Below are 135,519 nucleotides of genomic sequence, written 5' to 3'. Positions count from 1 at the left end.
GATTTCGTTAAGTATTGAAGAAGTATGAACATTTAAAGTTTACCTAGTTTCCGGCGAGTTTTCAAGTTTTCACTTAGACCAGTCAACTTTGAAGCTATTTTCCGGCCATCTACGGCAACCGTTGGGCTTTGAAATAGGTATAATCTTATTCTACACTTTCCTATCTTCATTTTGATATATTATGGGTCGAATTTGGTTAAGAAACGATTGAGTTACGAAGCTTTGAAAATTGCCCAAACTTCCGGCCAAGAGCTCCTGGACACTTAACGGAGTTTTTAACGGAATGATCAAAATGATGGATGGTGGACAATCTCAGGGACCACTTTTATCGATTTGGAATCTCAGGGACCAAAGTGATGAGTTAAGTAAATCTCAGGGACCATTTTGGCGATTTACCCTTTTCTGAAAAATATAGAAAGTATTAGCATAAAGCTTTGGAAAATTAGTGTGGAAGATGAAGAAGATAGAGGACTTATCTACGCATAACGCTATCATGGTTTACAAAAACAATAAAGTTTTATTTCACTAAGTGGTCGGCTGTATGAATCATAAAACGTTACCACAACTTACAAAAATAATAATACAATGATAATAGATCTGTGAAAGTAAAACACATTGTTCAATATTTTTTTTTGAACAAACGATATTATCTGCACTAAGCGAGTGGAGTGGGTTAAGTCTCACAATGTGCTACCAATATTGTGGTTCAAATTCGTAGTTGTTGAAAATCGAACCTTAGACCTCTCATTTATCAATAAAGAGGAATACCACTATATCGTGGTACTAAGTGGCACATTGTTCAATATTTTTAGCACTAAGCTTTATGACGGTGTCAAGAAGAATGTATGTAGCCCATATCTCGACATATGTTGAGGAGCAAGCCCTTTAAAGAAAGGGATTCTCATATTTTTTTTGAAAATAGGAATTAATTGTGGGATCCATTCTACATCGAACTTTAACGATCCGAACCGTTTATTTTGTAAGTCTTGATTCAGAGATCACCATTGCAAAAATTTAATTCAATTCAAAACCATTTGTCTATTTAATTATCACAAATATTTCTGATTTGATTAATATTTTGTGATAATGATCTAAGAGATGCAACCTGAAAAATCGACAGTTCGGATAGTTAAAGTTTGATGTGGTATGGGCTCACAACTAATCCTAATTTAAGAAAAATGAAGATCCCTTCTTTTAAAAACGATGACATATATGATAAGTATAAACAACTATCGTGACGTTACGTTCATAACGTAAGCATTTTGTTTGGCAAAATATTGTATAATTGACATCAAATGTTATATTAATGGGATACTCATATATAATGTAAATCATGTAAGTTACTCCGAAAACCAAAAAAAACATGGATGGGGGTACATCGGGAAGTGGCATGCGACGGCCCACAGATAGAAGTCCCGCGTTTCCCGGCACAGGAAAGCCAAATCAATGAATGAAACTCACGAGACATCCTCTCTCCGTCTCTCTAAAAAATAGAGGAAGATTCTCTTCCGTTCTAATATCTTTCCCCTTCTTCCTTCTTCTATTTGAACGATTACGATTTAATCACGTTAAGATTTTATATTAATTTTTTTATAAAGATAATAAAATAAAAAACAGTATGTAAGAAGAAGGAAGAGAAGAGGATGGAAATACAAGGAGAGGGGATCCTCATCCCTCAAAAACTCGTGAGCTCTGACGGAGTAGCAGTAAGAACAATATGATTAGATAAATAATCGGGATTTGTGCCACTAATCATCACTCAAGTGTATTAAATATCGGGATAGCGGTGGTCAACATTCTACTGTTCCCTCGTCAACGCTCAGCATACCCCAACCACGTGACTCTTCTTTTTCTGGTTCGGCCATTATTTGCTTCTGTTCTGTCCTGCATAACTTGCATGCCTTCCGTTATGCTTGCTGAAGAGCTCCAGACTCCCAAAAAACGCAGGGAGAGAGAGTGTCCTGTCCTTTCTCTCTGGTATTTGCCACCCCCCTACCACCCACCCCCCACCCCCCACCCCCCACCCCCCCGTGCACGTGAAATTGATTAAACCCTAACCCTACTTCCACAGTCACCCACTGTTTCATACTGTGAAAATATTATTTCAGAATAATTAAGAACATTTGAGGGTGTACGGTGTACTTATATAAGAACTGTGATGTATATTTGAGTATATATAATTATATTTTCTGAAAAATGTATAATATTTATTGATTAAGAAGGAATTCGCAGTAGATTCAATCGAAGTAAAAAGAGTGCATTAATTAATGATGATTTTGCTTATGGAAATATCATTTTTACAATTTTGCATGACTACGAGTATAAGAGGAGAATTATATTTCCAGCAACGCCAACTACAATTGTCAACCTATTTGGACCGCCATCCTTGCATCAACACCTTGTAATGCAGGCGCGATATAACTCCCGATCGTTTTTTCAGGCAAGCGGAAACACGCATGTTAGTAAAAGGTGTTGAATTCACAACATTTGTTGTTTGTACGATACTAGGATTAGTATACTTCTTAAACTAGTCACTCAATTATCCTTTGTTAGAATGGATTATGAATTCGAATCTAGACAATTATTCTCAGATACGTACATCAACCAGCTACCTAAATCCAAAAAATAGATTTCGTAAAGAAAATTTCAAGACATAATATGAGCTTACCTTATTTTTACTGTCCTGAACAACTCGCCAAACTATCAAAATCTTAAAAGTATAAATTGATTTGTGAATTTCTTTTTTGATTATAACAAATATACCCTTTATTTCCATATCTAAAAAGGAAAAAAAGATAGAATTTGGCTGCTGAAAGAATCAGCATCACCTCCTGCTAATCACCAATCACGGCTGAACACGTGTCCAATTTATGATTAAAAAATTCACAACTTGAACACGTATTCAACCGTAATTAATTATCAACAAGGAATGCTGCTGAATCTTCATCAGTTAAGTCGAGTTCAAAGAAAAATGCTCTCTTTTGAAAAGAAAATTAAAGCTATGATTATTTTCATATGTGGACAAACGGACAGAACACTACTCGGGATTTGCCAAATCATAAAGAGAGTAAATAAAAGTCGGGATTGCCGAAAATATAAAAAACTCCAACCCAAAAAGTAAATAATCCAAGTTCCGTGAACCCATAAATTATAAATTAAAAAATAAAAAACAACTTTTACCAAAAAAAAAAATTTAAAAACAACGCTTACCCTGTTGGACTAAACGGCGACAAGTGGGCATCAAACAGTAGCCCCTATTAACGTCCGTTTCAACCACTTAACGACGTCAACCCTGCCGTAACGTCGTTATTCCAGCGGCGGGTTTCACCTAACGGAAAACAACCAAAACAAATATTAAAAATACAGAAAGCAATGAATAGCAGACTGTATAAAAGATCTCCAGCCAAAGAGCTCACAAGCTCACCAAGAGAGAGAAATGGAGTTTTAGAGAGAGAAAGAGAGGAGAGAGAGAGAGAGAGAGAGAGAGAGAGAGAGAGAGAGAAAGATCTCCAGCCAAAGAGCTCACAAGCTCACCAAGAGAGAGAAACGGAGTTTTAGAGAGAGAGAGAGAGTACCGACTATCGGCGCACTGTTCGTCATCGGAAATTTGAAGAAGGAGAAGGAGCCGATAAGAATTTCCGAAAAGGTGAGAGTTTCATGCTCGAAATTTCGGAGGCGATTTTTCTCGGTTCATGCATTTCTGTTAGATCTTTTTCAAGCTCTGAATTCAAAGCACTTTTCGTCAGTGAGATTCGACTCTGGAGCTGAATCGTCACGTAAGCTGCTGTAACAATTCGAAATTTTCAAATCGCAGAGACTGCAGGTTCGAATTTTTTCTTCCCTCGGTTGATTTGAATTTTTCGAAATTTTATTCGGATGTTTATCGGTTTGTAACTCTCAAGCTCCTGATTTTTTTAATAAAATTATTTTTCGTCAGAGAAAGACGATATTCCAAACTACTCTGATCAAAGCGAACACGATTCGAACGATTTCTTCTATAAATTGTTGAAAGCTTCAAATCGTCTTGATATATACGGGAAATTTTCATTTTATGGTCATTTTTTTTCTTTCCGATTATAAATCAAGGAAGAACTGACGATTTTGTGCCGAAAATTTGAAACTATGCAGGCGAAGCAAAGCAATTGATATCGAAAAGCATTTGGAGAATTCGAATCAAAGCTTTGATTTTTCTTTCCTTCTCCTCTTCTGAAAGCGAAAGCGAATGTGCCCTTCTTACTTCGAAGGTGTTCGAAGGCTCCCCGCGAATCTGTGAAGCTGAAGCAGCCGAGAGAATTTGTTAAAAAAGAACAAAACTTTCAACCTCTCCGTGTCATTAATCCGGGAATTCACTGAACTCCGGTGAATTTTGGAGTGTTTGGATACTGAATTTTCCGTTAAAATTACAAATTTTCCGGGAAAACAATATCTCAGCCCGGCGGCCTGTACAGATATGGAGCTTCCGCAGCCTCGGCCGTTCGGAACCGAAGGTATTTCATTTTTCGGAAACAAATATTTGTTTTCGTTTTTAATTTTTTGTTTTTTGGAAAGAAATTTTAGGAAATGGGAAGGGAATTAAAAGTGTTTTAATTCTTAACCTTGAATTCAAAGTTTTTGTACAGGAAGAAAACCGACGCATGACTTTCTGTCACTCTGCGCTCATTCAGTTGCCCAACAAGATCCAAGACCACCTGCTCAAGGTACCCTTCCTTTTTCTTCATATTAATATTATAATTCTTCGTTTACATCGTAGAGAAATTTAGGTACAACAAGATGTCATTGTAACGTATCTTAAGCTAGTTACTATTGCATGTTTGATCTCTTTTACTTGACAGGTCATGATAGATTCGAAATACTGTCACATTAGCAGAGGTGTAACGTAAAATTCTTTAATTCTTTTCAAGATGAGTTTTCTATTTTGCTACGATGCATGAATTAAGTAGCGCGTAGCTAATTATTTATTGTCTTCTGCTTTAATCTTCTCACATAACGATTAACAATTTATTTAAAAAAAAATATTAGATGCTTTATTAAATACAGTATAAGATAGTATAAAGGATAACCAAAGACAGACAATTTAACACCCAACGTGAATATTGAGAACAAAATTTGCATCTTACAAAATTTCGGAAAAAAAAAAGAGCTTCACTCATGACACAAATTAAAGACTAGAAGAAACACTAACCTTTCATAACACAAATTTCTTTCTCCGCCTCAATAGAGATTTTTTAGCGCACCGAAAATACTGAATACTAGATCAAGTGTAATAGTACAATTCGTTGAAAACTTAAAAAGAACATTTTCAACTAATTATATAATGACACATGGTGTAGCGCAACGTGTTCCTGACCTATTGAAAAATATATTTCTCCCTCCCCAAGATCATTTTTCTTATTTATTTTTTTCGATTATTTGCATGTGTAAATTAATACGCGAGATAAAATATGTATTTTGTTTGTTTAATTAGACAAATATAAGAGGGTCACGATTATGCATGCACGTGACCGCAACTGAACTGTGGATCTGGTTGTTATCAATCTGGGCCATGCATGTTGTGGGCCAGCCTCGAAACAGTTAAAATTGGCTGCAAATGCGAAAAGGGAAATGGCTACGCTTTAACCATCAGCACCTTTAGATTGGCACGAGATGGAGATGTTGTCGGGTGCTTGATGGGACCCACCCATGGAAGTTAGCAATGATTTGACATTTGACATGTCGCATATCACGCCCGATGCAGGTGCATGGTATGAAACGTGGGCTGTGAAGTTGACGACTCATTTTTTTTTGTTTAATTTTTATATTAAAACTTATGTGCGTAAAGTTTTTAAACACGTTTTCTTCAAATCTTGGATCTGAGAAATGAATCTTAAAAACTGGATCATGAGAACTGAATCCAGAATGTTTCGGTTTTTCATATTTTGAGTTATATTCTGTTATAATATAAACTAAAACGGGAATGAAGATTCGAATTTGAATGTAGATGGAGTGTGTAAGCTACTCTAGGCAATTTGGCTATGTTGAATTCTGACAATATGTTAACCACCACCAGGTGATCCGGTGGTTAATTGAGATGAATTTTAAGGTCGTATTTCACATTACACATCATGGTTCGATTACTGGTGCTGGTGAATCACATAAGGGTGACCAGAAAAAGCTGAAATGGTAGACTGTCATGACGAAACGACCACCTGTCTATGTCCAAATATGATATATAATCATTCAATGACGAAGTTTCCAAAGTCAAAGATTTTCCTATTAGGAGAAAATTTGAGAAAAATATATGATAGTAGAGCAAGATTTGCAAATGCTTATCTGGATTAGTGCTACACTATTTTCAACACCTTACCTTTGGTTTTATGTAATTTCAGGACGCTACCTTGAAACACATGATTTCTTACGACCACTTGAACGAATGGGAAAGCCATGCATTGCTAAGGAAGAGACCTCAGTTGAGATATCAACCGCTGAAAAACAACCGTCTCATGCGGCGATGCAGCCGACTACTTCTTTGGAGCATATTCTCCCCGGTGGGATTGGGACTTACAGTATAAGTCACATTTCGTATTTTAATCAAAGGGTTCCGAAACCAGAGGGATCGCCGGTGTTTACGGTCGGTCAAGCAAGTAGTAGCGAGAGAAACGTTGACGAAAACTCGAACTGTAGTTCTTACACCGGAAGTGGATTCACTTTGTGGGAAGAATCTGCAAAGAATAAGGGAAAGACAGGGAAGGAGAATGTTGTGGGAGAAAGACCCCTGGGTACCGTGAGAGGTAATTAACCTTGATCTGTATTTTTTGCATGTGGTGCATAATTTGTGTTCCTTAAATTTCAATGCGATGAGAGGAAACGAAAGATGGAAATGAAACTCATGGCAGTTACTGGGGTTTTGACAGGGCAATGGACCTCTTCGGAGCGGCCTGCGCAGTCATCTTCCAACAATCATCGCAGCTGCTTCAGTTCTCAGTCAGTCCCTAGCCATCTCGAACTCTAATATTACTTTTCTTTCGACTCTCCGTGTGATTGATTTCGATATCATATATGCAGTTTTTGATATATATAATTGGAATGTCAACAGGTCATCTGGGCAGAAGAACATAAGCTTCATGGAGATGATGAAGTATGCCGCCAAGGGTAGTGCCCAGGAAGCCGAACTTGACGATGAAGAAGAGTTTGTTCTAAAAAAAGAGACCTCTACTACTACCACCAATGCCACCACCACGTATAAGAGTACGTCTCCTCGTTAGATAAAATTTCATTTGAAATTCTTTACCCTATTCTTATCCTTTATTTTTTATTTTTTCATCTTCACTGAAGAGTTTGTGTGTTTCTGAAGGCGATTTGAGGGTAAACGTTGATAATAAGAGCTCTGATCAGAAGGCTAACACGCCGCGATCCAAACATTCTGCAACCGAGCAGCGAAGAAGAAGCAAAATAAATGACAGGCAAGTTTCTCTTCAATATAATACAAAATTCATGTTTTGGAAATAAGAAATGCTACAAGAACCAAGATGAATCCCAAAATTTAGCCAGTTTCGTATGTATCCGAAGCAATAGCTTCTAACATGATAAAAATCATATGATCAGCTCCTTGGCGGGTTTTCTAACATTATTGTAGATTGACCTTTGAAAGTTATTTGCAGATTCCAAATGTTGAGAGAGCTCATTCCTCACAGTGATCAAAAGAGAGATAAGGCATCATTTTTATTAGAGGTACACCGCACGTAAATTATTAATTGTCGTAATTTATCTCCTCCTTTACCTTTCACTTCAGATTTGAATGACCGGGTTTTTATCTTTTGCTTCCCAGGTTATCGAATACATTCAGTTTTTACAGGAACGGGTAAACAAGTACGAGGGTCCATACCAAGGATGGAACCATGATCCAGCAAAATTGATGCCTTGGGTAAGAAGTCAGGCCTTTATATCCTTTGTGGCATTACCGTGAACTAGTAGTAGACTAATATCTTTGTTTTTCTTCTGGAAACAGATCAACAATCACAAGCTTAAGGAGAGTTACTGTGATCAATCTCGAGGCATGAATGGTGTGTCTGGTCCTGCATTACCGTTTGCTGCAAAGTTCGATGAGAAACCTACTTCTGTCTCACCGACAATCCCTGCAAGCTGCGCACAGAACCCTGTAGAATCCGACACAAGTACTGAAACCACCTTCAAAGCCGTGGATCACCACCCTGGAATAACAAGCAAGTCGGTGCCCTTTCCTTTGTCAATGCAACCGAACCTCTTCGCTCCTGTCAGGAGTAGTGCTGCTGCTGCTGCTGTACCTCCAATTCCACCTAGACTGCCATCTGATGCAGAGAACACATCTCAGCATCGATCTATGTTATGTCAGACGAGATCATGCGCTACTGATGGTACTGCCACTAGGGATAAGCTAAAGGAACAGGAGCTGACAATTGAAGGCGGCCGAATTAACATCTCAAGTGCCTACTCCCAAGGGTGAGTTTTCTTGTGCTCTAAGTTACATATTCAATCGGTCTTTCCATGTATGTTTCGAGTTTATTGAGCTTATTTCAAAAATGTGCAAACCGTAAACCCTGAAAGCTCTACTTAGAAGATGCATCTAGATTTATGAGTGAATAACATAAGCGGATTTCGGCATTGGACAGGTTATTGAATACGCTGACACAAGCCCTTCAAAGTTCCGGCGTGGATTTGTCACAGGCCAGTATCTCCGTGAAAATCGAGCTAGGGAAGCGAGCAAACAGAAGATCACCTATACCAAAATCCGCGATTAAGGTATATCATGTTCATCCAGCTGTCTCATAAAACGCATCGAATTCAGTTTGTATAACAACCACAGCTAAAACTTGTCTGCATTCTTCTGCAGGAAAATGAGATTCCTACAAGCACTTTAGGAAAAAAGCACTCTGTAATTGCAAGCAGTGAAGAATCTGAACAAGCCCAAAAGAAACTCAAGACATTCAGGAACTAATTAATATGACAAATTAAGCCTAATGTATTATTATTTTTAAAATATAATTAATTCATTTTTTTTTTTTTGGAACCCCTTTGATGAAGTATGGGGTTGATTGTACAATGTACATGTAGTTTCTCATTACTTACAGTTTATTTAGTTAAGTTGGGATCCAAATTCCATAGATTTCCCAACCAAAATATTATTTATTGTTTTTGGTGTTTAGAGACGAGATTTGAGTGTAAACAGAACATCGCTTATTGTTAAGGCTTCCATTCTAATACTGAGAAGCCGCTTTTGCATTTTGCAATTGAGGTTGCTTTTTCTTCTTGTAATTTTCTTTGACATTGTGTAATTTTTATTTCTTGTTAATTCTCTCGTGCGAGCTGAGTGGCAACCGGCTCTATTGGCCGGTTAAAAAGCCACTCACTCCAGCACGGGTGCTCGCCATAATGTATTTACTCTCATTATATGGCCGGTCATCTATTCCACCTCCCTCAAGCTCCGTTGCCCTATTTTGCTCTTCATGTCGACACTTACGCACAACCTAAGCGTCATTAGAATCTGTATAAGAGGTTTTTACGGCCACCACTCAGGCCGGCACCTGGTACACGCCGTTAGGAATTTGCATATGAAATTACGTCGAATACAGAAGGGTGGTGATTTTCACCAATCCTTTTCTTTTCCTTGCACACCTCTATTTATATCTGGCATTTGGATATAACAAATCAGAGAATAATCAATCAACATAAATAAGCAAGCATGTGGACAAGGAAAAGGAGAGTGTCCGAAAATCATTTCACGTCGATAAATGTGAAACTTGACTCTCTTCTCCTTCAACTTATTTGAGCCAACTCAACAAGAGGAATGCCAACGTAGCCTCTCTTTCATTCAACTGATTTTGGGCCCAATCTTTGGTATGAATAACTATATTTATTATTTAGAAAAACTAATGAAAAAAGTTTGAAAACTTTGAGTTTTAACGATAAGGACAAAATAAAGGGTAAAGTGAATAGTACTAGGATTGACTTTTTAGTGTAAAAATGTGATTTTTCGTTAAAGTGAACAGTACCATAAGCTTTTCATTAAAGTTCCCTTATTATTTTAATTAACCTCATGATCCATGAGTTTATGTAATAAATTTTCATGAGAGTATTAGCATTAAGTAATACATAAATGTTAAAGGAACTTCCTCAAAAGTTGGACTCTCCATAAATTTTCCGCCACCTCATGTTTTTTGTATAATATTTTATAATGTTAGTACATGAATTAATGTTAAAGTGTGAGTTGACCTCTGTTCATGAGAAGTCTCACTTTTAGAGTAACTCCACTCCTAAAAAATAAGCTGGCCCAAAAGTCCATTTAATCCACCCAAATGAATAGTAATTGGCCCTAATGAATAGTAATTGGTCAAATGCATCTCCACTCCTAAAAAATGAGCTGGCCCAAAGTCTAGTCAATTCGTATTAAAATATTATTAATTTTTTATTATAAAATAATAGAAAAATAATTTTATTTTTAATTTCGGATAGGATTTTTAACCAATCTTGTCACGCCATGTGTCATTATACGAAATTAGTAATTCTACTCCAAAGTTCTCGCAACTGCATCTCATTACCCGTAATCGAGTCATGAGTAATTTGAACCCAACATTCACACAATGTAACATCTTCGATGACCGTCTAAGTAGCCATTTTTTGCACACAAAAACATATGAAAACTTTGGTTCAAAGTGTTGAAAATATTGAGATGATGGTTAGGTATTTATAGAAAAAAAAATTAATTTTTTGTTTTAATTTTTCTGTATTTTTAATATATTTTTTCATAATTTTATAAAGTTAATTAATTTGGACCGTTGGATTTGAAAAATATTGAAATCTAGCAGCCCAAAATTGGACACGTGGCCAACAGTAAGAATTCTAACATTTTTTTTAAATTATTTTTTTTATGTTTTTTGGCTGAAAATCCTAGACCGTTGATCTAGGAATCGAATGGCCCAGATGTTGACATGTCACTAGCCGTTGGGTTTGAAATTCAAAATTTTTTACCATTGGAAATCCAATGGTTAAAAAAAACTAGCCGTTAGAAATCCAACGGCCGAAGAATCGCCACGTGGCCCATGTCCCACCCCCCTTTAGTGCGCCTGCAGCACAGGGCCCGCCGTCTGTTGTCTGTCGAGAACGTGCGCCCATGCACCTGATGGAAAAAAAATATATCAGGCCTTCACTGACATCATGCTGATGCCAGCATGACGTCAGATAGGCCGGTTCTTCACTCAATCCATTTTGGGCTAGCCTAGAGATTGGGGTGGACTTTGGACTGGCCTATTTTGTGTAATGGAGTGTGTTTTTTGTGTGCCAGACTATTTTTTTAGGCTTTGGGCCACCCTCCAAAGGAAAGGAGGGGTAAACTTGCTCTTAAAAGAGTCCTTTTAGCATCTCTCTATATAATAATTTGAAGATTACATCAAGTTTATCGATAAGATTCTTTAATTAAGATTTTAATTAGTAAAGAAATGGTTGGATCGGGTGTTTAAATATCGGATCGAGTGAATACCATCATAGGGATCATCTCTTACCACAATTTCTCAAGTCTTTGTCTCACTTCAATTACCTAAGAGCATCGTAATCCCACAAAATTCCAACTTATAATTTATAAAAATTATATAAAATATATGAGCTAGCAAGCAAGGGGTATATGGTGATATCTCACTCACCTTTATTACTTGACTTGAAATACAAGTAAAGTTACATCTGCATATCCTAGTTAATACTTTTGTATTATATATTATCCTACATAAAACTAACACATGTATTAATTCTTGGTGATCGCAATTTAAACTGTGATTAATTAATCCTTAATTACTACTACAAGTAGTGGATTTCTTGGATCGTACAAATCTGAGAACGATCGTCAACAATTCGACAAAGAAACTAAATAATAATAACAATAAGAGAGAAAAAACACATAAATAACTCTATGCAGGCATCTCTATCATGATTTATATATAGTATTATATAACTATATATATATAATATTATGGAATGGAAACGAGACAAAGTAACAGTGTTTAAATCAAATAATCATGAAATATTACGAGACACTGTTGTGTTAAACAAGGTATTCTCTAATTCTTTTTCCGATTAATTGAGAATGATCATGAGGCACCATTTTTTGGTGGTTGTGGTATGGAATCATGGAAAACCAAAGTGTAATCAACTGCTTTTTCTTTTGCCCTACCCTCCTAGGGGAAAAAAGCAACTTTAGCATCAATAATTATAGATTATTGATGATGATATAGCTCAATACTTTTATATCCTGCTTGCAATTTGTTACGTTAGACCCGAGCGCTTTACCTTTATTTATTGTAATTAGGCTATTTTAGTCTGACGAAAATCGGCCAATACCTCAAAACAGAAAGAAAAAGACCTTCCTAAAATCATCACAAAGCTATCCGCGTCACCTCCTTTCTCCTCCATACAGAAATAAATGAATGCCAAGGGCAGCTAAAAATCCAGAGGACCACATGCCCACCCCCCCCATTCACTTTCCCTTCGCAAGAAACCAAATCTAAATTGACATAAAAATATTCCAACTATCTCTCTCTTTTCTTTTTGCTCAAATTCCAAATCCGACTAAAAAATCCTTCCGCCAGGTCCAACCAGTATTTTTGGGACGAATTTGTTGACCAAAATGGCAGCTGACATACGATAAAGGTAATGAGAGAAACAAGTTTGACCTGTCATGGTCGTATGAGATGAGATTTTCATGCAAATGGAACCTTGAACTCCAAGTAAATCAAACACTTATGGAACATGTAAATTAATGGAGATTTGTGTAAAAGTACATGATCATCGGATCCCGGCTGGCCGTGGCCGTTCTCTCTGAATTAGACCGGGACCGGCGTTACAATACGGGGGTAAGAGGGCAATGATCTGTGCAAGCAGAAAACTTTCAGAATGTAGTATATAATATGCTATGAGAATCGCAATACCATAGGTTTCGTTGATCTAAAAGAAACAAAAAAATTGCAAAAACAAAAAAATGTAAGGAATAAGGGGTTTTGACCTTTTGATGATGATTTTTCGCAGTTCCAGTAAAACCAAACCTATATATGTTCTTCCCCACCCCACAGACAATGCAGTTTAAGTTCGTTCTCACCCTGAATGGCAGGGTAGCTTTCTATACATGATTTGGTTGGATTATTTCGGGGCTCATACAAAAGATAAAAGATGTCATACAGCTCGTACCATACGTGCATCCTCTCGGGCTCTTCTTGAAGATTACTTCACTACATCAATCTCCATCGCCTCTTCAGAACAAAATGCGCGTTATGGCTATACCTCTGTGGACAACTTTTCTTCCAGATCTGTGTGGGAAAGTAGCCAACACTGTAGAACATGGATGAGTGTCACGCATCTTGTAACGTTGTATATCACGTACTACTTAGTTCATCATCTGATGGTTGCAAACACTCTTCCGGGTTGGCATAGAAATAGTCCTCCTCTTTAGGTCGGTCTTGGATCATCAACCTATTAGTTGGTTTCCCCATGCGATTTGCATGAGCTTCCTTTACCGCAGATGAAAATTCATCCCAATTCAATGATCCACTAGTGTACCGGTCTATCAAATCAACAAGAAGCCTTCTGTCCAGTAGGATTGTCTTCTTGAACCCAAGAAACCTGAAGAATCATGAACACACGATATTTAATTTTAGACGACACTTTTCACCATTAACAAGAAATCAGAGCAGATGATCATGTAACAATAAATCTGAGGAAAATAGCATGAAGCAAATCACGTAAAAAATACATCCCTTCCCAAATATCAAGCAATACAAATATATGAACCTGTTGATAAACTAAAGCTCCAAAACTGGCAATTGTTTCAAACCAAAAACAAAGTCTGACTGGTGCATAGGTGTGTACACAAATGATCGTCTCCTCAAAAGAACAAAATTTGGGACGACAAATAACTGGGTGGAGTTTAAGTTATAAAACCAACCATTGGAGCCAAACAAATTCACTAGATGCATTGAAAATTTGCCATATAACTTTTGCTATGAACAAATGAAACTACAATGTAAGCATAAAGTACCTGCGATGGCCTTCAACCACTTTAGCCATGTTTCCATCATATGTGGGAACGAAGATATCACTCTCCAATGAGACAAGATAATCCAATGCTGCCATTTGGGATGAGTGGTTTTGAAAGAACCTAAGGTCTGATGGTTCCAGCAGTGTCTCTTTTCTGACCTGTTTCAACAAATTCAAAGGCAACTTGTGAAAACAGAAAACCAAAAAAGTAACACAAATACAAAATAGGTGGCTTCAGCTATCTTCTACTCACCAATTTTGGAAAAGCCTCTCGAAGACTTGCCATTCTCCTCTCTGCGCCATAGATTTCACCAGCTGCGATATAAATCTGAATATCGCGGTCAATGTCAAGGGCACTCAATGTAAGAGCGGTTTCTTCAGGTGTCAGAGGACACAAACCATCTTTCCTTTTCAGATCAGAATTTATTATTTTCTCTTTCCACCAGGGATAAGCATATCTGCCAAAAAAATGAAACCATCAGAGAGAGAATAATTTTTTTACCGAATTTTATCCATTGAGTGTCAAGCATAAGTTACCTCATTCTTGTCAACTCTTCCACCTCCTCGATGTTACAACCTTGGGTACAACCAGAAAATGCCAACATGTCCATTTCATATCTAAGATGAAGTACAAGGAATGGACCATTTTGCCTTAGAAGCCTGATAACCCTTCTGCCCAACTCCTCTATCTGAGAAGTGAATCTCAGAGCACTGAAATTAACTCGGCAGCGAAGTTTCTGAATCTCCAAAGGTTGTCCATTATTGGCAAGTCGAGCATCAGTTCTATTCAGATGTACAACTTTGTATTTTTGTATCAGAGGAAGAATCTGTACGAAACAAATTTGAAAGGACTTTATTTCAGTCAATTATGATGAGGTTTATGAATTTTTTAAGAGCTGCACCAGAGAGAGTTCCTGCTAAGTTATAGAGTATATGCATACAACTAACCTGATTACGATAATAAGACATATCAGACCAACTAACTGGTGGCATGGTATAAAACATTCCTAGCTCCACTCTCCTCTTTACCCTGGGAGGCAGCTCTTTCAATATGCGAACCTCATCTCTCAAGGATGTGATGAAATGATCCACATCAAATATGTCTTTGAATTCACTGCCACATCAAATATGTCTTTGAATTCCTTGTACATTTAAAAAAAAATCAGTAACTTGAAAATGTTAGGAAATTATATTGGCATACCTGGGATCAGCCCAAAAGGAGGTTTTGTCAAGTTCAGGGACTATAAGAGTGACGTTCAAATATCTTGCGATAGCAACCATGTCACATATCTGTGAAATCACCACCAAGAGAAAAAAATGAAACTGGTAAGCATGCACTAAATTAATCACCAGGGATGAATTCCTGTTAAAATGCAAAGTGAACTGCTGCTAACCACTCACCGCTGCTCTCATTTGATTGAGTCCACCATTGCATGATACCATCAGGTAACCATTGTTTTTATAAACCCCTGATTGAGAACAAAACAAATTCAGATTACACGCCGATCCAACAAGCATCCAAAACCAAAGAAAAATATAAATGACCAATAGATACAAAGTTTGGACAGATATTAAAAGGCTACAGACTACTGTAATTAACATTCCATAGGAAAGGAATCGACTTTTCAACCATATCGCAATCATCAAAGGAAAATTTACAATTGTAGTTCAAGCACTATCACCATAATACACCGGTTCGTATGATCAACGTACGAACCGCCTGTATAAATCAGTTAACTTTGAACTAGCTTGCTGCTTTCTGAATTACAGGTTTCTACCTTTTAGTATTTCATTTCTTGGAGCCAAAGCAGCTGCTGAGCTATTAACTTTGGTGGGACACTAGAATTCTCCAAGTAGTAGTTTGCATTACACACAACAAGTGAGGATTTGGGTTGGTTTCAAAAAAATAAAAACCGCAGAACAATCATAAAATTATCATCCAAAACAACCCTACTGCCATTTGGAGTAATTAGCAATTAATTACAAGAATCCACATAAAAAAAAACCCCAATTTCCTGGAAAATTAGAAAATAATAACACACTCACTCTTGGGCGGAAGAGCTCTGGCCGGAAGGGAAGGCAACCTGTCTTGCAAGACGGAGGAGGCGGCGGCGGACTCCAGAGAGAAACAAGCAGGCCACCCTTTCAAAACCCTAGGACCCCACATATCCCCCAGAGCCGTTAATTGCACGATGCACGTCCACAACAAAACCGACGAAGTCGCACGGATCATCCACAGCTTCATTTTCGACCTCGACGGCGACGACGCCGCCGTGACCAGCATCGAGTTCTTTAACTTTTCCCCTCCTCCTCCGCCGCCTCCCAACACCTTAAATCCCATCACTCCCTTTCTCTCCTTCTTCTCCACCTTGCACATCAATCTCTGTATATTCTCTCTTCCTCGTACAAACATCAACGCAGTGACCCAAAACGGTGCGTCTCGCCAATGCCGGATCCAAAAAAATGGCTTTCCTTTTTTGACCCCCCGCTATTTATGGAAACCAGCAAAGATTCGAGAACCCGATTTCCCCAAAACGGACCCGAAATCCTCACCACATTCCTCAAAGATTAGCTCCAAAACTCTCGTGCTCAAAGATTCCCTCCAAAAATGGCATCAAGAACCCTAATTCATTACAGCAAAACAAAAATCCAACCCAAAAAAAATAAAAAATCGAAAGCTTCGATCTTTGCCGCGACACTCGAATTCCAGACCCGGGACAATGGAACCCAAAATGCGAGCTGCAATCCCCTCCCAGATCCACCGTACAAATTGTCCGGCGAGATCAGTCGCCGGAGCTTTCGCCGCGTGCCGCCGGCGATTTAAGAGGCGAGAGAGATTGGGTTGGAGGAGGAGAGAGGGAAGAAGAAGAACACAGGCAGTGGTGCTGGTGTCATCCCATCATATGATGTGGTGCGAGCAATTTTAGAGAGAGAGAGAGAGAGAGAGAGAGTGGAACAAAAAACGCGTGACGGGCGTGCGTGACGTGCACCGACGGTTCGAGTGGGCTTTTCCGTGCTTAACACATTTGCTTAAAAGTGCCCAAAGCCTCCAATAAATTCCAGCGAGCCATACGGCGGTCCGGCAGGGCCCCACCCCAATTATTCCTGCACACGTGTCGCCGATCCGACCTCGGTTCTTGACACGTCGAGGGCTATATCGTGGCTCCGAATCAGATTGTGGTTACGTTGTCGCCGGTTCGATTGCGGCCCATCCAAGACGCCGACAATATATCGCGAGAAGTTGGAAACTCTCGTTTCGCCGGTCCCGCACTCGGAAATAATAATTAAGGATTAAGCTTTTAATTTTATGATTAGGGGGCTCTAATCACTATGTTGGTTTGCAGTTTGTCTGACGTGGGACGGTATTTTGGCGATAAGTATAGTGGCAGCAACTTTGCACCCTCCGAGTGTCGGTTCGGCCTTGTAAACGGCGACAAGCACGACGTCGTTTTCGGAGGAGAAGGCCGGTTGTACGTAGATACCTTGCGAGGGAGCTGTCGGGACACGTGTCGAAACAGACGCATGGGTGAGGGGGACTGTGGGTCCCGATCCTAACCGGAATGCGACGGGGGTGTAAGTGCATTGTCAAGTGTACAGCGGAGGGGGATGTAGATGTTTCACGCGCTCTTCAGCTGCGTGGCGGTGGATTTGGGAAGCGCGGCTGGATCCATTGGGGCGTGTAGTCACGCTCTCACGCGGTTGAGTTGGACTGTTGGAGAAGGAAGATCCACAGGCCGCAGCGGATCTAGTTTTCTCCATGCTTTGAGCCAGACGCTCTTTCAAGTGATTTCTATTTAGGACCAAAATTCTCTACCCTTTTAATCTCTTTATCCTTTTATCATTTTCTATTTGAACGGTCACAGTTAAGTTATGTTAATATTTTATATTGATTTTTTTATATAGATAATAAAATAAAAAATAATATGTGAAAGGAGGGGATGAAAAATGATGAGAATAGAAGGGTAGAAAATTCTTCTCCTTGTATTTATTCATTTTAGAAAGCAAATATTTATTTTATTTTTACCAAAAAAAAAAGTTAGTATTATTTTCCTAAAAATAAAAGGTTAATTAACATACGTAAAGCTAATTTCGTTACGGATGTTTTATAGCATGTTTGGTACTCTACTTGAATCTAATTTTTTAAACTCAAAAATAATTTTCAAGTTTTAGGCCTTAAAAACTTGTTTGGTAGGATTATTTTCAAAAACTGAACTCAAGACTAACTCAAAAATATAGTCTATATCTAAAAACACAAAAAGTGAGTTTTTAAACTTAAACTCACTCATTCCTTTTCTCTTCCTCCTATCCTCTCACTCCAAATCTATCTCTTTCTTCTTCTTTCTCTCTCCCCCTTCTCTTTTTTTTTTTTTTACATTTTTCGTCTCTTCTCCAATTCGCTCTCTTCATTCTCTCAATTATTTCTCTCACTCCTCTTCCTCTATATCTCCTTCGATCTTCTCACTTCTTTCTCTTTTCTCCAATCATCTCTTACGTTATTTCCTCATCTCTCCTCTTTCTCTCTCGACCCCCTTTTTATGGATCTTTTTGTCCAGTTTAAGTTGTAAGATTTAAAATTTTTAAATCGCATACCAAACAAGTTTTTAAATTTTTAAATCACATACAAACAAGTTTTTTAGTCTTAAAGAAAATTGTTTTCAAGAAAAATTCTTAAGAAATGTTTTGAGAAATTATAAAAAATTTCAAATAAGATATCAAACAAACCCTTAGCCTCTAGGGGCAATCGTCTGCGGATAATCAGTTATGTTTAAAATTTCGTCCTCCTCAATCGAAGTCAGCTTGGTTATTGTTATTAAACTTCATTCATGGGATCTAATTGCCCTGGAGGCTTTTTTCGTAATTTTATTATCGTTGAAAAAAAAGAAGTTAACTCACATTTTAATAAACTGCTAAACAAATTTAAGGTAATTAACAGTTTTTTTTTATATTTCTTTTGAAGAAAAATGAACAATTGTTTTAGTGATAGGAATTGTTTGAGCAATAATATTAAGCTTTGGGGCTGATTTCCTCTGAAAAAACACTTTGTGGTTGATTCTAATTCATTTGTGAAGGTTATATTTCTGTTTAATGAAAATATGACTTTAGCCCTTAAAACTTAATTTTCTCCATATAAAATCCGATATAAGTTTTTTACTCAAATAAAACTCATTGACTAGATTCCACATCAACAAATTCATTAATTATATTTGACTTTACACATTTAAAAAATTTGGATGTCCAAAACACCCCTATTTGAATGTTTGATTTACACAATTAATTCCATGCAAATTGTAAGGGAGAATTAATGATTTTACAAAAATAAAAAAATAATAAATTCATTGTCTAATATATAATAACAATAAAACATGTCTAATAAATGTAGTAATACATGCTCAATTAAGTCAATAAAATTATATTTTACATATAAATGTAGGTAAATTATTTCACACACACATATATATAACACACAAAAAAAAAAAAAAAACTTGATATACATAGAAATTCAAGCAAAATAATTTACCTACATAATAAAGCATACCCAATATATGCAAAATAATGTACCTACATAAAAAAGTATTATTATTTTATTCAATACTAGTTTACCTATTATTTGTACATATAATATAAAATGTGCCCAATATATATGATGATACATAAAAATAAAATACCTACATAATGAAGAAATATTTTTTGATTCAAAATTAATTTACTTACAAAATAAAGCAATTGTATTTTATTCAAGATTAATTTACCTATTGTTTGTACATATATCTTATAATAATAAAATGTGCCAAATATATGTAATAATACATAATTAATAAATTACCTACAAAATAAAAGAATGTTATTTGATTCAATATTAATTTACCTACAAACTATATGTTATTTGCTCATCATAAATTTAAATATAGGTAGATTAATTAGTTTAATATGTTTGATCATATATGTAGTATTGTGCATGTATATATATAGGTAAACTATATATTTGTGTACACACACACACACACGTATATATTGAGCTTATGGTAGTAATATATACATTTGAACGCATATATGTGTGTGTTAGGGGCAATAATATGTGCAATAATTATATTTTCATTGTAATTAAGGTGAGTAATAACATTTATTGATTTTATTTTGAATATTGTGGTACAAGTTGTAAATATTTTGTAATAATAGGTCAATTACTTCTATACTTGATAGTCATTTTTAAATTTGGGTTTTATTTGGATGTTTATAATTATGTGGGTTTTTGTCTATAAAATAAGAGTTGCAAAGATCTATATCTAACGAACCTTAATATAATATATATTTTATTGTTCTTTATATTTTTTTAATAGTTCTTTGCGAATCATTCGACATTAACAAGATGATTTGGTATTAATTAATCTAGTAGTTAATTCCCAATCGGGGTTGGTGTGTGAGGATCTTTCTAAGAGGAAAAGAATTTGTAACATATTAAATTGAATGAATTACATGGGCATAAATGGGTCAATGGAAATGAAGAAATGTTATATGCGGGGTTGGTTCGAGCGAACTTTTTTTTTGTCAAACGTAGAGAACATTAATAAAACAAAGTCATAACCGACAGATTACAAAGTAAGTAATCTTAGAAATAATATGCATATAAAAAGAAGACGTCATTTATACAAACAAAGCATGCGCAACGAAGAAAGATCCTACATAAAGACTCAAAAAGTACATAAATGAAATAACATAAAAGGGTTTCAATCTATAAAGAAAGATCCTCCACAGAGACTCAAATAGTAGACACCCAAAGGTGGCTGGTAAAGAAAGCTCATATACTTTGAATATATCATAACCTCACATAGTCGATTTCCATCAAAATATACACTCAAAACTATCATGAATCCGTGGAATAATGCTCAAAATCTTAATCCATTATTATATCACTAGCCACTAATTTTATGATACGAGTGAAATCTTTACAAAAACGATCCTATACCAATAACCTAAAACTTAAACAAAAACGATCATATACCAATAACCTAAAACTTAAACAGTGGAGATCATTGAATTATTGTGAATATCAGTATCATATTAATTTACTTATTTGTTAGCGCTCACTCACACACTATTGTATAAAGTGCTAAGATCTCAAATTTTGGTAGTTCCCCTAAAAAAATTACATATCATAGTCTTTAGATCAATGATGAAGTTGCATAAAAGAAGTAGGATGGGAATTAATGGGTGCTTAGTGTGGTGGTTAAATTTCCTTGTCTAGATAGTAATAGAAAGCTACCTTATTGAGCTTACAATTTAACATATATATGACTTGTTTGGAAGTACTTCTAAAATGAGTAAAAACAGTTTTGAAACCAATTCTTTGTAAAAAAGACAAAAAAAGCAAAAGTGAATCATGAAAAAACACTTCAAGTGTTTTTGAAACAAAAAAACGCTTCCAGTCATTTTAAAAGCACTTCAAACGAGTACATATATATTTAGCACTTAGATTTCTAAAGTGGTTGACATGTTCGAGTTCTTCCACCATTTGGGAAAGAAATAAATGTATTAATATTTTGAGTGTTGGACTCACCATTTTTTAAATGATGTATGAATTGGATAGTGGCAATGGCATGGTGCGCACGTTGCTCAAATTTTATAATGTGGCAAAGTTTTGTGCATTCCTTCACTTCAAGTTTGCAAAGTGCAATGGGACAAGTCAACTTCCAAAATTAGCAAACCAATCTAAAACCTCAATCTATATGACTTTGACATTTTCTTTCACTAATAAAATCATATAGAGATTATTAAATAGGAAATGTAATTTTCCACATTCACAACATGATATATATATATATATATATATAGAAAATTTCATTTTAATCCTTGGCAAAAATGACTTTTTGATTAAAACCATGAGTAAGATCAAAATCTAATTTTAGTCCCTTGATACATTAATAACCTCATTTATTAATTATATTTTGATTTTTTAATTATTTATCTTTTTCTTTCTAATTTTTAATGTATTAATTTTATTTCATTATAATTTTTATTTTCATTTCATTCATCGTAATATATTTTGTTGTGAACATTTAGATAAACTAATTTTTGTTATACAATATATTTTGATGTACGTTATCTTCTTCATTTAGGTATATTAAATTCATTATAATACATTTCGGTGCATACATTTAGGTACGCACATTTCGGTACATACATTTCGATACAAACATTTAGGTACATTAATTCAATATAATACATTTTCGGTACTAACATTTCAGTGCATACATTTCGGTACATACATTTAGATACATTAATTTAATATTAATACATTTCAGTGCATATATTTAGGTACATACATTTCGGTACTAACATTTGAATATATTAGTTCAATATAATATATTTCGATACTAACATTTAGGTACATTAATTGAGTCTTTCAAGTTTGAATAATGTTAAATAAAATTAATAAATTAAAAAACTCTTTTTTGGTAAAAAAATAAATTAAAATTTGTGTATTAGTAAATTTAAATATTTAATGGGAGACATTAAATAAAATGCACATTAATTATTTTGAATTAAGGGCACATTAGGGACTAAAATCAATATTTAATCTAACACCAGACTTTTTTTTAAATTTTAATCTTCTTGAGGGATTAAAGTTCAAAAACCCCATATATATATCCAACAATATGATATCATATTGTAATACAGTTGCATGGTATTACAAATTCATGTGTTATAATGAGAATGAATGATGTTTTATATTTTATGGTATATTATAAATAATAAGTTATATCACATGACAATGTTTTTAGTACTACACATTTTTGTTGTGAAACAATGTGACTGCATTATTGTAACCATGAATTTATTTAGCTGAAAAAAAAATTGTTATAACACGTGTTAACGTTCCAGTATCATACATCAATTTATCGAAATATACCTTTATTCGAAATAAAACCTTAATAGTTAGTAATTCATAATTATATACATTCTCTAATGAAACATGCATTCATCCTAGCTACTTTTTGGATTCATTTACCATTCATGAGTATCGATTAGGAGAGTATTAATCACACATTTTTTTTTTTTTTAATACTCTCTTGTTAATTTGTGTTCATTAATCTTCTTCAAGTTATCTTATTCGATAGTCGAAAATTAAGAATATTATGCGAGAGGTAAAAATAAGTACATGAATAACATCAACCTATCGATTATTTCAAACTAAAAAACATGCATTCAATCAGATCATCTACCAAGGACAAAGTAAATTTACCAATTAATCCACCCAAGAACATTTTTACTTGTTTAGTCATGCTATTTAAACCATTTATTGGTACGTAGGTTTGATAGTACTTAAAATAAGAGCATGTGGGGGACGTATCGGATACGAAATTACTTTTCATCCCTAACGTCCTTAATTTCTACTTTGAAATATGACATGGTGACTGACACACCCTAACCCGAAGACTAGGACGTGCTGGCCGTCACGTGAGTGTGACGTAACCATAACGCAAGCGGAAACGATTTAATAATAAAATACGAGTCAACAAAAAACCACTAATTGCAGTTATTTACAACCTAGCATTCTATGTGCATAAGAGTGTACTAAACACACATAAACAGAGCATAAGCATCTAGGTGCAGTCAAGTAGGAACATAACTATTTTACAACACCCTCGGGTGAATCCTACATTTATTTAGTCTGTCAGAACGCCGAAGCAGTCCTCGTAGGCCACCAACGCCTCAACTATCAACTAGAACCTGGAGGGGCGAAAAACAGAAAACGTGAGTGGGCGAAAATCAATCTTTTCCAAATCATTTCATAAATCCACAATTATAACCCCTTTTTGGAAAACCTGTATACTTTCCCAGAAAAATAGTATATAGCATATATATCTCAACTGTCTCAATCATCAATCTTATGACAGATTCAATAAAGAATGTACCATGCCAATTTCAACAGTTTAGTATGAATGCATTAACATAATATAATCAGGTAAAAGAAATAATCAATCGTAGGCCCTCTAATAGCCCTGAACGATTGAACCTAGAGCTCAACATCTATCAATCTCACTCTCTGCCGGAGTCACTCCGCGTGACCTGTCCGGCCTTCTGCACATAAGTCGGAACTACCTAATGTAGTTTGAACGACTCATGGTAATATTCGCTCTAGTGCTTCTCTCATCAATCATCTGTATACAATAACCTAAGGTCACCCACCAGTCATAATCTCACTAACACTCTACGACTGGCCCGTCGTACCCACTCCGCGTGGACTGTACGACCAGCATCTACTTGGATCCAAGGCGAGCGTGCGATGCGGTGAATACTATAAGCACTAAACCATGGTGCAGGATATGAGCTCAATATATCATCATCATCATCATAATATTAATTAAATACTTACCTGTGCTTCCACAGCACCATCATACATATATGCATCATACGACAGTTCATAATATCCATAATATTCTATGCATGGCAATCACATCATATTTCATTTCATTTCAATATACTTTTCATTTAAATTTGATTTCTGGGGAAATCGAGTATATAGGTATATATAAAAACAAATGCCCACTCACTGGTATGTCGCCGGGTCGTAACCCCCTTGACGCCCCTGGATGTGCTCGTCCTCGTTAAAAGTTCCACCTAGAAGTGAAATAACTTAAAACAATCATTTAACGCACATTTAACGCACCTAAACCAAACTAGGTAATTAATTCTTCATACGATGCTCAAATTGGGTATATGAATATACCACAGTGACCTACACAACCTCAGGATCATCCCCATATTTTTAAAATAATTTTTGGAGTCCTCACGCGCCCCCACGCGCCTGACGTGGCACGGACCTACGCGCGGCCCACGCGCGGCCACGTGACATGCACACTGACGGCTACAGTGAACGGCGTTAGAGAATATTCCGTCAAATCCTAGTATATTCCGTTAAAAACTAACGGTTTCCGTTAAAGTTAACTAACGGCGTCGGAATATTCCGTCAAACTTGACGGAAGATTCCCTGTCTTCTCCGGCGAGTCACCGGTCGCCGGCGACTGTTCGCCGGTTTCTGGAAAAATTTCAAATCTACTATTCTCCTTCGTTTTTCAACCAATTTCTTCGCATTTTATACCAAAATGAAGCATTTAACAAGTACTATCACGTTGGAAGGGTTTTAGGGCCTAAAAACAACTAGATCATACCTTCCAAAATTCCTCAATTTCGGCCAAACTCGAACCCGACGATCCCGACGTCCATTTTGTTCAAACGAGGCACTCCGAGCCTCCTTAGGACTTCCTAAGACTCGTGGTGATCTTGCTTTAGCCTAAAACACAACCAATTTTAAGTTCGTGAACAGTGTCAATTCACGGGGTGTTTTGAAACTAGGATTTCAGAAATGAAACTTACCTGAAACTTATACCCCCGTGCTCGTGAAGTTCCCAAGATCACGAAGATGATCTTAGATTGGACGTTGGTGCACGTTTGTGGTTGTTCTTGGTGTTTGTCCGAGAGCTTGAGAGAGTTCGAGAGTAAGAGAGAGAGAGTGTTTCTGAGGGAGAGATGAGGAAGAAAGAGGGAGAGAGACAACCTACGGGTTTTGGGGAAGGATTTCAGGAGGTGGGGATCCCACCTAAGTCCAATACAAAATTATTAGACCAAACAAATGTAAATCTAAACCCTAGTTTAAGATCTTAGTGTAAAACAAATACCAAATTTACGCACCTTAATCCCGTTTAAGGGCGTTTTTGTAATTTCACGTCCTCGGTATTTAGTAATTCTGGGACGGGCTGTGACAATCTCCCCTCCTTATAGAATTTCGTCCCCGAAATTCCAATCACTAACCAGAACATCAAAAGTCATAGAATAACCTCGGATACATAACTCTCATTCGTTCTTCTGTTTCCCATGTAGCTTCTTCAGCTGAATGGTTTCTCCACAATACTTTTACCAAGCTCACGGTCTTATTCCTCAAAGTCTTATCTTTCCAATCCAGTATAGTCACTGGTTCCTCATCATACGTCAAATCCGGATTAATTTCCAATGGTTGAGGAGGAATCACATGTGAAGGATCTGACACATAATGCCGAAGCATCGAGACATGGAACACATTATGTACCTTAGACAACTCTGGAGGTAGCTCCAACCTGTAAGCAACTTCACCAATCCTCTCAGTGATCTCATAAGGTCCAATGTACCTGGGACTTAGCTTTCCTTTCTTTCCAAAGCGAACCACACCTCTCCAAGGCGATAATTTCAGAAAAACATAGTCGCCCACATTATACATTCTGTCCGTGGTATGTCGATCCGCTAGGCTCTTTTGTCTATCCTGGGCCACTTTCAGGTTAGATTTAATTACCTGAATATTCTGAGTAGTCTCATCCACAATCTCTGGCCCTTCAAGTATTCTTTCACCGACCTCTGACCAACATAATGGCGTACGACAAGCTTTACCATAAAGTGCTTCAAATGGAGACATTCCAATACTCGAATGAAAACTATTATTGTAGGCAAACTCCATCAAATCCAAACGATCATGCCAAGAATCACCAAATTGCATCACAGAGGATCTCAACATATCCTCGAGTGTCTGAATAGTTCTCTCTGACTGACTATCTGTCTGTGGATGATAAGCTGTACTGTAAAGCAATCTAGTACCCCAAAGCTTCTTGAAAAGCTATCCAAAACTTAGAAGTAAATCTTGGATCTCGATCAGAAATAATATTCACTGGGACACCATGATACTTTACAACCTTCGATATGAATAACTGAGCCAACTTATTTAAAGAATACTTCTCCCTTACTGGAATAAAATGTGCTGATTTGGTAAGTCGATCTACAACCACCCAAATGCCATCAAAACCATTTCGTGTACGTGGCAGCTTATACACAAAATCCATCGTTATATTCTCCCATTTCCACTGGGGAACGGGAAGTGGTTGCAATCTCCCAAACGGCTTCTTTCTTTCAGCCTTAACCTGCTGGCAAACAATACACCTACTAACATACTCCGCAATCTCCCTCTTCATACCCGGCCAATAATAGAATGGTCGAATGGTATGATACATTTTAGTTCCTCCTGGGTGCATAGCATAAGCCGAACAATGTGCTTCATCCAAGATTTCTTTCTTCAGTTCCTCATTATTAGGCACATACATCCTGTTCTCTTGCATAAGCATACCATCTGATCCTCGGATCTTGAGATCTTTCTTCTTCCCTTCATTTCTTAAATTGATCAATTCTTGAATCTCTTCATCCCACGATTGAGCTGCAAGCACCCGATCAATTAAAACTGGCTTGACTTGAAAACTGGCAAGAAAAGCTTCACTTTGCTCTTCCAATTCTAACTCTACTCCAGTAGATCTCAACTCTGCCAGAAGAGAAACACGACTGGCATACAAAGCATTAAGTCGCCCTTGAGGTTTTCTACTCAGAGCATCAGCTACCACATTTGCACGACCCGGATGGTACTCAATCGTGCAATCATAATCACTTAACAATTCCAACCATCTTCTCTGACGAAGATTAAGATCATGCTGAGTGAAAAGGTACTGAAGGCTTTTATGATCGGTAAAGATCTTACATTTCTCGCCATAGAGATAATGTCTCCAAATCTTCAAAGCAAACACAATAGCTGCCAACTCAAGATCGTGAGTCGGATAGTTTCTTTCATGAGTCTTCAACTGCCTAGAAGCATAGGCAATCACTCTGCTATGCTGCATCAAAACACAACCCAAACCATTCAAAGAAGCATCACTGTAGATCTCGAAGTTACCGTTATCATCAGGAAGTACTAACACAGGTGCATGAGTAAGGCAATACTTCAACTGCTGGAAACTTTGCTCACAACTTTCATCCCATTCAAACTTAACATCCTTCCTGGTTAACTTCGTTAATGGCAAGGCAATCATAGAAAAGTCTTGAACAAACCGTCTATAATAACCTGCCAAACCAAGAAAACTCCGCACCTCAGTGACCGTTCGAGGTTGTTCCCAATTTTCCACTGCTGCTATCTTTTGAGGATCCACTTGAATTCCTTGAGCTGATACCACATGTCCCAAAAATGCCACTTGATCCAGCCAAAATTGACATTTACTAAATTTGGCATATAACCGGTGTTCCCTCAATTTCCTTAACACCAAGTTAAGATGTCGAATATGGTCTGATTTCGACTTAGAATATACCAGGATGTCATCAATAAAAACAATAACAAACTTGTCAAGATATTCCTGGAATACTTCATTCATCAATCTCATGAAAGCTGCAGGAGCGTTCGTTAATCCAAATGGCATCACCAAAAACTCATAATGCCCATAACGAGTCCTGAAAGCTGTTTTATGAACATCCTCATCTTTAATCTTTAATTGATAATACCCAGACCTCAAATCGATCTTAGAAAACACACAGGCACCTTTGAGCTGATCAAACAAATCATCTATACGAGGCAAGGGATAACGGTTTTTAATCGTCACCCGATTCAATTGCCTGTAATCAATGCACAATCTCAAAGTTCCATCTTTCTTTCTTACAAACAACACTGGAGCTCCCCAAGGTGAAGAACTAGGCTGAATGAAACCTTTATCAATTAACTCTTGCAATTGAATTTTCAACTCTCTTAATTCCGCTGGTGCCATTCTATAAGGAGTCAAAGAGATAGGGTTCGTACCTGGAAGCAATTCAATCGAAAATTCCACATCTCTATCTGGAGGCAACCCAGGTAAATCATCTGGAAATACATCAGGATAGTGTCTGACTACTCCGACTTCCTCCACACTACCGGAATCAACATCATTTAACACCACATGTGGCAAGTATCCCTGACAACCCTTGGATAACAATTTCTTCGCCCTTATGGCTGAAATAACACCATGCCTCACCCCACTTCTTTCACCCACAAATGTAACCTCGGGTAGTCCAGGACGAAGAAAAGTAACTGATTTCCCGTAACAATCTATATGGGCGCGATTATAATGCAACCAATCCGCCCCTAAAATCACATCAAAATCCACGATGTCTAACGGGATAAGATTAGCAGGCATAATGACATTATCTACCATCACTGGACACCCAGAGTAAAAACTATCAACATAACATTTATCCCCTCTAGGCATAGCAAACTCTAAATCAAACCCTAGAGGTGAAGGATGAGGTTGCGTTATTTGAGCAAATGTATGAGAAATCACAGAGTGTGTAGCACCACAATCAATCAAGACTCTAGCAAAATGACCAAGAATATTCAACGTACCCATAATCAAGTCTGGATGGTTCTGAGCATCTTGCAGCGAGATGTGGTTAACACGTCCCTGAGCTGGCTGTCGTCCTCCACGACCTCTGCCACTCTGGTTACCTCGTCCCTGGTGAGTACGTCCTTGACCTGCCTGGGCAGGCGGCCTAAACGACCCTGTACTACTAGCAGCAACTCCGCTCTGTTGGGGCTGACCCCCCTGATACCACTGAGATCCGCTAGCTGGCATAGACGGATATGAAGTATAACCTCCCTGATCCTGAGAATATCCACTCTGAAAATAAGGATCCTGGGAATAGTGATACTGTCCCGGAGCATAAGGAGCAGCATCACCCTGATAGTGATAAGCACCACCACGACCACCCTGGCCATAACTGCCTGAATTAAAGTTCTGTTGAGTCGGTGCTGATGTTGGCATAACAGGCTGCTGGGGCCTCTGCTGATTCTGGGGACAATACATAGCTCTATGTCATGTCTGACCACATGTAAAGCATGCACCACTGCTTCTCCTACATTCCCCATGATGTCGGAAATTACAACGGCGACATAACGGAGAACCCGAATTACCAGCACCACTAAAGCCTCTCTGACCAGAAAATCTAGGTCCATTACCAAACCTACCACCTCCTCTCCTCGGACCTGTGGCACTAAATCCACCACTGGAAGAACTCGAACTCATTCCACTTTTCTTGAAATTCTGCATCTGACGAGGTCCTGGAATGGAAACACCTTTACCTTTCTCATTTTTCTTCTGACCATTACCCTTATCCTCTTCATCCTCACTGTCCGGAAGATTATCAGAGTCTTCCATCCGGACCAGAATCTCAAAATACTCATGATAATCGGCACAGGGAAGTGCATTGGCAAACGTTCTGTACTTCTTCTTAGATCCTAGCTTGAAACGACGAAGCATTTCTGCTTGATTACCCGCTAAATCAGAATCATAACGGGATAAATCAGTAAACTTCCTGTAGTACTCATGTGCAGACATATTTCTCTGCTTCAGACTGGTGAATTCCTGTTTCTTGCGATCTATATATTCCGGAGGAACAAATCTCTTCATAAAATTTTCCTTAAATACCTCCCATTCGGCTGCCCTTTCAGGTGCCATGTGCCTCGACTGATTTATCCACCACGCAGCTGGCTCACGGCCCAAAAACCAGGTGGTAGTCTCCACCCATCTATTAGCTGGCAGGTTTCCCTGACTTTGCATCACTTGAAAGGTCTGCTCAATTCGATCCAACCACTTTTCTGCCCCTTCATAACCTTCATTTCCCTCAAAGGTTTCCAATTTCAGATTATACATCGTCTCTACGGGCGTTCTCTGAGGAGGACGGATATTAGCCTGAAAAGCTTGAGCCATTGCTGCCCCTAACTGAGTTATATCGGGGAAATTAGGCTCAGCAGCACGGCGAGGATCTCTACGAGGCGGCATAATTCTGACAGAAAACATAACAAAATCAATAGAAGAACTCATTAGTTATACAGGACTGCAACCTATGCTCTGATACCAAACTGACACACCCTAACCCGAAGACTAGGACGTGCTGGCCGTCACGTGAGTGTGACGTAACCATAACGCAAGCGGAAACGATTTAATAATAAAATACGAGTCAACAAAAAACCACTAATTGCAGTTATTTACAACCTAGCATTCTATGTGCATAAGAGTGTACTAAACACACATAAACAGAGCATAAGCATCTAGGTGCAGTCAAGTAGGAACATAACTATTTTACAACACCCTCGGGTGAATCCTACATTTATTTAGTCTGTCAGAACGCCGAAGCAGTCCTCGTAGGCCACCAACGCCTCAACTATCAACTAGAACCTGGAGGGGCGAAAAACAGAAAACGTGAGTGGGCGAAAATCAATCTTTTCCAAATCATTTCATAAATCCACAATTATAACCCCTTTTTGGAAAACCTGTATACTTTCCCAGAAAAATAGTATATAGCATATATATCTCAACTGTCTCAATCATCAATCTTATGACAGATTCAATAAAGAATGTACCATGCCAATTTCAACAGTTTAGTATGAATGCATTAACATAATATAATCAGGTAAAAGAAATAATCAATCGTAGGCCCTCTAATAGCCCTGAACGATTGAACCTAGAGCTCAACATCTATCAATCTCACTCTCTGCCGGAGTCACTCCGCGTGACCTGTCCGGCCTTCTGCACATAAGTCGGAACTAACTAATGTAGTTTGAACGACTCATGGTAATATTCGCTCTAGTGCTTCTCTCATCAATCATCTGTATACAATAACCTAAGGTCACCCACCAGTCATAATCTCACTAACACTCTACGACTGGCCCGTCGTACCCACTCCGCGTGGACTGTACGACCAGCATCTACTTGGATCCAAGGCGAGCGTGCGATGCGGTGAATACTATAAGCACTAAACCATGGTGCAGGATATGAGCTCAATATATCATCATCATCATCATAATATTAATTAAATACTTACCTGTGCTTCCACAGCACCATCATACATATATGCATCATACGACAGTTCATAATATCCATAATATTCTATGCATGGCAATCACATCATATTTCATTTCATTTCAATATACTTTTCATTTAAATTTGATTTCTGGGGAAATCGAGTATATAGGTATATATAAAAACAAATGCCCACTCACTGGTATGTCGCCGGGTCGTAACCCCCTTGACGCCCCTGGATGTGCTCGTCCTCGTTAAAAGTTCCACCTAGAAGTGAAATAACTTAAAACAATCATTTAACGCACATTTAACGCACCTAAACCAAACTAGGTAATTAATTCTTCATACGATGCTCAAATTGGGTATATGAATATACCACAGTGACCTACACAACCTCAGGATCATCCCCATATTTTTAAAATAATTTTTGGAGTCCTCACGCGCCCCCACGCGCCTGACGTGGCACGGACCTACGCGCGGCCCACGCGCGGCCACGTGACATGCACACTGACGGCTACAGTGAACGGCGTTAGAGAATATTCCGTCAAATCCTAGTATATTCCGTTAAAAACTAACGGTTTCCGTTAAAGTTAACTAACGGCGTCGGAATATTCCGTCAAACTTGACGGAAGATTCCCTGTCTTCTCCGGCGAGTCACCGGTCGCCGGCGACTGTTCGCCGGTTTCTGGAAAAATTTCAAATCTACTATTCTCCTTCGTTTTTCAACCAATTTCTTCGCATTTTATACCAAAATGAAGCATTTAACAAGTACTATCACGTTGGAAGGGTTTTAGGGCCTAAAAACAACTAGATCATACCTTCCAAAATTCCTCAATTTCGGCCAAACTCGAACCCGACGATCCCGACGTCCATTTTGTTCAAACGAGGCACTCCGAGCCTCCTTAGGACTTCCTAAGACTCGTGGTGATCTTGCTTTAGCCTAAAACACAACCAATTTTAAGTTCGTGAACAGTGTCAATTCACGGGGTGTTTTGAAACTAGGATTTCAGAAATGAAACTTACCTGAAACTTATACCCCCGTGCTCGTGAAGTTCCCAAGATCACGAAGATGATCTTAGATTGGACGTTGGTGCACGTTTGTGGTTGTTCTTGGTGTTTGTCCGAGAGCTTGAGAGAGTTCGAGAGTAAGAGAGAGAGAGTGTTTCTGAGGGAGAGATGAGGAAGAAAGAGGGAGAGAGACAACCTACGGGTTTTGGGGAAGGATTTCAGGAGGTGGGGATCCCACCTAAGTCCAATACAAAATTATTAGACCAAACAAATGTAAATCTAAACCCTAGTTTAAGATCTTAGTGTAAAACAAATACCAAATTTACGCACCTTAATCCCGTTTAAGGGCGTTTTTGTAATTTCACGTCCTCGGTATTTAGTAATTCTGGGACGGGCTGTGACAGTGACAGACATCCATCCAACCCAATAATATTTTTCTACGCATACAGAATAAAATGAACTTTAATTATCGAGTGAATTTTTTATCACCACCGTTCAATAATTGTAATATTTATTATCTTATTTATTATTATTGGACGAGTTCAAAATATAATTATTTAACAATAATAAATAAAGTAGTGAGCAAAATAATCCCTGAATTATTTGACAAAATTAATATGTATGGTTATTTATTGGTAGAAACTTTAATACTTGGGTCAAAATAATGAATTTCCAAATATTAACAGTTTGATGTTAGACGCATTCCAATCTCTGTCACATCATGGTAAGAAAATAAGGGAAAATTTTAATTAACTAGCTGCCATTACATTGAACTTTTAATAATTGTCTCAGTCAGAAAATTATTAAAGCAATTAATCCCTTAATATTTATATTTATTAAAGATCAGGCGGTCGGTTGGTTGAGTAGGCCATGGGTAAAGAAGTAGGTGAGGTGTATGTATGTCATGCTTCATAGTTTTGTAGAAATTTTTTATTATGCTGGGAATATAACTCGGTACATCACTTGATTAATAAAATAAAAGTCATGCAATTTTAATAGTTAAGGAATGCGTATTTGCTTGATGTAGTGAGAAAAATGTTTGTAAATGCATTTTGATTACGTCATTCGCAAGATACATATTACAAAAGTATGAGATTCATTCATATTCTCAAGCGATCCGACTGGGTGTGAGACTTTACTAAAGCACTTGTTTGATGTATTATGAGAAACACTTGTGTAGGACACTCCGATCACATCATTCGTAAGACACTTTTTATTAATGTACATACGAGACATCACAAACACTATATTTTATTCTTGTTTGACTTCGCTCAATCCAACCGTGTTTGTGAGCTACTAGGGAAACTCTATCAAAATTTCTCTCTTGCATGTATTTGCTAACACTTATCACGTCACATATTATCTTGTGATAAGAGAGCTTGTAATTAAATGCACAAATTTTTATTCTGCCAAGTTTTATGTGAGGATTCGATTTGAATTATTGTCTTGATTTTTTTTAGGGTAAATTACACTTTCATACCTTAGGTTTGAGGTCTATTTCAATTCCTTACAATATATTCAAAACATTTCACTTTCATATCTTAAGTACTATTTTATTTCAAAATAATACATCTGTTACATTTTCTATCCATTGATCAGTTAAATGATGATGTGGCTGCCACATATATGCCACGTGGCTTCCAAATGTCTGCCACGTGGCAAAAATTTTTTTTTTATTTTTTTTTTAAAAAAACCTAAATCTTCTAAATATAAATAATAATTATAAAAATATAAAAAAAAGCTGAAATAAACCACCCCCGTTAACCCCCCAAACCAAAATCCAGAAACCCAATAACCCCAACCCCCCCCCAAACCAGAAACCCAGAAACAACCCCCACCCGCCCACGACCCTCCTTGCGTACCCCCCAACCCGTGACCCTCTCTCCCTCCGCACCCACCCTCTTCCCTTCTCTACACACCCCCACTCCTTAAATCCACACCCATTCCACGAACTTGGTGATAGAGAAACGGGATCTAGGGTTGTTTTTTTTTGTTTTTTGTTTTCTAGGTTGCAGGGAAGAAGATGAAGATGGGGGAGATGGGTTTGGGGGTTGCGGGGAGAAGAGAGGAGGATGAGGGGGATAAGGTTTTAGTGTTTTTTTAAATTATTATTTTTTATATATATTCTACGTTGCAGGGAAGAAGATGAAGATGGGGGAGATGGGTTTGGGAGTTGCGGGGAAAAGAGAGGAGGATGAGGGGTATAAGGTTTTAAGTGTGTGTGTGTGTGTGTGTGTTTTTTTTTTTTTTTCTGGATTGCAGGGAAGATAGGGGAGATGGGTTTAGGGGTTGCAGGGAGATGATATGAGAATGAGGGGGATAATGTTTTAGTTTATATATATATATATATATAATTATTATTTATATTTAGAAGATTTAGGTTTTAAAAAAAAAATTAAAAAATTATTATTTTTGCCACATGGCAGACATTTGGCAATCACGTGGCATATATGTGGTAGCCACGTCAGCATTTAAATGATCAATGGATGGAAAATGTAATAGATGTATTATTTTGAAATAAAATAGTACTTAAGGTATGAAAGTGAAATGTTTGGAAGATGTTGTAAGGAATTAAAATAGACCTCAAACCTGAGATATGAAAGTGTAATTTACATTTTTTTTATATTCTGCCATTAATTTCATGTGGGGATTCAATCTGAATTATTGTCTTGGTTTTTTTATATTCTAGCATATTTTGTATGGTGATATATGTGAAAGAAAATGATGATAACGAAAGACCTATCTATGGTAAACAAAATATATGTAGAAATTCCAGTGTTGACTAGTCTTTATCATCTGATAGCAAATCTATGATACATCATGCATCCAAATCAAGTCAATAATTGTTAAATAACTCCAATTCCATCCATTTGAATGTACACCAGTCAATTTCCCCTTCCTATTTTCAAAAGATGAGAAATTCAAAAGCGCTTTTAGGTGGTAAAAGTGTTTTATAAAGAAGAATATGGTATGTGCTTTATTTAAAAAAAAAAAAAATTTGTGTTTCTGATAAAAATTTGGTTAATATTTAAGGAAAACTAATGAAAAGAGCTTGAAAACTTTGAGTTTTAATGATAAGGACAAAATAAAGGGTAAAGTGAATAGTACCAGGATTGACTTTTTAGTGTAAAAATGTGGTTTTTCGTTAAAGTGAACAGTACCGGGTGCTTTTCGTTAAAGTTTCCTAATATTTATGATAACAAGAGTCCTAAGATAAACGCTTATGAAAAAAAGTGTTCCGACCTTATAGAAAACTCAACCGAACCCTTAAGAATGTAATGTTTATCATTACACTTAAAAAATCATGTGTTCGAATCGCTCCACTTCCAAAATAGATTGTATCCGGAGAAAAGAAGATAGAAGTATGAGCATGGGCCTTGTACGTCAGTTGGGTAGTCATGTGCTGCATCTGGATTCTGCACACCACCCATGCAACTATCATCCTTTTTCAAGATTTTTTGGACTTCACCAAGCCCCAAATTTTATTAATGCTTAAAACCCTAAACCCTGCATCCATAAAAAATGCATGCAGTAGCAGAACTGAGAAACCCCATATCCCCTACGATGCATGGACACGGTGGTACCCCTCATATCCCCCGTGTCGTGTCATGTTCCCTTGTGGTCATACAGCAATTCTTCTTGTTCATTTGACGTATTCCCATATCGTGTTGTATCTTCGTATATGTGTCCGCATATTCATGCATCGTAGCAAATATCACACTTAACAAAGGTTAATCAGTAACCAACTCCTAATTTAGTGCCCTTCAGTACAAGTATAATTTGTCCCCAATAGTTTTTACTTCCTGGGGGATCATCATGAGTTAGAACAACGAAATCAAAACAAGGACGATTCATGAGCATCAGATATCAGTAAGTCAGAGACCGCTGATCCCATGACATGATCCAGTCCACTTTTCCCCGTCATTGTCCACCAACAACTTAATCAAATTGTCGTTGAATCCATTCAGCAACGACACGCCTTTTTTCCGCTCTTTTTTAGTGTCCAACTCGTTGTACTTGCCTAGGGTCAGATTCCAATACACAAGCTGTGTGGCACCACATTCCCGTTCCCTTTCTTCTTAAACTTGCTCTCTATTGCCTTGTAATCGCTCGAGGCATCATCAAAGTGAAGGTGGTTGGTAAAAACAAACACCTTTTTTTACCATACTAAGAAGCATGGATACGCCAGGTTAGTGCCGTATCACGTATCGGGTACTCGATATGGGATACGTTACGACTCGGATACAACTCTGATATGAATCTCTGTCGATCGTTGACTGACGGATGGAGTATCCGACGGTTTGGATACAGGTATTCCCCTGTGCAGTGGAAGACAGCGGCCTTGACGCGATCTGGTGGAAGGCCTCGCGAAGAAGATGATCAGCAAAACCCTTTGCCTCTTTAAAACGTCATTGTTCATTGAGTTTTCCAGGCATTTTAAATACGAATTGTCGTCATTTGTTACTCTATACCAAAATGACACCACATCCTATCTTTTATTGGGTTTAAATGGGACTAAAGCCCAACAACCCGAACAAAACCATATGCCCTCTTTGAATTTTTTGTCATTTAAAAGTATGTTATAAATATATTTTTATTATTCTATAAATTGCCGTATCGACCATCATATCATGTCGTGTCTTCATATCTATATCCGTACTTCATAGTTGATGAACTTGGCGGTGGGAGTAAAGTGAGACGCAAAAAAATGGGTTAAGGAGGTAAAGGGTCATATGATTTCCACGGGGCAATGCGAGGTTTGACTTATGTTGCAAGGGTTACTAACATGATTAAAAATTATCAGAACTTTAACGAAAAGCTCTCGATACTATTCACTTTAATGAAAAATCATATTTTTACACTAAAAAGTCAATCTTGGTACTATTCACTTTACCCTTTATTTTGTCCTTATTGTTAAAACTCAAAGTTTTCAAGTCATTTTCATTATTTTTTTCTTTAAATTATTGAGTGGATCGATTTTGGTATAAAGAGAAGATCCTAGATAATGAAGGAAGGGTTTGGTCCCTAGCTCGAAAATAAAAAATAAATATTAAAACTTGATTATTATGCGAAAACTCCAAGCAGAAACATGCAATATTCTTGAGTAGGAGAGATTTTTCAGTATGACCGGAACACAGGTTAGTATACCACATGTCACTATATAAATAGTGAGATATGTGTGTTAAAAAGTTAATAACTTTAAAAAAAAAAATTCCAACTACTTATATAAAAACACGTGGTGTACCACCCGTGTTCCGATAACAATGAAAAAATTCTCCTTGAGTTGGGGGTTGAAATGGCGATTAGTTCGTCAGAGCATCTTTTACAGTACAATGGAGAACAAAATATGATCCGTCGGGCCTCCTTTGCATATCCAATCCAATGGTCAATGTTATGGATGTAAGACTCAACTTATCATAAATATAAGTTAAGAGATTAAGCTCATGAACCACAAATTTATACAAGTATTAAAATCACAATGACAAACTAACCTGTAAAAACGGTAGCAGAAGAAGCCAAAGTAGACTTCTAAACAGTGCACCTTCTCCTCTCTTGCAAAACCAAAAGTATTCAAACTAACAATAGGTCTTAGCTCAATATTGAGCGTATATTTTGTGAGAGCAGTGCCCACTATTTATAATAGATTAATCCCAATAATTCACCTATTAGAATCACCATAGGATACCAACCATGAATCCAAACATATTATGAGTGCATCAGCAAAATAGACTTCCAGTCTCACAAGTACTATGATAATCTGAATTAACCTACAAGAATTAGGATAGTTTTAAGCTTTCTAGCAAGACTTTTCTATGTCAATTGAAACATTACGACCGACCATAATATTTAGTTTCATACTCATATTCTAACAATGGACACATTAAACCATGATACAGATTCACAAGTAGCAATGGCTGCAGTGATTTCCTTAGGGTTTGCTGGGTGCAGGAACCAACAATGCTAGAATTGCCGGCATGCTTCGCAATCTTTCGAGCTATTACTACAAAGACGATGGCCTTCTTTTCTGCCTAGTGCCTGCGAATTGCTCAAGGTCTTGTACATTTGGGAAAGGGTTTCTTAACTTAAATGCAGACCAGTCTGATCGCTTTTTGCTATCGCCAAAGTAGTCTGATCGCTTTTTGCTATCGCCAACGGCACTTGGCGGAATCATAAGCATACTGCATGCATGTCTTGATACGGAAGACATCAATATGTTCTCTACTTTCTTAGTTTGGTAATGCAGTCGAGAATGTTGCTGACCGTCGACGACAATCTCAAACCATATATTGTCCGTCCATGTCCGAGTTAGCCAAGCCGTTGATGTTGTTGGCCAGGCTGGTCGTCCCAAAACAATCACTGGTTTCCAGACCCACTCAACACCCGTTCTTCTTGCTGCCGGTGATGGGAGCAGAGCTCGTTACTAAAAGGTCTCTCCCCCTGTCTCCCATCTCGGAAGGATTTATCATCTTGAAGGAGAATCCAGAGTACGTCCGGGAAGATAACTAGTTTTGGCATCAATTTGGATGAGGATTGGTCCCACCAGTGGAAAGGAGTGACCAATGCTAAATTTTTCATATGCGACAACCAGTTTAAGTTATTTGGTTCGAATTCTTTACTTATTCTAGCAAGATGTGTCATACTTAATCTATTTATATAAGCAAACAGTAATGTTTTCAAGTTATTTTGTGTGTGAAAAATAAAATATGAAATAAACGAATTACCAAAAAAAATGTAAGAATCACAATTACATTACTAATTCTTCCATAGCTCACATATCGACATGGTCGATCATCCACTTATGACCTAAGGAGATAATATTCACATATCTTTGATGCTTTTCATACACCACCTTTAATTTTTGGACCTCGGATTTGAGAAATCAAACAGAAACGGCGAACATAATTTAACATAGACGAGTGAGAAGTGAAAAAGAGTGTGGATGCAATGTAATATGTATGGGCGCGCGCATACGCACACACGCACGCATATTCAAGTGTCGCTTGGTATGCCAACCACCGCAAATTAACGGCATAAAGCATGTCATTGACATGCTTAGCCTCATTTTTTGTCGACAACGAGCATGGCTAGCGGAAGCCTATGCGCGTAGCAAGGCATGCTGCGCCGATCCTCGCTTTTTATCAACAGCAAGCGAGACTAACGCACGCCCTGACATGCCAAATGTGCACAGATGGAATGTCGAAACACATTGAAACTCTTTAAACCATGTCAAGTGCCTTTTTATTGACATTTTCCTGCACAATAAGCTCCCCATAGTTAGTCTATGATTTTGAGAAGGTTCTCCAATGTACAGAATAAAAAAATCTCGCCTGGTTTTTTTATTATGATTTTTCCAATTTCCTAACTGAAAAAAAAAATCCCATTCTCAAATAATTCTAAATTTTTTTTCTCAACATAGATTGCATTTTCATTTACATCACTGCAAAAAATATCATGCAAATTCCAAATATTTTTTTCATCACCAAATAGAACTCGTCACAAAGGTTAATGTCTCATCTTACCAATGTCATAAAAGCATAGTATGTTATATACGGGTTGGTACTATGTGTTAGGTTCTTCCTAACCCGTCACCACGAAAGCTTGGCCTGACCTATGAGATATTTTTTATTGAGTATTCCATGACATCTGCCAGATATTTTGGCTCAAATTGCTAAAACCTAGACCACTGGCAAGAGGACCCCGTTTCTTGGTGTGACGTGCAGAGAATCAAAAAATCATAGTTGCATAATTGGGCATGATTAAGAGGGTAATTAAGACTCCAAGTAATCTTAGACGTAATAATTTCGAATGCAGAAGATTCACAAATATGCGTGGTATCGAAAAATGACAGGCATTGTGTTAGAAAGGAGTTGTTGGGACGTACTTGTATAATATCAACCAGATGTGGACCGTGGGATCTTAATTATTAGGGTTCATCATCTTCCTCCATTGACATCGATCGAAATTGCCAGTGTGACCAAAAGAGAGGCGAATACAAAGAGACAATCACTTGCAATTGTTGCTATCATATCATGTGGCCAGATGGGGACCAAAATGTTGACCACTGCATTTGTCTATCACCTCATTGGATTCATACGCCTCTCTTCATAGCTCAAGATTTCATGTTCTATCACATATTTTAGGGTTCATGAATATATCTCAATCAAGAACCGATATTATTTCGATTTTAAGGTTAATTTATGCAAAAATCTCTATCGATCAAGAACGGATTTTACTTTTGGAATTTTTTTCCTAAAAATAATTTCCAGACGTGCTTACACTTTAAATGGTAATTTTTAGTGTTGTGACATCCTTTCTACACTTCTGCTAGAGGAGGTATTGAGTTCATACTTTGCGTCGGCTGAAGATTGTTTTATTTTGTTTTTATTTTTCATTTAAACCAACTCCCAGTGTGTCAATTTGCAAAGGAAATTTAGCATAGCTTATGATAAAAACAAGATAAAATGGGGCCAAATATTATTGAATTCTAAAAGTGCATGATGAAACCTATTAAAGGATAATATGAGGGACTTGTCTCTACAATTACAATTAATGAATTTTTATCATTCAAATATTATCATCGGTAGCCGTTCATTTTTTTATGATCGTCTCAAGATCATATCTTTAAAAATCATTAATTTGAAGATTGTTTAGTCATACATATGTGTTAAATCAACCAACGGTTTTGGTAACAAGTAACATTTTCATAATGAACTGACAATTTATTTTATGCATATGAATAGCTAAAAAATCTCAAAATTGAATTTTTTTTTTGCAAATATCATCTTAGACGATGATAAAGAAAATGAACATCCCTATTATAATGTTCGAACAATAAAAATTCGTTAATCGTAAGTGAGGTGACAAGTAAGTCCCACAATGAGAGAACGCAAGCATTATCCCTTGTCAAAACCTCTAAATAATAATATAGACTTAACATAAACCACACGTCAGAGATAGAAAACATTATCCACCAAAATCATGATGATCAACCAAATATTCATTTGTAAATATAGTTGTTACTTGTTTGCACCATAATCCAAAATTAAGATCATTAGCTCATGCGCTTGCTTCCACCAACTTTGATCTCGAAGGAACAAGATCCAACATGATTTAATCTACAACAATTTTAATTTTTAGTTTTACAAGTTCTTACTTACAACCGGCCGTATCTCTCTCGCAAAAAGTTGACCACAAGAAGCAATCAATAATAACTCAAGCTATCACGCTCTATGTACTGTGTATTTATATGTACACGATCCTCTAACTATATCTCAGTAATTCGTATTTCTCTTCTCAAATATACGTCACATGAGGACGTATATATAAAGAAATGTGAATACCTAACCCTTGGGATGTTGGATGTCCATGTCCACTACAATTTGACATTTGGATGATAGATTTCCGTCAAAGGGAAAACAATAGGAAGGAACCAATGGAGCATAAGAAGGTTTGTAGAACTAGATTTAGAAAGAACTTCAACCGTATGGGGTTATTGAGTTGTGGGGGTGGGTTGGATCCCAATTCCACATTATAGGTTGGGGTGGGGCAGAAATTGAGAGGATTGTCTCCACTCCAACCGACTGGGCCTGTAGAAACTGATCAGAGCTCAAAGTTGGTGGCATTGGCGGCAATGTACTTGGCATGGAGAGGGAAGAGAAATTTTACATGAATTGGGAATATTTGTCATGTAATTATTATTTCTCGTGCTATGTTATGGATAGTTTTTAAAAAGATCGATAAGTAAGTTTGTGGAATATCAATGGATATATCGAAAACAATATTAATATCAATTGTCTTCAAAAGAAATGATGAAAACTTGCTAAAAAATGTAGAAATTTAAAATGAAACTTTAGGGAATGTCAAACACTAGTTTGGACGAAATATAAGAGTTTCTCCGATATTTTACCAATATATAGAAAAATGGACAAAATCTGTTGCTTTTAGCCCAAATTTAAGAGTTTCTTCGACATGGGACGTCATCTTCCCTTTTCATATCTTTCTTTGATGTTTTCACAGAAACATCAACTGTAACGAAAAAATTTCAAACACTGGTTATAGATAGCGATAGATTATAATGTCACACTTGTAAATTACATTAATAAACAACAAATGCACATGTTATAATATGAATACAAATACAATAATAACACGGCGTAACAGTGTTTTGGATGCATTGAAAATTCTCTTTTTATCTCTCTCGAGGATAGTGAAGACAATCAGCATTAAAATGGTACAACAAAGTAGATGATCAAGCACGATATCTTTTGGCAATCTTAGGGATGGGATTGGGAAAGGTGACAAAAACTTGAGAGTTGAGAGAGGACCCAGTTTAGCCTAATTTTGCTTGCACTTCCAAACAAGGGAGGGCTTCTATTTATGCAGATATGTAGTAAGGCATGCATGTAGAGCTTCTACAATTTGAGAGAGAGAGAGAGAGAGAGAGAGAGAGCGATGTGGACAAATACCAGAAGACCTAATTTGCAGACCCACCACCGTCCCATGCGCATGTGGAGCTGTTTCCATCAATATAATATTATATATTATATAATTATTATATTTTACCCTATGTGTTCATGAGTCTCCCTCACTCATTGATGCAATCGCAATCGATACCACTTATTTTCACTCGATCATTTTCAGTGCCTGACAGTTTTGACACTACCCCAATGTCTCTATTATTTTTGTCGCAGTTCTGGTTTTGATCAAAACCAACAACAACCCTTGATTTGTGCTCCCTAGCTAGAAATGGAGATTTATTTTATTTAAAACTTTATATGATTCATGACGAATACTAACAACATTCTTATTCGAATTTTTAACTCTTTTTCTCATCTTATAATGTTTCTGGATAATCTTAACTGTCTATTTTTTAGGCCATCACCCCAAGCATGTCAAAAACCATTGTTTAGTCACTTAACAGCTATCCAAGAAATAAAAAAACTATGTTACTCAGTTAAATACTTGAATTACACCAATATTAATTAAACGGTTAAGAACGCTTTTTGATTCATGCAATCCTACAATATTGCAAGATAAGTAGAAAAGACGGGAAGGAAGAATGATTAGGTATGACTCAGAAGGTTCGTAACATGCCCTCTAGTACACATATATGGTAAAGTTAACGATATGGATAGTTTTGTATGTATAAATAATACTATTGTTCCCCTTTTATTGTTAATCAAAGTTTTTTTTTTTTTTTTTTGGTAAAGATTGTTAATCAAAGCTAGCAATCAAGATTTCTACTTTTCTATCTTCTTAAGGGCGCACATATACGATAGGGAGCAGAATAGTGTTATTCACCCATTTTTTTCCTCTCACACATTCTCATTAACTTTAGGTCATTAATCGTTTTCAATTCATTCGATCTGACGGTTAAAAATTAAAATCAATGTATGAAAAATAAAAATAAGTGTGTGGATATGAGTACCATAGGAAGAAACGGAGCATGATATCCACATACCTATTTTTACTTTTCACACATCTCTTATTAATTTATATCATTTCATATTCTTCAATTCATTCGATCAATGATCAAAAATTAAAAAAAATATGTGTTAAAAATAAAAAGAGATGTGTGAAAGAAGAGAGAGGATCCTTGTCGGATCCTCTTTGTAAGGATCACGGAGATTCTTCAATCACATTCATTCATTGTACATCGTACGTTCAGTTTTTGTCAGGTATTGTTTATATTTAATTTTAAATAAAAAATTTATAATAATTTCTGACCGTATAATGTATAATGAACGAATATAATTAAAGAATTCTCAGCATCCTTACAAATAAAATCAGACGAGGATCCTTCTGGGTGAAAGAAATATCTACAGGTGTGATGTGGTGACAATTTTGACAATTGCCATTTGCTTGGGACAACACTGTCATTCAGTCAATTGAGATTGCAGACTTTGATAGAAGGACTGAGACTTTGGGCTCCAAAAACAGTCAAACTGCGTTTGATTAGGACCGTACGACATGGGGCCTTAAACATTATATCACAAATTTATTACTATATAATATATATGCGTAACATCAACGGCTAGCAATTAAGCATTATTATACATCAATCGTCTAATCAGATGCATGCATTTCAAAGGGTAGGAGGGGTTAGATGGCCACTGTATTAGACACTTGGTGCAATAATTTTTCGATCGTTGTATGCGTTGGATCAATTAAAATTTGAATTCGAGGTTGGTTGGTTGATTTCTTTGCCAAAATGACAAGTTTCATGATCATAAATAGGAAAGTAATCATTTGTTTTTAGTTAGTAGGGAAGTTTCGTTACTGAATATAATTAGGGGCACTAATGTGCATCCATCAACCTCAAAATGGAATTTACAATCTTAACACGTCCTTTTTATATGTAGAATATGTATAGGTGATGGGGGAGCGGATTAATTTGTGAGTTAATATGCTCTGATATCATAAAAGAAGTTGATGTTTCACTATAAAACTAATATACAATATGTAGAATAACTTATCTCTTTATAAGCGCATGCTAGGTCACTTAAGGAGTATAATTATCTGCCTTCCAAATCCCCTCTCCGCCCCTCCGTTCTCACTTTCCTCTTTTTATTTATCTCTATAAATAAGTCAACACAAGATATTGATGTGGCTTAATTGTGATAGTTCAAATACAGGAGATTGAAAAAAAAGGAGAATATGACAGGAAAAGAATCTTACTCCATCCCTTAATTTCTCGAGAATTCACACTCTAAACAACGCTAGCTTTGACTTGTGTGTGATTTGCTCCCCCAAACGGTGGTAAACAACCAAGGATAGCCTTCTTAATTCTATTTTTTAGGAGCTTAATTATGTAGTACTCATTGATCAAGTTTTGTCTAAAATAGTTGGCAATATGCCTCATCCAACCTCCTCCTTTTGGCAATACGATGCTTATTTTAATGACGCAGCCTTCCCATCCAAGTTTTGATGATAAATTGTTGGCTAGAGAGGAAGTCGTGAAGGTTCCACTCCCGCATGTAGTAATTCAATTTTATTTCTAGTGCTTGGCAGTTGGCGCTAGAAGAATATGTAATAAGAGATGGAGAAATATCATGGAGTCATTCATATCAATAATTTAGTGCAAAGTTACCAAATTCAAATCCAAGATAAAAGATCCCACTAATTGCTTGGGGACATTGGTCCATGTTTTTGTTTTCAAATTTGCAAAATATTTGTAAATTCACCACATGTGGTTGTAGTATGTTCCAAGTTCACCTATTAAAGCAGTACGTGAGCTGGGTTCACAATGTCGTGAGATATTTCGGTCCATATGTAGTGGAGGTGTTAGATCATTGCGAGGATTTTCCCTAGTACGTGAGGACCATGAAGGACGCATATTTGGTGTTTATGAGTTGTTACACTACTGGTTTCTCATCCAACACTTATATGTTTCATACATAAGATTGGCTTCAATTGATTCCAGAGGCGAAGCCACATAGGAGTAATACTAGGGAGATTGAGTTTGCAGACAAATTTTCTAAATTAAAGAAAATGGAAGTTGATGATTGAATTATTAAGTAAGCATTGATAAACATGCTCATTTTCTATTGGTGACACATCATTTAATTTGTAAATTTTGTCTACAAATTTAATTTTACTCAGCTATATAGTGCCTAAGAGCATGCCCCACCTCAAATTTTGTTGGCCATGTTGTTTTAATTATCATCTTGTTGTATTTGCTCTCAATCTAAAATTTCTTATTTGCATCTCTCTACATGTAACAATAACACTAATTTTCATTATACAATGGACGAATCACCATAACTAACCAATAATAATACTCTTTTGTCTCTATTTTACATATAAATTCTAGAAACACGACAAGGACGTCACGTATGAATTAAAATCTTAACTTCGTCGCTGAATCTATATAGCCCTCTCATTCTAAAATATAAACGGTTTAAAATAAGCCTACACAAGAAAAATATAACCTTCGCTTATCATGTTGTTAATTAACCTTAACAATGTAATTATTTAGATTATCACATATGTAAGGGTACATCGTAGACCGTACATCAGAAAACAACTTCAAACACACGAAGCCTCTGAACAGGAGGACAACATCACGTCAGATACATCACACAGTAACCTCCACGTACTTTCCAGAACTCACCACTAGCGTTCCGCAACGTGGCGCCCTCTCCACCAGATTCTCTCCTCTCAGCCGATAAAATTAGGGTGGCCGACAAGGCGGCAATCCCGCTCCCCTCTCGCCGTCCACGTGTCGTCAACCAACGGCTCGATCTTATTCCTCTCCCACGATTTCACACTATTTTGATATTCGTAAGGCCATTTCGGTCTTTTTCGGCACTCCGAGCATTGGTCAGTGTCGCAGTGTCGTTTGCGTGTGTCGTGGGGTGAAATTGGTAATTTCCGATAAAAAAAGAATGAGTTCGGGAAAGATATGTGAGAGGGATATTTGTCGGCGTTCGCAGCTTACAATTTCTTCTTCGCCTTCCAAATCTCTCTCTCTCTCTCTCTCTCTCTCTCCCTCCTCACTTTCTCTCTCTAGAAGAACAACTCAAAACAGTGTGTGATAAGGAAAAGATTGCACACTCAAAGTACGCAAATGTGAGCGAAGTTTCCCGGAAAATTCAGCAATTCCATCAGCTTTTTCCCAGAAAACTCAAAAATCGATCAATTTTCTCGGAAAAATTCAGCAGTCTGTCAACTTGGGTAATTGAAATGCAAGACATTCATTCAGTGAGAGGTGGAGGGAGGTTCTTCGGGGGCTCGGGAGGAGGAGACCCGCGGCTGAGACCGCATCAGCACCCGAACCAGCATGCCTTGAAGTGCCCGCGGTGCGATTCCCTCAACACCAAGTTCTGCTACTACAACAACTACAACCTCTCCCAGCCCCGCCACTTCTGCAAGGCCTGCCGCCGCTACTGGACCAAAGGCGGCGTCCTCCGCAACGTCCCCGTCGGCGGCGGATGTCGCAAAACTAAACGCTCCAAGACGAAAAATTCATCTTCGTCATCGCCGATATCATCTCCGCCGCCTCCTCCACCGCAACCGAGCAGCGCCGATCAGAACAAATCCAGCTCTCGTTCGAGCAGCGAGAGCTCCAGCCTCACTAATACCACCGCGGCCGCTGCCACTGCCGCCACGGAGGCCGTCTCAGAGCCGTCTTCGACCGGCTCCGCTTCCAACTTACTGAGCAATATTCATAATCCGGAATCCAATTTCTTCATTTCTCAGGGCGGCGCAAACGGTGGCTTTGAGCCCGGCGCTTCGGCGGCAGCGCTGCTGGAGCATAGTACGGAGATTAACGGAATTTTCTCGGAGATCGGGAGCTTCACGAGCTTGATCACGTCTTCCAACGACATGCCGTTTAGCTTCGGAAACATCAACGGCTCGCCGTTTAATCAGCAAGGCAACCATGATCATAATCAAGTTCATCAAACCCAATGGGGGCAGCAGAATCAGGGAGTGAAGATGCAGGAGATCAGCGGTGGATTGCTGGATCAGACGGCGCAGGTGGATCTATCAGTGTTCCAAAACAGATCCCACGTCGGAGGAGGAGGATTTGGATCGTTGGATTGGCAACCGGGATCAGGTGATCAAGGTTTGTTTGATCTTCCTAACACCGTTGATCAAGCATACTGGAGTCATAGTCAATGGACTGATCAAGACCACCCGACTCTCTACCTCCCGTAAAATCTCTCTCTCTAATTAACCATCGATTTAAAAAAAAAAATCTCAAATTTGGTTAATAGAAATTTAAATTTGAGAGGGTCTTTTTATGAAAATTATGAATATATTATGTAAATTTTTATATAATTATAATTTTTTTTCCTTGGTGTTTTTTTTTGGGGGTTTAATTTGATGATTTTGGAATGTGTTTTGGGTTTTCTCTTGCGTCTTGAGGCTCATCTGCAACTAACTTGGTGTTAGTGTTTAATTTTGATTTTGTTTTTTTGGGTTTGTCTCTCATGTATTTCGATTTGAATTAATCAAATATATAGAGAGAAATATTATAATTGCTTACTTTGATCTTTGTGTTTGGGATCACTTTCTTCCTTAATTTCAGCTTTTTTATGAAATGTTGTTTTGAATTTACGAGGATGAAATTCGAACTTTAGGTATAAGCGGACGCTTTGATTTGGTTAAGATGGCGTAATCTAATTCATGTCCTGCGTCGAGGACCTCGGTTAAGTTATTCATATCTGCAGTAGCTATCTAGTTACTTACTACTGTTCTAAAAATTTCCGCTAGCTCCGTGTAGATGCTACGCGGCTCGCCAGCATTTGAAAATTAAAAAAAGTGTGTCTGGATCTGCTGAGGTGTCCGCTTAGACCGCACAAGCACCCGCCTAAATCCTCTAGGCATTCGCCTAAACCGTCGACTCATCTAAGTACCCGCCTAGGTTGCGACTCTTATGGATAGAAAATAGATAAATTTTATTTTACATATTATATTTTTAACACATTATAAGGGATTGGTTGAATACTTAAATAAATATACATTATATGTTTATTTTCAATATTTTCATTATTTTTCAATATTTTATAATATATATGTCATTTATTTTATAGTTTATATATATTTTAAGTATAAATAGATATTTATTTACACGAAATATAATAAATTTATTTAAATCCGTCTAGTACATCTAGATGTTAGGTTCTCGCCCGTCATCCGACTATCGTTTTAACTTTTTTTAAAACCTAATTTACTACAAACTCAAGTACGAGAAGACGAACGGTCCAATTTAATCAGCTTGCTTAACTTCTGCCATGCTTCGATAATTTCAGTTAATTTACTCATATATGCTTAGTCTATTTAGTCACTTACTAATTATAATTAGTAGCTCTTTTTATTTTGGTAAAATAATTAGTTGCTCTTTATTCAAACAGGAACTTAAGGATTTGGTACGTCATCAAGGATTAACAGTGAAATGGCGGCAATTTGGATGCGTTTAAGTTAATTATTCTTTATTCATCATCATTAAATAAATTTAAATTTTAAAATTTATGAACGTTGATCACATAATTTTAAAAAATAAATTTATCAAACCGTGATAAATAAATTTATCAAACTGTGATAAATAAATTTAGGACAAAATAATTTTAATCAAGTTTGAGATATTTATTTTAATTTTTAATTTTGGCGGGTGCTGATATTAGTGTACGGACGAGTGGTGGGGGGGGGGCAGTGCGCGGGTACTGAGGAGCGTCAGTTGGCAAATTGGTTGGGGGAGTGGGGGCCCACTTGGATCGGGAAGTAGTCCCACGCGCGATTATGACTCCACGTGGCGGAGGGGATGGGAAAGAGGGGGAGGTTTGGAAGATAGTGGAAGTGGCCACGTGGGCCTACGCTATGGGCCAGGGACCGAGGAGGGTCGGTTTGTCCTGGCTCTCGTCTACTCTATGTTGTATAGTTACTGACGACAACTGAGTGCTCAATTGGAAAAAATCTTGAATGCAATCGGAGTATGTTATTTGTCGTGTGACGAGAGTGATACTGAGAGCGATGTCAACACAAAAAATGTAAGAATGTACTCTTATCCTTATGTATTAAAACCTATAGATCGATAAATTTATTATAGCTATTAAATGGAACATCACAATGCTTATATATTTTACGTTTGATCGAGTATTATCACGTGTGAAAGTTACTTATGGTAGCATTACTAGTGTATTGCTATATAGAAATCTAATTGTAGATAAGTTGTTCCCCCCAAATTTAGTCAATAATATAATATTATGTGTAAATGTTTTAACGTGTGACTTTGTATTACTGGTCTATTACACCATGATATTTGTGTTTTTTTTTTTACATAGAGACAAATGTTTGAAACATCTTCGGTATAGTCGATATTTTTGTGGAATATCGGAAAAATTAGAGAAAGATTTGAGAAACTAAACCTCACCTCATATCTGAGAAACTCTAAATTTTATGCTAACCGACAAATTCCGTTGATATTTTCTAATCTGTTAAATATGGGAGAAACTCTTATATTTCATTTAAACTAGTGTTTGACATCCTCTAAAGTTTTATTTCAAATCTCAACATTTTTAGGAAATTATCATCATTTTCATCGAAGACAACCGATTCAATATCGATATATTTACTGATATTTTACAAATTTACACCTCAATATTCTACCAATACTGATATTTTAAACAGAGCTACTTCTCATCAACGAGAAGAGATCCTCTCCGAATCTTTTCCACCAAGGCTACCGAATCAAGTGATCTGAATTTTTGAAATTTCATCAAACGGTCCATCTGTTTTAACCTCTTAAAAGCTATAATAATCTTTGACTATTGCATGAAATTTTAAAGGTCCGGATCACTTGATCCGATGATCTTGGTGGAAAAGATCCGAGATCTGAGAAGATCTCTTCTCCTCATCAACGCTACTTCTCATCAACTAACGGGTGTAGATTAGCAGATAGACACACGAACATGTGCATGTTGGAGTGAGCTGTGGAAGATGGTGGAGATGATGACGTGGATACTATATGGTGATGGACCCATAGCAGGTTAGTTAGGTGGGTTGGTGGGGACTGGTAAAAACGGGTACTACTGAGTGGGAAGGGAGTGGGGTCCAGATGGGCAAGTTCAGAACCGGAAGTGGCCTCTGACTCAGCGACTGACTAGCTCTTCTCTCCATGAGCCACGCATTCGGTGTCCGTGTGCCTCATCAGGTTCCTTACAACTTGCAATATACACATGCATAAACTACGGACTTCAAATTTATATGTTTTGATTAGGCTAACCATGCCGATGATATTGAGATAAGGGGAAGGTCATGGATGACTTAGGACTCAAGGAATATAATACCTATGTATTCTTGTAAACGAGTGGCGGAGTCAAAATTATATGTGAAAGTACATCGAGTTTTGAAGTGGGAAGGTTTTTGTTATAAGTTTGATTTTACATCGAAGAATTAAAAGATTTTTGCATATGCTTATAAACATTTGAGTTATTCATTTCAGGGAGAAGTCTTAACTTTCTTTATAGTACAAATATGTTAAATCACGTTTTGAGCCCAACGACTCTCGTGCTCCCACCTCACGAGCTGTGATGCGAGGTGAAAAGGTGTGTTAAGAGTGTTAATTCCACCTCATGTTTGGATAATATCATGGTTTGGTGACTCTGCTCTTGTTGTCATCAATTATTGGTCATGTTTCAGTTTCCACATCTCCTTAATGGTTGCACATTCAAATCCTTGACCTTTTCATCGCATCACAATTTCGACATCTTCTTAATAGCAACTCAAAATTAAACTAAACAATCAATGGTATGTTGAAACTTTGTACTTTGGAAGGAAATTAAAACTTTAGTATAAAGAGCGGACACGTTGCTTTGAATCATGATTGACTGTCCTAATTCAATCTGCAACTCCCTCGATAAGATATCAATCGACATTGTTTGCGACGCATGTGCAAGCTGCATTGGTCCAAGCAAGCAATGGTCGATGAGCGGTGCACAACAGTACGCCACCATAACTGTAGGCCAGATGATCAAGATGTGAGCTGTTTGCCCTTTCTTCTTGCCCAAGAACTGCCATTAAAGGCGAATAAATAGTCCATGGACCATGTTGCGGCCAAGCAACTATGTGGCATGGATTGTGACTTCACATTGCAAGTAATTAAAACTTAGAAGAACCTCACACAGTTGGGCAGATAGGCTGTCGTCGGCTTTTCGTTTTCGTGACGTTTGTCGATTGACATTCACAGTTTGGGATGTTTGCCATAGGAATGTCTACTTTCAACCAAACATTTGGGCCTTTTGAAAATGGAGCTTGGCTATATAAGAATTTTAAGGTCATCAACTTGAGGAGGAAGTTGGGGCAAAATTTATGGTTTTGACCCACTGCGGTAAGTATTGCATTTCATTGCAACAGGTTTGTAGCTCGTATAGTTCAGACTGCTCATCTTTTGTATTCAATTGAGATTTTGAGGGGTTTTAATTCTTTTAATAATCTAGGGTATTCAATCAAAATTTTAAGGGATTCCCTTAAATTCAAGGTGTATTCAATTAGAATTTTAAGATAGTTTATTAAAATCTTTAGAAATATGGGTGTATTTAATTAGGATTTTAAATAAGTTTATAACATTCCAGATGTATTCAATTAGAAATTGATTTTAAAGAATATGAGAAAGTTGAGGAATTAGAGGGAATTAGAGATATTTTGTAGTGTATTTTAAGTATCTACAAATCTCACATCTCCCTATGAGATTTTGAGAGAATTTAGTCAAAATTTTATATGGAATATCTACAAATCAATTAAACTCCATAAAAATCCATGGATTTATAAATCCATTAAAATATCTCAAATTCTTAATTGAATACACCCCCCTTATTTTGTGTTTGAATTTTCTTCTATTAATATTGCTTGTATCATGTATGGATTAATTTTAAGGAAAACTAATAAAAATGGCTTGAAAACTATGAGTTTTAACGATAAAGACAAAATAAAGGGTAAAGTGAATAGTATCAGGATTGATTTTTTAATGTAAAAATGTGGTTTTTTGTTAAAATGAACAGTACCACGAACTTTTCGTTAAAACTCCCTTAATTTTATTCAGTTATTAATTTCTAACTTCTAAGCTTCTTTAGTGTTGATCTAGCTATGTTAATAAATCAGTTTGGTGATGGTTTTGAAAGTCAGGACTATATATATCCCACTCCGATGTGTATTACCAATCAACTTATGTTATAACACATTACGTAGGTCCATGACATATATATCAACCATGAATTAGCAACACTACGTACATTGTGACCATCATAAGCACTTAAAAGCTTTTCATAAGTCCAAAGATTTACAGAAGCATGCTCATCAATAATCTTAGGTTTCATTTGATGTCTATGACTAAATTAGAATGGATGATTTTTCATTTTAAGGGAACGAGACATGAAAAAAATTTATCCGTCCTAAACTTACCATTTTGTGGGGGACTGTCATGGATAACTTTAGTTAACGAGTAATCCATTCTCTATCTTCAAGTTGGACGCAATTTTTCACACTCTCCTTCAACATACCGTCGATATAGTGATTGATTTATTCACTTGAATCCAATCCTACATACTGAACGAGGCCATAAAATTCACTTCAAGTAAACAATAGGACATGAAATTAATAAAACTGCATTCAGCAAACCTTGATGTATGCAGAAATCCAAACATTTTTAAATGGACTAGTATTATGATGTTATTGTTCACATCAGAATATGTGTGTATGATCTATAAGGCAAGGCTGCACAAGGCTTAACATCCCGGACGAAAAATTAAAGCAAAGAAAATTAAGTGTGTGTGTGTGTGTGACATTCAGAATTTGCAGCAGAGAAATCGCATCCCCCAGTGCCGGTGCCGGTGTAATTGTCTATGGTCAGCGCTCCCCATTCTCGCCGGGCTGCCATTCCATTCCGAGGATAATCTGCTCATCATATCAAAATTCAAATAGAAAAAACTATATGATTATCCACGTATTACAATAACTGAGGAAAATATATAAGAGCAAGCACTAAAAATTAGGGTTAGTGAAGTTATGAGAATTTACATGGGAAAAGAGAAAGACCGAGAGCTAGTTGTGCTGCTGCTCGACCGAAAAGAGATGCTGCCAAAACCTGGTATTCTTCCTGAGTACGAAAACGAGCCCGAAGGAAGTTCGTATGCAGAGGAACTGGATCCTCTGCTGCAATGCTGGTGTCGTTGACTCGATTCTGCTAGGCCATCTGACATCCCATCTTCGGACGAATCATGCCTCAACATGTTTTCCATTTCTGGGGCATGAAACTCTGCGCTTCCGCTTGTATTTTCTAGGTCACCTTTTACAGAAGCATTGCTTGTCCGTCTGTTGTCACCCATAGTTATAGATAATCCCATTGAGTTTGCGGCCAAGACTGCGTTACTTGGACCCTAAACAACGCGAAATCAGAGACGGAATCAATTAAGTATGTATGATTAGTGTATGGCTAAGATAGTTCCAATATGTATGTGTTCGTATTGCTCGATTTATGCAGTGTTGATCGAGCATTAATTCGTGCTGGAAGTTTGCGAGTCTAGAGAATGACACAAACGTGACAGTGAAGAAACTAAAACTAATCTCTTGACTCTCCATCTTTTATAATGTTCGTATTACCAATGATCACATAAAAGATTTCAGAAAATGAAACAAACTTTAATGGTCTCTAAACGCGTAAAATAAAATCCAACTGGTTGGTAGGATTTGCCATCTGATACCGACCCTTAAACCTAATAAATTGTAACGTCGTAGGTGGCATTAATCTCCTCCGACTGTTTAAGACGTGACGGATGAGCATATTATCCTTCAATATTTGCAACCTAATTTGTAAGCATTTTCATCCTACGTACTCACTCGAAGTGAAGCGTTAGTTGACAGTTTTCCGAAGATGCAACAAATAAGATTTTATGTTCAAGGGGATTCAGTTCGAGCAACGAAATATTTAGGGACGTACCTGTCCAACCAAAAACACTTTTTCGGATATGATCTTTTTGATTGAATGATCATTTGATAGATCATCCTTTTTGCAGTCATTCTCATCCGTTGAAGTGGATGACTCCGAGTCCAGAGATTCTCTAATTGACTCGCTCTCGCTGTCCGGATCAGAATCAAGCATGCAAGCAGTGCTACTATGATAGAATTCACAGTTTTCTACGGAACACTTATCTTTGCATCGAACTTCCTTGTCAATGCAGATGTCCTTGAACAACTGGTAGTTGCTGCTCCCTTGAAGGAATGCAACCAACTCTGGCAAGTCATAGTCCATTGCAGCCTTTCTAGCAGAATCCTTCCAAGCTGCGCAATCACCAGCTGTCACGGCTTCCTTTATAGCGCGCATATTCTGACTATCATCTGGATGTGGATTCAGAACCACCTCACTGTCTTGACTTTGCAAATCAGAAATGAACAGATTATCATCGTTTGAACTAGTACTTTTTTCCACCTTCAATCCCTTCATGGCTTCGGAATTTTTGAACTTGAAGGAATTGTAAACAGGCTGGAAGACCATGGTTGAATGGCCATCCATGGACACCCTATTGAACTGCTAATCAATACGAAAGAACAGCTAAAACTTATTTCGCTATTAGTAACGAAAAACAACGAGACTGGTATTATGCAACTGATCAAATTAATAGGTCAAATAATTTTCTATGTCAAGAAACAATTAGTGCACACATAGGCGGTGATATAGAAGGTTTGGAACTAATTTGACACATCCTGCTCGGTAATGCAAACACATATTTTGCAGAAACATGCATTTGTTTAAACTAACGTTAAAGAAAGAAAATTCAGACACAAAATTTTGAGGTATATTTACTTCGGTTAGTATGAAATCGAACCTTTATCCTTCGTAATTTCTTTCTGATTTCCCTTTTGTTCGTAAAGATCAAATCTTAAAACTGTTGTAGTGTTGCAACTATTGCTACTCACCTGGCAGGTGCAAAACATTATGAAATAGAAGGCTCCACCATTTCATCAGAACCTTCTCCAAACAATCCAGATTTTAACAATCCTTCCGCGACCTGCATTAGCGAAAATCGTACTTCAGAGGCAGGGTTTTGTTTCAACAGATTAAAACTTATGTTGTTTAATTTAATCCACGTAAATAGAAGTCAAGAATGCAGGTGAAATTGGAAAAAATGCTGAGACAAAATCATCATGAAAAAATTAGGAGGAAGCAACATAAGAACTTGCAAAAAAAGCACTTTTGTATTCAAATAAAAAAGCAGAGAAAATCAGAATCTGGCTTACGAGATTAGAAGATGTCCAATTCTTCATGTCTTTTAAAAGCAAACAGATTTTACTGAAAACTCTTCATGATTAAATGAACAAAATGTAGCCAACTTGGTTGGAGCAGTGTAACTCTCTTCTCGAGACTTCGATTTCCCTTCTGTAATTTAGATTAGATCAGAATACCGCTTGAATACAAAAAATGAATTTAAGAGATAAGCATCCTGAATTTGGACAATTTTTTACCAGAAGCAAATGCAGAAATTTATAAAACTTCCAAACTTGTGTAACAAATCCAATGAAAAATTCCCACATAAGCATTGCTTACCTGGCACATGGGAATTTGTGTATTTGTGCTAACACACATGGTTGGGGTTTTAATTACTTGTATTAGGTGAATTGAACATCACATGTAACACTGATTTAAATTTCTTCTCCCAATTAATTTTCTGGTTAATGTTGCCCCCTCTTTTTTAGGTTAATACATTAAATAAATTGCCAAAAAGAGAAAAACCCATGATTCAACGTTTCTTCTTTCAAAATTTTCTGGTTATTTGATGTACAACATCTGAAGGATGACAAAAGGACATCGTAGGAATTTACAAATTCAGCATCCGAGCTCTGTTTTGAGCCCATGATACCTTTTTGCAAAGAGCACGACATCCCGGTTCAAAAACACAGTTTTACTGTTATTTATGATGGATTTAGCTATCCAAGGTTGTTTAGACTTCCAAAACCGCATGTTAAAGTTTGTAATAAAAATAAGACTTTTTGTTTAACGTTTTATTAATTTCTTTACATTTCCTAAGACTTCTTTGTACATTTCCTTAGACTCCCTCCCCTAAGCTTCCCATTGGTCGATCTAAGTCTATTTAAGCCTTGTGGCTGCTATTGTAATCATCAATTCAATATTAATCAACTAACCTTTTGGGTGGATTCTATAAAACTTGATTCTTCAATGGTATAAGTTTGTATCCCTCTACACTCGTCTCCATCATTATTATATAGATAGTTGAGATGTGGAAGTAAACCTTTGAGGAGGAGATAATGAAAATGACAACCTATAATCTCATTGCAGACGTTGATTAGGCCAATTAGTTTGAGAAAAAAAAAACCATAGAAATACCAAAACAACATATATTTGGAAAATAGAATTCTCAGTTCACCAACTTTTCACAACCTGAATTACTCAACAAAAAATCATTGAATTAGATTATAATTGATAAACAAAACTACCTACCTTTCTTATCACTCCAGAACAATCCGAAGCAGATTCTTCGGTGCTGCTCTGCATCTACATATATACTCAATCATAATGCAAGTATTTAGAATCGAGAGAGGAGCTTGCAACTAAAGCTGTTAAAATTATTTTCATCTGCGCTTGAGGTTTTGTGTTTGATTTTTTCACCCTAAGTATTGCTGGTATAAACGAAAAATGTATCCAAAATCCAAGATATTTGAGGCTGTTGAGTCATATATAAAGCATTTTTAGAGGAAGCTAACCGTTGCAGAAGGAACATGACAATTAAAAGGACAGTTAAAACATTGAATACTCATGAAGGAATGAATAAAGCAGGTATTTATAGTAACTGAACTGTCGCTTTAGCCAACACGAAATCTTGTAGATTATGTTTTCTCGGTGACATCTCCCTTTTCTTTTTCTTTTCCTTTTTTTTTTAAATTTTTTATTTCGCGATAGTCCCACCTGTCCTGCTAAATAAGTACAATTAGCTGCTATTTAGTACTATTACAAGCGCAAGTCCTTGAAGAAGTTTTGGAGTGGACCAGAATTTGAGAGCAGTTCTACCAGAGGTGGAATAGCCTGGCAGCCAGCCCAAGCCAGTCCACAGGCCGACCTAAAATCGACAGAGGAAGGAGACGACTCATTTGACACCATGTTGACGTCATGGCTACTGTCTCTCTCATCTGGAACCCCATCCGACGCCTGGAACTCGATCCCTGGAACTCCATCAATCGCCTTCCCCTAATAAATCCATATATTCAACACCATGTCCCCCTTCCCCTTGCGAGCTCCGGTAAGGAGACGACGACGAGGTTGCGCTGCCCTATGCGGAGGAGGAAGCAGTCGTCGAATTTCTTGGCGAGGTTGATGGGATTACGGTGGTTGAGGTCGTCGCCGACCTGGAGCCAGTTTCCAAAAACAGGTACAGGTATGAGACCAGGCGGGAGCTTGAATTTCTTGCCATGGAGAGACCCATAAGGTTCTTTTCCAGGAGGAGAAGGTCCATTTTTGGGGGAGCGTTGGTGTGGTGAGTAGTTTGGTGGGTGTACGGAGCGTTGGTGTGGTGAGGAGGAGGTCTATTTCCAGAAGAAGAAGAAGGGAAGAAGAAATCAGAAAGTAAAAAACCAAATTATTATTTTATAATAAAAATTAATAATATTTTAATAAAATTAACTAGGCTATTTAGTTTTAGGGGTGGAGATGCATTAGTCTACTACTATTCATTAGTCTATCACTATTCACTGAAGTGGATAAATGGGTTGGGTGCTGGCACAAAGTCCTTAGGGGTGGACTTACTATGAGAGAAGAGAATATTAGGTAGATTAAATTTGCAAATTAAATGACGCGTCACCAATAAGAAATAAGCATGTTAATCAACACTTAAGTAATAATCTAATCATCAATTGTCATGGTATTTAGTTAACGAAACTTAGATCAGTCTCTCTAGCATTGGAAGCCAACATTACAAAAGCATAAACTCAGTCTTGGAAAGCAAGAGTCTTTGGAACAAACAACAACGATAACTGAACGTTGAACAAAAAGTCTAATTTTTATGACAAAATTTAAAAAGCGTTTTTGAAAGCTTAAACAGTCTCAAATTGCTAAAATAAAAGGAAAACTAATGAAAATAGCTAAAAAATTAGAGTTTTAACGATAAGGACAAAATAAAGGGTAAAGTGAATAGTACAATGATTGACTTTTTAGTGTAAAAATGTGGTTTTTCGTTAAAATGAACAATATCAGGAGCTTTTCGTTAAAGTTTCCTAAAATCAATTAAGTATCAACAACATAATTATAAAAAAGAGAACTTTAAAGAAGAGCTTTTGGTATTGTTCACTTTAACGAAAAACCACATTTTTACACTAAAAAGTCAATCATGATACTATTCACTTTACCATTTATTTTGTCATTTTCGTTAAAATTCAAAATTTTCAAGTTATTTTCATTAGTTTTTAATATAAAAACTAGCAGACAGCATATACTTTGTGTGTGTGAACAACCTTCCACCTCCTCCCACTTTCTCCTTAAGTGCAACCGCTTCAGTTCATTCAAACTATCCAAAAAACATCATCATATCACTTACCTGTATGAAAAAATGATGGTGGGTCAATTTCTCTTAATAATTGCATATTTTTATCATATGTAAATATTTTGATACAAAATAACCATTTTGCCCTCCTTATGTAAATATTATGTATAAAAAATGACGGCAAAATAGAAAAAAATGGAGATGTGATTGTCATTTTGTCAAAAGATATAAAATTACTATTTTACCCTCCACAAGTCAACATTGTGTATTCAAAAAGTGAAGGCAAAATAAAAAAAAAAAGGTAAAAAGTTGACAAGCCATTTTCTTTTAATAGAATAAAAGAATAAATTTGACGGCACCGTAACTAAAATCGACCAGCAAAAAATCTCCAATTCAGAGATTAGAAAAATAGTTATTTTGGCCAAGTTTCCAATTATATTTCTTTTGTTGGTAAAACAGAGGGCATTTTGGTAAAACGCACCATTCGTTGAGAAATCGATTGTCCGAAAAGGAAACAGTTTTTGAAACCACAGTCCCCGACTGTGCCACTCTCTCTCTCTCTCTCTCTCTCTCTCTCTCTCTGCAACTTTTGATTTTTGAATTTTATTTTCAGAAAGAAAACAAATTGGGGAAGAAGGAGGAGGATGTACGACCCGCAGCATTTCCTGGAATCGCAAGAGAATTCCAGTAATTTCGGGGACCCAAAATCCTGGCTTTCCGGGGATGCCAACTCGTCCCCGACCCACCGCTCGACTCAGTCCTCACTCGCTCACTCCTCCACCGCCACCAACAGCAATCTCGATCGCGTCCTCTTCAAAGACCTCGTCGAGATCGTCCCTCTCGTCCAGTCCCTCATCGTAATTCCTCTCTTTCTCTCTCTTGGAATGTGAATTTCAGGGCTTTCTGGGATTTTCTTTCCAGTGTGTTTGGTTGCCGGCCGAGAAAATTTGGGAAAGTAGCCGTTACTGGCGGGCTTGGGATGAATTAGATAGTTTTAAAGATTGCTGCTTTACTTGTTTCTGATTTGGTTTTGAAAAAAATGGAATGGGGTTTTTGAAATTAGTGATTTTTTTCCTTCTTTACTCACAATTTCTGTGAAAAAATCTTTCAGGATCGGAAAGCTAGCAGTTCTTTTACGCGGCGGGGTTCGGTGGCCTACACCAAGACACCTTCAAGAGAATCCTTACCCAAAAAAGTATGATGTTTCGGTTTTCTGAAGTTGTGATTGTTAATTTCTATGATGAACAATGGCATTCTTTAATTTGTTACATTTACTTTGCACACAATTAATGCTTGCTACTCAGATTGTTCTGATTGCTTTATTAATTTAGGAACAATCAACTGTGATCTATCATGGAAAGTTGTATGCTTTTTATTAGTGATCTAGTTGCAGTAAATCCAAATGTAGTAAAAACTATCTGGATTTCACTTTTACCATGATGGCATGTCAAACTGGTGATGTTGAACTACTGTTTGTTGTCGTTCGAAGAATTTGATATCTGAGAGTGTTTCAAGGCCTCAAATAATTTATTTTCCTTTATGGTTTGTTTGTTATGCATATTCCTTTTATGAGGAAACAAGTAATGCAATAGATATTTGAATTAATGCAAAATCTAAGAGGTTCATTCGATTCGGTGGATTATTGATGTCAAATTTCCATTACCAATCATCCTTGGGATTTCATTTTGATTCTCAAGCTCTTACTTCGTATGTCAATTCTGTTTTGTAAGGGTTTTAAAGTCTTCTGTATTTCTAACTTCGATCAATTTAATTTCTTTGCATGATTCATCAAATGGGTTCCTAATGTTCCTCTCTTCTTATCTTCTAAAGGTTGAACAAAAAGGGAGGAATGTGGCTCAATCCATTCCCGCCAGACAGAAGAGGGATCATGGAGACAAGGTCTCAAGCAAAAATGCTGGCAGCCTTGATGCTGACAGCTTTTCAAGTTTTTCCTCAAGGGCTTCGGCAGCGGAAAAAGAAGAGTTGGATACATTAAGGGTACTGGTTGATGATTTGCAAAAGAAAGTATCAGAGAAGGAGGAACTTTTAAAGTCGTCAGAGGTCTCAAAGGACCAATTGAACACTGTTCAAGCAATACTGAATGAATATAAGCACCAAGTTGCAGAAAAAGACACGGTAATAAAGGCTGCTAAGCAACAACTCTCTGATGCAAAGGTATGTATGCATCACTTGGTGCCATGGCAGTGATTAGAGATTTCTTATCATATTTAATTTCCTTGTGATACCTAATGACATTATTCATTCTGGAATTTTGGACTAGTGAACTGTGGTTGTAATGTTAGTTGTGACATTGTTTTTGATCTTTTCCAAATTGGCACGATTGTTTGAAACATTACCCGTGTTAATGCAGAAACAGATATCTGTGTTCTTTATTATTTTATTCAATATTCGGATCTTCTTTTTTACTTTGGTTTAATCTAGACCACAACATAGCCGCTTGCTTAAAATGGAATATCATCACGGACTCTCTCTCTCTGATGCACACACGCAACACTATTTTGCGAATTATAACGTTATTAACATCTGTCGTTTTTCACAGATTAAACTTGCAGACAAGCAAGCTGCTTTGGAAAAGTTACAGTGGGAAGTGATGTCATCCAACAGGAAAGTGGAGAAGCTCGAAGGAGAGCAAGACTCCTTGCAAGGACAGATTTCGTCATTTATGCTCCTAATTGAAAGCTTGATGAAAGCCGATCCCATTATATACGGTGAAGATTATGATATTTCAACGTGTACTGTGGATCATCTTCCTCACATTGTAAGTTCACAACCCCATCCCCTGGATATGGTGGTTAATTTCCTTTATATTTTTTTTGGTTCATTCTGTCATTTGTTTTATTGTATGCTAACTAATTGCTCGAGACACCTCTATCGTTGCAATCAGATTCCTGTATCATTACCATTAAATTTTCAGATATCTGTTGTTTGTTACTTGGTTATTGTGTGTGGTTAACCAATCGCGTGTATTGAGAATTGTTTGTTCGTGTATGTGTATCTGCTTGTTTGCTGCATTCCTTGCAACTTAAAGATCCTTGCTTTAATGACCAGGATAATTTGGATGAGGCACAGATGAGGAAAATGGAAGAAGCTAGAAGAGCATACATCACTGCTGTTGCTGCCACAAAAGAAAAGCAAGACGAAGAATCTATTGCCGCTGCAGCCAGTGCAAGGTTACATCTTCAGTCATTTATTCTCACATGATTTAGGTTTAGTGCCACTAGGTATTGACCGGCTTTGCGTTGCAGTAGTCTGCATAATTATTGTATATTTTTACTGTATTTCTTCCCTTTTGCTGGGTTATGTGAAATGCGAGTCTTTCTTTTCTTGCTTATCTAGTTTTCGGGATGATAGAGTACGAGATTTTTGTTGAGAATCATACGTGATTTCTCCAAAGTTACAAGCACGAACATATGAACCGTTAATCGCGATCGTTTTATTACTTATACTAGGCACAACAATTTGCTTATGCTTAATCTAATCTCATGGGGAAAAAATTTGAGAAAAACACATCGAATTTCAGAATCGACAGCACTGAAACTGAAAGCCGATGCAGCGAGCCTTGTGCTTTCTCAAGTCCATAGCTTCTGATTTCGGCATTTGCACAGGACTGCCGGTCCATTCCCTGCCCAACCTGCAGTCATGATTTTTGTGACGTACACCGGAAACACGAAAGAGCCTGTGCTGCCGTCCGATTGATTTGAATCGCTTGATTCAACTGACACGGTCGGACGATCCTCGACATTGCTACTCGGAGGCGGTTCTGGACCCGAGTAGTTTTCCTCTTCTTCCTCGTCCTTTGCAAAATAATTATATTTCAAGAAAAGAAGAAAACAAGATATAAGGTAGAATTTTTTATGAATACACTTACTTTTACACGAAACGATCGTTCTTTCGTACAAACAAATCGTAATTTATAAACAAAATTTAAAGTGCGTATTCTTTTGAATTAAAAAATAGAGAGTTTTAACGAAAAACCACATTTTTATCTTTTCATGATATTATTTACTCCACCTTCATTTGTCATTTTTTATTAAAACTAAAGTTTTTTTTGAACTTTTGGTTAGTTTTCCTTAAAAATATATAAACTTAGAAACATAAAGAAGGTTCTCTACCTTTTGATCAAAGATGATACATATTCCATCATTTGTAGGGTAATATATCATAAGCCTTTCCAGTCAACCTCTTCTTATTGCTACGCCTTTCAACTGCCCTTGTATCCTCCCCATGGCTAAAGCTGTTTTGATCAAACAAAAGCAAAATAAATTAACCAAATAAAATTTTCCCCTTTCTCTCAGTAATCAGCATCGTCGCAATTCACTAACCTTCCGATTGGCAGGCCTCGGTGAGTTTCTTGACGCGCAATCTATGGTGTTCGACGCTTCCACTTTGCCGTTTTTCACAACTTCAAATGCTCCATCTTCTTTAAAGAAAAACACTATATACTCCTCATCGGAAAAACGTGGCCTGCAGCTTGTGTCTTTAGCTTGTTTAGGACTGTGTCTTAGTCGTCGCTATCTGTCACAGTTTTTATGCCTCGACATCTTTTTCCCCGTCTCATTGCTTCTGCTTTCGCCCAGCATATCGAAAGCCATGTTTCGTATTGGCAATTGCGGCGTTGCAGGGCAACATCTATCAGCTGGTTCATCATCTATGTAAACAAAAAAGAAGAAGAAAAACAAAAAGGATTACCCGATCCGAAATAAACTACGATAATTAAGAACAAATATCTACTATGGTGTTTTCTTTGAATGTTTTATCGATTTGTTGCGCTTACCCAAAAGAAACCTGCAAGCCAAGAAACACGAAGCCCAGTCCTTCACGCGCCATCTCACTAACCCTGTCATTGTCCATGGTGTGCTGCACATTTTGATTGTCTTATTTTGAGAGAGAGAGAGAGAGAGAGAGAGAGAGAGAGAGAGAGAGAGAGAGAGAGAGAGAGGGAAAAATCAAATGAACTATTTGAACTTGAAAAAAGGGGATGAATGACCAAGGGAGTTACAGTGTTAATCCATAATTAGTAATTAGTCAGTTATGTTCCCAAACATTGTAAAACGAAAAAGAAAAGAAAATTATGTAATTATTATAGTTGACAAACCATCCCCTAATTAATGGCAAAAAAAAAAAAAAATTTATCGTACATTATTTCCAGTGTAATTGTCACACCAATGATTACTACTTTATGATCTAATGTCGATGACATTGTATCCAATAATCGTGTCCACTTGGTTCGTGGAATGAGTTCTTGCAATGCAAAATCCTCGAGCAACCCTAAACATGCCGGTGCCTCTAGAGACCAGCGACACTAACTGGTGCCTCCATCCAGTTAGTACCTAAGCGGGGAGGAGAATGCATTTGGTCCAATTATACTACAGAGATTGACTTCATATTGGATAACATTAGGTTTGTAGCCATTGATGAGGCCGGCACATGTGTATAAGGGAGCATTTGGGTTGGTTGTCATACTGCTCTAATATAAAGGAGACTTCGCCGGCCTTGCTCACATGGTAAATCTTTCCCTTGAAGTCGGAAAGCTAAATAGCTGTTTGTTTCTTTACGGTTTATGGAAGTGATCCTTCTTTTGTGTTTTCTACTGCAACTTCAGCTAAAAAAAAAGAAAATGCTCATATCTTTTCAAGTCTTTCTAGGTATTCCAGTACCCTTTTTGCCCTAAGTCTTCTTCTTATAGTAGCAATTTCCAACCTCAACACCTGATGCTTTGTAGCCTCTTATAGTAGCAACTTCCAACCTCAACACCTGATGCTTTGTAGCCCAATGATGGATCTTTCGTGACAACATTTGGTTTTTCATGACAATAGTTTGATTCTCTAATTGGCTTAGAAATATTTAGAAACCACAAAGGTGTCCGGGCATTAAAGCAAAAAATTTTTCTAAAAAGAAAGAATATGATCCATGCAGGTCTCAAACCTGCGACCTTCGCGTTATTAGCACGACGCTCAAACCAGCTGAGCTAATAGGCCGGTTTCGGTTGTTCTTTTATCTCTAACGAATATAATACTATCGTAATGAACGAGACGTTTGAGTCAATCATGGGAAAGCTGAGGTCATTGGACCCACAGGAGAAATTTTGAGTATAAAACGTCGCTTTCATGCACCAAACAACTGAAGTGCTCCTACTACCTTGGCACAGGACAAAACACACGACTCACTTCACTCGAGTATCTCAAATCTGAAGAGAGAGAGAGAGAGAGAGAGAGAGAGAGATGTGGTGGGCAATAGCACTTCAAGGCGGCGCAGGTGACATCCCGCTCTCTCTTCCACCTGAGCGCCGCCTGCCTCGCGAGGCCGGCATCCGCCACTGCCTCCACATCGGCGTCGAAGCTCTCAAAGCCAACACCCCACCTTTGGACGTCGTTGAGCTTGTGGTAAATTAATGATACTCCCAACTCCTCTTCAAATTATCAAACCTTTTCATTTGTTCGGCATAAAGTAAATCACTTCACTTATAACCCTCTTCCCTTTTATTATTACCGGATCATCTCATTCATTCTTGTACCAAATTATGTTTGGATGATGTCCCACTTTGGTCGATTTAACTCGTGTAGTTTACTATTTGCGGTTCGAAGTTCTTCTTTGATCTCCATAGTTTCAATTTTCGCGATTTAATAACTTGTGTAGTTAGCTTGTTGCAATTTGAAGTTCTACTTTGATTTCCATAGTTTCAGTTTTCGCGATTTAACTTGTGTAGTTAACTAGTTGGATTTCGAAGTTCTATTTGATCTCCATAGTTTCAATTTTCATGATTTAACTCGTGTAGTTAACTAATTGCAATTCGAAGTTCTTTGAAATCCGTAGTTTCAAGTTTTGCGATTTAACTCGTGTAGTAAACTAGTTGCAATTCGAAGTTGTACTTTGATTTCCGTAGTTTCATTTGTTCGCGATTTAACTCTTGTAGTTAATTAATCGCATTTCAAAGTTCTACTTTGATCCTTGTAGTTTCAGTTTTTCGAGATTTAACTTTGTAGTTAGATACTTGTTGCATAGAAAACAACTAAATTAATTAAGTCATTTTTTTTCGTTGACGAAATCACCACCAGATAGCTCAACTTATCCGCACATATATCTCTCTCGTGCTAAATTTGTTGGAGAAAAAATGTTGGAATTAAGTTTATTGTCCTTGAATTGCAACAACTAGTAAACTGAAGGGGTTAAATCACGACAATTGAAACTACGGAGCCGAAGTGGAACTTCACTCAAACTACACCAACTACAATAATTGTTTGGCCGTAATTTTATGGATGAGGATTGTGTGTGATCATTGTGTTTGTGGTGTAGGTTAGGGAGCTAGAGAACATTCCACACTTCAATGCTGGAAAGGGGTCAGTGCTAACCACAGATGGCACAGTTGAAATGGAAGCTTGCATCATGGATGACAAAAAGAGATGTGGAGCTGTTTCTGGACTCACCACTGTCGTCAATCCCATCTCTTTAGCAAGATTGGTCATGGAGAAAACTCCTCACATTTATCTTGCTTTTGGTGGAGCAGAAGCCTTTGCTAGGGAACAGGTTACTCTCTCTCTCTCTCCCTCTCTCACTAACAATTTCACCATTTGATTGCTCTCCTTTGATCGATGCTATATTTTCCTGTAAATTAATGGGGTTTTGTTGAATTCTCAGGGTGTTGAGACTCTAGATTCGAATCATTTCATTACCCCGGATAACGTAGAAAGGCTCAATCAGGCAAAAGAAGCCAAGAGAGTTCAGGTATTTGTCTCTTGGCACCTTACCTAGGAGATTCTTGTGTGTAAACGTGTCACGTGATAAGAGAGATACTGATACGGGGATATAACCCTGGTTGCAACTTTGAATTTCTCTTTATCTAGGAGTAGGAGAGTAATGTAATTGGAATTGAATAACCCAAAAACCAATAGAGTTGCAAAAGGCTTGTAGCTCAAGTATTTAAGATCGTTGACCCCTCGGATAGTAGCTAGAGCCTTGTAGTGTTTACCACTACATCCGAGCACCTGTGATTGCTTTCCCCCCACCCCACCCATAGCACTTGTATTTTTTTGTATAAATCTTAGGCTTGTGAGTTGGGAAGTTGAATTACCTCACACATTAAAGTTACAATAACCTATGGCTATTATTGTTTTTAATGAATGTCTTGTAACTTTTTTCACAAATGTATATAGATTGATTATACACAACCCCTTCACAAAGATAAGAAGGAAGAAAAACCAGACGCTGATGGCGATGGTAAACTTGGGACTGTTGGATGCGTGGCTGTTGATAGTTTCGGAAATTTAGCTTCTGCAACTTCTACTGGCGGATTTGTCAACAAGATGGTTGGCCGGATTGGGGACACGCCCATCATTGGTGCAGGGACATATGCCAACAATCTCTGCGCTGTTTCTGCTACGGGCAAAGGTGAAGCAATTATTCGTGGTACGGTTGCAAGGGATGTGGCAGCTCTTATGGAGTTTAAAGGTGTTTCTCTCAAAGAAGCAGCAGCTTATGTCGTGGAGGAAGGTACTCCAAAAGGCAATGTAGGGCTGGTTGCTGTGTCTGCTGCAGGGGAAGTCACGATGCCTTTCAATACCACCGGTATGTTTCGAGCTTGCGCTACTGAGGATGGGTATTCGGAGATTGGAATATGGCCTAATTCTGTGGAAAATGAAGTGGATAAGCATTGATTATGTTGGAGCATAAGCATGGCAGCTAGATCAAGCATTCAAGGTTGCTGCAATATGAAAGAAGAAGAAGCTTGAAATGTCCAAGTGTGTTTCTTAGCTAAGTTTATGTATTTGTAATAAACGGTCAAGATTATAACATCTTAATGGTGTATAACTTGACATGTGTCCAGTTTGTTGTATGTTAAGTGAAACCATGTGAGTTGCACACGTGATCATAGTCACGATGCTTTGGTGGGTTGACAACGGCTATATAGCTAGTCTGTAGCCAAGTTTTATGGATCGAATCCAACTTCGCTTCGAGGAGTAACGTACTCCTTGTCTCTCAAAAGTTCATCTCTAATATTCAATCTTTGAATCCATTTCAATTACTTGTTGACTTGATTACAAATACATAGAGAAATTTAGCTCAAAAGTAGCTCAAACACTAACAGATTATGTGGTTTCATTGCTTGATGTACTTGAATTGCAGAATTGTCATTTTCCACAACAGGATGACTTACTTAAATTGCAACATTGTCTACTTCATGAGGCACGACTAGCAAATTCACCCAATAAAATGTTGTGATTCTTGTGAATAAGGTTAATTAATTACACGATTAATTGTTTCATCTCTTTCATGACAACATTGGGTATTTCGTAACAATAGTTGATGGGGTGTGCTATCCACACCAATTTGTACTTCTCACATACCCCTTGTTAATATATGTCCGTTGATCTTCTTCAATTCATCCGATCCGACGGCCGAAAATCAAAAAGATGTGGGAGAAGTAAAAAATGGGATATGGATATCACATCCCTAGTTGATTCTCCACTTTGGGTAAAAACACGTAGAAACTATGAAAGTGCCCGGCATTGAAGCAACAAATTATTCTAAAACAAGAAAATGGCCCATGCAGGTCTCGAACCTGCGACCTTCGCGTTATTAGCACGACGCTCTAACCAGCTGAGCTAATAGGCCGTTTTTGGTTGTGCTATGGTCGCTACCCAATATAAAACTATCGTAATGAATGAGACGTTGGAGTCAATCATTGGACCCACAAGAGAAATTTTGAGTATAAAATGTCGCTCTCAAGCACCAAACAACTGAAGTGCTCCAACAACCTAGGCACAGGACAAAACACATGACTCACTTCACTTGAGTATCTCAAATCTGAAGAGAGAGAGAGAGAGAGAGAGAGATGGGGTGGGCAATAGCACTTCACGGCGGCGCAGGTGACATCCCGCTCTCTCTTCCACCTGAGCGGCGCCTGCCTCGCGAGGCCGGCCTCCGCCGCAGCCTCCACATCGGCGTCGAAGCTCTCAAAGCCAACACCCCACCTTTGGACGTCGTTGAGCTTGTGGTAAATTAATGATACTCGCAACTCCTCTTCAAATTATCAAACTTTTTCATTTGTTCGGCATAAAGTAAATCACTTTCACTTATAACCCTCTTCCCTTTTATTATTACTGGATCATCTCATTTAATCTTGGACCAAATTATGTTTGGATGATGTTCCACTTTGGTCGATTTAACTCGTGTAGTTTACTATTTGCGATTCGAAGTTGTACTTTGAAATCCGTAGTTTCAGTTTTCGCGATTTAACTTGTGTAGTTTACTCGTGTGGTTGACTAGTTGCAATTCGAAGTTCTGCTTTGATCTCCGTAGTTTCAGTTTTCGCGATTTAACTCTTGCAGTTAACTAATTGTCAAAGTTCTACTTTGATCCTTGTATTTTCAGTTTATGTGATTTAACTTTGTAGTTAGATACTTGTTGCACAGAAGACAACTAAATTAATTACATCTTTTTTCTGTTGACGAAATCAAAACCAAATAGCTCAACGTATCCTCACATATCTCTCTTGTGCTAATATTGGTGGAGAAAAAATGTTGGGATTAAGGTTTTTGTCCTTGAATTGCAACAACTAGTAAACTGAAAGGGTTAAATCACGACAGTTGAAACTACAGAGGCCGAAGTGGAACTTCACTTAAACTACACCGACTACAATAATTGTTTGGCCGTAATTTTATGGATGAGGATTGTGTGTGATCATTGTGTTGGTGGTGTAGGTTAGGGAGCTAGAGAACATTCCACACTTCAATGCTGGAAAGGGGTCAGTGCTGACCACAGATGGCACTGTTGAAATGGAAGCTTGCATCATGGATGACAAAAAGAGATGTGGAGCTGTTTCTGGACTCACCACCGTCGTCAATCCCATCTCTTTAGCACGATTGGTCATGGAGAAAACTCCTCACATTTATCTTGCTTTTGATGGAGCAGAAGCCTTTGCTAGGAAACAGGTTACTCTCTCTCTCTCTCTCTCACCAACAATTTCACCATTTGATAGCTTTCCCTTGATGCTATATTTTCCTGTAAATTAATGGGGTTTTGTTGAATTTCTCAGGGTGTTGAGACGCTAGATTCGAGTCATTTCATTACCCCGGAGAACGTAGAAAGGCTCAGTCAGGCAAAAGAAGCCAAGAGAGTTCAGGTATTTGTCTCTTGGCCCCTTATCTAGGAGATTCTTGTGTATAAACGTGTCACATGATAAGAGAGATACTGATACGGGGATATAACCCCAGTTGCAACTTCGAATTTCTCTTTATGTAGGTGTAGGAGAGTAATGTAATTGAAGTTAAAATACCCAATAACCAATAGAGTAGCAAAAGGCTTGTAGCTCAAGTAGTTAAGATCGTTGAACCCTCAGATAGTAGCAAGGGCCTTGTAGCGTTTACCCCCACCCCACCAGTATCAATTGTATTTTTTTGTATAAATCTTAGGCTTGTGAGTTGGGAAGTTGAATTACCTCACACATTAGAGTGACATTAACCTATAGCTATTCTTGTTTGCAACGTCTGGTAATTTTTGTCACAAATGTGTACAGATTGATTATACACAACCCCTTCACAAAGATGAGAAGAAAGAAACACCAGACGCTGATGGTGATAGTAAACTTGGGACTGTTGGATGCGTGGCTGTTGATAGTTTCGGAAATTTAGCTTCTGCAACTTCCACTGGCGGATTAGTCAACAAGATGGTTGGCCGGATTGGGGACACACCCATCATTGGTGCAGGGACATATGCCAACAATCTCTGCGCAGTTTCTGCTACTGGCAAAGGCGAAGCAATTATTCGTGGCACAGTTGCAAGGGATGTGGCAGCTCTTATGGAGTTCAAGGGTGTTTCTCTCAAAGAAGCAGCAGCTTATGTCGTGGAGGAGGGCACTCCAAAAGGCAATGTAGGGCTGGTTGCTGTGTCTGCCGCAGGGGAAGTCACGATGCCTTTCAATACCACCGGTATGTTTCGAGCTTGTGCCACTGAGGATGGGTATTCGGAGATTGCAATATGGCCTAATTCTGTGGAAAATGGAGTGGATAAGCATTGATTATGCGGTCTCATTGCTTGATTTACTTAAATTGTAGAATTATCGTTTTCCACAACATGATGACTTACTTAAATTGCGACATTGTCTACTTTCATGAGGCATGACTAGCAAATTCACCCTCTAAAATGTTGTGATTCTTGTGAATCAGATTAATTAATTACACGATTAATTGTTTCGTCTCTTTGAATTACATTATGGCTTCTGTCTCTCTTTATGCTGATCAAGAACAAGATCGGGAAAAAAGTTTCCAAGAAATTATCTCAACCCTCCCTAAAGATAAAAGGCTGGGGAGCTGAGCACTATTACCAATACGAAAACTTCTGGTACGCCCAGGTTTTTCTTGAAGGTGTGACTTTGGCACAACAGAATTTTAGGCTAGGGACACTGACATTTTCCTTGCCACCTTTCCGAAGTGTGGTACAACATGGGTGAAGGCCCTCATGATTGCCATAAAAAACCGGAAAGACTACGATTATCGTCACATCCATTGCTCACAGAGAACCCTCATGATAATGTGCCCTACATGGATTTGCTTGTTCACCAAGACAATCCAATTGAGTATCTCGACTCTATGGCCTCACCTAGATTGCTTGCAACCCACATTCTCACACATTGTTGCCGAACTCTACTTTGGATTCACATACACGGATTGTGTGCGTTGCAAGGAACCCGAAAGATGCTCTCATTTATTTTTGGTCATTTTCCGAAAAAGTAAGGTCGAATAGAAATGGACTACTTCCTCTCTTAGAAGGATTTTAGTTGTTTTGCAAAGGGTTTGCACTTGCAGGCCTGTTTTGGGATCATGTGCTGGGGTACTGGGAAGCAAGGACGGTAAAGAGGTTGTGCAAGAATTAATAAAATTTTGCAGTTTTGAGAACTTGAGTAGTTTGGAGGTGAACAAAAGTGGGACGTATCAGTGGGGCGGAAAACCGATAAAAAAAATTCGGCAACGATGTCTTCTTTTAGAGGAGGGAAGACTGGAGATTCACAGAATCACCTAACGTCTGAGATGCTCGAGCATCTTGACAAAATTACTGAGCAAAAGTTTGGGGCATCCTGTTTGAAATTTTACAAACTTAACGAGTAAGGGTAACATGTTCCAGCCAATTTGAGCTACAAAACTTATTGAGTAATGGTTGTTGAGCTAATGCGTCTTTTTATCAATTAATATTCATAATATCCGAAACCGTATAACTTAAAGTGATTAAACCATTCATACTTGCATTCGAAGTTATGTGCGAAGAAATAAATTTGCACTAATTATACCTCAATCACAGTTCAGTTCAAAGTCAATTGTTAAGAAACTGACTCAAAGAAACGTTAATTAATGACTATATTGAAACGTTTGCAAATCAACATATTACATCATAAACTCAAATCAAAATTAAAATACCAATTGAAGACAGAAACAATCGACTGTGATAGCTATCAATACATGTCTGTTGCAGTAGAAGACGGTACGTTAGAAATTATAGCCATGCAGTTACTACGTACCCTACCTTAATTATATATAGCCATAGCCATGTAGTTCTTACCAGTTCTTCACCTCTTCTTCTCCTTTCCTCGGACTATAGTACACATGGCTCCAGGTGATCGAGAAGTAGAGGAAAACAAGATGATTGTTCCCGAAAATTTCGAAGAAATGCTATCAACTCTCCCGAAAGAAAAAAGCTGGGGATCTGGTGGGTGTTTCTACAAATACCAAGGGTTTTGGTATTCCAGCGTTTGGCTTTTAGGGACCATTTGGGCACAATGCTTCAAGGCTAGGGACACTGACTTTCTCTTGGCATCGTCTCCAAAGTCGGGCACAACCTGGATGAAGGCCCTCATGATTGCTATCGTAAACCGAAAGCACCATGGATCATTATCATCATCATCTCATCCTCTGCTCATAAAAAATCCACATAACTGCGTACCCTTCTTAGAATTACGCGACCAAGAGCACATGATTGGATCCAATCCGATCACGTACCTAGACTCTCTTCCTGCAGCATCACCTAGGTTGCTTTCAACCCACATTCCATACTCATCGTTACCAAAATCCGTTTTGGCCGGTCGGATTGTGTACATTGCTAGGAACCCTAAAGATGTTTTTGTTTCCTTTTGGAAATTTTCGGAGCAGTTTGCGTCAAAAAATAACCAAAAACTTCATAAGTCACCAAGTATTTCTATGGAAGAGGCATTTGAGTTGTTTTGCAATGGGGTTTCAACTAATGGCCCCTTCTGGGATCATGTTTTAGGGTATTGGAAAGCGAGCACGGAACGCCCCGATGAGGTGCTGTTTGTGAAGTACGAGGACATGAAGAGGGACACAATGCACCATGTGAAGAAGCTGGCTGAGTTCATGGGGCATCCTTTTTCGTCGGAGGAAGAGAGGGAAGGTGTGCTGCAAGAAGTGATAGAGTTGTGCAGTTTTGAGAATTTGAGTAATTTGGAGGTGAACAAAAGTGGGACATTCCAAGTGCATGTGGCGTCCCAAACCGGGCAAAACCAGTTACTGGTGGACAACAGTGCCTTCTTCCGGCGAGGTGAGGTCGGAGACTCCAAGAACCATCTGACACCTGAGATGCTCGAGCGTCTTGACAAAATCACACAAGAAAAGTTGGGCACTTTTGGTTTGGAACTTTAGAATAAAACTGCTTATCTACCTTTATAACCAGCAAATAACTCAAACCGTTAGAAGGATTAGCCATATTCAGGTAGCTGCTATTGGTATTAATAACGTTGTAGTGGTTCTTCCCTGTTTAATGTATTGTTTTTTTTAAGGTCTAGTATTTTTAGTTTATAAGTAATATTTTGCCTAATTCTCTCGATATGTAATTTTTAATCATAGCATGCAGTGGTACAAAAAATGAATGACTGAAATTAAAAATAAAAGATTTAACAACTATAGAAATCAAATTTGAGGGTTAAAATATCCATAACACTTGAATTTTGAAGCCACACAATTTTATCATACATGTATTGTAAAATCCAGACAATTTGAAATTACTCAATGTGCATGAGCTTGAAATTATACAGAATTCTTGCATATCGAAAGTAAATTAATAAATGTTCCAACACAAAGTTAATAATATAATGCGTTGTTGAGAGGCACATGTAAGATTGTGACTAGGCGAGTTTTCATGAGTATCTATAGGTACTTAGTGTCGACACATATTTGATTGTATGATTTGTCCAATAACTTAAAACTAAGTGATGATTAAGAACTGTTGGATCAAACCCAACGATTAAATATTGTTGACACTAAGTGCTTGTACGTAGGCACAATTGAAACACATACATTCATTAATTAATTGCTATTTGATGCCAAATAATTAGAAATTAGGTTAGCTAGGCAGTGCCGAATGTCAAACGAGAACCATTCAACTTGTCACTTGTGATCTGATTTACGATTTCCCATCTCATCTGTGAAATAGTTCTTCCAATCGCCAACTTCTCCTTTAATTAAAAGGAAAACTAATGAAAATGGCTTGAAAACTTTGAGTTTTAATGATAAGGACAAAATAAAGGGTAAAGTGAATAGTACCAGGATTGACTTTTTAGTGTAAAAATGTGGTTTTTCGTTAAAGTGAACAGTACCGGGTGTTTTTCGTTAAAGTTCTCTTAATTAAAACCATGCTCGGATAGTCGAACTCCTTCCTTAAAAGGGAATCTTCTTCTCAACACATGGATTGCTTGTCCACTAGCCGTCTAGTCCACTAACTGTCCATTAGCCTTTCATGATTGCTTTCATTAGCCATTATGATTGTGTCTAGTCCACTAGCTATCCATTAGCTTTTCATGATTGTTTCCATTAGCCATGAATGATTGTTGTCTGTTCATTGGCTTCTATAAAGAACACTCTCTTGTAAATCATTGGATATATAATAGAATATACATTTCATACTCACCATAATTTGGTATCAAGAGCAACAAAGCTCCATCGAGCATTTTTTTTCCCTGATCCTTATGGTTGAATCCACCAACTCACCCCCTTGCCCACCCCTGTCACCATTAACACTGCTGCTCAGTTACCTCTAAAACTCACACCCACCAACTTTCCTTCCTGGCGAGCTCAATTCAATGCCTTGCTTCTTGGATATGACCTGATGGGTTACATTGATGGATCAAAACCATGTCCTGCTGCCTCCTCCGACGTGTCCTACACCTTCTGGATTCGTCAAGATCAGCTGCTACTACATGCTATCTTAGCTTCTGTCTTTGAACAGATTATATCTCTCATTTCCTCCTCTAAAACCTCTAAGGAGGCTTGGGACAAGCTCACCAAGCTCTACGCCAACAAAACACGCTCTCGGGTTCTCAACCTCAAAGAGCGTCTTACACTCATGCGTCGTGATACACAACCTGTGTCAGTTTTTCTACAAGCTATCAAAGCTATCATTGATGAGCTTGCCATCATTGATTCTCCACTCTCCAACGATAATGTTGTTCTACACGTCCTTAATGGTGTTGGACCTGCCTTCAAAGAAATTGTTGCCGTTGTTCGGGTTAGCTATACCTCCATCTCATTTGAGAATCTGTATGACAAACTCATTGAACATGAAACTTTCCTTCAACGGGATGCACCACCAGCTGCTGTTACTCCTATGACTGCCCTTGTTGCTCAAGCTCCCCGCTCATCCCAGCGTGACTTCAGGTCCACACAAGCCTCCCAACAACATCTAACGAATACCACCTACAACTATCACCGTGCTAACAACCACAACTCCAATAATTACCGTTCCGGTACAGGGTATTGTGGTTTCTGTTAATGGTGTGGTACTCAAGGGCATAGTGCAAAATGTTGCCCTCAACTTTCTTCCGCTCCACCTACGGTCAACCACACCACTATCCGCCCCTCAACATCATCTCCTTGGCTGCTCGACCCGGGTGCCTCTCACCATGTCACCTCTGACTCCAGGAAAATCCCGGACTCCACTACCTATGATGGTCTTGATCAAATTATTATTGGTAATGGAACAGGTTGAGTACTACACATGTTGGTTCCACATCACTCTCTTCTTCCTCTACCACCCTATTTCACTTAAATGATATCCTGTGTGTTCCTTCCATTTCTCGTAATATTATTTCCATTGCCAAATTTAATAGATAAAATGCAACCTTTATTGAATTTTTTCCTGATTTCTTTCTTGTCAAGGATCTTAACACGGGAGCGGCACTTCTTCGAGGCCCGAATAAGGATGATACATATGAGTGGCCGTGCTTGATGCCTCAAAAACAAGTTATGAGTAATGTGATGGACTCCTCCAATGTGTGGCACCGTCGGCTCGGTCACCCCAACCATCGAACCTTTCTTCAAATCCAACGTACCTCCTCTATTCCTATGTCTTCAACTCATTCTGTTTGCACTTCTTGCCATTGCAATAAGAGCCACAAGCTCCCGTTTGGTCATTCTACGCTTATTAGTAAGCGTCCCTTTGAACTAATTTATAGTGATGTATAGGGTCCTGCTCCCTATTTATCTACTGATGGTTTTTTATACTGTGTTATCTTTGTAGATCATTTCACGAAATATATTTGGTTTTATCCCATGAAACACAAATCCGATGTTTTTACAATCTTCACAACCTTTAAAGCTCTTGTAGGAAACTACTTCCACACCAAAATAATCACCTTTTACTTTGACGGAGGGGGAGAATATGTTAAACTCAAACATTTTCTTTCCACAAATGGCATCACTCACCTCACCACTCCTCCACACACTCCCGAACACAATGGTGTTACTGAACACAGCCACCGCCATGTTGTCAAAACAGGGTTAACGCTTCTCCACCAAGCATCCTTACCCCTAACTTATTGGTCATATGCTTTCAAAACTGCTGTGTATCTTATTAATAGGATGCCCATTCATGTTCTCAATAATATCTTTCCATACAAAGCTCTCTTTGGTGATCTTCCTAACTACATTACGCTTCGTGTGTTTGGTTGCTTATGTTTCCCTTGGTTAAGACCCTACAATTCTAACAAGTTTCTTCCTCGATCTTGTCCATGTCTCTTTCTTGGTTACTCCTTTACTCAAAGTGCTTATCTATGTCTTGATCTCCCTTCCCGTCGTTTGTTTGTTTCCTGTCACATTCGATTTGATGAAAACACTTTTCCTTTTTCTTCTCGTGACTCCGTTGTCCCTCAAGTTCCTTCCCTCGACTCCACCGTATGGTCTGCTGTCACTCCAGCAACCATCTCCATTATTTCTCACATTATCGAGGTACCACCGGTTCCATCACACACCTCTACTTCTCAGCATGCTGCCACTCATACATCTTCGGAGGTGTCTGAGTTTTGTCTCTCCCCTGCACCATCACCATTTGCGACTGCTCACCCCCCATCACCACATCATCTCATACCCACATGCCCATCATCTATCACTCCCTTACCCCCACCACCACCACCAAATAATTTCAACCATCACCCCATGACCACCCGAGCCAAAAACAATATCTTTAAACCTAAACAACTTTGCACTACCACCAAACACCCACTTCATTCTCCCATTGAACCAACATGTGTTTCTTAGGCTATCAAAGATCATCTTTGGCGTGCAACCATGTCCGACGAGTTCAATGCGTTAATCCGCAATGGCACTTGGGAGCTTGTTCTTCCTTAACCTTCACAGAATCTTATCGGGTGCAAATGGGTCTTCCGCATTAAAAGACATTCTGATGGCAACATTGATAGGTACAAAGCACGCCTTGCTGCTAAAGGCTTTCACCAAAGTCCTGGCATGGATTTCTTAGACACCTTCAATCCAGTTGTCAAACCCACCACCATCCGTTTGTTCTTCATTTGGCTCTCACTCATGGTTGGCCTCTTCGTCAATTAGACATGAACAATGCTTTTTTGCATGGATCACTCTTTGAGGATGTTTACATGGTGCAACCTCATGGGTTCGGTAAATCTACTGCTCCAACACATGTCTGCAAACTTCGCAAAGCTTTATATGGCCTCAAGCAGGCACCCCGATCATGGTACAAGGAGTTGAGCATTTTTTTGCTCAATCAAGGATTTGTCAATGCCATCTCACATACCTCTCTCTTTATTTTTCGTCAGGATAATGATGTGATCTTTTTTTCTAGTTTATGTTGATGATCTTGTTCTTATAGGAAATAATACCATGCTCCTCTCTACGTTCATTCAAGCCTTGGCAAATTGTTTTTCTGTCAAAGATTTGGGGAACCTTCATTATTTCCTTGGGGTTGAAGTGATACCCATCACCACGGGTTTGTTTCTTTCTCAACATAAATATATCCATGATCTTTTAGCTAAAGCTAAAATGGATGGTGCTAAGGATGTGACCACACCAATGGCTACCTCTACTCATTTGATTCTCTCTGATGGCTCTTTTCTCACTGATGCTACTACCTTTTGACAACTTGTTGGAGGTCTCTAATACCTCAGTTTCACCCGCCCTGACATCTCATTTACCGTCAACAAACTCTCACAGTTCATGCATCGACCAACTGAGTCTCATTGGCAGGCCTTGAAATGTCTCATCTACTATCTGAAAGGCACTATTTTTCATGGCATTCTCTTCCGCCGTAGTGCCTCATCTTGTCTATATGCGTTCTCAGACGCTGACTGGGTTGGTGATCGTGATGACCGTAAGTCTACCACGGGTTATGTCATTTATTTGGGTGGCAACTTAATCTCTTGAAGCTCTCGCAAACAACGTTCTATCGCTCGATTGTCCACGCAAGCATAATACCACGCCATAGCCTCTACTACTGCTGAACTAGCTTGGCTTCAATCCCTTCTCCATGAGCTTGGTGTCTCCTCAATGGATAAGCCAACCATTTCTTACGACAATATTGGGGCAATTTTTATAGTGTCAATCTTGTTTTTCACTCTTGCATGAAGCACATTGAACTTGATTTTTAGTTTGTTCGTGATTGAGTCAATCGCGGGCTTCTTCAAGTGTCACATGTTTCTATTCAGGATCAGCTTGCAGACGTCCTCACAAAATCCCTTCCTCGTACACGCTTCCAATTGTTATGATCCAAGATCGGTGGTGAGTATGAAATGTATATTCTATTATATATCTAATGATTTACAAGTGAGTGCTCTTTATAGAAGCCAATGAACAGACAACAATCATTCATGGCTAATGGAAACAATCATGAAATGCTAATGGACAGCTAGTGGACTAGACACAATCATGAATGGCTAATGGAAGCAATCATGAAAGGCTAATGGATAGCTAGTGGACTAGACAGCTAGTGGACAAGCAATCCATGTGTTGAGAAGAAGATTCCCTTTTACGCTCCTGCAAGACGGTAGTCCCGTCAGAGACACCGATCTTGGATCGTAACAATTAGATGTGTGGACGAGGAAGGGCTTTTGTGAGGACGTCTACAAGCTGATCCTGAGTAGAAACATGTGACACTTGAAGAAGCCTGCGATTGACTCGATCACGAACAAACTGAAAATCAAGTTCAATCTGCTTCATGTGAGAGTGAAGAACAGAATTGACACTATAAAAAGTTGCCCTAATATTGTCGCAGGAAATGGTTGGCTTATCCATTAAGGAGACACCAAGCTTATGGAGAAGGGATTGAAGCTAAGCTAGTTCAGCAGTAGTAGAGGCTATGGCGCGGTATTCTGCTTGCATGGACGATCGAGCGACATAACGTTGTTTGCGAGAGCTCCAAGAGATTAAGTTGCCACCCAAATAAATGACATAACCCGTGGTAGACTTACGGTCATCACGATCACCAACCCAATCAGCGTCTGAGAAGGCATATAGACAAGATGAGGCACTGCGGCAGAAGATAATGCCATGCAAAATAGTGCTTTTCAGATAGCGGAGAAGACGTTTCAAAGCCTGCCAATGAGACTCAGTTGGTCAATGCATGAACTATGAGAGTTTGTTGACGGTAAATGAGATGTCAGGGCGGGTGAGACTGAGGTATTGGAGACTTCCAACAAGTTGTCGAAAGGTAGTAGCATCAGTGAGAGGAGAGCCATCAGAGAGAATCAAAGGAGTAGAGGTAGCCATTGGTGTGGTCACATCCTTAGCACCATCCATTTTAGCTTTAGCTAGAAGATCATGGATATATTTATGTTGAGAAATAAACAAACCCGTGGTGGTGGGTATCACTTCAACCCTAAGGAACTAATGAAGGTTCCCCAAATCTTTGATAGAAAAACGATTTGCCAAGGCTTGAATGAACGTAGAGAGGAACCTGGTATTATTTCCTGTAAAAACAAGATCATCAACATAAACTAGAAAAAAGATCACATCATTATCTGACGAAAAATAAAGAGAGAGGTATGTAAGATGGCATTGACAAATCCTTGATTGAGCAAAAAAACGCTCAACTCCTTGTACCATGATCGGGGTGCCTGCTTGAGGCCATATAAAGCTTTGCGGAGTTTGCAGACATGTGTTGGAACAGTAGATTCATCGAACCCGGGGGGTTGCACCATGTAAACATCCTCAGAGAGTGATCCATGCAAAAAAGCATTGTTCACGTCTAATTGACGAAGAGGCCAACCATGAGTGAGAGCCAAATGAAGAACAATACGGATGGTGGTGGGTTTGACAACTGGACTGAAGGTGTCTAAGAAATCCACGCCAGGACGTTGTTGGGAGGCTTGTACTGACCTGAAGTCACGCTGGGAGGATCGGGGAGCTTGAGCAACAAGGGCAGTCATAGGAGTAACATCAGCTGGTGGTGCATCCCGTTGGAGGAAGGTTTCATGTTCAATGAGTTTGTCATACAGATTCTCAAAGAAGATGGAGGTATCGCTAGCCCAAACAACGACAACGATTTCTTTGAAGGCAGGTCCAACACCATTAATGACGTGTAGAACAACATCATTGTCGGAGAGTGGAGAATCAATGATGGCAAGCTCATTAATGATAGCTTTGATAGCTTGTAGAAAAACTAACACAAGTTGTGTATTACGACGCGTAAGCGTAAGATGCTCTTTGAGGTTGAGAACCCGAGAACGTGTTTTGTTGGTGTAGAGCTTGGTGAGCTTGTCCCAAGCCTCCTTGGAGGTTTTAGAGGAGGAAATGAGAGATATAATCTGTTCAGAGACAAAAGCTAAGATAGCATGTAGTAGCAGCTGATCTTGACGAATCCAGAAGGTGTAGGACACAACAGAGGAGGTAGCATGACATGGTTTTGATCCATCAATGTAACCCATCAAGTCATATCCAAGAAGTAGGGCATTGAATTGAGCTCGCCAGGAAGGAAAGTTGGTGGGTGTGAGTTTTAGAGGTAACTGAGCAGCAGCGTTAATGGTGACAGGGGTGGGCAAGGGGGGTGAGTTGGTGGATTCAGCCATGAGGATGGGGAAAAAAAAATGCTCAATGGAGCGTTGTTGCTCTTGATACCAAATTATGGTGAGTATGAAATGTATATTCTATTATATATCTAATGATTTACAAGAGAGTGCTCTTTATAGGAGCCAATGAACAGACAACAATCATTCATGGCTAATGGAAACAATCATGAAAGGCTAATGGACAACTAGTGGACTAGACACAATCATGAATGGCTAATGGAAGCAATCATGAAAAGCTAATGGACAGCTAGTGGACTAGACACAATCTCTGACGGGACCACCGTCTTGCGGGGGCGTAAAATGGAATCTTCTTCTCAACACATGGATTGCTTGTCCACTAGCCGTCTAGTCCACTGTCCATTAGCCTTTCATGATTGCTTCCATTAGCCATTCATGATTGTGTCTAGTCCACTAGCTGTCCATTAGCTTTTCATGATTGTTTCCATTAGCCATGAATGATTGTTGTCTGTTCATTGGCTCCTATAAAGAGCACTCTCTTGTAAATCGTTAGACATATAATAGAATATACATTTCATACTCACCATAATTTTCCTTTCCTTATTATAAAATATATCATTGTACTAAAAAAAAAAAACATGCTGAGGAAGCTGTTGCTTAGGCCTGCTGGTTTTATTAACTTCCCAACTGCTCAAATTTTCAAAACTACAAAGCTTTACAATTTGGTGCACCACCCCTTTGCTCTCTTCCTCCGCCGCGTAAGGTTGGCCGAGGAACTCAGCCAATCTCGTCACATGAAAACAATGGGATCCTTTATCGTTTCCTCATATTTCAAGAACAATATTTTGTCGGGAAATTCCTATCTTGCTTTCCAGTAGCCTAACACATGATCCCAAAAGGGTCCAACGTCGGAAACTCCTCGACAGAAAAGCTCAAACGCTTCTTCTAGCGAGAGGGGTCCAAGTTCCTTAAGCCTCAATCTGTTCATGTACCTCCATTTGGAAATAAGAACATCTTTCCGGTTGCGGCAAATGTACATCAGCATGCAGCACATAAAGTTTACAGGTTTTGGAAGCCTTTTATATGGTGAAGGAATATCCATGGCACTATATATACTTCCTTATTGGATTGAGAGATACCATTTTAATGGCTGAAATTAAATATACTTGCAATCACCCCATAGGCTGCACTGCCTTATCCGCCATTTTTGAATAAATATTTTTATCATGCGAAACTGTTCCTCTTCTTAATCATCATTCAAAGATTATCTCTACAACTAGTTATTCGAACGGAAGATCGTTTAGTCATCTATACGTACCAAATAAATAGAATTCATTAGGAATATGTTACTTGGTCCCAACTCTCAATTTGTTCAAATCTCCCATTCTATAGGCTGGAAATTATGAGAGATTTGGAATAAGCCAGATGATGAGCAAACTATAATTAATTAGAATCGAACTCATCAAACCTAAGACCTTCAACTTACGTGCAGCGGCAAATGATTAGTTAATTAACAATATTTAACAGAATTCATTTCTTCCTTTCTCAAGTCATTGTAGAAGAAAATATTTATAAAAAATAAAAACTCCACAAAGACAACCAGATGTTGCAGTTTATGTCAATAAACAAACTGCTAAAAAATTGGTTCAGTTGCATAATATAACTCAAATGAGGCTGAAAATTTATTACAAACACCTGCTAAGGAACAAATAATTCTACAGCTTGCAGAGAGGGGGAAAAAGAAAACCCCATCTCAGGCAAAAGTCAATTTAGCTCTCACAACTCTTCACCTGGTACATGTAAACTTTCTAAATGTATAAGAAACAATGCTCTTTTCCTTTCAGGGAACTATGATGCAGAAAAGAAAAAAAAATGATAACTGTCTGGTAAACTTTACTTCAAAATTTTGTACTCCTGACTACAATAACGGGAACCATATTTTCCGGCATTGAGAGTTTAAAAGTCTCGGAGATCGCATGAATTACGAGCAATCAAGAAGCAGCACATTCTAGCTTGTGACACAATCTTGGAGGTACGGGTGGCTTTGATTTACATACCGCTCCCAGAGAGGCTTATACCTGCCAATGGCCAACTTCAGCCACGGCTTCATGAACCCGTTAAAGTGAACCACCGCCGCACTCTCAATCAATCGGTTGTCAATGTTCAGATCATACCCCAGTCCTAATACATGCCATCTCCTATCAAGCGGCTCTGTCAGACCGTAAAATGTTAGAAGGCCAGGCGGAAGAGTGCCCAGCCTCCAAAGTGTCCCATTGGCATTCTGCTCCTGCCAGTAATGATACCGTGCAGTTACATTTGCTTTCTTCCAAGCAATTAAATCAAAGACATTCATACCGAAGGCCCACCCACATGCCTGTGGATCAAACTTGGCGCTGATGATTGGGTTTGAGAAATTCAGATACTTGTAATAACGATGAAATGCTTCAAGACAAGTTTCCACTGCTCCATTCACATTTCCATGCAAATCCAATGAGAAAAGTGGGGTCAGATCCTTCTGGACAACAACGTCGTCATCAAGAAAAACTACCTTCTCCAGCTGCGGATAGATCTCTGGAATGTAGAATCGAAGGTGATTGAGCAAAGATAGATACTTAGGGCTCCGCAGCTTTGGCACAACATCCATATCTTGATATCCACCAAAATAAAAGTCTCGCGAATCTGCATCAAGGAGCTGTTTCATGATAGGTGAATAAGAAGCATTAAACCAAGAAAATTCCTCAATATTCTGCACTTCTATTGTGGACCCTTTGAAATCATTACTTTGGAACCACGCCTGCATTGTCCCATAGTTGATCCCATTTGTGACAATGTGGAAGACCAGCTGTTTTGGATGGTCAGCATTGGAGACAGTGGAGTTGACAACCACAGAGGTGGCAACCACATTGTCTGAAAATAAGCAGAAATGGTAGGTATTGTTGTCCACGAGTCTGGGAGAATTCCTCTTTTCATCTGCAAGTCGTTGCAGATATGGCTTTTTAAGCCAATCAGCTGTGAGCTTAACATTTAGGCAATGGAGGCTTTTGGGTAATGCTTCAGCAGCTAGTTGCCCGAATACCGTGCTTTGAACTGTTGCGGCATTTGCACGCTCTTCAAGGGCTTGGATATGGGATTTCATTGTCATTATTGTGGTTGCAATGTCATAATGTGCATCTTCGGCTCTGAATATAAGGTATGATAGGCTTTTAATTATTGGCTCTGCTTCCTCTAGTGTCACAGGCTCTCCCCTCATGGCAGCTGTTGACAGCAAAAGCTGGCAACTTCGGATCTTTGAACTAAGCTCCCAAGCAAGATGAAGGTTATTGTGCTCTTTGGCAATAATAACATAAGCTTTGGCAAGCGTCATTTGTTCAGCTAGCTGCCTGGAAAACGATCTAGCACTCAATATTTCTTCAGTAAAATTTAAACTCTCATGAGCAACCTGCTCAAGTCTCGTATTTCTCTCCTGCAGAAGGGCAGTCACATTCAAGTAAGGCACTAAACAAAATGACAAGCCACATCACAAAGTAACAAAAGTCAATTCACATCGACCTAAGAGGAAATACACTTTTTATAGATACAATTACATACTAAGAAAAGGGAGATGTGAGAAAAGCAAAAAACGTCTACTTTGCCAACCAGGATAATAAAATTCAGAATCTCATTTCCGATTTCCACACCTAAAGCAAAAACGTCTACTTTTCTAACCAGGAATACAAGATTCAGAACCTCGCTTCCAATTCCTACAGTACAAATCAAACCAAAGATTGTACATAAATATGACCTATAAAGCATGAAAATATTGCTAACCATAATAGCTGGCTCAATGTGAAAAATGATGAACAGATTATTCATCATCTGTTATCAAAAACACACAAATTCAGACATTTTCCTCTTGAGACCATCCAAATTTTGACATTATCTGTTAAATTACTTCTATGAGTACAGGGTCAAGGTTCAGCTGCATATAACCCACAGTGTTATATTGTTAATTCAAGCTAGCTTATGACTAGAACTTTCTCAAATTTAAGAAAACATGAAAAAAGATGGAGGGAATGAAGTATTGTTTAATGACCAACTAAATTTTGTTATCACGAAGGGGAGAATAGCATGGAATGGTTCTGATTCTCATGCCTCACCACAGGCTCAAACACATCAGAGTAATTGAGAGCTAATTGTACAGCATTTTTATGATTTAGGACTTGCATTAATTAGAACACAAACACATAATGAATTAGGAATATCAGACCGTTGTCTTACGAAAATTCCAAATGCATTGGAAGCAGTCAATACGTTCGTTAGAAGGGGAACTGAAAGTAAATGAATTATGAAGTGCGGAACTTCATAAATAAGGGACAAAAATTTCGTGTATGCTTTAAATATAACAATAGGATAATGCATTTTGATGCATATAAGTGTATTTCCACAAATTTGGCTCTAGATAAATCATGCGTTTAGAGAGGAAATAAAAAACCCCATATAGTAAAACTGATCATTTGAGAACTCATGAAAAAATTACCAACACATAGATTTCAGACAAAAAAGTCCAAGAACAATTCGCCTAAGGTGTTTAAGAGCAACACATTGCACAATTCCAATAAGCTCATCTATGGCCTGGTCAAAAGGATCTCCAAGTACAGGACACAGAACCATGTGTGATTGTTGACAACAGTATTGTGGAACCGTGAAAATCCAGTGACATTCACTTTTTATTGTGCTCTCTGTGTTGCACATTACAATTGTACAAATAGATAAAACCAATGTCAAATGGTCAATTAGAAGTTCTATCCTCCGAAGGATATAATTTGGCAGGAACTTAAATGTGGGAAACAGTTCGATCTCTAAGTGAAGTAGCACATGGGAGACTTTTCCAATTGGATTCACAAGGTCCTACAAAAGCAACGATAAGTACAAGCATACAAATAACAATTCAGTTGACAAAATAAAAACGAAAAAAAAGATGTTTATCAAATAATCCCAAGCCAAATAACGACAATATACATCTGGGTTAGTGTGAACAAAGTGTGTGCTTACTGCTTACCAATCTACTTTATCCACCCCATCGTAACATTTAAATTGTGTAATGTATTAAGGCCTCAGCCCAAACTAACAACCAGAAAAGGCACACAGGCCAAACTCTAAAATGAAAGCAAGGGCAGATCATGGATGAACAGTCAAGAGATGCAAAAGGAAAAAACAGAAAAAAGAGAAGGAAGAACCAGTACAAAAATTCCCCAATGATCAAAATCACACTGTTTGGGGCATGAAAGGCCATCCCGTGGTAAGATATGAACAAGGGAAGTTGGGGGTCTATCAATCCATGCCCCGGCACACAACTTCCGTCTAGCAATCGGCGCCAAGCAACTGGCAGCCTGTTTTACTCCTCGTAGAAACCACAACCACTTAGCTAATCTACCACCCAATAACAGGAACGGTAAATTAACCCCAACTATGAGCAAGTAAAAATACAGTTCTGCACATTGAACTAGTGAGAATGGAAACTCTATTGAAATCCTAGCATGGACGTTCGTTGTCTGTAATCCGTATATAATCTCTAGCTTGAGAACGGAACTGCTAACTATAAATATAATCCAGACTTGAAATCAGAAACACAATATTAACGGTAACAGCCAGAAATCAAATGATCATATCATAACAAAGCCACAATTGATTCAGCCGGAATTGCTACCGTCATAGGAAAACTGTTGAGTTCTTTCCTAAATGCCACCAACTAGAGATCCACTCACAAAAGGATTATATACACCCTGACTGCATATAAAAAGAAAAATCAACATTCCAACCAACAGAATGTCTAACCAAACAAGAAAAAAAACCCAATTTTTGCATTTCGATACTTCATCCGAAATTTCGCCATCAAACAACCTCAAATAGATTTAAACAACAGAGTTCAAGCATACCAAATTTCCATCCACCAACACCAAATTAAAATGTTACTTAAACACGCAGTTTATCTAATCAAGATCAAAGACACACACGCAGAAGGAGCAATGGGAGAGCTGAGCAATCATACCAGCACGGGTTGTTCGACCCGATCTTCATGCTGGTTATGGTTCACAACTAACAAAACCAGGCCTGCAACGGAGAAGAGCCCAAAAAGCGCCCAGATCCAATTCGAAAACCTCCGTCGAACCGGGCGCCGATACTCGGCCGCCCGCCTCCGCATCTTGGACTAATTTCCTCCACAATTCACCACCAAATCACGAATCCGCACCGACACATGTCCCAGATTCGATCAACGTACCACTGCAAACCGCCCTCCAATCATATCAGCTCCGTTTTTGCTCACTTGGGCATCCGCCAAACGCCGTCTTCAACCCAAAAAATCGATCAAAACGCAACCTTTACGCATAAATCACACCTTCGAATCAGTATTTTCCTCCCACTCTCTGGCGGGCAGCTTCGAATGAATCGAAAAATTGAAGAGATGGGCAAGAACAATCAGAGTGTTTAGCTCTTGGGTGAGGGAGCAAACAGTGATCGAGTTTGCGATCTGTCGTCGGCACTGTGTGTGTGGGGGCTTCGGCAAATGCGGAAGATATTAACCAGAGAAGAGATTGCAGATGGTGTGTGTTAAAGTTTTTGGGGAGGGAAAATAAAACAGTCACAAAGTCCGTCGCATCAGACCGTGTGATTTTTTTCCTATAAATTTCCAAATAAGAAGGTTGCTAACTTGCTATCATATTAATTTCCATTTTTGCTGATATTAATTACCATAAATTTTGCCATGCAATTATGCAAATCGACCAATTTCTGGTTTTTTTTTTTTTAATACATGTATGTACTAATGGTTATGTATTAATGAACAATATATATGATTTGATAGCGGTTTAATTTGTTAAATCTACTTCCTTCGATATTCTGAGATTCTAACAGTGATTAAGTGATACGATCAACTTAAGGGTATCATACTCTCTGTCTCAATATATGATTTGAGAATTTGTTCTCATATGATCTCTGTGTAATTTTGTGTTTCTTGATGAATTCTAACGAATGCTTGAAGTTTACTTATTGCTTTGTAATTAATTATGCTTTATTGTAATATTTTTAGATTTAGTTTGCAATGACCCTTTATAGGCCGAGTTAGAGTACGGTGGTATTGCTCTTTGTCCTTGTAATACAGAAAAAAGTTACAAGTTCGAACTTTTTATTCACATTGATAGTTCACATTGTTAAGAAACTAATAGGTTGATACAAATATGTTACGGGTTTCTTTAAAAGTGTTTTTACAATGATTTAAGCACTGTTTAGACAATCTTTTTGGATGGTAAATGCTTTCATAATATTTAAGATCAAAGTTTACTGATTTAGAAGTCACTATAAGAAAAGTAGCAAAACTAACCTAATTAGTCATTATTTTGGTAATTGTTGCCAGGTGATGATGACGTTGAAATTGAGAAAACACAATGGTGACTAATTCATTCTCAAGCCAATAAGGCTTTTCATTTTGTGATGGTCCGGAAAGGAACATTTACTGTATATAGTGGCGGATCTAGGATTTCAACCTTAATGTGTTCTAGTGTTAAATACAAGTTTTTTAGATAGAAACAGAGCATGAACAACACAAATATCAATTTATTCACTAAGACATTTTGTTGAACATTTGGTGAGTTTGTTGCACACATATCAACATATATCAGCATATGCCGAAACAATCTGATGAGTGATAGAGAGAGAATTGTGCGAGTGATGTTGATGCATTTGTCAAGATATGCCTAGCATGCATCACATCAAACATTTAGTAGGCACAAAAAGACTCATACCAACATTCAGAAGCTACCCATGAGCTGGTGGCCTTGTAGTAAAAAATGAATTACGAGCTTCATTCAAATTAAAAATTGAAGGTCTTGAGTTCGAAACCTGTTGTTTGTGTGGAAGCTAGACTTGTGGCCAGGGGGAGGCTGAAATGCTTCTATAAGTCTTCTTGGCCCCTGGAAAGGGTGAATAAATGTGGCTTGCCACCAGTTGTCCCCCTTTTTCTAAAAAAAAAAAAAAAAAAAAAAAAAAAAAAAAAAAAAAAAAAAAAAAAAACATTCGGAAGTTCCTTGGAAGACTTTCATATGTATATTTTCTAGACTTGGGTGGTCTTGGTACTATCTTGGTCCCTATTTTCATCAGCCCATGATCGTATGCAACTTTATGCATGTTTTAAGAGGTTGTTTCCATGATTCCAACCCATGACCTAGTTACAAAAGAGCTAATAGGATAGGTTAATATATATTTGAATTTTTTGTCACAATTTTCTCATTGGCAACATTAATGTTACCCCAGCAACAACTACCAAAATAATTATTAATTATGATAGTCGTTGCTCACGTTTCTTGTAGTGAGTGCTTATGGGTTATAAAAGCACTTGAAAACGTTTATCAGAGATCAAATGGAATGTCAGGAATCATTTTTAAGTGCTTTTTCAAAAAGAACTTAATCAATAGAAACTTCAACATGTGGCTAATAAAAACGTTTTATGAGCACATATACTTCCTAAATAAGTATTTTCAAACGAATCATCAACTAATAGGATGAAATGTAACATTGAATATATGAAGAGTCAATAAATTAATATGGGATGGGAAAAACGCATAAAAGTGGATGATCAATGTATCTCAAACTTTCAAGAAGTGTTCCAATATAATGATCACGAGTATTTACTCATGCACTCGAATTTTGGGTTCGATTTCCTGCTCCCCTTCTACAATTATGGTTTTCATCTATCCAAAATCTGAAGTAGCGTTTGCATGCACAATTGGCATTGTCGGGTAGCTAGGGTGCCTCTACCAACCGGTTATTGCACCTCAAGTGTTAGCTATGGAGTCTCTACCGACAAGCAAAACCTTAAATTTAACTATTAACTAACTAGATAGCAGATTCGAGCAAAGGCACTAGATTTGGACTACCTCTTCACTTTTAGGAGATCCGATGTGCTTCTCTTCATTGCCTGCACCATAAAAAATAAAAAATCTGAGTAATAAAGGGTTCTGCTACAGTTTGTTTATCCCCTTCAACAATGCAGGTTCCACACTCTGAGGATCCGGGGTTGCGGGTTACGCCATTGAAGCGAGTTGGCCGGACACAAATAGGCAGAACGCGTGAAGAAGTGTGTTCTTAATTAGTGTCTGGCCTCCACTACTCGCAGTCGTAGCACGTCATATGTCCTGAACTGCACAAGGAGTGTAAGTGCGGTTGCGGTTTCCGCCATTGAAGCGAGTTGGCCGGAGACGAACAGGCAGAGGGAAGAAGTGTGTTCTTAGTGTCCGGCCTGCACTACTCGCAGTCGTAGCACGTCATGTCCTGAGCTGCACAAGGAGTGCAAGTACGGTTGAGGGTTCCGCCATTGCAGAGAGTTGGCCTGTGAAGAACAGAAGACGCGGTTAAATTGTTAAGCGAACGATTGGTGTTTTTGGCATACCAACCATTTCATTTAACGAAAATGTTAATATAGACCAAAGTAATGAGTTATGACAACTCAAAGATTATTTAAACTAAAAAGTACTTCATATATCAATTCTAGTCTTGATAGCTCAATCTTGGCTGTACCACTTCAAGATGTTGCCAATTTTACTTAAGGCCGTGTTTGACTAAACTGCCCTTTTTCTTATGTTTGAATCTTTAAGAAATAACAGGGCTACCAAACGCACTTATTTCTGTTCTTTCGTCTTTCAGTTTTGTTTTTTTCCCACATAATCCAACGACCCAAAAGTCGTCTCCCAAGCCAGAAGCCGGTTAACCGAGTCATCGACGGCGAATTGCGATTCCACCAAATTTCCATACTTTACTTCTAAAAAAAGCCGCTTTTGTAAATCGGGTGGTGGGAGAGCAGCCCATTATCCGTCCCTAAAAGGGAAATCCCGCCACGCCCACCATCTCTCTCCTTTCAATTTCCCTCCATAAATTTTCAAGGTATGTAAAATCCCATCTCTAATTTTTGGTTTATATTCTTCCCATCAGCTTTTGGGATAGAAAGTACTGAAAGGGAAACTTGATTGGAATGTGTTGGTTTTTGGAAATTTATATGACATTATATGTTTTTTTTTTCCTTCATGGGGTGGTGGTTTGATTTCTAAAAGATTTATTTTTATCACCTATTTGATTGGGTTGTTGGTTCATTTCTGCTTTTGCTTGAACTGTTCAGGTCTAGAGAGAGAGAGAGAGAGAGAGAGAGAGAGAGAGAGAGAGAGAGGGAGGGAGGGAGGGAGGTTGGCAATGGCAACAAAGTCTGAGAAGTTTTCTGTGGATTTTGTGATGGGGGGAATGGCAGCATTGGTGTCAAAGAGTGCAGCAGCACCCATTGAGAGAGTGAAGCTTCTGCTGCAGAATCAGGGAGAGATGATAAAAAGAGGGCAGATTAAGAGACCTTATAAGGGTGTTGGTGATTGCTTTACAAGGGTGTTTAGAGAGGAAGGCGTGTTGTCGTTTTGGCGAGGCAACCAGGCCAATGCCATTCGATATTTTCCTACTCAGGTACTTCATCTTCGCCACTCTCCCACATTGAAACTATTGAATGATCAATTTTTAGTGATTAAATAGTGTTTTTGTATTTGTTTAGTGAAACTATTGAGTGCTTGCGTATTAGTTTGTATTTGTTTAGTTTTCTATCAAAGCAAGCAAATTTTAGAATGTGTCTTAACTTTTCAAGACGTTTTTCCCTTGGTCGAATTGCTGATACTTGCACCGAAATGGTTCATTCAGAAATCAGTTCAGTTTAGGGGATGTGACTATCAGAAATGCTCGCTGAATTTCGGATTGTATTCGTGTGTTGTATGAAAAAATAGGACGCTTTACGCATTTGTCTTAGCTATTTGTGTTTTGGATAAAAAGTCTACGAATACCTTATCATCTTTATAATAGAAAACCACTTATTTTCTTAATTACATCAGTCGGCATTGCATAAGATTGTGGAGAGTTTGCACATTTTACATTTTTCTTGAGACCTGGAAACTTTTGGTATGCTATGTTAAATCAAATGAATGTCATGTTTTGACAGTCCTCGCCGAACATAATTTGGAATGCTATTAGGCCTTCAACTTTGCATTTAGAGGTTACTTCAAAAGCATCTTTGGCTGCTCAAAAGAGAAAGATGGGTGCATAATGTGCTTTGCTGGAAATGTGGCTTCAGGAAGTGCTGCTGGAGCAAGTACTTCATTGTTTCTATATCATCTAGACTATGCCCGTACGCGGCTAGGCACCGATGGGAGGGGTTCTGCAGTCAATGGTCAACACCAGTTCAGATGGATTCTAGATGTTTACAGTAAAACCTTATCTAGTAATGGAATGGTGGGGCTCTATCGAGGTTTTGGGGCTTCAATTATTGGAATTACGATGTATCGAGGAATGTAGTTTGGGATTTATGACACCATGAAGCCTATTGTTTTGGTTGGTCCTTTGGGGGTGAGCATCTCAATATTACCTGAACAATTCAAAAGGGAATGTATTCGCATTTGTCTAAATCATTGGTTCGTACTACCAATGTGCTTTCCTTGAAAACCCTCAAATGATCCCGTGCCTCAAAGTTTATATCGTTTGAATTTTTACAGGGGAATTTTTTGGCTAGTTTTTTGTTTGGCTGGAGTGTTACAACATTCTCCGGGGTCTGCGCCTATCCATTTGATACCATTCGGCGGAGAATGATGCTAACGTCAGGACAACCGTCAAAGTATCGCAACGCCTTGCATGCATTTCGGGAGATTGTTCACCTTGAGGGTTTCAAAGCACTGTTCCGAGGAGTAACTGCAAATATGCTTCTAGGAGTTGCCGGTGCTGGGGTACTTGCAGGATATGACCAGCTCCAGAGAGTTGCGTATAGAAAGGGTTATTTTATTGAGCCACATCAAAAAGTTATGAAGTAAGGGCCAGGACGTGGCACATAGATTGACAAGGTTATTCTTTTGAGCTACATCAAAGAGTATTGAAGTGAAAGGCCAGACATGGCGCATAGACATGGTCATTCGTTTGATCCACGACAAACAGTTTTCAAGTAAATGTCACGACATCAGATTTGTATACAAGTGTTACCTCTTCATTTGATTCATTCTTACACAGATTGTAAACAGACTTAAGAAGAAAGAGGCAAAGAGGAAAAGGGCATGACAAGGTGGGGAAGGTTGTTGATGAAATTGACACTGCTGCTTCTTGGAATGCCTGAGGAAAATCCTAAGGTGAAGTTGAATAATTATACTCAATTATTTGCATTGCCAGTGGTAGGATTGCGCTTTTAACCTACACATACCACATTTGCGCATGGAAATCATGCTGTTTCAATTTCAATGGAGTTTCTTTTTCAGATGGGAATTAGATTGTCACTGCCGAGACGTAATGCTGAGTGAAGATGGAATACAGAGAAGCTGTTCTTGTCTTCCAATTTACGTCTGCGTTCAACTCTCAAAGCATTGTTCTTTTTCTGCTATTCAAAATGTACAGAGAATATGATTTCGCTCCGCCTTTGTATTTGAAGTAACTTGCTTGTGAAGAAAAACTCTTCATCTCAAATTTGCCATGAGATTTGGTTTTGATGTTTTGCTTGGGAATTACAAGAGGGAAGGAGATTGACTCAAAATTGCAAAGTCTGGTACAAGAACTTTCAGAGATGCAACTCAGAAGCTGCTATGCAGTTGGTGTCAATCACTTAGGGTTGAGTCCACAACTACAATGCAAATTCAACCAAATCCCTGTAACTTCTTGTCTTTGATCATTTTATATGATTTTTAAAGTCTCCAATCAAGGCTACTTAAATTCAAACACGTTTCCTTGACATCCAATTTTTACAAGCATTTTTGTAGTCACCACAACCATGTCTTGTATGGGGAGACAGCAGAGGAGTGCTACATATTTGTCGGCACCGCCCCCTATACACACTACCATACCAAACACATAGATTCCACATTGCTACTTGGAAATTACTTTGCTTTTTACATGTAACAGTCGTTTCTCATTGAAAATGAACCAGGATTGGAAATTTCTGTTTTTTGGACATCCTTGTTTATTTTTGTCTCTCGATTCTTGTTTAACTTATTACATCCAATGTCAGAAATAAACAAGGGTGTGCATGGGCGAGCAAATGAGTACGGAAATCATTTCCAATCGGAATTTGACATGTATGCAAAAATATTTTCTTGAATTTCAGTAAAAAAAAAAAAATTGTACATGTGTCAAACTGTAATTTGCACGCATTTCAATCAAGCTAGAAGCCAGAAATTCTTGTGAAGCTTAGTGGTGATCAAGTAACCTCCCAATTTCTTGCTCTTTCTCCTCACAGCAATCGTCATACATGCAGAATTTTGAATGCAGTATTCCACAAAAACCTCCCCCGATGATCTGCTCCTTGTCCACCTCTTGATTAGCTGCCACCAAGTCGACCTCTTTCTTTCTTGGCCAAGAACAAGTAGGGACACCCTTTGTCTCTTTGCTTCTTCCACTATTATTGGGCCCTTTTCTTTCCCTTCAAGCATTGCTACCTCCACTTCCACCTATTTCAATTTTCAATTGTCAATACAAACGAAATATCAAAGATAATGGTACACCCTTTCACATTTGTTTAACAAAGATCTTTATTTGTATACATATATATATACACACACACATAGGACGTCTTTAAGGGAAGTGATCCTCATTTTTCAAAAAAAAAAAAAAAAAAAAGGGAACACCGTTAGATTTGGCTTTTAATGAAATTTTGTGGTTGAGATTTTGTGGCATGTGATTTAATCTCAACCACAAAATTTCATTAAAGCTAAATCTAACGGTCAACAGGGTGTTCTTATTTTTTTTTTTTTTAAATGGGGATCCCTTCCCTTAAAAGGCCTATATATATATATATATATATAGTTGGCATCTCTATGATTGATCTACATTGACAAAATTATTGATATGAGTTAAAAAGTATACTATTTTCCGCTGCGAAATTTGAACTCAAGACTTTTATAATGGAGATTGGGTCCTATTAGATTAAATGGTTATGCACATAAGAGTAAAATCCAACAACGTCGGGAAAATAAAAGCCTTGTATAAATGTTTAAATGATCGTAGAGTTTCTCATTGTTAACTGATCAGGGTTAGATACTCACATTTTATCACTAAATATATTCATTACTAGTTTTGCTATTATACAGAAACAAAATTGGGGAAAACACAGAATTTGTGAATTAAACTTACCCCAGGCCTTTTCCTTTGGCACACATTTTTCATCGAGCGAAGCAGTTCAAAATCCCTTAAATTAGTGCTCCCATTTGAGTCTGCACCTGCAAATTAATCAATAGTAGTTTAGCACATTAGGCTTATATGTTAATTAACATCAATGCAACAAGATAATTAAAAAAAAAAAAAAAAAGATTAATCTCAGTTTTCTGACCTTGTTGTTTGGAGGGTTTAGCTACATGAAGAAGAACAATTGTGTCCTGGGATTGGACAGTGTGGGATAGTGCCCATTCGAGAGCTCCCTTAGCTTCAAGGCTTGAATCCACAACAACCATTATCTTGTTCCCATTTTTCACACCTTCTGCAGTACTACCCAAGTCGTCATCCCTCCTGCTGCTAATATTGTTCAAGAACTTTGTGCTGTTATGATCAGTAGTAGCTTCGACGGAACCGGAACGCCGTCTAGACTTGCGTTTCGACCAGAGAGACAGTGAATGGATTGGAAGACAAACAGTCGGCCGGGCACCACACAGTCTCGCATATTTCCTGCTCATTTGTTGATAATATTGGTTTTGCCGGTGGGAAAAATGGCTGGCTATGCATGTATAAATATACAAATAATTAGGCCTAGACGTGGAATTAACCTTTTGTTTTTTCAAGGGCATTTATTCCTTGTTTTGTTTATTTGTTTTGTTTTTCTATGTGGTAGGCCACTTCTTGAACGTGCTTTCCATGAATTAATTTGTAGACTTCATTTCATATATAGTTATTTGTTCCCATACATCCCACACTAGAAGAAAACCAGTAGCTGGGAGTTTGACTAATTTCCCAAAAAAAATAAAAAATGGAATGGTACGATATTTATACTTTTTCATACAGGGTGCCCATCACCAAACTACTAGATACGTATAACATGCATAGATATATATAAATCAGAATTTAGTACAGTATGCTTGTATGACGAGAGAACAAGTCAAGGAGTTTAGAGATGCATCATTTCCCAATATTAAAATCAAATTAAGCATCTCATTATCTCTCGGATTAATAGGGCACACTCCTAGGCCAATCGCGATAGCAAAACACAAATTTTCAACTAGAAAGAAATAAAAACATACAATCTGAACATTTTGTAGACAAAAGGTGTAACATTAATTATGAAGTTTAATGTTACATTGGAAAAATTGAACAATAGCAACAACATAAGCTCTCTCACACCTTTTACGTTATCAAACTAAAATAAATCAAATTAGATTACAATGGCTTTTCGTATATAATTAAGTAAGCTTTCTATACAAAACACGTCAAGTTCAATAATTTAGAAGAAAAATAAATAAAGGGTAAATTACACTTTACCATCTCAGGTTTGGGGTCGATTTCAATTCCTTACAATATCTTTAAAACATTTCACTTTCATACCTCAAGTACTATTTTATTTCAATATAATACATATATTACATTTTCCATCCATTGATCTGTTAAAAGCTGACATAGCTGCCACATTTGTGCCATGTGGCAAAAAAAATAAATTTTTATTACCTTGTTGGAAAAAAATAATAATAAAAAAAAATTTTGAAAACCCAAAAACCCATAATCTTCATCCCCTCCCTCCCTGCATCTTTCATCCCTTCCTCTCCATGCCTCTTGTAACATCCCACATTGCCCAGGAGAGTGGATCCTGTAAGCCTTATATGTATATTCTCATCTCTACCTAGCACGAGGCCTTTTGGGAGCTCACTGGCTTTAGGTTCCATCGGAACTCCAAAGTTAAGCGAGTTCGCGCAAGAGCAATCCCATGATGGGTGACCCACTGGAAAGTTCTTATGTGAGTTCTTAGAAACAAAACCGTGAGGGCGTGGTCAGGGCCCAAAGCGAACAATATCGTGCTACGATAGAGTCGAGCCTGAGATGTGGTGAGGGCCCGGGTCAGAATGTGACAATTTGGTATCAGAGCCAATCCTTGGCCGGAGGTGTGCTGACGAGGATGTCGGGCCCCTAAGGGGGGTGGATTGTAACATCCCACATCGCCTAGGGGAGTGGATCATGTAAGCATTATATATATATTCTCATCTCTACTTAGCACGAGGCATTTTGGGAGCTAACTGGCTTCGGGTTCCATCAGAACTCCGAAGTTAAGTGAGTTCGCGCAAGAGCAATCCCATGATGGGTGAGCCACTGGGAAGTTCTCATGTGAGTTCCCAGAAACAAAACCGTGAGGGCGTGGTCAGGGCCCAAAACGGATAATATCGTGCTACGATGAAGTTGAGCCTGGGATGTGGTGGGGGCTCAGGCCAGGATGTGACACCCCTTCCTCCATGCCTGCACCCTTCATCCCTTCCTCGCCATGGACCAAACATTGCAAATCCCTACAATTCCACTTGCCATGGCTTGAAACAAAACCTAGCAAATCCAAATCCAAAAACCCATTTAAAAAACTAAAATAAAATTTGAAACCCATAAACCCATTCCCTCGACCCTCCTCCACTCTCCTCACTCTCTCTCTCGAACCCCGAACCCCCAAATCCAAAACCCACACAATGCAACTCCGTCGGGCCACCACCGTCGGTGCCTTTCTCCTCACGCTCACATTCCTCACCATCCTCACCAAAGCACACAACATCACACGCCTTATCGCGAAGCACCCCGAGTTCTTGACCTTTAACCACTACCTCACCCTGACCCACCTTGTCGCTGACATCAATGACCGCACCACCATCATTGTCTGCTCTATTGACAACTCCACCATGTCGACCCTCTCTTTAAGCACCGCTGAAAAAGCAGCAGATGAAGTAGGAGTGGATCAGCGGTTCGAACAGCTTGATTGGTCGAACCGGATGCTGGAATAGCGGCTTAGGACCTTAAAGATTGGAACTTGCAGGGGCGGGGGTGTCGGTGACAGGTGGATAGAGGAGGCTATGAAGAGGGTGGATGAGGAAGGGCATGTGAAGTGGGAGGTGAGCAGTTCGGTGGTGTTGGGATTCGAGATGGGGATGAAGACAGTGAAGGGAATGATTTTTGGAGAGAGGATATGAGGGTCGGTGGGATTTGTGGGATTGGGTTGCAGGGTAAGAGGGATGCTAGGTAGGGAGAAGAGGGGTGGGGTTCTGGGTTTTCAAGTTTTTTTTTTTTTTTTTTTTTTCCCAATTGGGTAATAAAAAAATTATTTTTTTGCCACGTGGCATCAATTTGGCAACTACGTGGCACAAATGTGGCAGTCACGTCAGCTTTTAACGGATCAATTGATAGAAAATGTAACGGATGTGTTATATTGAAATAAAATAGTACTTGAGCTATGAAAGTGAAATGTTTTAAAGATGTTGTAAGGAATTGATATTGACCCCAAACCTGAGGTGGTAAAGTATAATTTACCCATACATAAATTAGAGATTGTTAGAGCATGGTAATTGAATAGACAAATAGTTTCTACTTCAATTGAATTTTATTATTTTTATTTTTTTTAAAGGGGGACAACTGATGGCAAGCCACGATTATCCACCTCTTCTTGGGGCTGGAAAGACTCACAGAGGCATTTTAGCCTCCTCTTGGCCACAAGTCTGGCTTCTACACCATCAGCGGGTTTGAGTTGATGTGTTTTGTATAGAACTTATTGTTGCTCTAAGTGTCTTCTCCAACCTACTTTAGATTATAAGCAATTTGCTTAGATGTAAAATAAGGTTCATTCCACCAAACAAGTCAAGTGATTGGTTTTTGAGGCGAATAATTCGATCGTGTATTAACCATGGGATTGGGAGAGTAAGAGAGCGAGCGAGCCAACTTACTATTTATGTACTGATTAATTAGAAGAATGTCGCCGGCCAGTCTGCCAAATTTATTGACTAATGATTAATATATTAGCAATACATCACTAGCCAACAGAATAAACAGATCATTAGGAGATAAAGATCAAACGAATGATTAATTTGTAATATATTCTAGAAGATAATGAAACTGCTACATATGGCTAAGTGCAAGTCAGACGTGGCAGACTGCATGATGATTTTGTTTGTATTCGGAAATACATATTTATCTCTACTGTCTATGATCATCCACTCACTGGTTCACACTACTAATTTAGTTTTTGGGCAAAGTTTTCATGTGTATATGGTAAAGGAATTCTACTCTCTCTACTCACGTACACATTAATCTGGAGTCCGATTTCACTCTCCTTTACTCAATAAGAAAAAGAAAGAAAAAAGCTAAATGAAAGTCATTAGGGTTGAAATATATAGCTCTACAGTTGCACTTGGCCTCCTGATACACACACACACACACACACACACACTTCTTCTCTGTACTCTAGAGCGAAGGATTTCACCTCATAGAAGATCACGGTAGTAGTGTATGTGTACTATGAAAGTTGCTATGTCCTATTGAGAACTGATAACGTAGGAACGCATACATTGCATTTAATGTACCACTAAAATGATAAGGACCAACTACTCTAGAATGTTATATATTTACATTTTGTTTTTAAAATGTGGGTTTGGTTTTTAGTACTTTTAAACATTTAGCTACCTAGCTCATAGCTAATCTACACTCACAGGTTCAACTTGTGGCACTAGAACTTCAAGATTGATGTAATCTATGCATAGAGTTTATAGAGTTACTAGATCTATACTTAACTGCTCTAATACGGTAATATATATGACTAATTGATATAACCCACATCTACGACGTTAATACTATAAACATTGATATTGCAAGATTCACCTCAATCACACGAGCAACCAGAAACCAGAAGGAACAGAAAAATTAAGTAGCAAATCCATATTGGACAAAGTGCGCACATGCACGTTTCCTAAGTTAATTTGAAAATAGTACATTAATTACAAGAGGTAGACAACCCCTAACACAGTTTTTGGGCTATTAATTCTAGTAATTGAATTCCAATATACGATACACATCTGGAGCTAGATCGAGGCTAGGGTTTTGATCAGGCACATACCAATTAATTTCTAGGTATACATATATAAGTGTAGTATGTTTGCTTGATTAATTGGTGTTTTAATATTATTTGGATATATTATTTCATGGTGATGAAATGCTTCTATTCATTAAGGTGGCGGAGCATCCAAGGAGGCAGCAGCGTGTTAGGTCTATGTGGAGTCGCGGTTTCATCTCCATCCTGCTGATTATCTCCTGATATTCCATTACTTGATCTAATAGCCTGGTGGTAATTGGACCTGCTGCAGCAAAATAATATGTGTGTGTGTATATATATATATATATATATATACACGTTCATAAACCAATTAATTTAACTTGTATTATAACTATTTTGTCTTTAATTTTGTTACAGATGGAGAAAATAGTGAGAGAAACAAACAATGAAAATCAAGAGTGGAGGTTGGACCGTGGAAGAAATGTGAAAGGAATGACATACACAGTGGAAAGTAAAAATAAAAATTTGAGAATCTATTTGATAACCATTTGGTTTTTGGTTTTAAGTTTTAAGTTTTTATGTTTGAGATACGGAGAAAGTATAGAAGAAATGAGGGAAGAAGAAGGGTGGTGATTGAGAGCTAGCGAGAGAAACAAAATAAAGAAGATTGTCTTGAAAGTGAAAACAACTTGAAATAGTTTTTTTATATTTTTAGTGTTCATTTTGTGTACCATTCCTTATACATTCTCTCTTCCTCACCCCTCCTCCTTTCAACCATACTTTCCTCATATCTAACAAATACAAAACTAAAAGCTAAAACCAAGTGGTTATCAGACGGGTCTTGACATTTTTGTTTTCATATAATCTTCATTTTTTTCTCCTCCCTCCCACCACCTTCCAATCATCCTTCATTCCTCGTTTTTCCCATATATTTTCTCTCCATCTCTATTTAAAAATAAAAAATAAACCAAACTAAACACAGGGAAAGGCTAACCTGAAATTCAAGTACTGCAATTCCTGTGGTAGAAGGGTGGAGGAGGAGTCCAAGCTCTGCTTCTGCGCATGCTCCAATTGTGCCTGTGAAGTTACTGCTTTCTCCTTCTCCTTTACCTAGTTCAATTAAATACACAATATACAGTACGATGAGAATTACGAAATTAAATATTTTTAAACACACTACATACATATTGTTACGTACATTCTTTGCCAGCAAGTTGTTTTGCTCCTGCAATGCCTTATCCTGTCATGCAAGACACACACAGACAATGATCTACCATTACTGTTACAGAAGTATGGATTTATATATGCAAGTATTTGCGTGCATATATAAAATGAAATGAAAATTGCACACTATTCTTCTCCTCTTACACACTCCAGTTTGGTTTTGGTCATCGAATAAATCAAACGAAAACAGCAAACAAGAATGTGTAGCACTAGGGAAAGGATGTGTTGTTCTCATTCTCTATATAAAATGCCTTCTAGCTCAGGCTTACCTTCTTCTGGAGCTCAGAAATCGATTCGTACATGACTTGGTTCTGTATGGATGAAAAATTCATCATATTCCAATCAGTTATCCTTTTTTCGGAAAAATAAAAATGAAAAAGCTTTAAAATAAAAGTAAAAACCCAATATTAATTTAGTCTATGTACCAAAAAACTTTCTGAGGGTTAATTTGTTCATCATTGGTTTTACCTTTCTTGACCTTATGCGCCTTAGTGCAGAATCAAGCTGTTGCTCTAAATTCTGAAGCTCTTGGAAACTTAAGATTTGGAGATCTTCTCCCATATAATGACTGCAAACCAACCAAGATCAGTGAAAAGTAGTATGCTCAGTACTGATTACTTGACCTTTATATTATCAATTATAACGGAATTAAAGAGGGATACTTATACTTGAACTTGGTATACCTTTGATTTCTTTGTAAAACCTCCACCCTAGCCTTGAGCTTTGCATGTTCCAGAGTCCAGTTCCCCTATAAAACAAGAATAAATATATGGCATGAATGATCTGTTTCAAATAAAAAAACACGAGAAAAGTAAGCTAGCTAAGGACACGTTTGATAACTATTTCTTTTCAGTTTTAATTTTCACTTTTGTTAGGAATAGAGGGGTTTGGGGGGGGGGGGATACAAGGGAGAAAAGAGGGATGCGCAAAGGTGGAGGAAGGGAAGGAGTGAAACAAATGTAGATGGAAGAGTAGACAAAATGGAAACTAAAAACTTAAAAACCAATTTTTAGTAGGTTTCCGTTTCTAGTTTTTCTTTCCTGCATTCTCCTTCATTTCCCCCTTCTCCTTCCCTCCACCGTCCTTTCATTACACATTCCTCCATTACATTCCTTCTCTCCATATCAAGAAAAGGTGAAAAGCTACAAACAAAATGATTATCATGCAGCCCCTAAGCTAGGAAACTGATTCCTCTACAGGAAACTAACACTAATGGATGCCAAATTCATGGTGTTCCTTTTGGCTTTCAGATAAAACGGAAAGCCAGGCCGGAAGCCACGTTTGGTCAGAACTCAAGTTAGCTTTGTATAGCTTGAAACATGAAAAGAAGATTTTAGAAAAAAAATAAAAAATCTTCTAAAATTTTGTTTGCCTTTCAATAAACGATAGAGGAGGGTGTGGCGGCATATACAGTGGATTCATTATCATTTGCAAGAAGCTGCCTCTCTGCATGTGAGTATCTTTCGTACCTTTCCAGGATCCTTTCCATGCTGTTAATATGAAAAACGAAACGAAATTATCTACCAGTAAGTAGTCATAGTATTTAAGACAGACCTTATGCATATAAAAACTATGAAACTAATAAAAATCTCGTGTTTCTTATGTTAAATAACAAGCATGCAAATGCTGACAAATGAATTTTAGAAGGAAACAGGTAACACGATATTATCGATGGTGTAATGGACTTCTTATGGTATAGCTTTTTGAAATAGTTTTAAGTATGGGGTCTTACATAAGCTGCGTCATGCTGATTTGATGCACTATATTTGCTTATAGGATATCCTCTAGCTAAGGTAGAAACAAGTGGTTAAGAAAATAATGCCACTCACAAAACAAATATATATATAACACGCAAACCCTTGCGCGAGAGTGTAATCTAAACTCTACTCACAGACAACAATTAATTCATTACTATTTATATGTAAATCTGAACACAGATAAATGCCTATATAACACAAACACACATACAAACCTATATATATATATGTGTGTGTGTGTGTGTGTGTTAAAACAAGAAAGAAAAGATAGGATACTCCAGCTGGTCTAGCTACGTTTCAAAAGTCCAACAAAGCGGAAGTCCGTCGTATTTTATTGTTAATTAAAATGACTGGTTGGGAGATCCTTTGAATAATTGAATTAGGGATCCAAACCAAATTAATTTGGGTTTAAATAATCTCTTCACTCAGTCTGTTTTACAGTAACCTGTCTAGCTAGCCACTTTCTCCCCAAGAAGATCAGCGAAAAGACACCACATGTTATCATCACGAAAAGTAATCTTATTTCCGTTTTTGTTTTATATGGATGAACAGGTTTATCCTACCTTCACATAGATACGGAGGATTATATATTCTCTCTCCCTCTCCATCTCCCTCTCTCTCACGCACACACCAGCACTATACCCAGTCTGTCTCTCCCCCTTTCCAGTGGTACACTGGTCCCTCAACGAACAGCTGGTCTTTGCATGAAATCAAAGAGAGAGAAAATCCCCACAAAAGAAACTCAAGAAAATTTGATATATTTTTTAAGAATCAATTTAAGGGAAACACAATTGTGAAGCAAGAAAATTCAACAGCATAAACCAGAAGAAGGGTATCCCATATTAAAAGCACCGCATGTGAAAAAAAATGTAACGTACGGGTAGAAAAATTGCCAAATAATTTAACTGAAGCATATAGCACGCCCTAAAAAACCAGAGTAAAAAAGATAATCGAGAAGAACAATGAACTTCAATCGTACCGCCGAGGTTTCTTTGGGAAAAAAATACATAGTAGCTGAAAGAAAGGGTAGTTGAGAGGGTACATATATACCAGGAATCAGTGGAGTACTCAAAAAGCTTGCCTTTGGTAGAGAAGACAATCAAAGCAACCTCAGCATCACAAAGTACAGAAATCTCATGAGCTTTCTTCAGCAGCCCTGACGTTCTCTTTGAGAAGGTCACCTGCCTGTTGATCTTGTTCTCAATCCTCTTCAGCTGCACCCTTCCCCTCCCCATAATCTCTTGTACAATTATTTATTATTATATATATATATATATATTAATAACTAATAATGTCCTAGTTATATATAAGGTCCTTCCCGGTGAACTGATCTCTTAATTTAGAGAAACCAGAAAGGCCACCAAGAAACCATGAAAATGGGAGAGAAAGAACCGGCTTCTGCTCTCTCTCTCTCTCTCTCTCTCCCCCCTCTTTCTTTCTTTTCTTTGTATATATAAAATGAAACTTTAATGTAAAGTTTCTAGTACTGTTTATTTTAACAAAAAATTACATTTTTACACTAAAAAGTTAATACTGAAACTATTCACATTACCCTTTATTTTGTAATTATCGTTAAAATTCAAAAATTTTAAGTCATTTTTATTAGTTTTCCTTATATAAAATAGGTTAATAGATAGCAAGTAGGTGGTTTGGTGTCTCTCTTTCTCTGTCAATATACGAGGACAGATTCGTTCTTGTATTTATATGATATATTTATAGGATATTTTAAAACCGCTATAAGATGAGATTAGGTGGGATTGGAAACCAGAGTGGTTTCGTCAAAAACGTTGTCGAATTGGGATTGGCCAGAGGCACTATGATTACCCGAATGGCTTGAAACCACATATATTTTTCCAATTTCATACCCATAATTAGCTAAAAAAAAGTTATTTTAGCCCAATTTTGGTAGTGTATGTTAGTAAAATTTCAAAAATTGTATATCTTTTTTTTTTTTGGACAAGTAAATATTGTATATCTTCCTATTAAACTTTTTTTTCCTTTAAAAAATAGATCAGATGGTGGTTTCGTCACAGCAATATATCCTTTCATAAGTGGAGAAAACCTTCATAAACATTTCAATTTCTCCATGAGCACCATCATGCGTGTTACCATATTGTTAATGTCAAAAACTATTAACTGGTAACATATACCTGCTTTTTTAAGGTATTAATTTTCAGAGGTGAAGATTCAATATCATGTATGAGTTAATTTACCGAAAAGATTAAAAGAATTCTTTTACCTGTGTTGGAGGTATGTGTTAGAATTCATCTGTCCCACATCGGCCACAAAACTTGAGAACAAGCCATTTAAATAGAATTACCCCACTCTAAATAATAGCTTTTTGGATTAAAACCCTACACCTGACGGATTGAGCAGGTGACCAAGTGGGGACAGTATCGGTGTTGTTGGAGTGGCCCTCAGCCCGTCTACTTGAAATTTATCAGTATGAATTGAGTTTCTTTCTCTTGCTTTTTATTTTTAAATTTCTTTTTTTGTTGTCTACGGGTGAGGTAATGAATTAGAGATCGGGCTTAACTGTTGATCGATAGTATCTTGTAAGGGGTCATACACTTAACATTTTTTGTAATTGGTATAATATATTGGTGATTTCCGTTTGTGCCACTTTTGTCGTGATTTCCTCTTTCAAAATAAAAATTTTATAAAAAAAATAATTTAAAAAATGAAGAGTGTCATGAATAGTAGCTTGCTACTATGTGTGAACAGTGATCTGCTACGGGCATCGACAGTGATTCTGGTAAATTGTCTTAATTCTGCTGCGTACCTTTTGTGCCTTTATTATTCGTGGTTTAGCTAAATGACTCAATATAATTGTAGTGTTGTTATGCATCTTGGTGGAATAAATATATGGATAATTGATACTGGGGTCATTAATTATGTGACTGGTGACCCCAAAGTGTTTGATGAGTTACGTGACTATATTCGTGATCCGTATATTACTAGTTCAAATAAAGCACCTTCCTCTGTGAAAGGTGAAGGCACTATCTCTCTTACTTCGACCTTGTCACTAGTCCATGCTTTACTTATTCCTGATGTTAAGTACAATCTTTTGTCGGTATGAAAACTACTTGATATCTTATATTGTTCCGCTCACTTCTACCCACATATTGTTATTTTTAAGACATCTAAACTCAAAAGATAATTGGTCGTGTTAAACGAATTGGGGGTTTGCACATCTTGACTATGAATGATGCTGTTGTTTCAGGTTCAAATAATCATCAAGTTCTAAGTGCTAAAGTGAATGACAGACATCAAATTTGGTTATGGCATTGACGTTTGGGGCATCCATCATTCAGTTATATGAAGTAGGGGTGGGCACGGGCCGAGTTAGGCCCAAAATTGAAGGAACCAAACCGACCCATTTGTAAATAACACGGGGTGAGGCGGGTTTTGGATTTTTCAAAATAAGATCCGGACCTAACCCGGCCCTTTTGAAATGGGCCGGTTTCTCCGGGTCCTCACGTTCCGATCCCTCCATTCTTTCTATAACTCTCCCTCCTCTATCGTTTACCTCCTCAACTCCCTCCCCACCCAGATCACCTCCTCCAACAACATGTCCAATGTCCACCCCATCTTGACTGCTACAACCACTACAACACCACCGACGGCTATGTCTGCAATGGCGTCGCTTCCTCATGCCTCTCATACCTCACCTTCCGTTTCCTCCCTCCTCCATCGCCTACCTCTTCAACTCCATCCTCACCTAGATCACGTCCGCCAACAACGTGTCCAATGTCGACCCCATCCCCACTGGCATTCCGGTCATCATCCCCGTCAACTGCTTATGCTTTTCCAACAATAATTACAAAGACGAGTTCTGGCACCTCTACCCAAAATTATAGAAGCCACATTTTTTGGGTCAGATGGACGACTCAAACGGAGAGATCTGGTTAAACCCCAACCTGTCATTCGAGCACCTGTACCTGCCAACCAAGACCATCTTTATCCCGAACAATGAGTGCCAGAAGCCAAACCTGCAATTGAAAATTTCACAACTTTTCACAAATTTTGTAAATCAAAATTAAGAAATTGACGAAATTGGAAGATATGAGCGAAATGAGTTACCTCAGTGTTGAGATCGGATGAGGAGACGGATGAGTTAGTGGGGGAGGAGGGCGGCGACAACATATCATTTCTCGGTGGGATGTGGGTATGGGTGTGTGTGTGGTGTGTCTGTGCTCCGGGGAAGGAAAGTTGCAGAGATGGGGTGAGAAGAAACAAAGAATATGAATGAGGGAGAAGGTTCGAGAGATTGGGGGATGGGGAAACACGGGGAAGTAGGGTGTGTGTGTGTGTGTGTGTGGAGTGTTTTCGAGAATGAGACTCAGAACTGTCACAGGGAGGAACAAAAGAAAGTGAGCCTGGGAAACAATACCCAACACGGGGGTATTTTTGCAAACGAGCCGGTCCGGGTACCTATTTTTCTATACATACCCGTTTGCCCACCTCTAATATGAAGCATTGTTTCCTTCTTTGTTTTGCACTTGTAGTGATTTAGAGTTCAAGTGTGAAACATGTGTCATGACTAAGAGTCATCGTGCTTCCTTTCCCATAAGTGATTCTAAAGCTACTTTGCCATTTGATTTGATACATTCTAATGTGTGGGGTCGAGCGAATGTTACTTCTGTTTATACCATACTTAGGGCCTCTGTATTTAGATCTCGTATAAATACTCGGGGGACTTAAATGTAATTATGTAATAAAGGAATGGACAAATATGTAATAAGTGAGTAGCCCTTATTCTATAAAAGGACCCTTCACCCTTACAATAAGGGAAGCCTTCTCACATCCCCTAAGCTCTAAACTCTCTCATGCTCTCACCCTCACTATCAAACTCTTACAGAGAAATACAATATCAGTGTGGACGTAGCCCAAACCTTGGGGTAAACCACGATACATCTTGTGTTCTTTACATTTCTTGCAGATTCACGGTCGGATTTACGTTGTTCCAAGACCCCTTCGGTTTTGTGCATCAACATTTGGCGCCGTCTGTGGGAATCGATACAAAAAAAACTATGTCAGTTCTCTTTCATTTTTTCACCTCCACCATAAATCTGCAAAATCTGCAAAAACCCAACAACCCAAAGCTTTCCCGGAAAAACCCAAGAAACCAGTCCCATATATCTCTCTCTCTCTTACTCTCCGCAACCTCCACAGCACGCATTCCAAACCCTCTCTGCTCTCTCTCTGTGCCCGTTGCTTCATCCACACGTACATCTTGTCATCTACAAACCATAGCTTTTCTGCATTTCAATTCACAACTCCGATGTGGTTTCGTCTTCAGAAATCTGGATTCTTTGAGAATATGGCCTCCAAAAGAAGTGTGTGCATGTGCTTTGCCATAATTTTCATCTTACTGGTTCTGGTTTCCGGCGCCGAAGCATTTACATTCCAAGATTCAGGTGGATTACTTCAAACCCTGTTCCTAGCAAACGGTCTCTCAGCTGACCGTCCTCACTTGGCCGAACCGCCACCTCCAGATTCCTCAAAAACTCGATTCCAAATCCTTCGAATAGTAAATCCAAACCCACCGCAGATCCGAATCTCCTATGCGCTGCAATGGCGAAACTGAAACAATAGAGACTGAAAGCATAAAAGTCTCCAAGCTCTGCTGAACAGCTTATGTGGAGCTACAATGGCGGTAGGCGATGAACTCCCTCAAAGAAATCTCTCTCAAAACCTGCCCATCGGAATTGTCCAGCATGACCACGAGCAATTCACGGAGAGAGAGTAAAAATGGAGCATCACATGACCAAGAAATCGCTCTTAAAACATACATCTTTATTTACAAAACTTGCAGCTTGTGGCGTGGCAGTAAGGAGGTCGATATGGTTTTTGCGAGGCTGAAAAAAAAGAGTACGAGGGCATGCAAGGAGGTCGATATAGCAGGACTGAAGCTAGATGAAGAAACAAAGTCTCAAATGTTGTTGCAATTAGAGGAAGAAAAAGCGCTGCTCCTGGTGCCACAGCGTCCCTGCACAATTGAAAATTGACGGACATGTAAGTTTCAATTCTTACAGGTAACTGGAATATGAATTCATTGCTAATAGTGCTTACCAGTGGCATGTCAACTTCAACAAATATGGAGCTTAGATTGAACTCCCAGTCAAGTTCACATATATGAGATATGAAACTTAGCAGTTCAGGCATGGAAGCTAATTAGTCCAGCAAGAAAAATAGTGTTTCATGCAAAAGGCTTGGGGGGTATTTTAGACAACAGAAATGAAGGCTCTACATCATTAGGAGATGTGTAATCATGCTTCTCTGCTAGCACGACTAATTTTCCACCCACCTCTTCAACATTCGTAGTTTGTTTAGAATATGAAAATAACAAAACAGCGTAAATTTGAAGATGCAGAAGATGATCACCGTGATCAGATTAAGTAGACCACAACCGCCAGGTTTGATATTCACGCCGCCGCTGCCGTCAAACTTTGGCCGGAAAGCTACCGGAGTCCGATTCAAGCAGTCTGCAAGTGTTCACATTTCTAGTGAGAACAGTAACATGGATAAGCAGCAGGAGGAACCTACTCTAAAAGCTGGCAGCGCATAGATAGATAGAGACAGAGACAGAGACGTAGTTGAAAGCAAAAGGAAAAAAGAAAAAGAAAAAGAAAAAGAAGGAGTGATGGGCACGACCAGGCTGTCCAAGAAAAGCAAGTGGTTTGCAAGCAAAAGATACCTTACAAAGCAACATGGGTGGACAGAGAATGAGCGGGGAGAAAAGGAAAAGAAAAAGTAAAAGCAAAAGCTTCTGCAGCCATTTGCCATACCACTACCTAACCTTCAATTGTGCAGATACTATCCCATTATCCAACCATCTGCCATACCCACCTTCTGATCTTTCGAAGACATCTGTATAAACCCCATCAGAAGGTAAAAAAAAAAAAACGTCAAGCCCAAAATAAATGGGCTGGAATGTTGTGTGGAGGGCAAAGGCCCATAAGCCCAAAATAGTACTAACCAGGTGATCAAAAGTACGTCCAGTACTACAAAAAAATTATTCGGCAGCCTGCTGTTATTATCACCCACTAGGTGATCAAAAGTATGCCCAGTACTCCAAAATTATTCGGCAACCTGCCGCTATTATCACTAACCAGGTGATCAAAAGTACGCCCAGTACTCTAAAATTATTCGGCAGCCTGCCACTATTATCACCAACCAGGTGATCAAAAGTACGCTCAGTACTCCAAAATTATTTGGCAACCTACCGCTATTATCACCCTCTAGGTGATCAAAAGTACATCTAGTACTCCAAAATTATACATGAGCATCACTCATGTCAATCATACATAAACATTCATGAGTATCACTCATGTCAATCATACATAAACATTCATAAACCATCATTCAACATTCATGAGCATCACTCATGCCAATCAACATAAACATTCATGAGCATCACTCATGTCAATCTAGCTTCAAAAGCTTCATTTACAAAACTCTAGCTTCAAAAGCTTCATTTACAAAGCTCTAGCTTCAAAAGCTTCATTTACAAAAGCTCTAGCTTCAAAAGCTTCACTTATAGAGCTCCAGCTTCAAAGCTTCACTTGCAAAGCTTCACCTATAAAGCTTCAGTGCAGGGTATACAAATATCGCCTCCGAACAACCGCCACTTCGGCCCATACATGGATTCAATTTGAAGTCTCCAGCCAACAGACTCTATTGACCGAAGACTTGGGGGACTACACTATACATCATATATTGGCCTTAACTGGGCCTCATAAAAAAATACTTGGGGGACTAAGCCCATTATTTATGTATTAAGGATCGAACCCTTATTTTATAAAAGGGACTCCCTCACTTTCATTAGAGAGCACCCATTATTCATGTACTGAGGAACGAGCCCTTATTTTATAAAAGGGACTCCCTCACCTTCATTAGAGAGCATCACCGCCAGCTGAGCAATCGCCTCGCCGCGAGCATCACTCATAACCCATTATTCATGTACTGAGGAGTGAGCCCTTATTTTATAAAAAGGACTCCCTCACCTTCATTAGAGAGCATCGCCGCCAGCTGAGCAACCACCCCGTCGCGAGCATCACTCATAACCTATTATTCATATACTGAGGAGCGAGTCCTTATTCTATAAAAGGGACTCCCTCACTATCATTAAAGAGCATCGCCGCTTACTGAGCAACCGCCTCGCCGCGAGCATCAACTCTAGCCCATCATTTATGTATTGAGGAGTGAGCCTTTATTCTATAAAAGGGACCCCTTCACCTTCAACGCCACAAGCCGAGCCAACCAAGGTAACATACGCCACAAGCAGAACAGCCTCGTAACATGTGCTACTTCTAGTTGAGCATCATTTCACTTTAAGCACCGCCTCATATCAAGTATCAGTTCAAGACGACATCTAGTTACTTCGGCCCACACATGGACTGAATTTCAAGTCTCCAGTCAAAAGAGTCAAAAGACTCTTTTGACTGAAGACTTTGGGGACTACTGTTTATACCATACTTAGGGCCTCCGTATTTAGATCTCGTATAAATACTCAGGGGACTTAAATGTAATTATGTAATAAAGGAATGGGCAAATATGTAATAAGTGAGGAGCCCTTATTCTATAAAAAGACTCCTCACCCTCACAATGAGGGAAGCCTCCTCACATCCCCTAAGCTCTAAGCTCTCTCATGCTCTCACCCTCACTATCAAACTCTTACAGAGAAATACGATATCAGTGTGGACATAGCCCAAACCTTGGGGTGAACCACAATACATCTTGTGTTCTTTACATTTTTTGCAGATTCACGGTCGAATTTACGTTGTTCCAAGACCCCTCCGGTTTTGTGCATCAACAACTTCTAATGAATTTCGTTGATTTGTTACTTTTATTGATGATTGTACTCGATTAACTGAGGTGTTCTTGATAAATAATAAGAGTGATGTCCCCTTGTTTCTTCAAGAATTTTGTGCAATGGTGTCTACTCAATTTCAAACCAAGGTTAAGGTCTTCGGGTCTAGTAACGAAGGAGAATATGTAAATCACACTTTGGCATGTTTTTTTCTGAACGAAAAAATTGTTAAATAATGGAGCTCGCTCCTTGATGTTGGATGAATGTGTTCCTAATCATTTGTGGGGTCATGCTGTTTTGGCTGCTGTGTATTTGATAAATTATGTTCCAAGTAGGGTTCTTGATTTTTAGACATCGCTTGATATGCTACAAAAACATGTTTATCATGTTTATGTATCCAAACTTCCTCCAAATGTGTTTGGGTGTATGACGTATGTGCATGTCTACTCTCATCAGCGGAATAAACTTGATACATGTGCTATCCAATGTGTATTTATTGGGTATGCTAACAATCAGAAAGGTTATAAATGTTATCATCCTCCAACTCAAAAAACTTATATTACCATGGATATCACCTTCCATGAAGAAGTTCCATATTTTGTGAAGCCTTCTCCCAACTCTCTACTTCAGGGTGATATGGGGAGTAAGTGAAAATTCGAAGAGATGCTATGTATGATGTGTTATAGGTAGAGTTAGGGACAAAACCTATTATGCTGCGTGACATTGATTAGTCGGCTATAGATAATGATCGGTCAATTGACATTCCTGAGACTATTTCTACTGATAACCGGTCGAATGTGCCCAACGAGTTGCCTATTATTTGCATGTCTGACGAATTGCCTTTTGATGACTAGTTGCATGCTACTGGTGACACACATGATGATGGTTCGTCCAATGATGATTCTTCTAACAATTTAGTACAAGATGGTGACACACATGATGTAAATTCTGGTGATTCTTCTACTTATTAGTCGCCTCCACGAGCTAATCGTGAAAAACTAAAGTACAATATAAGCCTGATATGCATGCCAAAGCCAAGTATCCTATCAACAATTATGTGTCCACTCATCGTTTATCTAAACTATTTGCATCTTACATATGTTAGCTATTTAGTCAATCAGTTCCAACAGAATTGCAGGATACTTTATCTGACCCTAAATGGGTTAATGCCATGAATGTTGAGATAGAAATTTTAGAAAAGAATTCCACTTGGGATATGGTTACTTTGCTAAATGGAAAAAGTTGTTGGATGTAGATAGGTGTTCACTATTAAGCATAAAACATATGGTTCTATTGACCGGTACAAAGTCAAATTAGTTGCTAAGGGTGGGTGAACTATCAGGAGACTTTTGTTTATGTTGCCAAACTTAATATTGTGCGTGTTCTTCTGTCATTAGCAACTAACCAAGATTGGCCTCTATTGCAGTATCATGTTAAGAGTGATTTCCTTCATGGTGATCTTAAGGAGGAAGAAGTTTATATGGATCTCCCACCTAGTATCAAAATATCTCCTGAAAAAGGTGTTGTGTGCAGATTGCGAAAAGTTTTGTATAGTTTGAAACAATCTCCTAGAGCGTGGTTTTAGAGGTTTACAAGTTCAACGAAGAAGTTTGGATATTTCTAGAGTCATTCAGATCATACTTTGTTTCTAAAGCGACAAAATGGTAAGCTAACTGCATTGATTATTTATGTTAATGACATAATAGTGACTGATGATGATCAAAAGGAGATACAACACCTTCAAAAGTATCTAGCTACTGAATTTGAGATGAAAGATTTGGGTGATTAAAGTATTTTCTTGGAATTAAGGTTGCACGATCCAAGCATGGTATTTTTTTGTCTCAACGAAAGTATGTTCTTGATTTGTTAGCAGAAACAGGTATACTAGATTGTAAACATGTTGATACTCCAATTGAGTAGAATCATCATCTGTGCTTATTTCCAGATCAAGTTCCTACTCATAAGAACGATATCAGAGGCTCGTGGAGAGATTAATTTATTTGTCTTACACTCGTCCTGACATTGCTTATGCAATTAGTGTGGTTAGTCAGTTTATACACTCGCCTAGGGAAGCTCATATGGATTTAGTAATCCGTATTTTGAGGTACTTGAAGATGGCTCTTGGCAGAGGCTTGGTTTTCTCCAAGAATGGTCACTTGAATGTCGAAAGGTATACAAATGCAGATTGGGTAGGTTCTATCATTGGCTGGTGATCTATATTTGGATACTTTACGTTTGTGGGTGGTAATCTAGTTACTTGGAGAAGCAAGAAACAAAAAGTGGTGGCTAGGTCAAGTGTTGAAGCTAAGTTTCATGGTATGTCTCATGGTGTATGTGAGTTGCTGTGGTTGAAAAAAAATTGTTGAGAGATCTTGGATTTAAACCGCAGGGTGCTATGAAACTCCATTGTGATAATAAGGCTACTATTGAGATCACTCATAATCCAGTGCAACGTGATAGAACAAAACATATGGAGATTGATCGACATTTCATCAAGGAAAAATTGGATGCTGGAATTATTATGTTTCCGTTTGTGGTATTTGAAGATCAACTCGCTAATGTGCTTACTAAGGTTATGTCTAATAATGTGTTTTCCAACTTGCTTGACAAGTTGGGCATGCGTGACATATTTGCTCTAACTTGAAGGGGATTATTGCAAGTTATATATTAGTTACAGTGTAAATAGTAGTCTGTTGTCCCACATTGACGAAGTCCATATGTCATACCAATTGTAACTCCTTTATATATACTCCATTTTGGAGGCTAATGAAATACAAGAAATTCCTAAAAATATATATATATATATATATATATATAATTTTACATGGTATTAGAGTCAGGATGCGGGTCCGTATTGTATTGCCATGTGATGGATGGGTCCCTTGGCCCCGCGTGTAGGGTGAGTCCCTTTGGCTCCACGTGATTGCTAATGTGTGGATCTCCCACATGTGACCCACTAATTGGGTCCCACGTGGGACGTGTTGAATCCCACATCGATCGTAGTAAAATATAAATAATAGTTTAAATATCCTAACTCTACTCTAACTAATACTGAAGTCTTTTGTGATAAAACCACATACCTGACAGATTGTGCATGTGGTAATTACCAAGTTGGGGACAGTATCAGTGTTGTTCGAAGTGGGTCTTCGGCCCGTCTCTCTGATAATTCTACACATTATATCATAGATTATATTTCCTAGTGTAACTAGGTGGGGTTTTTTTTTCTCCACATTTTGTATGACCTCATATTTTTAAATAATATCTACTACCTATAGCTCATCCTCTTACTCAAGCACATTTTATCCTTATTTGAAACGCAGTCACGTTATTATTTCATCAAGATATAATAAGAAGAATTTTGTTAATTACTAGTATAGATATGTAAAATTATTTGTTACTTGGTGATCTAGTAGTATTTTATTATTTTTCATCACTTTTAAGTGAGAGGTATTCAGTTTGAATCTCATGAATGACGAGTTTGATACCAATTTATTCCCTCTTAAGCAATCTCTATTCATGGAAGGCTAAACGTAGCCCTTCAAAATTAATAATTTAAAGAATAATGTAGGGCTAAAGTTTTCCATCCCCATGCAAGGCCAAATCTTTCCATCTTGATTTGGGACACACATGTTAGGGCCCGCTGAAGAGCTTGAGGACTTGCTATATGTAAACTTAGCTCTGATTTTTTTTTTTTTGAACAAACGATATTTCTACACTTAAGGGTGGCGGTGGGCTAAGCCTTACATGCGCTAGCAATAATGTGGTTCAAATTCGCCTTTGGTAAGAATCGAACCTAAAACCTCTCACTTACAAGTGAAGATGAATACCACTAGACCACAGTATTAAATGACATCTCTGATTCTTTTTAGCATATTCATTTTAGCTCTTGGCTAGAGACGGGCTTTACACAAATTCAGGATGAAAGTAGCATATAGTCCTTTGCCGGAGATAGTCTTAATGTAAAAATAATATTGTATGATATTTTATATAATTATTTATATTAATATATTTTAGAAGATTTTTGTTTTGGTAAAAAATATAGTTTAGAAGATTTTTTTTTTTTTTTTTGGGTTAAAAAATACACCACTTTTCTCTTGAAACAAACATGTGGCTAGCTAGGCGCACAATACGAGAAGAGAGAGATAGTGTGTTTGATAAGAAGTTTTTATGGTTCTCAACTTCTTATAACGTAATGTATTATTTCACGTGTTATAATAAAATAAAGAACATAATTTTTTTAATTTGAAAACAACATTATTAATATGTTCATCTTCCAAGTAAACATATTAATAATGTCGCTTTTAGATGAAAAAAAAATTATGTTCTTTATTTTTATTACAACACGTGAAACAATACATTAATGCCTCATTTGGCAGCTCAGACTGTACTGACTATTTCAGTTGGATAGGATAAATAGTCGTAAGATAGTACTGACTAAATTAGTCTGAAGTTTAGTGCAGTGTCGGATTAATCTGTGCATCGGATAGTACCTCGGACTATAATAATTTTTTAATAATTTTTAACAAAATAATTGGTGTTAAAATGACAAAAAGGAGAATACTAAAAAAGAATTTTTTAAAATGAAGGAAAAGCTTCGTAATGAAATTGGTGTCTGTAGTAAAAAGACCCTAGTTCTTGGTGATGGAGAAGACCCAAATGGCAGACAGAATAGAAATTAATCCAAGAAGAAAAGGAAGAAGACGACAACACGACAACTGAGCATTAGCAGCAACAAGATGTGTTCGCAATTTGTAGGTTTCGCAAAAGCAGATTCGCGAACAGATTCACCAGAGAGGGAACAGAGAAAGAACAAGCGTAAGATCATGAAGCCGACTAATTATACCGATGTTTTGGGGCGGACAAGTTAGTGGGTGTCCAAAGTATTATTTAGGTGGGGCTAGATTATAAGTATGGTGACTATTTATCCGGTAAGAGCACCAAATAACCGGCTTCGTATTATTAGTTTATCTGATGTCTTATACAGTATGTCAAACGAGGCCTAAGTTACATGCCAGGACTATAAAAACTTCTTATCCCACACATGGATACATGGATGTGGTTGTGTTTCAGTGATCAGTCAAGGTCTTCAATTAATAAGGAGTTTTAAGGTAAAGAAAAAAGTAAGATTAGTGTTACAACCATCTTTATATTTCATCACCATTTAAATTTTCGACAGTTAAGTCGAATGAATTGGGGAAGATAAAAAGATAAAAATTAATAAGAGTGTGTGACAGATAAAAAAATAATGTGTAATTAGTACTACCCAATAGTTATATATGCCAATAAGTTTTGCTCGAAAGGTTACACGAGTAGTTGTTTGGTGTAGAGGTACACGTTGTTTCTCACTTGGAGGTCTTGAGTTCAAATAAAATTGAAGGCATTTTTTAAATCATTTTATTGACCGAAAAACAAAAAATATATATGCCAATGAAATTTATGTTGGCTTAATACAACCATGGATCAATTTTAAAATTGTCAATTACATTAATCTTATTACTTCTTAATTAGTTGAGTTACATGAAGAAAAAAGAATAGTGTGAGTTATTGGAATACAATCGGGCGATTGTTTATGTGTAATAATATTGCAAGATGATGTATTTATACTTAATATATTATAATATCAACAAATATTCCCATTGTAACACTTATATACTAATTATATAACAAGCCTGGATGACAATTTTATTCGCCACATTCGTTTACTAAGGATATTTACTTCTTTTTTCTTTTTTTTAATTAAAACAGCGATGTCACTTTAATTCTAACATTACTATTATGAGAACTGAAAGATATTTATCCGTTTGAAGAATATTTTGGATATGAGATAAATTTGAAGAAACTTAAACTTTCTTGCATATATCTGCCATGTTCTACATTTTCTAGTATATGATAAGCTTTTATCCCAAAAAATAATCACCACAAGGTCATCAGGATGATCATTTGTGGTACCACAAGGTCACCATAATGATTTTTTTTCTCATCTTTTTCGGAATAGAATTTTCTCTGGATTCTTTTTGTAGAGATTCAGATGATCAATTAATCGTGTTTGTTTATCGCATATCGTGTGGTTATAAATTATTTTAAATTAAATATAAATAATACTTAACGAAAATTGACCGTACGATGTACAATAAACAGACACGATTAATTAATACTCGGATTCCCACAAACAGGGTCCTTGTCTATCATTTTTTACCACCAGATAACTTAACTGTCCTAATATGAGTGGCCCTATATGTGTTTTAATCTTTTAGTACAAGACATCAACATTCGTACAGTGATATTGTCATATGCCAGAGTCCTATCGTCTCTGTTTAAGCTTTTTCGTACTGATGTTGTATCCAACTATTCACAGTCAATATATCACATCATTTTCATTTTATTAAAAGAAAACTAATAAAAATAGTTTGAAAATTTTGAGTTTTAATCAAAATGATAAAAATGTGTTGTAAATAAATAGTACTATGAGTGACTTTTTAGAGTAAAAATGTATTTTTCACTAAGAGTAAATAGTACTGAAAATGTTTCGTTAAAATTCTTTTTTTTAATACAACCATCTCTGCAAAAATTCAAATTTTAAACCTAGTCTTATTTTGAGTCCTAACAATGTGGTGGATTTAATCTTAGGAAAACTAATGAAAAGGGTTTGAAAACTTTGAGTTTTAATGATAACGAAAAAATAAAGGGTAAAGTGAATAGTACCAGAATTGACTTTTTAATGTAAAAATGTGGTTTTTCGTTAAAGTGAACAGTATCGTGGGCTTTTTATTAAAACGCCCTTTAATCTTTTGGTTTTTTTATTTTATTTTATTTTTTTTCTAATGCAAAGACTCAAATCTTTAAATACTTACACCCTGAAGGAGACAATAATATTGGACTCAAAACTCAAATTTGAGTTTTAGCAATTTGGTTATGCCCAAGATGATTAGACTCAAAACTCAAATCTCATAACTTTGTTGAATAACTTTTTTTTTTCTAATTGGCATGGACTCCACATTTGACTTGAATCTCATATTGAAACCCATATATGAGTCTCAACCTTGCCAGAGACTTATATATAGATTTTAAGTCTCCGTTGCATTGGATAATCTTAAACTCATATTTAGACTCAAATATAAAATTTAAATTTAAATTTTCCGATGCATTGAAGATGCACTTAAATATTTATTTTAATTGTGATGAATAGATTTATTTACGATAACAATCACCAAAAGAGTGCACAGAGAGGTCATGTATATGTATTGTAATAGGTTAATCTTGTTCGAGTAAAACCAAGTGGAAATAAAAGAAAAGAGCCACTCAAGCCGCAAAACTATTGGAAGTGTTAGGAATTTTTGTATTTAGAACTTTTCACTTATTCAAGTGACGCACGTTATTTTATTATACAAATAACAATATTTTGGCTATAAATTAATAATGAAAAATATAAAAATATATTTCAAACATTAAATGTCTTGTTTTTGTGTGAAAAAGTGACGCGTGTTATTTGAAGAAGTGAAAATGTCCAAATGAAAAGATAAATGTAAGGGTTGCTAAAATTTCTCATCACATGATCAGCGGTAATATTGATAATGGTTTTAACTCAAAAAAATGGATTCTATTTACTAAAATATATGATATTCTAGCTAGAGTTTTACACATATTCCAAAATTCAAATGAAATCAAGGGCAGGTAAAATATCTTAAGGCATTATTACTTCTTTTTTGAGGAAAAATTTCCTAACTAGAAAAACTTATAAATCTATTTACCATATTTCTGTCAAGAAAAATATTTTATTTACTATACTTGGTAAAACAAGGCGAAATTAGTTAACAATAATGTTAATTCCTTTTTTTATGTCAAATAATGTTTAAAGCTATGGGCTTAAAATTTGGACTATGGACTTGCCAATTTTACAACCCATGAATTGACTGGAAAAACTAACTCTTTATCCATGACTTGGAAGATGCATGCACGTCTACGTATCATCTTTATCTAAATTACATATTAATAAAAGGCTTATTATATTAACACACCACAAATTATTAAATAAACCTCACATACTTAATACACCCCACACTTACTTTTTCAATTAAAAATTATCTTTATACACCCCACATACCTCTCCATAATACCCTCACACCCCACATTCTCAAAACACACATTATATTTCTATATACACCCCAATTTCTTCAAATTTTATAATACTCATTTTTTATTTTGATGGATTGAATCTAGATACCATGTTGTTCCCAGGCTAATTACTTCTGTGATTGACTTGTTTTTCGTTTCCAGCTTGAGAGCATATTATCATTAACCGATTTGGACGCTAACATTTATCTTAAATTTTTTTATCTTTGTGCAGATTGAAAAATCTTATGTCACTTCCAAACTCAAGATCTTATGTAACTTTTCTATAACAAAAGAAATAAAAAAATAAAAAAGAATTATTGAAAGTTTCAAGCTATTGGCATTGCAATTCACAGAGTTGGTTCAAAGGCGTTCTGATGTTTTTCGACATAGTAAATGCCGGGATGTGATAAAATGTGTGGTTGGAGAGAAAATAATTTCTTGCAGTCACAGTGATCAATAGCATTGGCATATTCATAGACATTTTGTTAGGGTTTTCTCAATCAATGTTTTTGTAGTTTCATTAGTTAGAATTTTGTTCAACAATGGAGGGTGGGAGGGTTTTGATAATTGAAGAAGATAAATAATACGTTAAAAGTGATGTGGGGTGTATTTGAATTTTTTTTTTAAAACTTAATAAGGTCGAAATTGTCATTGCATAGTAGAATAAATAAGTAATTTCATATTGAATTTTTTGTGGGATGCATTCAACAATATGTGGGGTGCTAATAAAAAAGTCTTAATAAAATTCTCTTTATCAACCAAAAAATAGTGAAAAGATAATTTAATCTTTTACTACAAAATAAACATGGGCAATTATGTAAAATTCACACAAACTAAATTTTATAATTTTTTTTTAAAACACACCCACCCACAGGTGATCCTAATATCCTCTAATTTGAAAAATAAACCATAAAAATACAAACTTCTCTCTCCCATTCCAAATTACTCTTTTTTTTCTCCCTCTCTCCTTCTGATTTTAAAAATAGATATTATCACACACAAAGTGGGGCATTATGCTAGTAAATTTGATTAGAACTCACCATTTGATATGAAGATATAATTTAAAATTAATAAAATGGTCAAAAATTTGAAAGTGAGAGATTCTCTTGCCTAGAAATAAAAAGGAAAAAGTGATAACTGACTGAGAGATTCTATTCTCTGTACCAACATGTTAACAAAATTTGATAATGAGCTCGTTTAGAAGTGCTTTTAAAATAACTAAAAATGCTTTTAGAGAAAATCTTTTTGGGTTTCAAAAGCACTTCAAATGCTTTTCCATAATTCACTTGCATTTTTATCAAAGATTAATTCCAAAAGCATTTTTAACAAAAACGCTTTTAGTCATTTTAAAAAATACTTCCAAATGAGACTTATTTCTTTAGCAAAGGTTCAAAATGGATCTGATTGTTGAATATATCATTCTAAAATAGTTAGTTAGACAGTTGAGAATGTGGCTATATAAACTGTAGTCTCATAGTTGTAAAGAGATTAATTCAGTATCAATACAATCAATTGTTTCTTTCTCTAAACTCTCTCTCTCTCTCTCAAACTCTCTGTTCATCCATTTCTCTTAATCTTTCTTCTTGATTTTCTCTTCAATTCTAAACACTACAATGTAGTTAACATGGTATCAGAGCCACCAGGCTTGCGCGCCATTGATTCTGGTGGTTCCGTATTTTCTTTTAGATTTCTTTTTCTAGTTTTATTTTCTCTTCAGATTTTCTTGAATTTTTCGTCTAAGTTCTTTGGTGTTTCCTTCTTCTCTCTGATCCCTGAATCGGAGAAGGAAGCAGAATCAAGTTCTTACTCAGTTTTTTCTTTGTGGATGCGAATCGACTGAAAAACGTCGTCACTGACCTCACTGATTTCAACTGGGTTTTGGTCGGTAACAACAAGAATTTGGTCGGAGCTAGAGTTGTAGGGGTCGGATTCTCGACTTCTTGGTGGTTGATTGTGCTCTTGAGAGGCGAGGAAGGCAAGATTGGCCGGGCGAAACGAACGACGTCAATGCCGTGATAATCTTTTCCAGCAACAGCGGCAGCACCGATCAGAGCCGCACTCTCGCCGAGATGCGAGTCCTCCTCTCTGATCCTCAAGATCTGGCTGTGCCGCACGCACCCCGTCTTCTTCCGATCGAAGCATTGCACGGACTCGATAGCTGGGGCCGCCATGGTGTTGCTCTCTAGGGTTTGGGGTCTTCTTCGTCGTCCCCCGCCACTATATGCAAGGAAGTGTATGTACCAAAAGAAGAAGAAAGAAACAGAAAGGGAACAAAGATTTCCTTGTTTCTTAAATGAAAATCTTCTGCTTCTTGTTCGCTGCAGTCCAGAATCAAGTTGCATCGTTGGTGTTTGATGAATTGCTGCACATATCAACTGTTTGTGTAATTGTCTCAATGAAGAATTCTGTGTTAATTCGTGTATTAAGGCCGATTGCCAAGAGTGTCTTAGTTCAAGATTCTTTTCTAGTTCGGGTACAGATTCAAGTTTCGCAGAATTGTCAGGTTCGAAGAATTGTCGGGTTCGTTCATATCTTGCACTCCATGTGTTTGATGGAGTATCGCAGTCAAAGTTTTTTGCTTCACGATTATTTGCTCTGGGTTTGTTGATTTTTTGTGCGAAAGAAAACAAGGCCGATGCCATCTTTCTGCACTCTTGATTTGGGATATAAGGCCAAAGCCATTATCTCTGTGTAAGTTGTTTGTTTCCTCCACAAGGCCGATTGCCGGAGTGAAAAGTTTTGTCTCAGATATTGTGTGTTACTCCTTAAAGGCCGATAGCCGGAGTAAAGTTGTTGAAAAGTCTTGTTTGTTGTTCTTGTGTGCACCTCCATTAAGGCCGATTGCCGGAGTGCATTTCTTGTTGACATATTGTTAAGTAATTCAGGGTTGATAACATTTGAAGCAGAGAAGATACTCATTTGAAGCAGAGAACTTGCTGATGTCTGACAAAGTACTTTGAATACTGCTTTCAGCTTTTGGACGATTGGCGTACCTAAACATGGGACATTGGGTTATTTTTACTTGGCTCCATTGATTGGTTTGCTTCAATCTCAAACTGGGAAGTCCCAGTTGAGATTGCGGGGGGATGTTGAATATATCATTCTAAAATAGTTAGTTAGACAGTTGAGAATGTGGCTATATAAACTGTAGTCTCATAGTTGTAAAGAGATTAATTCAGTATCAATACAATCAATTGTTTCTTTCTCTAAACTCTCTCTCTCTCTCTCTCTCAAACTCTCTGTTCATCCATTTCTCTTAATCTTTCTTCTTGATTTTCTCTTCAATTCTAAACACTACAATGTAGTTAACACTGATGACCCATTTGCATATGTTATTGGAGATGCTATTACTACGACATATATTTAAGATGATTGGAAACTAGCTAGCTAGCTTTTACCTTTTGTATTTGTTGCATGTGAGTTTTTAGCAAAGCCTACCACATAAATGAAAGAAGAAATGATTTTCACACATTTTTTTTGTTTTATTATGCACACTCATATTTATTTATTTTTATTGATTTTCATTTGATTTATTTAGTTTAATGATTAAAATAATCAAGGGTGTGTAGATGGGAGAAATGGGGTGTGAAAAGTATTTACCCAAATGGAAGTTCTCAAACTTCATTACTTTCCAAAATAAAAATGAAATATCACGAGGGGGAAGAGACTTTTATGAAACAAAAACGTCAATGTGACAATATTTCAAACAAACTATGCAATGTCATTTGAGAAACTTAAAATACATAATGACACATGTTAAATTAACCATCATCTTTACGTTGGATTAACTGTCATTTTAATGTTAGATTAACTTCTTCATGAGGGGCTTGCAAGGAGGGGAAAAAATGGTTTGAATCATTTTTTCTATATTATAATCATCAATGTATTTATTTATTGATTTTACTTTTTTGGGGTTTAAAGTAATAACTAACCTCTCCGAAAGAGGAATCTGTGATACAGTGGTTCTTGTTCTGGTGCAATCCTTTTTTCACTGTAAAACACAAACAGTGACACAAACATGCACCACAATGTTACTGTTTTGGTGAACCATCTTCTGCCTTGGCAAAAATCGACAACATTTGTATATAAATACGCACATCATCGATATATACAGTACCTGTTGGCTGTCCCACATCGGTGGGGAAAGTCAACAAGGGTGGCTTTAAATATGATTATTCTACTCTAACTAATACCGAGGTATTTTGTGGTAAAACCTCACACCTGACGGATTGGGCATGTGGTAAAATTGGGGACAATATTGGTGTCGTTAGAGTGGGGGTGAAAAGAAAACAATGGGGTTTAAATATTGTTGGAAAATTAGTTATTAGTTTATTTTTGTTTATGGTTTTCTTGTGGGACAAGGATATTAGAATTTTTTATATCCTTTAAGGGTTAGGATTTAGGGTTTATTAGAGTTTTCTATATTCTTTAAGGATTAGGATTTACTTTAGTTTTCACTATATATAATAGAGCTTGTAATTTAGTTTTAGTATAAGTCAGTCACAATGTAATCTCTTAGGATTTTGTAGCCCTTTCAGCATTTTCGTTTGTTTAATAATATTTCTATTATTTTGTTAGTCTCGTTCATTGCGCACTCTAATATTCAACTTGGTATCAGAATAGGTTTGATCCTTCGGGATTTAATCTGCTTTAGGTTGGTATCTGTTTGCTTGTTTCCGTTGTCGTTCGTGTTCAAATTGTTAGTTGGTATTGATTGTTTGCAAGAAGAAAAAATTGTTCTTTCGTTTTTTGTCCCGTGACTCTGCTTTTGCACCTTTGAACGCCGCAACCTGCAAGAGTATCCGCAAGTCTGTATTGCTGCAAAGGAAAAAAAGAGGAAAAAGTAGAATGGAATGAAAAAAGAAGGAAAAAAAAGGAAGAAACAAGAAAAATTGGTTGCTTGGGCAAAGGGAAAAAAAAAAAGGGTTTGGTTGGATTTTTTTGTTTGTTTGTTCGGAAGTTGGCATCGGCATCGACATTGGCATTGACATCGGCATCGGTATTGGCATTGGCATCGGCATCGGCATTGGCATCGGCATCGGCATCGGTATTGGCATTGGCACTAACATTGGCATTGGAATTGGCATTGGTACTAGCACTGGAATTTGGAGTCTTGCATCCACATCTACTTGTTGGCAAACTCATGACGTGTACCGCCATGAGTTTGACAGGGGGTGTTGGAAAATTATTTATTAGTTTATTTTTGTTTATGGTTTTCTTGTGGGACAAAGATATTAGAATTTTCTATATCCTTTCAGGGTTAGGATTTAGGGTTTATTAGAGTTTTCTATATTCTTTAAGGATAAGGATTTTGCTTTAGTTTTCACTATATATAATAGAGCTTGTAATTTAGTTTTAGTATAAGTGAGTCACAATATAGTCTCTTAGGGTTTTGTAGCCCTTTCGGCATTCTCGTTTGTTTAATAATATTTCTATTATTTTGTTAGTCTTGTTCGTTGCACACTCTGATATTCAAATTACCTCACTTTAACTAATATCGAGTTTTATTTTGTGATAAAACTCCACACCTAACAGATTGGGCGGGTGATAAAGTTGGAGACAGTATCGATGTTGTTAAAGGGGGCCCCACGGGCCCGTTGATTCAAAAATCCAACATGGTATCAGAGCCGAGGTTCGGGATCGTGCAAACCAACAAGCTTGTCACAAGTTGGAGACAATATCGGTGTTGTTAAAGGGGGTCTCGTAGGCCCGCCGATTCAAAAATCCAACATGGTATCAGAGCCGAGGTTCGGGATTGTGCAAGCCAACGAGCTCATCACTAAGAATTAATGAAATAAGCCAGAACTCTTGACAGAGAGCCAACTTCTGAGTTCCATTGAAAACAAGTATGGACTCTTAACATAGAGCCGACATCTGAGTTTCAATTGCCGATATGTGGATTTCTATGTGTGAACCACTAAATAAGGTTACACGTGAAGATGAGTGTTGGAATCCCACTTCGGTGGGTGAAAAGAAAAACAATGGGGTTTAAATATGATTACCTCACTCTAACTAATATCAATGTCTTTTGTGATAAAGCTTCACACCTAACGGATTGGGTAGGTGATAAAGTTAGAGACAATATCAATGTTGTCAAAATGATACCTCGCAGGCCCGTCGATCAAAAAATCCAACAGTACCTACGTACTTAAACAGTAACCCAAGGAAAAAAGTGAAAATATGATCAGTAGGAAGGTGTTGTAACTTGTACGTGTGTTTTTATGTGTGTTTCTAACTTTGTTTTCGTCTCTCTCTCTCTCCCTCTCTCGCTGTGCGCCAACAGTCGATTAATTAAATTAGCTAGGGTTTCTTTTTCACGTGGGCTGTAGTCCAACCCATTTTGCACCGCAAGGGTTAGGTATCTTGTGTTTTCTTTTCCATGCTTGACCCTTCTTGATTGGCCGAATCAGGTAAGGAGAAGACTCTGACTGAAAAGGAAAGGAAATAAAAAGCAGTCCAACTCCAAAACCTAAAACCTGGTAGCAGCTGAATGTCGCTGCCTTCCAACCACAATATATAAAAAACTTGTGAAAACCCCTAGAAAAAACACCACAAGAAAAACTATTTGAAGGCGGTGAAATACGATGATCAGGCATAATTAATATAAGTGAATTGGTTATATTCAAAGTAACAAACAATAGTTTTTCAAATTACGTATTCTTTTTTAAACGATATTTGTAAATTACTGTGATTGGTGAATCGCATGTGTGAAGAACAGTAAGGAGCCAACCCTAGTGAAAGAGAATTGAATTGAATCCACTTACAGTACTGTAGCGACAGTTATGTGTATGCCAATAGCAAAATCATTTAGACAAGGAAAATGATTTTCTACACATATTTATTGTCCTCATGCACACTCATTTATTTACGACTTTTAGATCGAAAAAACAAAGAATATTCAAACAACATAAATAAATATAGGTGTACACATGAGAAAAATAGTACTATAAAATAATTTCACTTGAGAACATGAAAATTCTTTGTTAAGTTATGGGGGTGATAAATTAACAAAGGAAAAAAGGTATTAGGATAAGAAAGGTGAGAGACAGGGTCAGATCATTATAAGATGATGGATTGATAAATGTCCATTTTTTGATAGGGAGACAAATGCCCGGCCGTTTGATGAACTTTTTGGTTAGGGATGTGCTATCCACACACCTCATTTTACTTCTTACACACCTCTTATTAATTTCTATCCATTGATTTTCTTCAATTCATACGATCCAACGGCCGAAAATAATATTAAATGTTTGCATAACCAAAAAAAAAATGTGATCGAAAAAACATATTTGGAAGAAGAGAAAATATAATTTAATTGCTAATATCTTCACTAAATAAGAAAAAGTGCATCATGCAGATAAAATGATAAATTCAAAAATTATTTTAATTTTAAAAAATAGAGGTGACTATTGCACTTTAATCAAATTTTAAAAAATCCCAGATGTTTAATCTAAATGATATAGCAAAATTGTAGGGGATTCTAATTTACACAAAGTGAAATAGGATGTATGAATATCACATCTCTTTGGTTAACATTAGTTTGACTAAAGAGACATGCGCTTTTGTAAATGAAGGGATCCAAGTTAATTTATGTCGATATCGACGGTTGAAGGTTATTGGAATTTCCGAAAATGAAAATGTCTTGTAATTAAGTAAGACGCTGGACAAATAAGTTGTCTTCTCCTAATTAAGCATGTAACCAAATAGTTATGGTTCCCACCACATGAAAAAAAAATAAAAAAATATGGTTCCGATGCACCATTACAAGTTGGGACATTGAAATTGGAAAGAAAATATGAGGTTGACTCGTGGATCTTCCTGATATGTTAAGTTATTGATTAGAGGTTATGCAAATGTAGATTAGATCAGTAGCTAGAGCCGTGTACTCCATTGCACACAAAGTCAAATCATTTCACATTTTTTGTAGGAAACAATTATCTCCCTGTCTTTTCTTGTCAATTTAAAATAAAGAACTTTAATTAAAAACTCCTGGTACTATTTACTTTAACGAAAAATCATATTTTTACATTAAAAAGTCAATCCTGGTACTATTTATTTTGTTCTTATCATTAAAACTCAAAGCTTTCAAGCTTTTTCATTAGTTTTTTTTTTAAATACTTTCACAACAGTTTAGTTTGGCCGGCCCATTGTTCTAAAAATCGGCCTAAGCAGCCGCCTAGGCACTGGGCGGTGGAGCCCCACCCCGATTTTGGGCAAGGCGTTTGGAAAAATCGGCTGGAAGTTAGGCGGCTCCTAGGCAGTCCTAGGCAGTTTTTTTTTATTTTATATTTTTTTTATATATTTTTTATTAATTGTGTGCTTTTTTCTTTTTTGGTTTCATGGTGGTATACTTATACCTAATTTGTAAATGATGGATTTATTACAAGTTCATCCAATAGTGAAACGAATTGGAGCATTTTTTAGGGGATACATACAAAGAAAAGAAATAAACTAGATACAACAAGGTTAACTAATTTAGTCTATGTCTAATCCAATACAATGATCATGATTCATGAACAAGAAGAATTTAGTCTATCATCCAAATCCTCCTCATTATGATTATATGCTTACTCTTTTTTAAATATTGAACTTTTTGGATGTATATATTTTGTGTATTATTCTACTTCTATTTTTGCATTTTATCATTATTTTATTATCCATACAAGTTTTTTTAGGTGTAAATGGGCACTTATTTTCAAGATATATAATAAATTTACATAAGTCCGCCTAGGCGATAGGCCCCTACCCACGGCCCAACTAGCGCCTAACGATTTTAAGAACCTTGTTGACCATTGGGTAAAGATTTCTCAAAGGCTTTGGGCTCAGAAGTAAGGTTGGTAGCCCATCATCAAGGTTTCTCATTATTTAGTTTTCTATGTCATTATCATTGTTTTGATCATCGTGAAACAAAGATTAAACTATTCTTTCGGGAACATCCGACAAAATTGAAATGATACAAAGAAGATTAGTATGGCTGTTGTGTAAGAATATGAACATGGGATTAGATATTTTGACAGTGAATGATTAAGTCCGATTGGAATAGGAAAGCCTTATGAGAAGCTATGTGCAAAATCCTTGTTTGTGAAGGATTCTATTATAGTATGAAAACTGATAAGGATTGGAGAACATAAGTTGTTTTCTATGAGGATTTTAATAAGGAATCCTTGTTAAGTTATGAGAAGGACATATATATGCTTGTATATATATGTTGTAACCTCTGCTCTCACATATGCGCACTCGATTAAGTTCTAAGCCCTATTCTTAGTTGGAGTTTTAAGCAATTTGACAGAGAGGAGAAAGATTGCAACACACAGAGATTGAACGACAGCAGCCATGGCATCTTCCAATGGCAGTTCATCAGGTCAGTGGTATTGCAAAGTTCTTTACATATATGTGTGAGTGTTTTTCATGCTTTCTTGTTTGTGATTTATGCGACTTAATCTTATTCTTGGTAATATATAGTTTACATGTGGTATCAGAGCCTTAGGTTTAAGTTCTTAAATTCAATCAAGCAAAGGTCAATTGAAAATCACCATAATCAGGTTTCGAAACCGGTTCTAAGCCTCATAACAATTTGTTTTTCCTAAACAGTGCATTTTTGGTAAAATAAGGTTAGAATATTATGACTGTTGGTATTCGGAATCTGTTCGATTTTCCTTTTGGGGTTTTCTGGGTTTATTCCTTTCGAAAGGAAGACTTTATCTTGTTCCTTTCATCCTTACCCGTTAATTAGCAATCCGAGTAAATCAAACCTTGTTATTGAGTTCAATACCTATCCAAAATGTTTCCGCTACTAGGTGTTGATGATTGTCTCCTTAAAAAGGTATGTGATCTTCAAAAACTCGGAACAATATGAATTCTGTAAAATAAAATATGATTGCGATTTCTTGAAATAAAGCATGTTAATATATTTAGTTTATGCAAACTTACTTGTGCTATCAAAATCATGAACTGAGATGTATGGAACAAATCAGTACAAAAGGATAGTTGTTCCTGATTACATGGTGATCGATCCATGATTTATATGGTTGTTCCTGATTACATGGTGATCGGTCCATAATTTATCTTGAAACCCTTGATCCTATATGCACCTATCAACTGTTTGTTGTTAAGATTGCATATATGGATATTGGTTATAAAGTTTTGATGTGCAATAGATTGTGAAAACGAACTCTAAATGTTCTTATGGTGATTTCATGTTCATCAGTGTCTGCAATATCGTTGAGGAGCTTGAACTTGGAAAATATTCCGATCCTTACCGGTGGTGGCAACTACAAGAAGTGGAGAAGGGATATCAATTTACTATTGACTTTCAATGAGTTTGATATAGCAATTGATAATCCTAGGCTTGTCATAAGTGATCAAAGCACCAGAGCAGAGAGATCAGATTTTGAGAGGTGGACAAGGGCTAACAAAGTAGCACTTTCAATCTTAGAAGCTGGGATGACTGATACCATCAGTGGAGGAATCAAGAAACCAGAATTGGTTGTGGACTATTTGGCTACAATTGAAAAGAAATTTAAAAAGTCTGAGAAGGCAGAAGTCAGCCAATACATGTCTTTGCTTACTACTTACAAAATTGAGGGTACTGGCTCTATAAGAGATCATATAATGAAAATGATAGATGCTGCCGAAAAGCTGAATTCCATGGATGTAAACATTGGAGAGAAGCAGCTTGTGTTCATGATCTTTCAAGCCCTTTCCACAAAGTATGGTCAGTTGAAAGTCTCTTATAATACACAAGAGAAAAGCTGGGATATAAATGAACTAATTGCACAATGTGTGTAAGAAGAAACCCGGCAAAAGCAAAAGAAAGGCAAGGAGGTTGAAGAAGCAAATTATGTGCAATCTGGAAGAGTGAAGAGAGCATTCAACAATGGTGGCTCCATTGGTCTTTGTAAGAATTCTAAATTAACTAAGAATTCTAACAAATTCAATATATCTGCTAAATTAAATGATTCCCTCAGAAAATCTATCAATTTTAAAGCTAAACCTAAAGATGTGTCTAAACTGAAGTGTTTTTGGTGCAAGACTAAAGGGCATTTAAAAGTTAATTGTGAAATTTTTAAAGATTATGTTAAGAGCAAAGAGAAGGAGCAAGTACATGTATGTGTTAAGTCAAATCTCTGTGAAGTACCTGTTAACTCTTGGTGGTTTGATACTGGATGCTTAGTACACATAACTAATTCTTTGAAAGGTTTTCAAAAACAAAAGGAAATTGGAAATGCTTCGTATCATGTCTATGTTGGGGAAGGGACTAAGGTTGCAGTACATTCCATAGGGATAGTCAACTTGAAAATGAATTCTGGTTTTGTTTTACAACTCAAATATATGCTCTATGTACCTAAAATGAGAAGAAACTTGATTTCAGCTTCTAAAATTATAAAAGATGGTTATGCATTCTCTGCTGATGATGTATGATTGAATATCTTTAAGAAAAACTATTTTGATGAAATTTTGGGAACTGCCCTATTGTCTGAAAATTTGTGGCGTCTAGAGTGTCTAGTTAAGTTCATTGATCACTTTTCAGTATCAACTCAAAGAGAATGCTAGAACAGGACACATCCTATATTTTATGGCATAAAAGGCTAGGGCACATCTCTAAAGATAGAATTCTTCAACTTTCCAAAGCAGAGTTAATTCCAAAACTAGATCCTGCCACTGCAACAGAATGTGTTAACTGCTTAAAGGGTAAAATGACCAACTTTAGAAAATTAGAAGCCAAAAGAAGTCAAGGGTTTCTTGAAATCATTCACACTGATATTTGTGGCCCTTTTCCAGTCAAAACAATATGTGGAAATAAGTATTTTGTTAACTTTATAAATGATTTCTCGAGACTAGGATACACTTTTCTCATTGCTGAAAAATCTGATGCCCTTAAGTGCTTTATTATTTACAAAACTGAGGTTGAAAAACAGTTAGGTAAAGTCATTAAAGTTGTTAGATCGGATAGGGGAGGAGAATACTTTGGCAGGTACACTGAATCAGGACAACAAAAGGGACCATTTGCACTCTATTTGGAGCAAAATGGCATTGTAGTTCAATATACAACACCGGGCACACCTCAACAAAATGGAGTCTCAGAAAGAAGGAATAGGACTCTAATTGGCATGGTAATAAGTATGAGGACAAGATCGAAGTTACCAGGGTTCTTGTGGGGAGAAGCCTTGAAAACTACCAACTACATTCTCAACCGAGTTCCAAGTAAATCAGTCTCTTCAACACCTTTTCAAATATGGCATGGAATAGCTCCTAATTTTGGCTATTTTCATGTTTGGGGCTGCAAGGCTGAAGCTAGATTCTACAACCCAAATGTGAGAAAGTTGGATCCCAGAACACAATCTTGCTATTTTATAGGTTACCCTGAAAAATCAAAGGGGTTTCAATTCTACATACCTCAGGGTCATACCAGAATCCAGGAAACACATAATGCAGTTTTTCTTGAAGATCAAGATGTTTCCGATTTGACAAAAGAAAATTTTAATTTTGAAGAGGTGGATCAATCACATGATATCTCTGAAGCTACCAACAACAACCAAGTCCCATTATTTCGTCAATCATCATTTACTGAAAGAGAAGAAATAATTGCATATTTGGAGTCTCCTATAGATCAACCTATGGAAATTGACCACCAAATACCTGCACCTGCACCTGTTTCAGATTCAGAACAACCGGTTTCAGTTGAGAACCAACTTTTGTTTGCACCACGAAAGTCAACCAGAGTTAGAAAATCGACAGCTGTGAGTGATTATGTCTATTTGCAAGAAGCAGATTTTGACATTGGTGACATTGATGACCCTTTCACATACTCTCAGGCCGTGGAGAGTTCACAGTTAATTCTATGGAAGAATGCAATGAAGGAAGAGCTAGATTCGATGTACAAAAACAATGTTTGGACACTTGTGGAGTCTAGCCCTCAAATCAAACCTATAGGATATAAATGGATATACAAAACCAAAAGAGATGCTCTTGGTCGAATTGAGAGATACAAAGCTAGATTAGGCTAGATTAGTAGCAAAGGGCTTTACCTAACGAGAAGGTATTGATTACAACGATACTTTTTCCCCAGTGTCTTCTAAAGACTCCATGTGAGTTGTCATGGCTTTGGTTGCATATTTTGACTTAGAGCTATATCAAATGAATGTTAAGACAACTTTTCTGAATTGAGACTTAGAAGAGTGCATTTATATGAAACAACCTACTGGATTTGTTGAAAGGGGGAAGGAAAACAAGGTTTGCAAGCTCAATAAGTCGATATATGGGTTAAAACAAGCTTCTAGACAGTGGTATTTAAAGTTTGATCAAATTGTCTCTTCTCAGGGCTTTGAAGAAAACAAATTGGATGATTGCATTTACATAAAATTTTCTGGCTCACAGTTTATCATTTTGGTGCTCTATGTTGATGATATCCTTTTAGCAAGCTCTTGTTCTCAGTTGTTACAAAGAACTAAAAGCATGCTCAGTGAAAGTTTTGATATGAAGGATTTGGGAGAGGCACATTATGTGTTGGGGATCGAAATCATATGTGATAGACAGAAACGGTTGCTTGGTTTATCACAAAAGGGATACATTGATAGAGTGTTACACCGGTTTAATATGGAGAGCTGTAATTATGGACAAGTTCCAGTCAACAAAGGGGATAAGTTTTCAAAGAATCAATGCCCGAAAACTAATTTAGAAAATCAGAAAATGCAATCTAAGCCCTATGACTCTCTAGTGGGAAGCCTTATGTATGCAACAATATGCACACGACCATATATTGCTTTTATAGTGGGAATGCTGGGAACGTTTCAAGCAAATCTAGGAGAAGCGCAGTGGATATCTGCCAAGAAGGTTCTGAGATACTTGCAAAGAACTAAAAACTTTATGTTGGTTTATGGCAATAGTGAATCTTTGGAACTTGAGGGGTATACTGATTCCGATTTAGCAGGTGATGTGGATCATAGAAAGTCGACAGGTGGTTATATTTTCATGTTGAATGGTGGAGCAGTTTCCTGGAAAAGTGCTAAACAAACTATCATTGCTACATCTACTATGGAAGCCGAATTTGTGGCTTGTTTTGAAGGAATGAAACAAGCTATTTGGTTGAAGAACTTTATGTCAGGATTGAAAGTTGTAAATTCAGTTCAAAAACTTGTGAGAATGTTTTGTGACAATAATTCAGCCGTGTTCTTTGCTAAAAATAACAGAAGAACTTCTGCTTTGAGGTTAATGGATGTAAAATTTCTTAAAGTAAGAGAGCAAGTAAAGAAATGGATGATTGAAGTTCAGCACATTAGTACTGTTTTGATGACTGCAGATCCTTTGACTAAAGCGCTACCTATTAGAGAGTTTCATAAACATGTATCTCGGATGGGAGTGTTGAAGAGTCTAGATCATTGGGAGTAATTGGTCTGTTTCGAAGAATTGGCAGGTTGCAGTTATGTGAGTAGCTTAATCTGGAACTGTGCTTGTTATCTTGGTCAGATTTGATTTATTTAGTTTTATCTAAAGTTTGTTAGTTTCAAGTTTTATGTTTTAAATAACGGTCTTTTCCCAAAATTTATTACTTTAGTTTTGAAGTTTTGTAGTTTTGGATGATGGACTTGTTTTAGAGGATGATTTGTTAGATGCTTTGAAAGC

The 135,519-nt window shown here is 37.5% G+C and overlaps 13 protein-coding genes, 1 long non-coding RNA gene, 2 other non-coding genes and 3 pseudogenes across 24 annotated transcripts; 8 read left to right on the top strand and 11 right to left on the bottom strand.

The window, feature by feature from the left end:
* Positions 1-3,382: 3,382 nt before the first annotated feature.
* On the top strand, positions 3,383-9,267 carry LOC126627015 (transcription factor BIM1-like). Of its 3 annotated transcripts, none has more exons than XM_050296431.1 (13): positions 3,383-3,646; positions 3,747-3,823; positions 4,129-4,487; positions 4,620-4,697; positions 6,366-6,767; positions 6,891-6,960; positions 7,073-7,224; positions 7,331-7,439; positions 7,638-7,707; positions 7,805-7,900; positions 7,985-8,454; positions 8,625-8,754; positions 8,846-9,267. In XM_050296431.1, the coding sequence occupies exons 3-13, from the start codon at positions 4,451-4,453 to the stop codon at positions 8,948-8,950; spliced, it is 1,719 nt and encodes a 572-aa protein (XP_050152388.1). In that variant the 5' UTR covers positions 3,383-3,646; positions 3,747-3,823; positions 4,129-4,450; the 3' UTR covers positions 8,951-9,267. The 3 variants fall into 3 exon arrangements, with proteins under 3 accessions (XP_050152388.1, XP_050152390.1, XP_050152389.1); XM_050296433.1 differs by having other exon boundaries at positions 3,384-3,646; positions 4,609-4,697; XM_050296432.1 differs by lacking the exons at positions 3,383-3,646; positions 3,747-3,823; positions 4,129-4,487; positions 4,620-4,697 and adding an exon at positions 5,070-5,741.
* A 3,617-nt stretch (positions 9,268-12,884) lies between these two features.
* On the bottom strand, positions 12,885-17,033 carry LOC126627017 (rhamnogalacturonan I rhamnosyltransferase 1-like). The gene is made up of 8 exons (XM_050296434.1): positions 16,075-17,033; positions 15,430-15,497; positions 15,230-15,318; positions 14,977-15,142; positions 14,566-14,855; positions 14,282-14,486; positions 14,030-14,187; positions 12,885-13,614 (listed from the first exon to the last, which is right to left on the bottom strand). The coding sequence occupies exons 1-8, from the start codon at positions 16,439-16,441 to the stop codon at positions 13,368-13,370; spliced, it is 1,590 nt and encodes a 529-aa protein (XP_050152391.1). The 5' UTR covers positions 16,442-17,033; the 3' UTR covers positions 12,885-13,367.
* Positions 17,034-29,708: 12,675 nt separating this feature from the next.
* On the bottom strand, positions 29,709-33,017 carry LOC126627022 (uncharacterized). Its single transcript, XM_050296444.1, has 4 exons — positions 32,718-33,017; positions 31,895-31,961; positions 31,001-31,070; positions 29,709-30,678 (listed from the first exon to the last, which is right to left on the bottom strand). The coding sequence occupies exon 4, from the start codon at positions 30,672-30,674 to the stop codon at positions 29,709-29,711; it is 966 nt and encodes a 321-aa protein (XP_050152401.1). The 5' UTR covers positions 30,675-30,678; positions 31,001-31,070; positions 31,895-31,961; positions 32,718-33,017.
* Positions 33,018-38,574: 5,557 nt separating this feature from the next.
* On the top strand, positions 38,575-39,384 carry LOC126625635 (26S proteasome non-ATPase regulatory subunit 2 homolog A-like; annotated as a pseudogene).
* Positions 39,385-47,121: 7,737 nt separating this feature from the next.
* On the top strand, positions 47,122-48,692 carry LOC126627025 (dof zinc finger protein DOF5.4). The gene has a single exon (XM_050296447.1). The coding sequence runs from the start codon at positions 47,388-47,390 to the stop codon at positions 48,360-48,362; it is 975 nt and encodes a 324-aa protein (XP_050152404.1). The 5' UTR covers positions 47,122-47,387; the 3' UTR covers positions 48,363-48,692.
* Positions 48,693-53,776: 5,084 nt separating this feature from the next.
* LOC126627018 (uncharacterized) lies at positions 53,777-57,939 on the bottom strand. 5 transcript variants are annotated; one of them, XM_050296436.1, is made up of 7 exons: positions 57,655-57,939; positions 57,339-57,475; positions 56,436-56,574; positions 56,115-56,206; positions 55,138-55,728; positions 54,219-54,577; positions 53,777-54,095 (listed from the first exon to the last, which is right to left on the bottom strand). In XM_050296436.1, the coding sequence occupies exons 4-7, from the start codon at positions 56,130-56,132 to the stop codon at positions 53,987-53,989; spliced, it is 1,077 nt and encodes a 358-aa protein (XP_050152393.1). In that variant the 5' UTR covers positions 56,133-56,206; positions 56,436-56,574; positions 57,339-57,475; positions 57,655-57,939; the 3' UTR covers positions 53,777-53,986. The 5 variants fall into 5 exon arrangements, with proteins under 5 accessions (XP_050152393.1, XP_050152392.1, XP_050152395.1 ...); XM_050296435.1 differs by lacking the exon at positions 57,339-57,475; XM_050296438.1 differs by lacking the exon at positions 57,339-57,475 and having other exon boundaries at positions 55,138-55,725.
* Positions 57,940-60,187: 2,248 nt separating this feature from the next.
* On the top strand, positions 60,188-63,036 carry LOC126627019 (protein MICROTUBULE BINDING PROTEIN 2C-like). Its single transcript, XM_050296441.1, has 5 exons — positions 60,188-60,543; positions 60,798-60,881; positions 61,517-61,861; positions 62,247-62,465; positions 62,756-63,036. The coding sequence occupies exons 1-5, from the start codon at positions 60,331-60,333 to the stop codon at positions 62,906-62,908; spliced, it is 1,014 nt and encodes a 337-aa protein (XP_050152398.1). The 5' UTR covers positions 60,188-60,330; the 3' UTR covers positions 62,909-63,036.
* Positions 63,037-63,223: 187 nt separating this feature from the next.
* Positions 63,224-64,572, bottom strand: LOC126627024 (protein BREAKING OF ASYMMETRY IN THE STOMATAL LINEAGE-like; annotated as a pseudogene).
* A 1,039-nt stretch (positions 64,573-65,611) lies between these two features.
* On the bottom strand, positions 65,612-65,685 carry TRNAI-AAU (transfer RNA isoleucine (anticodon AAU)). The gene has a single exon. It is a non-coding gene; the product is annotated as a tRNA-Ile (tRNA).
* Positions 65,686-65,829: 144 nt separating this feature from the next.
* Positions 65,830-71,910, top strand: LOC126627021 (isoaspartyl peptidase/L-asparaginase 1-like). The gene is made up of 5 exons (XM_050296443.1): positions 65,830-65,930; positions 69,529-69,698; positions 70,405-70,635; positions 70,740-70,826; positions 71,220-71,910. Exons 2-5 carry the CDS (start codon positions 69,537-69,539, stop codon positions 71,718-71,720), a joined length of 981 nt encoding a protein of 326 aa, XP_050152400.1. The 5' UTR covers positions 65,830-65,930; positions 69,529-69,536; the 3' UTR covers positions 71,721-71,910.
* LOC126627026 (uncharacterized) lies at positions 65,901-69,830 on the bottom strand. Its single transcript, XR_007624838.1, has 2 exons — positions 69,741-69,830; positions 65,901-66,132 (listed from the first exon to the last, which is right to left on the bottom strand). It is a non-coding gene; the product is annotated as an uncharacterized LOC126627026 (long non-coding RNA).
* On the top strand, positions 65,929-68,726 carry LOC126627020 (isoaspartyl peptidase/L-asparaginase 1-like). Its single transcript, XM_050296442.1, has 4 exons — positions 65,929-66,090; positions 67,001-67,231; positions 67,343-67,429; positions 67,858-68,726. Exons 1-4 carry the CDS (start codon positions 65,929-65,931, stop codon positions 68,356-68,358), a joined length of 981 nt encoding a protein of 326 aa, XP_050152399.1. The 3' UTR covers positions 68,359-68,726.
* TRNAI-AAU (transfer RNA isoleucine (anticodon AAU)) lies at positions 69,243-69,316 on the bottom strand. Its single transcript has one exon. It is a non-coding gene; the product is annotated as a tRNA-Ile (tRNA).
* A 1,389-nt stretch (positions 71,911-73,299) lies between the features above and the next one.
* On the top strand, positions 73,300-74,349 carry LOC126625634 (flavonol sulfotransferase-like). The gene has a single exon (XM_050294674.1). The coding sequence runs from the start codon at positions 73,300-73,302 to the stop codon at positions 74,347-74,349; it is 1,050 nt and encodes a 349-aa protein (XP_050150631.1).
* Positions 74,350-80,466: 6,117 nt separating this feature from the next.
* LOC126627023 (uncharacterized) lies at positions 80,467-82,004 on the bottom strand. Its single transcript, XM_050296446.1, has 2 exons — positions 81,049-82,004; positions 80,467-80,915 (listed from the first exon to the last, which is right to left on the bottom strand). Exons 1-2 carry the CDS (start codon positions 81,870-81,872, stop codon positions 80,909-80,911), a joined length of 831 nt encoding a protein of 276 aa, XP_050152403.1. The 5' UTR covers positions 81,873-82,004; the 3' UTR covers positions 80,467-80,908.
* Positions 82,005-83,602: 1,598 nt separating this feature from the next.
* LOC126626830 (hexosyltransferase GAUT11-like) lies at positions 83,603-88,638 on the bottom strand. The gene is made up of 2 exons (XM_050296235.1): positions 88,000-88,638; positions 83,603-85,434 (listed from the first exon to the last, which is right to left on the bottom strand). Exons 1-2 carry the CDS (start codon positions 88,150-88,152, stop codon positions 83,980-83,982), a joined length of 1,608 nt encoding a protein of 535 aa, XP_050152192.1. The 5' UTR covers positions 88,153-88,638; the 3' UTR covers positions 83,603-83,979.
* A 3,481-nt stretch (positions 88,639-92,119) lies between these two features.
* Positions 92,120-94,950, top strand: LOC126625779 (ADP,ATP carrier protein ER-ANT1-like; annotated as a pseudogene).
* Positions 94,951-95,028: 78 nt separating this feature from the next.
* On the bottom strand, positions 95,029-96,716 carry LOC126625775 (universal stress protein PHOS32-like). 2 transcript variants are annotated; one of them, XM_050294840.1, is made up of 3 exons: positions 96,325-96,716; positions 96,129-96,208; positions 95,029-95,446 (listed from the first exon to the last, which is right to left on the bottom strand). In XM_050294840.1, the coding sequence occupies exons 1-3, from the start codon at positions 96,662-96,664 to the stop codon at positions 95,156-95,158; spliced, it is 711 nt and encodes a 236-aa protein (XP_050150797.1). In that variant the 5' UTR covers positions 96,665-96,716; the 3' UTR covers positions 95,029-95,155. The 2 variants fall into 2 exon arrangements, with proteins under 2 accessions (XP_050150797.1, XP_050150796.1); XM_050294839.1 differs by having other exon boundaries at positions 96,129-96,214; positions 96,325-96,712.
* A 4,161-nt stretch (positions 96,717-100,877) lies between these two features.
* On the bottom strand, positions 100,878-105,410 carry LOC126625776 (truncated transcription factor CAULIFLOWER A-like). 2 transcript variants are annotated; one of them, XM_050294842.1, is made up of 8 exons: positions 105,021-105,410; positions 103,625-103,703; positions 102,897-102,961; positions 102,682-102,781; positions 102,483-102,524; positions 102,188-102,229; positions 101,984-102,099; positions 100,878-101,290 (listed from the first exon to the last, which is right to left on the bottom strand). In XM_050294842.1, exons 1-8 carry the CDS (start codon positions 105,203-105,205, stop codon positions 101,155-101,157), a joined length of 765 nt encoding a protein of 254 aa, XP_050150799.1. In that variant the 5' UTR covers positions 105,206-105,410; the 3' UTR covers positions 100,878-101,154. The 2 variants fall into 2 exon arrangements, with proteins under 2 accessions (XP_050150799.1, XP_050150798.1); XM_050294841.1 differs by having other exon boundaries at positions 100,878-101,293; positions 105,021-105,409.
* Positions 105,411-135,519: the final 30,109 nt, after the last annotated feature.

This window comes from Malus sylvestris, chromosome 6 (genome assembly GCF_916048215.2).
Source record: "Malus sylvestris chromosome 6, drMalSylv7.2, whole genome shotgun sequence".
Taxonomy (NCBI): domain Eukaryota; kingdom Viridiplantae; phylum Streptophyta; class Magnoliopsida; order Rosales; family Rosaceae; genus Malus; species Malus sylvestris.
Note: the sequence above shows the minus strand (reverse complement) of the source record. Positions and strands in the feature narration are given on the sequence as shown.

Coding starts and splice junctions, on each gene's coding strand:
- LOC126627015 (XM_050296431.1), top strand. CDS start 4,451: ATGGAGCTTCCGCAGCCTCGGCCGTTCGGAACCGAAG. Junction 4,488..4,619: donor TCGGCCGTTCGGAACCGAAG/GTATTTCATTTT, acceptor GTTTTTGTACAG/GAAGAAAACCGACGCATGAC. Junction 7,225..7,330: donor TGCCACCACCACGTATAAGA/GTACGTCTCCTC, acceptor GTGTTTCTGAAG/GCGATTTGAGGGTAAACGTT.
- LOC126627017 (XM_050296434.1), bottom strand. CDS start 16,441: ATGTTTGTACGAGGAAGAGAGAATATACAGAGATTGATGTGCAAGGTG. Junction 15,319..15,429: donor TCAATCAAATGAGAGCAGCG/GTGAGTGGTTAG, acceptor GTGATTTCACAG/ATATGTGACATGGTTGCTAT. Junction 14,856..14,976: donor TGTCTTATTATCGTAATCAG/GTTAGTTGTATG, acceptor TGTTTCGTACAG/ATTCTTCCTCTGATACAAAA.
- LOC126627022 (XM_050296444.1), bottom strand. CDS start 30,674: ATGCCGCCTCGTAGAGATCCTCGCCGTGCTGCTGAGCCTAATTTCCCC.
- LOC126627025 (XM_050296447.1), top strand. CDS start 47,388: ATGCAAGACATTCATTCAGTGAGAGGTGGAGGGAGGTTCTTCGGGGGC.
- LOC126627018 (XM_050296436.1), bottom strand. Junction 54,578..55,137: donor AAGTGTTTTTGGTTGGACAG/GTACGTCCCTAA, acceptor CGCGTTGTTTAG/GGTCCAAGTAACGCAGTCTT. Junction 54,096..54,218: donor CGGTCTTTCTCTTTTCCCAT/GTAAATTCTCAT, acceptor TATGATGAGCAG/ATTATCCTCGGAATGGAATG.
- LOC126627019 (XM_050296441.1), top strand. CDS start 60,331: ATGTACGACCCGCAGCATTTCCTGGAATCGCAAGAGAATTCCAGTAAT. Junction 60,544..60,797: donor CTCTCGTCCAGTCCCTCATC/GTAATTCCTCTC, acceptor AAAATCTTTCAG/GATCGGAAAGCTAGCAGTTC. Junction 62,466..62,755: donor TGGATCATCTTCCTCACATT/GTAAGTTCACAA, acceptor TTTAATGACCAG/GATAATTTGGATGAGGCACA.
- LOC126627020 (XM_050296442.1), top strand. CDS start 65,929: ATGTGGTGGGCAATAGCACTTCAAGGCGGCGCAGGTGACATCCCGCTC. Junction 66,091..67,000: donor TGGACGTCGTTGAGCTTGTG/GTAAATTAATGA, acceptor TTTGTGGTGTAG/GTTAGGGAGCTAGAGAACAT. Junction 67,430..67,857: donor AAGAAGCCAAGAGAGTTCAG/GTATTTGTCTCT, acceptor AAATGTATATAG/ATTGATTATACACAACCCCT.
- LOC126627021 (XM_050296443.1), top strand. CDS start 69,537: ATGGGGTGGGCAATAGCACTTCACGGCGGCGCAGGTGACATCCCGCTC. Junction 69,699..70,404: donor TGGACGTCGTTGAGCTTGTG/GTAAATTAATGA, acceptor TTGGTGGTGTAG/GTTAGGGAGCTAGAGAACAT. Junction 70,636..70,739: donor AAGCCTTTGCTAGGAAACAG/GTTACTCTCTCT, acceptor TGAATTTCTCAG/GGTGTTGAGACGCTAGATTC.
- LOC126625634 (XM_050294674.1), top strand. CDS start 73,300: ATGGCTCCAGGTGATCGAGAAGTAGAGGAAAACAAGATGATTGTTCCC.
- LOC126627023 (XM_050296446.1), bottom strand. CDS start 81,872: ATGGGTTACATTGATGGATCAAAACCATGTCATGCTACCTCCTCTGTT.
- LOC126626830 (XM_050296235.1), bottom strand. CDS start 88,152: ATGCGGAGGCGGGCGGCCGAGTATCGGCGCCCGGTTCGACGGAGGTTT. Junction 85,435..87,999: donor GGGTCGAACAACCCGTGCTG/GTATGATTGCTC, acceptor GCCCTTCTGCAG/GAGAGAAATACGAGACTTGA.
- LOC126625775 (XM_050294839.1), bottom strand. CDS start 96,664: ATGAGCAGGAAATATGCGAGACTGTGTGGTGCCCGGCCGACTGTTTGT. Junction 96,215..96,324: donor TAAACCCTCCAAACAACAAG/GTCAGAAAACTG, acceptor ATTAATTTGCAG/GTGCAGACTCAAATGGGAGC. Junction 95,447..96,128: donor GCCAAAGGAAAAGGCCTGGG/GTAAGTTTAATT, acceptor AAATTGAAATAG/GTGGAAGTGGAGGTAGCAAT.
- LOC126625776 (XM_050294841.1), bottom strand. CDS start 105,205: ATGGGGAGGGGAAGGGTGCAGCTGAAGAGGATTGAGAACAAGATCAAC. Junction 103,704..105,020: donor GAGTACTCCACTGATTCCTG/GTATATATGTAC, acceptor TCATATTAACAG/CATGGAAAGGATCCTGGAAA. Junction 101,294..101,983: donor TTGCAGTACTTGAATTTCAG/GTTAGCCTTTCC, acceptor ATTTTGCTGCAG/CAGGTCCAATTACCACCAGG.